At 43.1% G+C, this 128,954-nt stretch overlaps 2 protein-coding genes and 2 long non-coding RNA genes across 6 annotated transcripts; 2 read left to right on the forward strand and 2 right to left on the reverse strand.

The window, feature by feature from the left end:
• Positions 1–5,837: 5,837 nt before the first annotated feature.
• rasl11b (RAS-like, family 11, member B) lies at positions 5,838–8,413 on the forward strand. Its single transcript, XM_061778351.1, has 4 exons — positions 5,838–6,138; positions 6,221–6,277; positions 6,992–7,068; positions 7,614–8,413. Exons 1-4 carry the CDS (start codon positions 6,024–6,026, stop codon positions 8,079–8,081), a joined length of 717 nt encoding a protein of 238 aa, XP_061634335.1. The 5' UTR covers positions 5,838–6,023; the 3' UTR covers positions 8,082–8,413.
• A 1,954-nt stretch (positions 8,414–10,367) lies between these two features.
• scfd2 (sec1 family domain containing 2) lies at positions 10,368–112,506 on the reverse strand. Of its 3 annotated transcripts, none has more exons than XM_061778350.1 (10): positions 112,195–112,506; positions 110,615–111,212; positions 108,371–108,539; positions 97,874–97,961; positions 95,276–95,403; positions 88,858–89,033; positions 24,701–24,846; positions 21,286–21,420; positions 14,023–14,142; positions 10,368–10,599 (listed from the first exon to the last, which is right to left on the reverse strand). In XM_061778350.1, the coding sequence occupies exons 1-10, from the start codon at positions 112,414–112,416 to the stop codon at positions 10,507–10,509; spliced, it is 1,875 nt and encodes a 624-aa protein (XP_061634334.1). In that variant the 5' UTR covers positions 112,417–112,506; the 3' UTR covers positions 10,368–10,506. The 3 variants fall into 3 exon arrangements, with proteins under 3 accessions (XP_061634334.1, XP_061634332.1, XP_061634333.1); XM_061778348.1 differs by lacking the exon at positions 97,874–97,961 and adding an exon at positions 57,058–57,340 and having other exon boundaries at positions 112,195–112,503; XM_061778349.1 differs by lacking the exons at positions 21,286–21,420; positions 97,874–97,961 and adding an exon at positions 57,058–57,340 and having other exon boundaries at positions 112,195–112,504.
• On the reverse strand, positions 57,944–63,060 carry LOC133480409 (uncharacterized). Its single transcript, XR_009789257.1, has 2 exons — positions 59,256–63,060; positions 57,944–59,168 (listed from the first exon to the last, which is right to left on the reverse strand). It is a non-coding gene; the product is annotated as an uncharacterized LOC133480409 (long non-coding RNA).
• Positions 112,507–113,957: 1,451 nt separating the features above from the next.
• Positions 113,958–115,800, forward strand: LOC133480402 (uncharacterized). Its single transcript, XR_009789256.1, has 4 exons — positions 113,958–114,169; positions 114,794–114,840; positions 115,518–115,572; positions 115,690–115,800. It is a non-coding gene; the product is annotated as an uncharacterized LOC133480402 (long non-coding RNA).
• Positions 115,801–128,954: the final 13,154 nt, after the last annotated feature.

Here is a 128,954-nt window from a genome sequence, read left to right on the forward strand (position 1 = left end):
CTTGGAGGACTTTGTTCTTGATTTGGTGGGGCACTAGGTCAATTGCCCCTGATGCAAAATCTGCCACCTATAGCAAAGGTGTGTCTTTTTAAAACAGTTTTCACAAATAGCTAGACACTTGATTTGACCACTCTGTATTAAATATAAAAAATAAAAATGCAAAATTGTCATTGGAAAAAAAAAAAGTTTGTTTTGCCACCACTGTGCCATTTCCTGGATCTGGTGGGGCACATTACTGCTTGCCCCTAACTGAAATTAAATCATTACTCTACGATAAATCTAAAATACCAATTGGAAAGTAAAAGTAGACATGGCGATTCACTGTTTTCACGACTCTGTATTCAATGTAAAATAAAGTAAATACAAATAATAACGTAATAACTGTTTGTTTTGTTTGTTCCCCCCCCCCCCCCCCCCCCCATCATGGTGTAATCTGCTGGAATTGATGGGGTACTACCCCACTTGCCAGTAATGCAAGATCAGCTTCTTGTAGCAAATCCATTTAAAAAGGTTGAAATTTGACTTACCATTTTGTATTCAATATAAAATCAATCCAAAATAGGGTAAAAAGGCCTCTCGACCTTGGACTACAAATCTGTTGCTGTTGGATGGTCCTCCAAGTAATCGTGGGTCATGACATTGTTATTTCCCCCTAAGCTGTGTTAGACACACACACAGCAAAAATGTATTTGAACCCTGAGAACGGAATGTGGAACAATGTTGAAAGCTCACAGTGTCGCTTGTGTCTCGGCTCTCAAACGTTGCAACCACTCCGCTAGGCTAATAGCAGGGAAAACCAACCACATTACTTCAACGGCAGATGTGCTTCCAGTTTGTCTTTCGACAGTTCCAGACAAAACCGAACCGTCTGCGATTCCTGAGAAAACGTCCTCACCTGATCACAGTGATGTACTGCGGTACCTTGTTACGAGTTTCATTGTTTTTCACTTCACTCGAGCGGCGGGCGGCGTATCTGATGCTCGTTTGTACCATACATTTGAAATTTGGCCTGGAGACATAAAGCAAAAAAAAATAAAATTGGCTTCTATTTGAAAAACTCGCACCTTGAGCCAATCGTAGGTGATGATACCACCGTACCTCGATGGCTTCCTGGTAACGTCACATCACGTTGGTGTGGCCGCTTGTTGCTAGGCAGAGTACGTATGGCGCAAACATTTCTGCTCCCGAGCCGTGGGCCACTTGTCCCTTATGCAAAATTGTCATTGGACAAAAAGTAACAGTGTTTTTTTTCCCCCCCCACCACAGTCACAGTGGCGTCTGCTGGATCTGGTGAGCACTGGGCCACTTGCCCACAATGGAATATAGACAGTCAAAAAAGGAGCTCTTTTTTTTCACCACAGTCCCATTTGCTTCGTCTTTTGGGGCACTAGGACACTTACCCCAAATGAAAAGCTGCTATTGGAAAAACAAGTTTTCAAAAGGCGGAAAAATATCACCACAGTTCCATCTACTGGATATGATAGGGCACTGGGCCACTTGCCCCTAATACAAATCTGTTTTTTTTCCCACCACAGTGCTATCTGCTGGTACACTTGGCCACTTGCCCGTAAGGCCATATTTCAATTGGAAAGGCACATTTTTGCACCACATTACCGTCTGCTGGGTATGGTGGGGCACTGGGCCACTTGCCCCTAAGAAAAAAAAAAAACAAAAAAACAATCACGGCAGTGTTGGGGCGCTAGTCCGCTTACCCTTATGCAAAATTGTCGGTATTCATTGAGCTTTTTCTCACTCATAAATTTTACTGCGTGAGAAGAATAAAACAATGTGTCGACAACATGAAACAAGAATAATCTGGCAGTTTCAAGTCGTAAAAACGTTCACGTACACATGTCACATGGCAGAGAAAACACTCTCTGTGTCTTCTGTTATTGCCGCAACACTAAGTGCTTTTAATCAGGCTGTGGTGCCCACAAACACACACACACACACACACACACACACAGGATAATAGTTTGTCCGGGCACGTGCACGACGGGGCCCAATTATCCGCCGCCGTGCCAGAGATCAGCTTGCGGAATGTAAACAGGCGGTGTGACATGAATGGAGATTGAATCTGGATTGAGATATTTTTCAAGTTTCCTCACAACTTTGACTTGCGTTTAAGGCTGGAATTCCTCAGGTGGGAGGAGGGCCTATGTGTGTGTGTGTGTGTGTCAGAGGTGGTAAATGTACTCACACAAAAGACTCCGGTGAAAGTACAAGTACCGATTCAACTCCTGTACTTAAGTAAAAGTCAAAAAAGCACAGACTGTGAAATATAGTTTAGTACAAAAGCGAAACGTCACAGTCTGCTAGCTTAACGCTAACACGCAATTCCAAATGCCTTAGACGGGCTAACGAAACCGGCATCCACGTTGCAGCAGTTCTAACCCTTGAAGCAACACATTCAGACAGTCAACATGGCAATACTCACCAAGCCATATATTGTTTATTCTCTGCAAAACAACAACAACAACTTATATCGTTGCAGCTTCTGGAGTCCCTTAGTTGTGACTGTCTTCTTTTTAGCGACAACGTGTGTCAGAAAGGTTTCAGGACTGGTGTATCTTTGTGGCAGCATATATTCCAAACACAATCGACAAGAATCCGGTCCCGTATGCGCAACCTACTGGTGTGTGTCCATTGTCATTCACACATGAGGACCGACCCCCCTCGTTCCTCCTCCTTCCGCCACTGTTGACATTTAGAGGTATGCAAATGGCGGAACTTGTGCGGCAGCTTTGCATTTCAATACGAACCACAACAAGCGCTCTTTGCCTTTGTGTGCGCTTGCGTGCGCCAACAGGCCAATAGCTTTTCCACGCATCGCTCGTTGCCAATGCTAATCCGGGCCGGCGTGCGCACAAACAAGACGGGCGGCTGGCAATGGTCCACACGGGATGCCAATCATCTCCATGAAAGTCAAATGTCAGCATTGACTTCTTTTAACTGAATTTTTCAATGCAATAGATGTGCGTGAGTCATGCAATTCTTGTATATGGGACGAATGTACCTTACGTAAGTACTCAGGAGGGTGAAGAAACAGGCACGCCGAACGCCTTTTCATCACGGGGGATACTACGTTCCAGACCCAACCGCAATAGGTGAAAAGCTGCGAGATAGACAGACCGACCATCTGAAGAAAGTATATGGAAATAGTTTTTACCCTTCCCACACGCTTTAAACACATTGAAACTCTCTTCAACAATTAGGAAACACTTGTTAAACATAGTAAGAGAAGAAATCCATCATGGTGGCCAAAAACAGAATACAAAGGAAATGGGAAGCTCAATGAAAAAGCACTTGGAATAACTAACAACTCTGTAGCCACTTTTTCAACCTCTGTATAGGAAGGAGTGAGTCATGTAATCTAAGTGACTATATAGACTACCGATGCACTTTATGTAAGTAATATATGCACGACTACCGTATTCCACATTCGATTTGGGAGTTTAATGTTCCCTGACAAATAAAACCAATAAACTACACAATGAGGACGATAAGCATCAATCACGCCCCCTCGGGCTCGTGGGATGTATTCCAGTAGCCCGGGGCGGCGGCACACTGAGGCTGGGATTCCTCGAGAACTTCCTCACGTGTGTCAACAAGGACATCCTTCTGTACCCCCCCCCCCCCCCCCCAAAAAAAAAATAAAATAAAAATAAAAATAAATTAAAAAAAAAAAACCCAAAATAACTCAACCCTTTTTGGGATTTCACCTGCCTGCCTGCCTTCATCCCCTGGGCCGGCACCCCTAATTATCCTCACATTCCATTTGCAATGAATACCCCCAATGATCCTTGACAATTGCCCTCAATCCAGCTAAATAGCCCCCCCCCCCCCACCCCATATCGACCCCCACCTTGCTAACAAGCCTAGTCACATCATTCAGTGTGAGTGACCTTCTAATTCCCTACAGTAGAACCGTTTAGATCCATTCCGGAATGTTCATACGAGTGTCCCCCCTTCCCCCATTTAAATTACATTTCAATGTCTTATACTTCCTCCTAAATACTACCCTTTCTGTGTGTGTGTGTGTGTGTGTGTGGTTTTGAAAGAAAAACTTTGTTGGTTGTTTCATTCTGATTAATATGAGTGTATATTTGTGAATATTACAGCTGTGATCCAGCCATCCACCACGTATGGTGGGGCACTGACCCGCTTGCCTGTAACGCAAAATGGCCACTAAGGAAGTGATCCAAACAAACCTCTGACTGCTAATACATGAGTTGACTCTTACTACATATCAAATATAGAATATGCAAACAAAATTCCATGATTTCCTTGCATTTAATGCAATAGTGAGGGCACATAACACATCCAGTGGGGCACTGACCCACTTGCCCCTAACGGAAAATGAACCACTAAGGTAATGATTCCCCAGCAATGCCCAATACCACTTTAGTTGAATCTAACTGTATCAAATTTAAAATATGTAATTATAATTAGATCATTATTAGTATTGTATTGAATGTAATGGAGAAGGCGTATTGTCAATGCGAGTCTCGTAAAAACATCCGGTGGGGCACTGACCCACTTGCCCCTCACAAAAAATTGCCACTAAAGAAACGGTTTCCCAGTTGAATCTAACTCTGTATTAAATATAAAAATGTATATTAAGAAAATGAGGTTTACAAGATGTTTACACATTCCAATTTGAATCACAGGTCTGTATTAAATATGAAAAAGTATGAAGGAAATTAGAACATAAGATTACCTTTTCTTAATCGTCATAAAGACTGCATAACATCACAATACAAATGCATTTGGAAGACGCTAAGCCAAAATGAGTCAGTGGTGGTTTCACCTTGGGGCGCGGCTCGCTTTCATCGGCGCTCTTATCGGAATGTCATACCAGAGCGTAATCAGCGCCGGGGTGGCACGCCAACATAGCTCGGGGAATGAATGCGTGAAAGACGGACGACGACGACCAAGCGGCAGGAGGCTAAATGCCGGGAGAGCGGGACACAAACGTGCCAAGTCATGCTTACATGTTGCATGCTGTCACTCAAATCAGAAAACTTGGATTTAAAACAGATTGTTCCCGAGAGATTTTAAAAAACTAACAAAACAACAACAACGACAACTCTCTGGTGGATTATGAAGTATGTGTATTTAGTTTTGCAAGAGAAATACAAAGCACAAAATTACCAGTAAAATATTCCAAAACAGCCCTTAAGAGGTTTATTTTTGCATGTTAGTTTTAATATCAATAGTGTTAATAATAATAATAATAATATCAATAAAGGTCCTACTGTATTTGACTTTGATATCATTATTTTATGACGTTATCATAAGGTTACAACTTTGTATCCTGACAAAATACATCTTTGTTAAGACATTTTTTCCCCTCGAAAATACGCTATTCTTTAATTAGCCCAATTGCGGTTTGCCATTCACTCATTTGCATATTGACATTATTTTATCCGCCGAGAATCTCCCCGATTTTTGGATTTTGGGGCTCGAGATACCACAATATGGGGCAAAAGCCCTGGCTAAAAGGACTGTAGTAATTGGTGTCAAAGAAGTACCCGTACACGTACCACTTTATTCCCCAAAAACTTTTGACATATAGTATACACGTTGGTTTTACATTGTTTCAACTTTCATTGGTACGTCATAGGTCCGTGTACGGGAAGAGGTTGTTATTTTGCTGGTGAAAAGCTCAAAAGAAAGCTTGTTTTTGTCAGGGTGACCGAAGCATCAGCTGCCACCTGTCGGGGCAGGAACGGGGGAGGTGCTATCCACGTGGGGGCGGGCCCAGCACCTACACGCAACCTCCGCCGTCAGCCAATCCGAAGGAAGCACCGCCGCCTGCCCTATAAAAGCCGCGGGCGCCGCTTCAAAGCTCAGTCCGCTTGTACATTTGTTGTTGTTCTTGTTGTTGCTTTCCTGTCGCAATTCGCTTACAAAAAGAAGGATTATTTGTCTCCACCGCATGTAGCCGTTTCGCTACGAGTTTTAAAACACTTGGACGGTTAACAGTGAGCGAGGAAGAGAAGACAACAAGAGCGAGCAACATGCGTTTAATCCACAACATGACGACCATCGCGGAGTGCGCGACGCCGGACTACTCGCGACCAAACCGGGCTCTGAAAATAGCCGTGATAGGGGGAGGCGGCGTGGGCAAAACCGGTAAGCGACTCAACTTCACGTCAAACATGACCGCAGTGCTCGTGAGTGGCATTAAAGGGCCGCTTGTGCTGTGTTTTTGCAGCGCTCGTCGTTCGCTTTCTGACGAGGAGATTCATTGGAGACTACGAGAGGAATGCTGGTGAGTTCACGAGCACCAAACTGGAGTCGGACATTTGGACACGACGGAGTATTTCTTTTGGGAAAGAATAGGATTTCTTTATTTTAAAACTATCAAATACTTATAGTTTTTCTACATTTCAATACAAATGATTCCTTAAAATAAAAACTAATTTTAATGATAAATGCATGCATTAAAAATAAAACCAGCATGGTTTTAATGAAATAACACGTATCTGGAAAAATTACATTTAAAAAAAATGTTATAAAAATAAATGCAGTTTAAAAAAAGTATTTTTTGATTTAAAAAAATTAAAATAACACCCCAGACCTTATTTTTAAGTATATTTCAGTGCACAATTTATGACGTAATATAAAACAAAAATCAAATGAGGTTTTTTTTTATTAAAAAGGAATGCATTAAAATAAGCCTTATTTTCATGTACATTCATTTGAAATTATAGATCAAAAATATATATTTTTGTATATTTTAATACAAAAAATTAATGCATGACAATAAATTAAGTACAATCAAACCACTCTTTTTTTAATATGAAAAAATAAATGCATTAAAATAAAATGAAGTATAAAAACACATTAAAAAAAAGTGCTTGTAATATAACACAAAATGCATTTGTAAGGCTGTAAACATCGTAGGAGAGCTCAATGAAAACCCAAATAAACTCACAGTTGAATAAAAGTGTCATTTTCTCTCTCTCTCTCTCTCTGTGTGTAGGCAACCTGTACTCGAGAGAGGTCCAGGTGGACGGCGAGCAAGTCAGCCTCCAGGTTCAGGACACGCCCGGTGTAGAGGTACGAGCTCCGTCCTCATCTTCTCTTTGACTGCTCTGCCAGGGTGCAGAGGAAAGTAGTCAAATTTCAAGATGACCCTAAATTACGCTGTGAACTTGATTTGACCTTCTGATCCAATTCTGTGCCTTTCTCATCCTCTAAAGCTCACGCTCTGGGATGTGTACTGATCAATGTTTGTGTCAAAATTGGAACTAAAACTTGGATTTAGTCCATTTGAAAGATGTCTTTTCTCTCTTCGTTTTTCCACAAAGCTTAAGAATAACAAACAATGGAGTTGGCCCACTCTAGTTCTCAGGGACTCAGTTGGTGTTAGGATCGGTTGATTAGGTCACCTGACATACCCCCCCCCCCCCCAAAAAAACAAAACCAAAAACCAAAACAACAACTTGGATTTAGGGCTATCTAAATATCCAACTATCCATCGATACCAAGTCAAATGACAAAGATGGAGTTGGCCCACTCTCGATCGGCGGTAGGTTCATGAGGGTGTCCTTGGGACCCCAAACGTTTGAGAAGTCAAACTAACCTGGCTTTTGGTTTTCCAGATGAGCGACAACGGCGCAGTCCTCCCCGACCACGTGTCGTGCTCCCTGCAGTGGGCCGACGCCGTGGTGCTGGTGTACTCCGTCACGGATCGCCGCAGCTTCGACCTGGTGTCGCAGTTGCATCAACGCGTGACTCGCTGCGGTAATGGCGGCGGCGGGCCCCCTGTGGTCCTGTTGGCCAACAAGGCGGACCTGCTACACCTGCGCCGCGTGGACCCCCAGCAGGGCCCCCTGCTGGCCACCACGCTGGGCTGCGCCTTCTATGAGGTGTCGGCCAGCGAGGACTACAGCCAGGTGCACGACGCCTTCCACCGGCTGTGCTGTCAGCTGGCCAAGCAGCGGCCCCCGCAGTCGGTGCCGCCCGCGCCCGCCGAGAAGCGGCGGCCCAAGTCGCCCAACATGCAGGACCTGAAGAGGCGCTTCAAGCAGGCGCTCTCCGCCAAGGTCCGGACGGTCACCTCCGTGTGAGGCCTTCCGCGTTGCAATTGGGATTTTTTTTTTTGGGGGGTTTCCGAGAAGCTGCTTCTCAAGTGACGTCCTGAATGAGGAAGCCGGCGGCCATCGTGAGGCGCTCTTCTCGTTTTGCCTGTCGAAAGGCAGCAGGCGTTCCTCCAGACTGCTCCGCCACCACACACACACGCGAGGCGGCGGGGCGGCGGGGCGTAGCATGGCAGCGTTGTTATCACTGATGCACTTTAAACACTGTGGGGCCCAAGGGCCTGTTGTTGTTGGTGGTGGTGGTGGTATTTATTTGTCAACGGTTCACAAGGTTTGTGTTCACAATAAAAGGATGAATCCAATTTTGTCTTTTCTTTCCAATAAAAAAACTGTTTAGAATATTTTGGCGCTGAACACGGGCACCAAAATATTCAGTGTGGTGTAGTAAAACTGCAATTTCCAAATTTGAAAAGCTGAGCGTTCCTTTATTTGTATAACATTTATATAATTATTAAAAATTGTGCATTCAAAATATATATTCTGGAAATATTTTTTGTTTTTATAAACACGAATCAAAATCTATTAAAATGACTTTAAAGATGTCTTCAAAATATAATTTTCATGTATTTATAAATTCTTGTACTGACAATACCAAAACTATATTTTGTCCTCATAAAAACAATGTTCTATAAATTCTATAGTTTATAAAAAAGAGCAATTTGCTGCATTGCTTACCCTTTAATAGAATTTCAAATAACGTTTAGTTTGCTGTGTCGCTCCAGAAGTGCCGGCGTCCTTGGCGTCCTCGTTGCAGAAGAGCGTTAGGAGGCGGCGCGGCGCGGCGCCACATTGGCCCACGATGACGTCTTGACAGACGGCAATTTCACAGCGCTGACCTTGCTTTGTTTTGTGAAAGACTTCTGCGCAGAGAAAGGAGCGCTCTCTCTCTCAAAAGAAGACAAAACAGAAACAAAGTTTTCTCCTGAATGCAGCTGTTATGACAGCTTCAAGTATTTGCTGAAGGACGAGACATATTATTTGACACACCACGAAAAAAAATGATTTGAAAGTTTGGCGTTTTCAAAAAGAAGCTGGAACCCATCCAACTAAATTGTGGCTGTTTTGGTGATTTTCTACATGTTTTAGTATTTTTAAATGTTCCATTTGTATTATAAAAATGGAAATAAAGGTTTACAAATATTTTTAGTGTATTTATTAAAATTGGATGTTTAAACTTTATTAACAATTAACCATCACTTTAGTATATACAGTATATTGTAATCTTGACATTTGTTTTCTGTATCACTTATTAAAAAAAATGAAATTACAATTTTTTTCAACCAGAATTTTTGCTTTTTAACTTACAAATTTTATTATTACAATTATGATAAATTCTGTTCAGTGTTTCCTTTATTATAAAACATAATCATGTCCATTTTTATTGCATATTCTTTTATGTATCCAATTGTTATGAAGAATTTCTACAATACTTTTTATATTTTGAATTGTGTTTTCATTTTAAAGTATTTTTCTTTTTTGTAATGAACAATTATTTGATTTTATTTATTTAAATTTCTATTATTTCTATATTTCATGATGAAAATGAACATTTGAATATTATTGCTGATATAAAAACAAAATGAAAAGATTTCTATGAATAATTCATCTATTGTATTTTTTTGTATGGTCTCCTGAAGTGGCATCTTGGAGATGTTTTATGTAAAAAAATAACAACAACCAAAAGCTGTAATACATTATATGCACGCCAGGCTAGTAGTTGTAGTTGTGGAAGCCCCAACCACGAGAACCCGTTTTTCCCTTGTTATGGGTTCAACGACCCCTTTAGCGACAAGTTTGTTTTTTTTCTTCCGGGGTTGAGGTGTTTCTGACGTGACCGTGACGACTTTTGACGTTTCTCCGCTTTGGTGTGCTAATGCTAATGGCTAATGCCTTCTTTCAAGTCCAGTGATTCGCAACCTTTATTGCGCCGGGGCACATATTTCCCCGTTTGAAAAAGCTCACGGCGCACCGCCATACAAAAATGTCACAAAAAAGTGCATCGACATGTCCATTATGGACTTTTTGCCATCTGAGTGTTTATTTATTCTGTCTGTCACATCGATGGGACAAAGATCCATTATTTGTTGTGGAAAAAAACCAAATGTCGACCCTGAAGTGAAATTTGATAACGACCCACGGCACAGCCGAAGAGCTCTTAATGTGCCATGTACTCACACCTTGGCCTCTAATGAGCTCTCTGAGCTGTCAATGCCACATACAGCGTGCTTGTTTTATTGAAAACCGATGCATCCGATGACATCCCGCAGCTAAAAGAATGCTCGGTGAATGATGTTAATTACATTTGAGTTCATGGACAGTTCAATGTGGAAGGAAGTCTTCTTTTTTCTGTACTTTTCCTTAAGTACACAGTGTGAGGACTCCTTTGGCCGGCACCTCACACGCCGATGTCGGGCGTCAATCTTTGGGCGGCGAAGAGCAGCTCGGGAACGTCGGCGGGCCTCAGCAGCCCGGTGGACAGGACCAGAACCTGCGGCGGAAAACACACCAGCGACACGCTCGGCCGTGAGACGCGATCCAGGTCCCCCGCCCCCGCCCCGCTTGTGCCGGCCACACGGCACAATTCCATTTGCAGCGGCGGAGTGACGATCGCACTGAGAGCCGTTTGCAACATTTCGGCCCTCTTGGAGAAAAGCAAATCAAGGGATTGCTGACAGACCATCAAAACTGAGCAGTCAGGGCTTTGCAAAAAAAAAATATTCATTGTCTATTAGAAAATAGATTTTAAAATAAGTATCCCAATTTGTATTTTGATATATATTCTTAAAATATACTGTATGTATTCAACCTAAAAATAGTTTGATACATTTGAATTCACAATCAAACACCTAACTTCTGGACATTTCAAAAATATGTTGAAAATAAAATTCAAAAAAAAATCAAACATTATGCACGGCCCTAAAAATAAGAAACTATCTCTGCTGCATTTCCCTAAAAAGAGGACCAAGCAGCCAGTGTTTCTTTCCCCTCAAATGAACACAAACTGTCCATGTTTGCACTTTCCTAAATCTTTTCAAAATATGTATGATTATGACCACGCCTTCCTAAAAATATGCATATTAAAAAATACATATCATTCTTACACTGTATGATTAAAAATAAAACTTCTTTTATAGATTTTTAAAAAAAACAAAACAGCCTTTTTTATTGAATTAAAATATGTATGACTATTCTCATTTTGATATTTCATTAAAAAAAATCGATATATTTTGCAAAAATATATGTACAATATTAAAAATAACATTTCAATTAAAAATGCATTTAAGGAAAGCAAGATAATTGTTATTTTTTTTTATCTTGAATAAGGTATTGAAACTTTACACATTCTTACTTTCAGTACTTGATGGGCCAAAAAAAGTAGAACGCCCAGATTTTCTTAAATGCCGCCCGCACAACAAAAGTACAAATTTACCGGTGCTTGGCTTTTTCATATTGACCAGTTCGTTTTTCCTATTTGCGTTGCGGCCGTTCCCGTGGCAACGCTGATGTCATTTGCTTTGAAATGGAGAAATCCAGAGTAGCGTTCTGCTGCTGCGCGGCGCGCTCACGTCCTTTTAAGGACAGGTCGCTTCAATCCGAGTTATCGTTTTCTTTTTTTTAACCCCTACAAAGCAGATGGAAAAAAAAAAAAAAAACCCCCAAAGATTCATGTTTGAAAAAAAAGATGATTTTATGATTGGTTGAATGTTACAAATGTTTTTTAGTGTAGCCTGACCAGGAAGACCTTGGGAATATAGACTACACCCACTAGTACCACAATTCAGCACACTAGTAGAATGACTAGGGCACACTAGAAGGACAATAACGTGCTACTAGTGAGGCTCTGTGCACTAGTTGACTACTAGTACTGCGAGTGAAGCGCTAGATGTTAACAAGTAGAATTTTAGAATGTCACTAGCACACTACGGAAAGCAATTTGAGCATTTATCCGATATCCTTGCCTATGTAGTAGTACGCTACTAATATGACAATTCAACACTAGTGCAGTAATTTGAATAAAATGACTAGAACGAAGGGCTTACGAATATTTTTTTCCCCCACAAGTCCATGACATTTCTGCGCACTCGTAAGACAACCTTGGCATACTAGTAGTACAACTGCATGTTACTAGTGATACTGAATAAAAGCGGTTTGAGGATTTATTTGATATCCATCTTAAGGTTGTACTCGTAGGCAAAAAGAGGGGGGGGAAAAAATAAAGCATGATTAGTAAGACAAGGTCATCGTACTAGTGAGGACAAATAGCATACTAGTACATGGACCTTAAGCTGGATAGGAAAGAAATGGGGAAAAAAAACGGTTTTCCATGTCTACGCGGTGTTGGCGCGACGACCGATAAATCAACTTTTGTGCTTTGACAAAGCTGCTGGAGTAAATACTGCGTGAGGAAAAGTTACATAATGTGTATTCTGTGATCAGAGTCCCGAAAGCTTTCAAAGCTCCGCTCGCTCGCTCGCTCGCTACTGGCCGCCTACGCGCTTGCTTGCCTCACAAGGAGGCCGACGAGGCCGACCTCGACCTCGACCCGGCCCCCGCCCGCATCCGTCTTTGCCGTCATCTGCGGCAGGCTCGCTACTTGGGCTCATTTGCATACCGCTGGCAGACACGGACGGGCGGAGCGGAGAGGAGAGAGATCCATCTGCGTATTGAGGGCAATGCTTTGTGCACGTACTCCCGTTTTCAATCACCAAGCTGCTAGAATGTCGCAACATCGGCGAAAATGACTGAAAATGCCCTCATGTGCACGCCAGGCCGGTATTTGGCGATATCGACACTGCCTGGCCCGTGACGCCGCAGAAAGCAATACTTTGGTCAGTTTGAAGTTAGTAATGTTAAGTCTCCCGGTTTTGGTCGTGATGCGTCGCAGGCTCTGACACGAAACCTTTTCGAGTCCTGTCACAAGCGCTCTTGGCCCCGTTTATCCGTCCATCCATTTTCCGCCCCGGAAATCTATCTTCGGGCGAGAGGCGGGGTACACACCCCCTGAACTGGTCGATAGCCAATCGCACGGCAGTTATGTTGAGTTTTACATCTTGAAACTGTATGATTTAAATTCTTAGTACAATTGCAAAAATTAAGGCACAAATGAATATGAATGCTTCAGTGAATAAATCAATTCCAAAATGATTAAAATATTACCGGAGCACTAAATATTCTAGAACGGCACCACTCCAGCAACTCTTTTAAAAGAAGGCAAACAATGTGAGCCGCACCTCTTCAAGAGAACGCCATCCATGTTGCACAAAGCAAAGACTAACGCTGCTGATGTTACAATTTCCGAAAAAGAAAACTGTCCACGTTGCACTTTCCGAACAAGAAGAACGTCGATTTATGTTGCACTTTCTTAAGAAGACAAACTACTGATATTCCATCCATCCATCCATCCATTTTCTGAGCCGCTTCTCCTCACTAGGGTCGCGGGCGTGCTGGAGCCTATCCCAGCTGTCATTGGGCAGGAGGCGGGGTACACCCTGAACTGGTTGCCAGCCAATCGCAGGGCACATAGGAACAAACAACCATTCGCACTCACAGTCATGCCTACGGGCAATTTAGAGTCTCCAATTCATGCATGTTTTTGGGATGTGGGAGGAAATCGGAGTGCCCGGAGAAAACCCACGCAGGCACGGGGAGAACATGCAAACTCCACACAGGCGGGGACGGGGATTGAACCCCGCACCTCAGAACTGTGAGGCTGACGCTCTAACCAGTCGGCCACCGTGCCGCCTCTGATATTCCAATTTCCGAAAAAAGAAAACTGTCCACGTCGCACTTTCCTCAAAAGAACAAAATCAATCCACGTTGCACATGCAACAAAAGACATACAGTGTGGATGATGCAATTCCCTTCAAATCGAGACCAACTATCTATCTGGCCCCGAATGTGTTCGGCTCACCCGACTTTCCGGTTTCAAGTTGGCCAAGGTCTCCTTGACCAGACGGAGCTCCGAGGGTGTGACTCCGCCCACTAGGAAGAGGAAGACCAGCGGGTTGTCGCCGGGATGCGGGCGGCTCACCTGAGGGTGGGGAGTGTATTAGTACGCCATATTTAACCAATTGCTACACAAAACTTTTCATTTGGGTGAATTTTCTTTTCTTTTCCCACAATTGTTGCGGAACCCGCAACATGTACTCGTCCTGTTTCGACGAGTTTTGCGATGTAGAAAACCAGATATGTCAAAAATGTCGACAGTCACCAGATTTTTGGGTTGTATTTTTACCTTCTTTTGGTGATCATGTACATTTGTTTTTGTCTGCCTTGTCTGTTCTTAAAAAAAAGCTTTTTGTCATTGATTTGCCAGATGTGTGCACTTTTATGCCAGTTCATTTTTGTCAATGCCGCCTAATTTTAAAAAAACAAAAGTTTTTGAAGTAAATTAGTAAAACTAATTTTTTGTCAGCTTCCCCCCCCCCTAATTTTTACCATACTTCTGTCAGTTTTTTGTAATTTTTGGTAAACTTTTTCAATTTGTCAGTTTTGTATTTCTTTTGCCATTTCTTTCAAAATGATGATGATTATTATTATTCATTTATTTTAAAAAAATGTTGTCTTAAGAAAAAAAATGAAATCAGGTTTTTGTCATATTTTTGCGATTTTTTGCCCATTTTTGTCCTTTTGTTTTGCAAACCCCCCCCCCCCCCTCCCCCAAAACAAACAAACAAACAAACAAACAGATTTGCAGCAATTGTTTGTTTGCCTTCTTTTTGGACTCCCACGCCACTTTTGCCCAGTTTGTCTCGTGTGTTTCTTTTTTGAATTTGTATTTTCTGTATTCTTGTCAGCTTTTTGTCTATCCTTCCTTTGTTAGATTTCTGATTTGATTGGATTAGATTTTGTTTAAGATCTAGTTTTTTTGCCCATTGTTTTGGTCATATTACTGTCATTTTTTGGCCATGTTTTTTTTTTGCCAGATTTGTAAACTTTTCTGTTCAAAGTCACCCGAATCTTGACTTAATTAAGAACGCGCCTTAGTTAGGCCGGTGGTGTTACGCCTGCCGCCTCCTGCCCGCATGCTTATGCGACCTGTGGTGCCACACAAGGCTGCAAAAAAAAAAAAAAAAGCTTACCCTTCACACCCTGCTGTCATGACACGTGGACGTCTAAGCAGCTCTCATAACACACACACACACACACACGAGGAATCCACAGAGAATCAACGGCACCGTGTGAAGCGGCAATTGGAGACGAACGGCCGCGTGCGATTGGCCGAGGCGGGCGGCGGAGGCGGCGGTACACGTGAAGCGACAGACGGCGGGGATGAGTCGACATGTGTCGCCAGTGTGTTTTGCTCTCTTGCTTTGCGTGTGTGTCAGCGGGCGCTCGACAACACGCAACAGCCATGTGCGGGCATACGCGTGTGACCATGTGCGCAACCATGGGACCCGCAGGGGGCGGAGCTTAGAGGAGGATGCGAGGTAAGGTGCGATAGGCTTTTCATATTCTTTCATGCCGTACCCTTGATGTTCTCTCTGTAGACAAATGCTCAATCGAATGACAAGACGTATTGTTTTCTAATATATGATATATTCTTTTTTGTTTTAATATATGATTTTGGCAGCACGGCGGGCGACTGGTTAGCACATCGGCCTCACAGTTCTGACGACCCGGGTTCAAATCCGGCCTCACCTGTGTGGAGTTTGCATGTTCTCCCCGCCCCTGCGTGGGTTTTCTCCGGGTACATTCCAAAAACATGCATGGTAGGTTAATTGAAGACTCTAAATGACCCGTAGGTGTTACTTTTTTTGATGTCAGTGTATGTATGTGTATATATATAGACACCGTATTTTCACGACCATGAGGCACACTTAAAAGTCCTACGTTTTCTCCAAAATGGACGGGGGCCCCTTTTAATGCGGCGCTCCTTATTTGTGCACCGAGTTCCAAAATCTATAAATGTTGTTGTGTGATGATCGCGCCGCTTGTCTGACTGGGAGCATTTCCTGCTGACACGGCGCTTATATAGAAAAGCGGACGTGGCTGAGGACAGCATGCGGATTTAAAGGGGGGAGGGTGCGCAGGAAGGAGGACGCTAAAGGCACGCCCCCAGTAGGTATATAGCGCCGGTACGTGCATCGTTTGGCTAAGGACCCCCGAAAATGGCCCCGACGAAGAGACACGCTTATGAAGCACCGTTGAAACCGCGAGCTATCAGTTACGCGGAGGAACATGGGAATGGAGAATTCAAGATCAACGGATCCGCGGTTCGCAAGCGGAGGAAGCAGGAAGACGAGCTTCGCCGAGTCAAGAAGACGAAGCGGAAACAATGCGAGGTGGAAGACCAACTGGAGCAATGGATTCATGAGCAAAGAACAGCCGGAGAGTGAGAACTGAGTGCAATAACTCTGAGCTTGCCATCATTCCGGAAGGCTTGACGAAGGAACTCCCGACGGCTGGACATCGGTGTAAACAGGGCGTTCAAAGTGAAGTTGCGAGCGGCGTGGGAGCCATGGACGACAGGTGGCGAACACAGCTCCACCAAGACTAGGAGGCAGCGCCGGGCGCGTTACGCCACAATTCGTGAACGGATTGTGGCTTCTCGGGGCTAAAGGGTCGGCCTGCGCTGTTGTTCGAGCTTTCGTAAAAGCCGTCATCATTTCTGAGGAGCCGCACGGCAACGAGACCGACTCCGACGAGTGCGAGAGGGAAGAATGGAGAACTTGGCCGGCTGTTCATTTGGGATGCAGAAGATGAGGGCTCGGATGGATTTGTGCATGAGGATTGATCCAAAAAATAAACGCGACTACATTGTTAAATACTTCAATAAAGTACAACCCAACTCAGTTTTGCTCCCGCTGCCTTTTTAAAAACATGCTAGCGTATGTTTGAAGCTAGCCTATGTTTTACCATGCCTGCGCCCAATAATACGCTGCGCCTTATGTATGTGTTCAACACAGAAAGAGACCCCGTAACTGAGACTGCGCCTTTTAATACGGTGCGCCTTACGGTCGTGAAAATACGGTACATATTTTTGAACAGCGTGCGATTGGCCGAGGCGGGCGGTGGCGGCGGTAAACGTGACGCGACAGACGGCGGGGATGAGTTGACGTGTTGCTGGTGTGTTTCGCTCTCTCGCTTTGTGTGTACATGTATATATATATATACACACATACATACATACAGTGGGTACGGAAAGAATTCAGACCCGACTACATTTTTCACTCTTTGTTATATTGCAGCCATTTGCGAAAATCATTGAAGTTCTTTTTTTCCCTTATTAATGTACACACAACACCCCATATTGACAGAAAAAAAACACAATCGTTGAAATGTTTCCATATTTATTAAAAAAGAAAACCTGAACTATCACAGGGCCATAAGTATTCCGAGCCTTTGCTCAGTATTTAGTAGAAGCGGCCTTTTGAGCTCATACAGCCATGAGTCTTGTTGGGAAGGATTTGGATTTGGGGATCCTGTGCCATTCCTCCTCGCAGATCCTCTCCAGTTCTGTCAGGTTGGATGGTGAACGTTGGTGGGCAGCCATTTTCAGGTCTCTCCAGAGACGCTCAAATCTGGCTGGGCCATTCCAAAACAGTCACGGAGTTGTCCTGAAGATACTCCTTCGTTATTTTAGCTGTGCGCTTAGGGTCATTGTCTTTTTTGAAGGTGAACTGTCGGCCCAGTCTGAGGTCCTGAGCACTCTGGAGAAGGTTTTCGTCCAGGGTATCTTTCCTTCGATTGCAGCCGGTCTCCCTGTCCCTGCAGCTGAAAAACACGCCCACAGCCTGATGCCGCCACCGCCGTGCTTCCCTGTTGGGACTGTGTTGGACAGGTGATGAGCAGTGCCTGGTTTTGTCCACACATACTGCTTAGAATTAAGGCCAAAACGTTCTATCTTGGTCTCGTCAGACCATAGAATCTTATTTCTCACCATCTTGGAGTCCTTTAGGTGTTTTTTTTTTTTTTTTTAGCAAACTCCATGCAGGCTTTCATGTGTCTTGCACCGACGAGAGGCTTCCGTCGGGCCACTCTGCCATAAAGCCCCGACTGGGGGAGGGCTGCAGTGATGGTTGACTTTCTAGAACCTTCTCCCATCTCCCGACTGCATCTCTGGAGCTCAGCCACAGTGATCTTTGGGTTCTTCTTTACACCTCTCACCAAGGTTCTTCTCCCCCCGATCGCTCAGTTTGGCCGGACGGCCGACTCGAGGAAGGGTTCCGATCGTCCCAAACGTCTTCCGTTTCAAGATTATGGAGGCCACTGTGCTCTTAGGAACCTTAAGTGCAGCAGAAAGTTTTTTCTAACTCTGTGCCTTGCCACAATTCTGTCCTTTGACCCCGTGATTCTCATTTGCTGTGACATGAGCAAGTGAGCTGTTAGGAGGTCTTCTCTAGACAGGGGTGTGGCTTTCCTCATCAAGTCCAATCAGAATCATCAAACACAGCTGGGCTCCAATGAAAGTGTAGAACCATCTCAAGGATGATCAGAAGAAATGGACCGCACCAGAGTTCAATATATGAGTGTCACAGCAAAGGGTCGGAATACTTATGGCTGTGTGATCTTTCAGTTTTTCTTTTTTAATAAATCTGAAAAAATGACAACAATTCAGTTTTTTTCTGTCAATATGGGGGTGATGTGTGTACATTCATGAGGAAAATAATTTACAGAAATGATTTTAGCAAATGGCTGCAATATAAAAAAAAAAAAAGAGTAAAAAATTGAAGGGGGTCTGAATACTTTCCGTACCCACTGTATATATGTTTTAAATCATATTTTATTGTGTAATATTTTACTTCTATTTTTTTCCAATTATTTGTAGTAGTTTTTATTTTGTGTAACCTATTTATGTATTACGATGATTAGATATCTGTATCATCTCATAATTTTTTCAAAGATCATATTTTGTTCTGTTCTTCCAATATTTTGGTATTTTTCATCGAATATTTTTGTCTTTTGTCTAATATTTTATTTTTGTCTTTTATTTTTGCATGTGTATTTTTGGGTATAACATTCAATTACCCTTTTCTTCAAATATATTTTCAATATATTTTGTATTATTATATTCTATTTATTATATTTTGCATTATCATATAAATGTTAATATTATATTAAAATATTTGTTGTAATCTATAATCCTTTGGCATTTTTATTTTTGTATTTGTACTTAGACTGTTTTATATTGTGTCATATTTTCATACTTTTTGTATGTTGGTATATCGTTAGAATATTTTGTATTTTTGATGTAAGTATATGTTTGTATTATGTTGATTGTATTTTGTGTAATGCTTTTGTATTTTTTCTAATACGTTGGTATTTATTTGTAATAATTTTGATTCGTATTTTTGTCTCATATTTTGTATTCTTATAGTCTATATTTTTGTACTGTCTAATATATGTTTTGAATTTTTCATCAAAAATGTCCGTATTTTCTTTCCACTATATGGGTCTTTTTTTTTTTATATAGTACTTTTTTTGTATGACAAGCTGAAAGTCACAACAAAAGCACCAGATCAGATTTGTGCGCACAATATTTATATCAAGTGGTTAACTTCTTTCTATTTCTGTAGTCCAAAAAGGTTCTACGATGGCAAGAATTATTTCACTTTCCACTGCATACACTGGAAACAAACGAACTGCTTGAAGGTAAAAAGCTCAGCGGCGCGCTTCATGGATGGAAATGTAAAAGACTTTTGTGTTGCGTCAGCGTCCGACGCACAGCGAGCGCATAACGTGCTGACGAGCGCATTCACTTGGCTTAAGAGGACACTTTGAGGAAAGCTCCAGCAGCTCTCCGAGACTGCGCACTTCATATGCAATATACGATGCTATAGCAGATCCAGTTGAACAGAGGGATGAAACAGTTTCGGGGTTACGATAAACCGCGATTACAGTAAGCAGTGAAGTTGAAAACGTTCCTCATCGTTCCTACCGTTTTTCGCGTCTCTGAGCTCACTATAATCGTTAAATGACATTTTTCCCATCGTTTCATCTCTCACTGAGGATGTGGCTAAAAAAGAACTTTAACTGCTGCGTTTGAATGGCCTAAACTGCCCCAAAGTTCACTTTTCTACCTTTAGCCAGTCTGAGCGGGTCCACGTCTCTTATTCATTTGCCTAAAATCAGGCCAGAGTTATGCAAGCGCTCTAATTCGTCCTCCCCAAGGGTAATCATCACTTTAAGCAGGCCCAGATGTGGGCTCAACACACCGCGGACGGGTATTTACTTCCCACCGGGCCGTAGTTACATGCATATTGCACGAAAACATCAGTGGCAAGAAGAAACAATATGAACCCGAGCCACAAGTTGAGGTCTGCGCGTCCCCCACGGAGGAGCTCGACACGCCACGGAAGAAAAGCAGGAATAATCAAGGCGGTGTTCAACGGTGACTCTTACTTAGCGGAACACAATCCCGTCTGGTGTGCGGGCTCGTGTATTTCATCTATTGTACAGCATTAGGACAATTTGAAATGTTTGGTCATGTTCCAAGTATCTTTGGTTGATTTTTGCACCATTCACAGAACTTTGGGGGGGGTGCACTAGAAGTTTCCATTTTTGGGGATTACTTACCAAATACACTTTTTCACCTGAATGAGCACAACATTTGGTGAATTTATTTGGAAGGCAAAGCTGTCAAATGTGATTTTTTTTTGTAGTACAAAGCACTTTCTAAAGGGCATTCACATCACTAAAATCTTCCTGGGTCTTTTCTGGCGTGAGTACTTGCCACTTTTTTTCCGTCTACTCGTGATAGACATGCCTAACAAATGTCATGTTCCTTCGTCAAATTGGCTTTGGGGACTGAATTTTCAGAAAAGTATGGGGGAGCATAACCAAGCTCATTTCTTGGGGTAAATTTCTGGTTGCTATAAACCAAAATGTCAGACTTCCAGTGTCTTTTCAGGAATGGGCTCTTCAGACTTTTTTGTGTGTCTACAGCTGCTATGCCTATCTGCCTATCTGCCTACCGACCTACCAGATATGCCTACCAAATTCATGTAGCGATGTGAAACTGGCTTTAGGGGCAGAATTTTCAATAAAGTCCAGGGTTGCTAACCGAGCTGTTTTTTGGCCGCTTCAAATCCAAATGGCTGACTTCCGGTGTCTTTTCGGGCATAGGGTTCTTGAGACTTTTTTGTCGGCTAACTCAAGAAAGACACATCTACCGAATTTCGTTGCCAAGTGAAATTGACGTTGAGCGCCGCGTCCGTGTATATTGTTTGACCTTCATGAACATGCTGAAGCCTGTCTTCAGGAGATCCGTGAGGCCCCCGGACATGTGCTCGATGTCGACGCATTCGTGCCTGTCGGGGTGGAAGACTTCCTGCAGGATCTGTCGCAGGAAAGGGCGATAGGTAGCCTGCAAAAAGAAATACAAGAAACAAGAAAACACAACGAGAATGGGTGTCGAGGACATGCCGAAGCCATAGGTGGCGCTATTCAGATAGCGACAAGAACAACAGTGGCTTATGGATGAAAAGTGGAATCATATGATCGGGGTGATCGTGAACTGGGGTGGCTCGGTGAGCTAACTCAAATTGGCGTGTAAAAAAAGTTGTAAATTCCTCAAATCTCTTTAAAACGGCAACATGTCGTGAGCTCGTGTGAAACCAAAGAGTCCGCATTAAAGCACTTCGTTAAGTCAAGTTATGGTGACCTAAAACATCACCAACAATTCAGTGTGGAGGCGAATCATTTTTCCCACAATTTTTGATCAAATATCCCAAGGTTCAAGGATCACAGTACATTTTGGGGGGGGGGGGTCCTGTCTCATGCAAATGAGCCACTGCTCACCCCGCCTCCCTCTACTGGAGGGCCAACGCCAAATACGGCTTTTGTCATCATCATGACAAGGTGAACTCCTGCTACTTGTATCCGAGAATGCGAAGGGTAACGCGAGTCCCCATCAGGGCAGTCAAAGCACGGATTGTATTTTCGCTCATGGACGCAGAACTTCATCACCAAGTTGCCCAATTACATGTTACTGTCACATGTTCTCATTTGTAAATATACCCCAAGAATCAACAATGACAGCACTCACACTTTAAGCCTCCAGATCTTTTTTTAAGACACCCCCCCCCCCCCCCCCCCCCCCCTCGCTGCAAGTATGGTTTTCGTTACCATGACAATCGGGGATAGCGTTATGGGGTTTTGACGAAATGAGAGACTACTACTTCAGCCCAGTGTGTGAAGGAAAAAGCAAGTACCCATAAAGACAGTAAAAGCATGGATTGAATTTTCATTCACGGAGGCAGCACTTCCGAACACTTGGTCGTCAAGCCACAGAATTACACTTGTCAATTTGTGTAGCAGATCTGTGCATGTGGTGCAGCTGTGCTTAGCTTTTGGTTTTGACTAGTCCGGCCGGAGGAAATTCACAGTCTTGCTGCCAAGACACGGGCGGAGAAGTTATTGAAATCCGACGTTACAATTCAGAAAAATTCCGAAGGGCTCGCTCACAGACACTTTTTCAAAAATAGGCAGCTCACAAAAGATTGACTTGGTTGGATCATTTCACACTTGAAGGCTCCTTGAAATCACATCCTTGCACTAAAGTTGTCTGCTTCAAATATTTGCATACATTTCCACTGGACGGACTTTCTTGACACAGGATAAAAAAAGGGAAGTCAGCTGATATTCCTCAAAGGGAATTCCGCTCCGGCCCCTGTACCAGGAATGCACCATTTATAGTCTCAAAGCTAACACGGTGACCATTCCGGGCGGCTTTTTTCTCGATAACACCTGACACAGTTTGACGTCCTCGGAGACAGAATCTTTCCCTTAAATTAACGGCATGCCCCAATTAGTCACAGCCAAATAAAAGCTTAGCTTTTCCTACTGGAAGAAAAATGGCAGTAAAGACGCTATTGTTCACACGTGGATGTTACAAAGTTAACTACTAATGCCATGGGAAATCAGCAAGAAAAAAAAAAAATTAGCAGCACCTGACGAGACACATAAACAAGTGTTAGCATAAAGGCTAACTGGACCCTGGATATAGATATACATGGAGTTGGTATAGTTGTCTTGAGCTTAGAAACAGTTAGCTTCTATGAGCATAATGTCTGACTCCAGTTTCAGACACAATTCGCTTCTTTTAGCATAAAGACTCTTTGGAGTTCAAATACAGTTATCGTAAAGATTAGCCAGAACCTTGGCTACAGTTAGCATGCCGAATATATGTAGTGGACATAGTGGTCTTGTGTTCACTTAAAAATTAGCTTGAACGTTTACACAGTTCGCTTCTATTAGCACACAGACTGGCTATAGTTTAGATCCAGTCAGCATAAAGACCTTGGGTAAGAGTTAGCTGTTGTTAGCATACTGGCTATGTGGAGTGGCTATATAGCAGTCTTGAGTGCCTGTACACTTAAAAAAAAAAAAAAAAACTCAAAAACAATTAAAAATCTTTGCTAAAGTGGGGGCACGGATGATGAACCGCAATATAGTAGGGTTCACTGTATTCCAAAAATAAAGTCCTTGCCTCTTAATAAACGCCTCTGCCCATCTGCGGTTCAGTAAATAAAGCCCTTGGCGGTTAAATGAAGGCAATGGATATTTTAGATGAGAACATATGCATACTGCTCATCGTAGTATGCAGTGCGAGCATCCCACTCGCCAATGGTTTCCATGACTAATTGCATCAACTAGCACTTTGCGACTTTGCAAAATGGGTCAACCCGCTCCTGCTAAGTGGGAGGTAAACAAAACAACGGCAACACCACAACATCTGTCCCACTTGAATAACATCCCTAAAAAAAAAAAACAAGCAAAAAAACCCACCCACAACAACAGTAACATGACCGACTCCGACCCGTTTCTGCTAGCAGCATGTGAGCGCACGTCCGTATCGCTTTTCGTCCCAAGCGGGATTTTTCTTGGCGCGCAGAGACGTGGATTGGTGAAATTAATTCGATAAAAACAGCCCATTACATGAATATAACAGGACATGAAACATGTTTGGGAATGGAATGTTCTAGGAGCTAACAGAACATGCTTGACATAGAGACAAGCCACAACTTGGCTACGGTTAGCACCTGTTAGCATAATGACTAACTGGAACCCAAATTTAGCTTCCTTGTATTAACAAAGTTAGCCAGCACTTTGACACATCTTAGATTACCGTAATTATTGACTACAATTTTGATATGCACGGGTACCTTGACTTATGAGTTTAATTTGTTCCGTGAACAAGCTCATAACTCAATTTACTCATATAGCAAATATTTTTCCCCATTAAAATGAATTGAAATGCCATTAATTCGTTCTGATAAAAAAAAAAAAAAAAAACTTTTTTTTTCTTGCATGTTTTTAATGAATAAAAATAGCACAGTAATAGCTCAAAACTAACATTTACGTAAGATGTGACTCAACATTTACCCACATAAACAAGTTTGTGGAGGCTAACGTCGACACAGCAAGACAGCTTTTGTCTGTGAAACATTTACAATTTTCAAGGACTAACCTTTTTTTCTCTCTTATTGTTATATAAAAAAGATGACTAGCTATAGACCAGGAGGCTGTTGAAGTGATGCAAGCATAAAATAGTAGTATTACACATACGTGATTCAAAAGTGCTTTAATACTAGAATGTTCCAGGACTTCCCCTATTTGGAAATTTGCACGAGTTAGTCTGGTACCTGGTGGACGCCGTCGCTGGCCGTGTAGACGCGACGCAGTTGCTTGAGGTGATCTCGGGAGTGGCGCAGGCCGCGGAGGGTCTCGAACATACGCTCCATCGCTGAGTGGACCCGCTCGGTGCTCAAGTCCTCCGCCTGTGGACACCCTGGCAAAACAAAACAAGAAAAAAGACGGATAATCTTGAGAAAAAAGTGTGACTTTGTGAGAAAAAGGCATACCTTTCAGAAAAAAAAAAACGAAATACCAGAAAAAGATGTCGTTTTATACTTGAGAAAAAAAGTAGCTTTTTAATGAAGTTGTATATATTTGAGAAAAGTATAAGAATATGTATATTTTGGAAACTATTTTTCTTGTCATTTGTTCTTTAGAATTTTGAAAACACAGTGTAAATTTTTTTTTTTTAAGTTGTACATTTTCAAGAAATAAAATCATATTTTTTTAAAGAAAATTGTTTTTTGAGAAAAAAATTTTGGTAAAGAAGTTTTTCTGTTGCGAGTAAAAATGTTTATTTTTGAGAACAGAAAGTCAGATGTTTCAAGAACAAAATGTGTTTGTATATTATTGAGAAAAAGTGGTATATTTTTGAGAGAGAGAAAAATGGTAATCTCATGTCTTATATTTTTGAGAAAAGGAGTTCTATATTCTCGAGGTTGTTGAGGTTTTAATCGTTGGCCGCGTGTCCCTGGTCCATAGGCAAAAGTACCGCCTGTGTTGTGTTAACCTTGGCACGCTTCCTTACAAACTGGCACACAAAAAAGCAACTACATGCAAGAAAACATTGAGATTGGCGAAAGGTTACAAAACGCTATGTCCTGAAACTAATGATAGAGTAAAAAGATGGAAGCGAGAGGACAAGAACGCCTTTTCATTCACAAAGCAAAGACACCTCAAGAAGGAATCTGATGTTGTTGGAGAGTGACAGAAAAATATGCTTCGGAATAAATTACCACTTGGATGAAGGCAAGCACTTTTTTGTAACAAGCAATTAAAAAGACGCTCAGCTGTGTTGTAGTTATATACATGACATCGGTAAAACGCCGCACACTGCAACTGTGTCAGCATGTGTTCAGCATGGCTCACAAGCAACACGAATCCCGATGACTGCAACACAACGGCTGCCAGGAGTGCACAAAGCAGCATTGTACACTGCCGGGTACTTCACTACATCCAAGCATGACTCCAGATATATCGATTTGTTTTAGAAGGAAAGTTGCATATTTTCAAAGAAAACAAAATCTTGACATTTCAAAAGGAAAAAGATTTGTAATCTTATGTACAAATTGTGGAATATTTTCAAATAATAAAAGTATTTACGGTTTTCCCGCAGAGGGCCGGTATGATTCTGAAACCATAAAATGCAATCACCTCTCACCTCATATTGTTACATATACAAAATATTGATGAATAACTAGTTTGGAAATGAGAAGACGAGGATACTAGTTTGTTTAGCTATTGTTGATGTTACTGTAAAAGGGGCTTGGTAACCCCGCCCTAAAAACACTTATCTCAATGTTATTATTTATTACATCGGACAATTTTCAATTTTGGTACAGATTTGAGCAAGAATCATGGAACACGCGATTTGGCGTCATAAAATGATACGGCGGGCCGGATTTGGCCCCCGGCCGGGCCTTGAGTTTAACACTTGTGTTAAAGTTGTATATTTTAGAGTAAAAGTTGTGATTTTCTGAGTAAAAAGATACATTTAAAAAAAAAAATAATAATAATAAAATGGCACAATCTTACGAGAACAGTGTCGTGGAATTACAGTTGCTACTAGGGCCAAAGAAAAAGCAATTTCTTTTTTTTTTTTTTTATACCCGTCTTCTGCCGCCATTGCCATCCACCAGTCACATGAAACTTGAAATGAAATTGGAGCTTACATAATGTTAAACACGCCTTCAGACATTTATCTATGCAATATAAACATCAAGTGCGTGTGCTGTATATCCAATAGCGGGAGATAAGATCTCAAACACTCGCATGGACGCCGATACATCACCGACACCCCTGGTGCAAAATCAAGATCGCTTTCATAACTTGACTTCATAAAGTGACCTCCTTCACAAATACTTTGCCTCATTTGATTTGGCCGGCTGCATAGGTCAACGTCGGCGCGGTTCGATAACGCACAGGCTCGCAACTTGGCTTGGTCAGCCTTTCATCCGGCCTGTTTGTTCCTTTGCCTCCCTGCCACGTTGTAGAGGAGATCCAATTGAACGCGGCCAGGGTTTGTTTTGAGTGGCTGCCTGTCTCCAGGAATGTGAAGCGTCTGGCAACCGCCCGCCACCCCCCGTCCGCCCCGCCTTCCCTGACGGCCGCAAGGTAAACTCTAGTCTGGGGACAAAGTGCAGGGCGAGACCACGGCGAGCGTTCATTCGGATGTGGGTCTTATCTTAAAACATTCGCACCAATCCGAGCGTCCTCAAATAGAAGCAGGAGTTGCACCTCCACCCTTTCGGAAGTTGCGTGTGAGCGCTAATGAAAGAAGTAACGTGACAAAAATAATACCTACACCTCACATGTACATGTTCTAGAATGTTGTAGTGCAAACGCAATTTGTATTCCATTACTCAATCGATTGGATTTTTACGGAGCCCCCCTGGTGCCGAGGTATGAGAAAAATAAAATTCGTTGAGAATCCGTTCCCTCAGTTTAGTACTGTGTTTAGGAAACACGCAGGCTAATTGTAGCCAGTCCTGCTAGTACTGCTATATAATGATCAACCCCCTCGAACGACAGCAATATTGCCTTTCAGTTGAAAAAATGGGATGTACGATATATCACGACATGACAATTTAGACACAGAATTCACACGAGTAAGAATATAACATACAAATAGAATTGACGTCACTTGACAGATATACGTAGGTCTACGGAGCCCCAGACATTTGCTAAACTGAGGGAACGGATTATCAATGAATTTTATTTTTCTCACACCTTGGCACCAGGGGGGCTTCCGTAGGATTTTGAGCAGAATCCTAAATTTAAAAAACTAAAATAAAACAGCTGCAGTGCTACCAAATATGAATATTTCCTTGATTGCATAATTAAATATGATGAATGATTTGTTATTATTTAGATTTTTTAGGGTGTGGACTAGAGCAGTTGGGTGCCACATTTCTCTGTGAAAATTAGAAGACATTTTTATTTTCAATTGACAGGGACTTTAATCCGGTGTCCCTCCTGGTGGGTGCTCGTGCACCCGTAGGTTTTTAAATAGCCTTTGTCAGCAGACATGTCTGGCTTTCAAATTGTACCAGCCTCCAGGTTGCAGTTGAAATGAGCGTCAGCATACGTTATGTATCCGGGGGGCTTGCCAGGTACCATCAGTTTGACAGTTTCACAACTAAGCTAATTGAGCGGGCAATAAGACGGAGGAGGCCCGCTGTGTTGCGTGTCTGTACCTTTGAAAACCTGCCAACACATACACGGCGCAGGCGGGCCGCCATGTTGACGATGGCGTCAACTGAGCCTGAGCGAGGGCCCCAGGTGCCGATTTGGGAGCGCCCCAGCTTGCCTGCCGGCCCCAAACACCTGCGAATCAAATCATCTCCACGCCACCCACCGCGTCGGTCCCAAAACGCACGCCTCCTCTGATGTCTCGCACGCAAGCGTTTGCCGACCATCAAGGCCTAAAACACTATCAAAAGCACTGATCTACATTTGCAACCTGAATGTGAAAATTCTTTCCATGAAATTGTATTCATTCATTCCCAACAGTGTATTCTCTTCATTTTGTAGCATTTGTCTTCGCGGCACTGTTTCCAGTGAGTGTATGTGGAGGTTAGATTGATTGATGGATTGATTTGTTTTTTGCCCAAATCGATTTGGGCTCGGGCCATTGTGTTGCCACGTCTATCTAATCTGCCCGGGGCCTTCGGAATCAGTAGTGCTGTCTCATGTATACAGTGGTGCCTTGAGACACAAGTGATGAGTTTTTCGTGATACGGGCTGCCGTTCGGCAAAGCAATTCTTAAAAAAAAAAGAGGCTTCAAGCTATTTGTTGCCACTCCTAGTTAAGATTTCCTGTCAAACTAAATGTAAAACAACGAAATCAACACGTGCATTTAAAACAACCACCGCTTTGCTTTAGAATCGTCTGTTTAGCTTCATGCTAACGCAGCGTACAAAACCACGGGCTGACAAATAGCATCTGTGTTGCAGTGTTCTTCCATTTAAGCAATGGATACTTGAACACAAACAGTGGACCAACACGTGTACTGTAGACAGACAATATAATAACACTCACTGGCAAATATTCTTTATCCTCTGCAAAGAACAACTCACGTTACTGTCACCTATTTTGGAGTTTTGACTGTCTCCATGTACAGTACATCTGGATTATACTGCCCCCAGGTGGCCAAGGTGCCCACACCAGTAGGAGCAGCACAATGTCCATCAAATTGAAGCAAAAAAAAAAAAAAAAAAAAGTGGCAGAAACATTTAATCGTCTACATTCTATTTATATGTCATTACTGGATATTTTTATGAAGTACTATATATGTTTTGTCATGTGAACTGCCCTGCATGATATACATGCCACAGTTGCATGCACACACATTGCGTTTGTGGATACAGGCCGCATCAAACTCATTTGCAGAGTTTGACGGGAAATCGCAAGTGAGCGCACGCTGCTCGATTGCCCCACCCAGAGTCCGCAAAAAACACGTTCGCACGCGACCCTAATATGACTCAGCGCAGGAGCTCTCCATTTGTTTGTGAAATTAAAGGACGTATTCATTGTGTGCAATTGAAATAAGAGATGGTGAGTGGTGAGTCACGGTTCCTCGGGTGAGAGCTGTGCTAGTGCAGAGGAATAGATAACCCCTAGGGCATGAATTATTAGATTTGAAATAAGTAAAAGTGTAAAAAAAAAAAAAAAAAAAAGGAAAATAACATATTGGCCGTTTGGTGTCAGAATAGGGGTTCCAATTTTTTTTTTTTACTATTCTGTTCTGAGTGGACATTTGCATGTGTTTATAGTTGTCATTTCTAGCCGTGTATCCTCAGATGTTATAAAGTCGAATCTGTTCTACCGATGATCCATGGAGCGTGGTGGTGGAAAAAGGAACATTGCGGGGCATTTTTGGGTGAAAAATCGTTAATCGCTTTGGCCATTTTGGAAATGGAAAAAGGGTCCCAGAATGGATTCTCCTCCTTTTTTATTTATTTTTTTAAAACAACATCACTGTTTCCATGTTAAGCTGATGAAAACTGTCATTTTAGATTGTTTACGGGCCAATGGCATTTCTAGTGTGACCGTTTCCATGCAGAACTGATGAAAACTGTGTCGTTTTGGATGTTTGTTTACATTCCAATGGCATTTCTGGTGTCAGAAAATGGGTCACAAAGTCAAAGGTATTGTTTTTTTATTCAATAGTGTGAACAGGTGCATTTTACGTCTTTTTTTTTTTTTTTTTTACAATAGTGTGAAAAGGTGAATTTAACATAATTATGTTTTGTCATTTTGATGGAAGAAAATGGATCCCAAAGTGGATTATTATTTTTTTAACAACAATGTCAGTTTTCACATAAACTAATGACTACTCTGTCATTTTGGCAGTTTGATTATAGGTCAATGGCATTCTACAGTCGGTGTCAGAAGCTGGGTCCCAAAAGTGGATTTTTTTTTAAAATCGACAGACGCATATAACATTTTGCAAAAAAATGCATTGCTTTCACAAAAAGGATCCCAAGTTGAATAATAAAAAAACTGCATCACAGTTTCCATGTACACTGAATAAAAACGCTAATTTCAGCATTTGTTTAGGGCGTCAGAAAATGTGTACCAAAGTAAGTTATTTTGTGTGCGAAAGGGTGTTAGTTACATAAGTTTCTTTTGATTTGAAAACACAAACATTTGGCATCAGAAAATGGGTCCCAAAGTCAACTTTTGTGTTGTTATGTATTTGTCTTAATACAGAACAATGTTAGTTCAAGGTCGTTGGCCGACACACTGCACTTTGAAAGGTCCATTGAGTGAGTAATTACTTACACGAGAAAGAAAAAAACAAAAAATGGGAAGAAGTCATTACGGCCTCAACATTTTTTGGGTTGGCCGTGTGGCCTTGACAATGAAACGGACGGCGCAAGAACAACAGGTCATTTCCTCAACAACCCTCAAAACACAGCAGCAACTCTGTGCTGCTGTGCTTATCAGCGGAATGCACTTCTTAGAAATACGCCTGCCTATTTGGAGGCCTGACCAAAACGTCTATTCTGGGGGAAAGAATGAGGGTCCGTGACTTTGGAAGCAGCGACAGTCGGAAAAGAGACTAAGGCAACTACGAAAAGCCTTCTTATCAACCCTTTGAAAATCTCTTGAAGGTGGAAACGGCAGGTCGGTCGCCGTTGCGCGTTTCCGAGATGTGACCCTCCGCTTCCACACGGCGCTACCATGAGGCTGTGGGTAAGCCAAGTGCTCTTATGTCGCTCTTTATTCCACCTCGGCGGCTTCGGTTGTCAGTCGTGAGCTACTTGGCGGACAAAGCCCGCTGAGCAAGGCAGAACGCTAACATGCTAACACCACGTAAACATATCACGATGTGAGTACGATGAACGTTAAGACTGGCCGAGAAGGATTTTATATGATGTCCTGTCGTCGGGGTACGATTTCTGGTTGCTATGCGAAGATATAGCAAGACTGCAAGCGGAGTATAAAAAGCGCTATGGTAGATTCATAAGGGTTTTTACATCAGGTGTGTTGGATATTCAAAAGGAAAATGTGTCAAATGCTAACATACGCTATAACACCATTGAAAACTTGAGGAGAGAAAGTCCTAAGGCAGATTGGTAAGGATTTTCACATCATGCCTGTTTTTTCATTTCAAATGAAAATGTGTAAAATGCTAACATGCTAACAGTTGACATGCTAACATACGCTATAACACCATTGGAAACTTGAGGAGAGAAAGTCCTAAGGCAGATGGGTGACGATTTTCACATCATGCCTGTTTTTTTGTTTCATTTCAAATGAAAATGAGTAAAATGCTAACATGCTAACAGTTTCCATTTTAAACTCGTTGCTCCGTGGAGCTGGTTACAGCAGGTGTACCGAATAAAGTGTCTTTTAGAACACCGCATGGCATTAATTCAAGGGTGAGCTGAATTCGCCTCGGAATTCAAAAAAGAAAAAAAGAAAAAAACCCATTTTGTCACAGAGTCGCATTTTTCTTTTCATAGAAATGCAACAGCTGAAAAGCGAGACACCACATGACTCGTCTTTCACCTTCACTTTGGCCGACGCGTGTAAGTGTGTGTGTGTGTGTGTGTGTAAGTGTGTATGAACGCCGCATACTTTCATGGTAGATCAGTGAAATCTAGCGCTCTTGACTCCACAGATTGAAGAAACAAATTTGGACTTTGCACGCAACCCAACTTGAGACTCCGGCTTCACATGCGAGGGGGGGGGGGGGGGGGGGGGGGGTATTATGGGATGTAAAACCAAGCCACTTTTAGCACATCAGGCCTGTCTGTGCAGTGTGTCGGACTTCCTGCTCGGGCTTTTGGCAGTTACATAAGCGCGCCCTGGCAGAGGACCGGCTGATGACCGGCATACACTTTCATACACCAACACTAGATTCACCACGGCAAGAAGGAGTGTATAAAAAGTGTCAAACTGTCAAAGTATCAAGAAAAAAACGTGGTTGCTAATATTGCATTTTTTTTTAGATATGTTGTAGATTGTCAGTCATCCAGGTCATGATAATCCACAAAAGTTCGACTGAGGCAACTGGACTCTTCTTGTTTGTTGAGTTTGTCGTTTTTTTTTTGTTTTTTTTTCTTGTTTTCCGATGAATGAAATATGACTTAGGCGACTACGCTATTAGGAGAGGGGAAGTAGACAAAAGTATTGGGACTATTCCACATACAGTATATTCCAAAAGTAAAAGTCAAATGGTCAATCCCAAATTTAAGTACATTTTCCCGAGTATAAAATTGCAAATTTAAATAAAAAAGTTCAATGTATATTTTGAGAAAAAAAACGGTGTTTTTATTTGAGGTAAAAAAGGATATTTAAAAATATACATTTTTAAAAAGGAGAATATTTCTGAGAATAGAATTATTTTTTGAGAAGAAAAAAACAATATTACTACTTACAACAGAATGTGTGACAAAATATGCATCATTTTAGAAAAACTGTATATTTTCAAAGAAAAGGTTGTTTACCCAAAAATATTTTGGGGTTTTTGAGAAAAAGACAGTAAGGAAAAAAGTAATATGATTTTGAGGGAAACAAAATGTGTTTATCTGCGAGAAAATGTAGCCTATTTTAAATAGAAAAACAGTATATTATTTGCGAATGGTATTGTATATTTGAAAGAAAAAAAACAATTCCTTAGTTTACGAAAAATGAAGTTGTATGGTTGAGAAAAATGTACATAACAGTGTGATATCAAGAAACAAAGCTGTACATTATTGAGGAAAAAAGATCGCATATTTTCAAGAACTACCAGTGGCAGCATCACATCCTTTAGATGCCAGCTACTACTACGAGAGCCTACTTTGGCAAATTCTCAAACCCCTCCAGTTCATCCCAAGGGTGTATGACTGGCTTGTTCTTCTCCACCAAACTCCAAAATAGGGGCGGTTAAGATTGTCCGACATCGAATCATTTGATGAATGCATCACTTATTGAACTGAATAAGCAGCGTGTCGCGATACTTGCGTCCATACGGCGTACCCGACCGAGCAACAGTGAAACGGGAGCTAAAGTGGATGAAGAAAAGATTCACGCCCAGTTCGCTAAAAAGCTGCCAAAGTTTAAAAAGCGAGTACATACAGTAGAAGCGCTCCACTGCGCACTGTTAAGCGTTTCCGAGTTGTTTGCTCGCTTTCGGCATCTTTTTGTATTTTTTTTTATGCGTGCTCAGGCTGCGCGAGTTCACGCGTCGGATGGCGAAAGGCGCTTATCGGATTGATGTCGCTCGCACGGCAACACTTGCGGACAGATAACGGCAGCCCCTCCTGTCCTAAATCATCGTGTGCTTACAATTGGGCCGTACTTACGCACACAAAAAAATGGGCATATTTGGAAGGAAAAAAAAACCAAAAAAAAAGTTATGTATTTCTGTGAAAACTAGTTGTACTTTTATTAGAAAAAATATGTACATTAAATATAAGTGAATTTCCCTTGTGCATGAATAAAGTCGCGGCACGGTGGCCGACTGGTTAGAGCGTCAGCCTCACAGTTCTGAGGTGCGGGGTTCAATCCCCGTCCCCGCCTGTGTGGAGTTTGCATGTTCTCCCCGTGCCTGCGTGGGTTTTCTCCGGGCACTCCGGTTTCCTCCCACATCCCAAAAACATGCATTCATTGGAGACTCTAAATTGCCCGTAGGCATGACTGTGAGTGCGAATGGTTGTTTGTTTCGATGTGCCCTGCGATTGGCTGGCAACCAGTTCAGGGTGTACCCCGCCTCCTGCCCGATGACAGCTGGGATAGGCTCCAGCATGCCCGCGACCCGCGTGAGGAGAAGCGGCTCAGAAAATGGATGGATGGATGAATAAAGTCTGTCTGTTTATCTATCGATCGGAGAAAGAAGTTATGTATTTTGGAGAAAAGTGCTACATTTTCAAGAAAAAAATAGTACATTTACAACATACTTTTATACATTTGAGAAAATAAGTTTGGTTTTGGACAAATATGTACTATAATATAAAAATACATTTTCAGGGATTATTGTTATTATTTTTTTGTTTTACAAAAAAGTATATTTTTAAGTAAAGTTGTCCATTTTTTAGTTTTCTTTGAGAGCAGTGATTCTCAGTGTAGTATCATTACCACCAGTGGCACGCCACCTCCCTCTAGTGGTGGTGAAAGAATAACTGTTTACGTACAGATCAGTTGTATTCAACTTTCTAGTACAGTACATGATTTAATCTTCAAGAACTATTTGTTTTAGTTTTATTTCAGTACAATTTTAGTTCAACTTTTATTGTATTCATCATATATTATTTTATATTTTATCAGGAAAAAGTAGCATTTTTTAAAAAATAAGTATAAGTTTTGTTTAGGAAAAAGAAGTATATTTTTTAAGAAAAAAAGTTCCATATTTTTGAAACGTTTTCTTTTAGAAAAAATCTTGTATATTAATGAAAGGTGTATATTTTATCAACATTTATTTTATTTACTTATTTTTTTTTTAAATGCACCTTTTATAGGAAGAAGTAGTATATTTTCAAGAAACAGTTGTATATCTTTCAGAAAAATGTTTTCCTTCAGAGGAAAAAAAAAATCTTGTATAGTTTCAAAACAAAATTTTGTTTTCATTTTGGGCAAAAGTAGTATGTATATATGCTTCGGAAAATGTAGTATATTTTCAACAAAAATGTTGAATATTTAATTCATCTAAAATGTATATTTTTGAGAAACAAGTTTAGGTTGAGATGTTTTTTTGGGGGGGGGGGTTTTGGCCAGACGTTCACACGCTCTTGTAAGCAACGTGGCCTTACGTCACTCATCACGCCACGCCCCTTAAAGCCACGCATCCAACACATTAATCCAGTAAGACTTGCATGTTCACGGTTCGACATTTGCTGATCTTGGAAAAAACTAAACAAAACCGGTGGCATCTTGGTTTTTTTAAGAGGTATGGCGAAGTGAGATGAGGAGTTTCATTTAGTCCTAAGTAGCGCATTGGTGCTATTTTGTGGCATCCATGGGCAATTCCAAACCTTAACAGGGGTGGCGTGAATTATTCACAGATTTTTTTGCTGTTAGCAAATAGCGGGGGTTGAATGTACAAAATGAGAACATTTGCAAGCAGCAGCTGTGGACCACAGCTCACGCCCAGACGCTCACACGCTGACTAACCGGGCAATCTGAGCCCAGCTCCTGATGTCACTCTCTTTAGGCCACGCCCCTTAATAAAACACATCTAACACATGGATGCTATAGTACGTATAGTAATTACACTTTATAAAAGCACTATTTCTTCACATTCTTTGATTAGGTTTTCTTCAATACGACGCCATTTTTCTGTATAAAAACATTCAAAACATTTGTTTTTTGGGGGGCTGGAATAGATGAATACGATTTTAACTCATTTCAATGGGGAAAATTGATTTGATGTAGCAGTAAATTGCGTTAGGAAGTGGTCATCAACGAAAAAGTTTCAAAACGGGGATAAACTGGAGGCGGAGCCCGATCTTCTAGGGTCAACGTGAAACAGGAGCTCTGGAAAAACAGTGGCCTAATCAGAAAGCTGTGAATAGCTTTTCAGGAGCCAAACTTAATCGAGTGATTAATTGACTGCTAAATCAAATCCAAATGTTATATAAGACATTTCTTTAGTCACGGTTAGGAAGGCATTCCACCACTTGAAAGCAAACTTGCAATCGCAGTATTCTTCCTCTGCAGCCATATTGTTCAATATATCGATGTTTTTTTTTTCTCATGAATGACCTTGCTGGCGTTCAGTGGATGTCAATCACCAATTGTTTGTTACACAACCATTGTAAGCGTGTGTGTGTGTGTGTGTGTGCGCGCGCGTGCAAAGGAATGTCATTAGCCTCGCGATGACTGAACACGTGTGTATGTGCCAGGTCACTATTATTATGATTATATGCTGATATACGCTGAAGGCCAATGTTGGAGAGCAGGCCAACAGGTGTGTGTGTGTGTGTGTGTAAATGTGCGCGAACCGATCACAGAACCTTTTCAACACTCCTCAATTCCAAATCATTCCCGTGGCCCGACGTCAGCCGGCCGCAGACATCAGGTCATTCCTCAGCATGGAGGAGGAAACACATTTGCAGTTTTTAATATTTACAATGCTTTTGATAGAGGAATCATGTTTTTTATGCAAACGACTTGTTTTCCCCGAAAAAAGAAAAGAAAATTCTCAAAAAAGCAGCTTTTTTTTTTTTTTTTTTACCAAAACTTTGCAACTTTCCTCACGCAAACTTGTTTACTACATGATAAACATGTTTTCTCTTGAAAATAAGGGACCTTTTAAAAATACAAATACGTGTGACTTTCTTCTCAAAATATGAAACTTCTTGATAACTTAGGACTTTTGTCTTAAAACAAAAAACTTGTTTTTACGAAAATATATTTATTCCTAGAGAATACACATATTTTAAAAATATACTGTTTTTTGATGTAAATACGCAACATTTTCCCAGGATTACATGACTTCAAATATCAACATTGTTTATTCAAAAATATATATATTATTTCTCAAAAATATGCAACTCATACTGAATATGACTTTTTATGATTTTATTTCAGCAAAATGATCAAGAAATGCAACAATAGGAAATTTCTTTCAAAGAAATAGACAACGTTTCTCAAAAACAATGTGTTGCTTTTCAAAAATGTGACCCCCCCCCCCCAAAAAAATGAAACTTTTTTATCTTAATAATATATGACTTTTGTGTAAAAACTGTGCTCTCTAAAATATTTTTCCTCAGTATGTCTCCCTGGAAAAAATACAGTATATGATTTTCCCCTCAAAGATATATACAACTTGTGTTCTCAAAAATAATAAAAAAAAAACATTCTAAAAAAGAAACTTTTTTCTCAAAAATATACAGCTTGTTGTCTTAAATCAAATGTTTTATATTATTATGAATATATAATAAATATAACTTTTTTGAAAATACAACCTTTTTTTTTTTAAATATACCATTTGTTTTTGAAAACATGCTGGTTTTCTTGAAAGTACCAGACTTTTTTTCCTCAAAAATATACAGATTTTATCTCAGAAATCTATCACTTTTTTTTCTCTCTCAAACTGGCACCTTAACGTGCTATGATGGTGACCTGACCCGTGTAAGGAGCAAAAGTAGGACAGTACTGCCCTCTCGAGGGACACTGGAGGTACTACGCTCACCGGTACACCTGTCCGACTCACTTGAAACGAGTAAATGATGGAAAGCGCGCCCTCTGCCGGTCAAACAGAGACCCACTCCCTCAAAGTCAGCAATGTCAAGATACAATCCTATAAATAATAAACAAATAAATAATTACAATAGTGAAATGAAATAAAAACCATGAAGGCAAAGAATCAGTTAGATGTTTTCTTTTTATAGGATTTGATTTCTATTAAAAAAAAAACTTTTTCGATTAAATAGAGTACGTGTGCAGTGTAATAATTATAATTAGCTATAAACAATAACGCAAATTGGGTAAAACAAATTACAATTCAATTCAAATAATATAAAACAGGGTTGGGAAAACAGATTTACAGTATAAAACGGAGAGTTCAGCCATCTTATTTGTAATTCAAATAATAGATTAGAAACAATTCATTCTCATTTTTAAATTGTATTATTTAAAATTTATATTTAACTGTCAAATTATTCAATATAATAAATTCACACATTAAACGTGCATGTAAAATGGTTTATTTTGTAAATGTTTTATACGATCATTTAGAATAAATCAAATAACCACTTACTTAATGAGATATATTAATATGAAGTAAATACACAACGAACAAATACACCACAGAAAACACCGCAGCTAAATTAATGCAATAAATATCAAAGGACTCTTCATGTAAAAATTCTCAGTGGGCCCGAGTAACGAACGGAGCGGGTCTTGTGTATATTTCCCAATACAAGTTGAGATCAAAATATGAAATATTAAAAAAAAACCTTTGTGTCACGAGCAGTAGATCGTGGCAGTGAACTTCACAAGTAGCAGCAGTTTGGCAGAACAAGCCGTAAAAAAAAGAGGCCAAGTGCTTGCTTCAAGTTGGTTATTGCATTTCAAGTTTAAAACTAAATAAACCACATAACCTTTCCTAGCTTAATGCTAACACAAAAAGGGCTTCGATATGGGGGTAGTTGAAAACCTTGAAAAAAAGCCCCAAAACTTAGATTTGAAGCTTTGAACACAGGCAGTACACAGCATATAGGCCAACTCACAGGGCATATGTTCTTTATCCTCTGCGTAAAACAACTCCAATTATTGCATCTGAGTTGTGACGCTTTTTCAAATCCATTCTACGTGTCGTACTGTATGTATTATACTGCCCACTGTTGGTAAAAGTGCGCACACCAGAAGTAGGAGCGCAATGCCCACGGAATGATCACGATGCAAAAACGGTTTCATTCTTAATTCTTAACATTCTATTGACTGTATGTTTTATGAAGTACAATACAGTAGAGTGCCATTATTTTGGAGGGCACGGTGGGCGACCGGTTAGAGCGTCTGCCTCACAGTTCTGTGGACCGGGGTTCAATCCCGCCAGGCCCCGCCTGTGTGGAGTTTGCATGTTCTCCCCGTGCCCGCGTGGCTTTTCTCCGGGCGCTCCGGTTTCCTCCCGCATCCCCAAAAACATGCATGCTAGGTTAAGTGAAGACTCTAAATTGCCCGTAGGTGTGATTGTGAGTGCGAATGGTTGTTTGTTTGTATGTGCCCTGCGATTGGCTGGCCACCAGTTCAGGGTGTACCCCGCCTCCTGCCCGATGGCAGCTGGGATGGGCTCCGGCACCCCCGAGACCCTTGTGAGGAGAAGCGCGGCAGAAAATGGATGGGGCTGGAATGGATAAATGGCATTTCCATTCATTTCAATACGGAAAGATGATTTGAGATACGTGTGTTTTGAGTTACGAGCATGGTCACCAAATGAATGAATCATTTAAGTCAAGGCACCACTTTATTATGTGACAAATGTCAATGGTCAGTGATAAGGCCAAAGAGGGGTACTGTAAACAAGAAAAACGTCCTCCCGCAGGGTCCAAATGTGCAGCTGCACTTTGCATCACTGGCGTGGACGCACGCACGCACACAAAGGACCCAAAAAGTACCTGGGGGGTACTCGGGGCCCTACCCTCCCCGGAGTGCTGCCACACATTGGACTGGAGGAAGGGGGCCATCAATCAAAGAGGCTTCTCTAAAAACCGCCCCTCCGAAAAAAAGCAAAACCCCCTTCCCGACGAGGCATACTGGACTGCGCGGCCAATATGGAGACCAACGGGTCCGTTTCTAGTTCTAAAGTTATCATCAAACTTTGCCTCTTTGCCTACCCTTGCCGTACCCTTCCGCGGCATCGGGAAGAAATGAAAAACAAAAGAGCTCATCTTTAATTGGCTCATCGAAGCGGACGGGATAGGGACCGAGCCTTGCCGCGGATAGCAGACATCTGCAAATAACTGCGTATAGATGCCGCCGCATGGCAGCAAAACACCTATAATGGAGAAGATCATAAACTATCGACGCCATGCTTCTAGAATTTACACAATTAGGAACCCATGTTACATAAACAATTGTATTCAGTAAGTCAATTATTCAACCCAAACAAACCGCCTTCACATAAGGCAAGTCATCAATAGTATTAGCTAGCATGCTAGCCTACATAACACGCTAGCACAAACTGATGTTGACATCAAACATGGCCAAACATATGCACAATAGCACTTTACACACGCGGCATTAAGTCATTCAACTCATCCTTTTTGTTATTTACACACAATAATAAATGTGAGGGAATATAGCCAAATTGTAACGGGAAAGTAGACTGACACAGAGAGGCGCAGAAACATACTCCAATTATTATTATTATTATTATTATTTTTTTTACGTCCATGAGGTGCATGGGGTGCATGGGGGGGGGGCGAAGGTGGGGGGCTTTATTTTGACCTTGCGGGAAGCACACGGGCCTCTGCTCTGCCGTGTTTGTTTTCCAAGTAGAAACATGCGAACATGTGTTTGTTGCTCGTTGGGCTTGAGTTACACACCAGAATGCATTAACACGTGTGCTCGGTGGGGCGCGCTCACACACACACAAACAGGGTACAAATAAGTTGTGTCTTCCAGGGCACAATGACAACTTTATTCCCTTGCTGTGCTGCAAATACGGTGTACGCTAACATATTGGGCGAGGTGAGCACATCTGGTCGCTTTGACAATAGAAAACATGTCTTCTTGTTGTTATGCAAGCCGTAGAATTGGATGCCTACATACCTCGATACATTTAGAACATTTTGAAATTTGAGAGCTTGAAACTTCACTGACGCAGTTCTAGACTTGGCCGCTAGGGCGCAGCGTTTGCCAAGCGGCCGGCCTACAACATATACCACGCCCCCCCCCATCAATTCAGCCACCCGACTCTCCGTCCATTCCAAAAACAGAGCTCTCTCTGCCAGGAGGACTGACGAGCTGTTTTTTCGCGCTCTCCTGAGGGGGATAAGCATCTTGGCTTTTTTTCCCCTTTCGTGGCAGCCCAGATGTGAGGCAGCAAACCTGCTCGAATCCAAAAAGTCACTTTCCCTCCTCTCCAACTATTCTCTCCATTTTTAACACAAGTGTCCAAGTTGTAAAGTGAATATCGTCCTCCGCCCTTCCTCCAAAATGGGCTCCGTCTCCTTTTTTTTTTCCCCTCGGCAGCGTCGCGGGTTCAACCTCTCAAACGCGCTACCCATGCGATGGAGAACAAAAGGCAATAAAGTGAGAAATAATGGCGGAAAAACACACACATGCAGACAAGTCACAGTCCCAATGACCCACTGACAGACACATCATTCAGCCTCCTCCACTTTGTTCTCGGGCTTATTGTTCTGCTCGTAAATTCTCCACGTCTGTGCGTGTGCGTGTGAGTGACATGTTTGTGCACAACATTTGTTAATGCATGTCTGGATTTAGGGAGGGCGTGGTGGCTCGCACGATAAAAATCCATATGACGGAGAAATATTTTGAGAGGAACAAGGCAGAATGTTTTATAGCGCGTCTAGCCCGAATAACCAACACGAGTTGCACCAAAGTGAATTTGGGATTTACGAGGCAAGGCCGAGACTCCGGTAGGTGTGCTGTCTGCGTGGATTAATACTCTTTTTTTTTTTTTCTCCCCCCCACAAAATTGCTGCATTAAAAGCGAGTAAGACTAGGCGTCCGTTCACACTTTGCCTTTTTGTTCACAACACAAGGGAAGGGAAGGGACAATAATCCGGGAGAAGTGAGGAAGAGGGATGGAGTGAATTTCGAAGAAGAAAAAGCACCAGTTTCACCCATTGGCAAGACATTTGCTAGACATGTCTGTCGTGACAGGACACAAAGTGTTCAAAGAAAGTCTCAAGGACCCATGCCTGGAATTGAAAAGGAAGTCGGCCATTTTTCTTTGAATAAGTCAATTCTCAGTGACGCACGAAAAGGTTTTGACGACGTTTTGAGAAAGATTTATGTTCCAAAATGAACAGGCAGTCAGCCAGCCGTGGCCATTTTGGGCCACGGAGCATGTTGTCAGAGTTTAAAGATCATTTCGAGGAGTCACTGCCAAAAAGTTAGCAGCTTTAATTGGTATTTATTGCTAGGAATTGCCCACAAAAGTTGCAGAAGACCTTCATACGTGAAAGCCACAGAGCACGTTTGTGGCGAGACATGAATGAATGTATGTGCTAGACAGTCACCAAACTTTGAAACATACAGTTAGCTCGGACGCTATATGATGAGCTAGTCAACAATTAGGAGACTAAATCAACCAAAGAACATCTGAAACAACAAGTTAGTATTTGAAAAAGTCCTTTCAGGCAAACACACACATACACACGGTCAAGCAAGATGACGCGATAACACGCACGGCAGGCGAGCAGCCTCCGGTAAAGCCCCGCCGCTGCTGCGAGCGGCCATGCTAACGGAGAGCTGGGGGGCGGGGCCTAGCCGCGGGCGCAGCCTACCGACCGGCTCATGCGGGCCCGTTGTTCATTTGCATCCTATGCTTGATTGCAACACCAACCAAACAAACACGGACGTTTTTCTGCGCTGGTTTGCATTGACGGTAAATGGCGTGACACCAGAGCGGTGGCGGGTGGTCACGACTGGCAACACCTTCTCTGCAGATCTATGTTTACAACCTCAATTCTTATATTGACTCTATGAAATTGGATACAGTTTTTCTAGGGCTGTCATTATCAAATATTTTTAGAATCAATCATCCTATCGATATTCCGTCAAGTGTTCGAGTAATCGCCGGCCCCCCGATTATTATTATTATTATTATTATTATTATTATTTTGTTTACTACTAACATGCATTTTCTCATTTATGAGGGCTGGACTTCTATCCTTAAACTGCATATGTCGGTACTGAGTGTCTGGTATAAACTCTGTACAGAATTTGAGACAACAAAATCAGCCTTTGAAACGGTTAGCATTCACAATTATTATGAGCACGCTAGCGATGACCATTTTAGGTAAAAAAAAACAAAAACGCAAACTACCTTCAGCTCACTCATACGGCACATTAGAAGTACATTACACACTTAATAGTGTCTTAAAAATCACTTACAGACGCTCCTCTGTCGTTTTTGGGAACGCTTTTAAACTGGCCCAACAGTGCGTGCGTCTGCAACAAAATGCCCGTGTTGTAAACATGGACAGTGGCCAAATGGTTCCGGGTCACGCAAATATGCTTTTATCAATACTTTTGATTGCCTTCAGGCAGAAATTTTGCATCAAGCAATTTTTGTGGTTGACTTTACGGATTTTTTCCACAGCCCTAATTTATTCCTAACATGTTTTGATTTCATAGTGTTTTTCTTGGCTGTACTAATCCCAGTACAGTGAATGCTGGATTTTTTGTCCAATCAGATTTCAGCCTTTTACGTATCGCTATGTCAATCGAATCTGCCAGAGGCCGACAGAATCAATAGCGCTGGCCTAACATGTGATAGTAATGGAACTGTTTGTTGAACCAATTGGATTTCAAATCCCGCCCTCGATGATGTCAGCATTTTTTGAGGTACCCTTTTTGGTTAGTTTCAGCAAAACTTGTTACGGCCAACTTTGATAAACAAACCGCGCCTGTAGCCATCTGCACACATTAGCGCACTTAATAATCAGCATCTCCGGTAAGTATTTCTGTATTTTATATGACACAATTCAATAGTTGTCAGGCAGCCATTTTGCGTGCCTGACCCATTTCAAGGCTTCCAATGTAAACGTACCCCTCAACCGAATGCATAAGCACTTCTCATTGGAGTCAGCGTGGGGGCTCAAAAAAAGGGGGGGGTGGGTCTCCGAGAACCCCCTGCTCCCTCTCTTGTTTTTCCACAACTTCAAACAAAAAACTCTAAGGTACAACACGCTAATGGCATTAAAGAGATGTCGTATTAAGCGAGTTCGCTGGCGCGTGAATCACGTTTACGAGACTTAAATCGGCAAACGCTAACAATGAAGAGTTGACGGGAGAAGAAACAATGGAGGAGAGTAATGCACGGACAGGAGGAGGGCAGATAGAAGCGAGGGTGGTGCTGCTGATGAAAAGACACGATTAACCTTTTGATCCTCACTCACTTTTGTGCACGTGTGTGTGTGTGTGTGTGTGTGTCAGATGATAAGTGTGCTATGTGCACTGGCGCTCCCACGAGACACACACACACACACACACAGACAGATCATGTAGATGCTGGTCAGATACGTTGTAATGCTGTGTGTGTGTGTGTGTGTGTGTGTTAGGTGGTAGTCGAGTCACACAAAAATAAAATGTGGTGGCAAAAATTGAAATGGTGAACTTTCACGATTGATTTCAAATGCACTCAGTACAATTCAGTTGTAGTTCCCTTTGAACTACTATACTAGTTGAATTTCATCTGTAAGAACTGTTTGTTTTGAAACATTTTGGTACAATTGTGATTAAACCTTGATGTGCAATCACTAAGTAGAGTTTGCATTTTGCTCTAGGTAAGCGCAGTAATAATGTTGGGCATTATGGTACTCGGAAAGCCAAGTATTTTTGGGAGCTAGTACTCTGTGTAGCAACTCTAAGAAGCGGGGACAGGCAACAAATGCTACTTTTCCAGTGTTCAAGGTAGTTTCAATTCATCTTACAAACTCTATCCAATGTGCAATCAGATCCAATGCGAAGGACAATGGATTTTACATTTGAATTTATCATGCATGCGTACATTGTAGGGCCTGGGGACGCAAAATTAAACGCCTGGATAAAACACACTGACTCACACACTGTGTACTGTTCCACTGAGAGAGAGAGAGAGAGAGAGAGAGACTAAGACTAGGATGAATGATGAAGTGCCGCATAAGTCCACGCTTAACAAAGTGCAGGACTGACAACAAAGACAAGTTTTTGCAGCGTGTGATCAGGCCGACTGAAGACACGTTCTTGAGAAGATGGAGCATCTCTTCTTCACACGCACGCACGCACGCACGTAGATGAGCGCGAGAAGAAGAAGTTTCGCCTGCTTGTTTACATCAATATGGATGTCGTGTGGACTGTGGATAAAAACGGTGGCGGCTGGTTGTTTGCAATAAAATGAATAGAAAACGTGTACAAATAAAACCCAGATAAATTGACGTTTTGTTTGTTTTCCTAAAAACGAATACGACAGTGTCGCTTCGTTGTTTTGACTGTTAATATGAAAACGGATACAAATGATGTTCTTTTGACCATTTTGTTTCCATGAAAACAGATACAAACGGCATCATTGACATTTTTATGTTTACATGAAACGGATAGGTTCTTACTCTGACTGTTTCTTTGTATGAAAAGGGATCGAAACCATTGGCGTTGACCGTTTGTTTATATGAAAAGCGATACAAACGGTGTTGTTCTGTTCGCTTCCGTAAAGTTTTTGGACCATTTGTTTGAATGAAAACAGAGAGAAACAGAGTTGTTTAAACTGACAACAGATTCAAACGGTGAATGTTAGTCACTTTCTATTTGAAGATTCTGAGAATGCCAACATAATTGGAGGTTCCATTATATACGACAAGGGACGAGATACGGCGGCGACTAGGAAGCGTCCTATCGCAGGAAGTCCCATCCTCCTAATCGTGACTCTACTTCCTGTTGGGCTCCCAAAGCCTCATCATCTGCAGGCCCAAGAAGCCACGCGGGCAGCCGTCCCACACAAACATGCATTCATGCTGGGCTGGCGGCGCGAGTGAAAGTGGATTACAGGGCGGACCACCGCGAGCAGACGTAGCACTTGGCGTATTATACGCCGACACCGACGTTGGGACTTAAAAAACTAGCTAAAAACTGTCTGTACAAACTATAATTTAATTGTTTTCATCCACTCTCTAATTAAAGAGAGAGAGAGTGTGTGTGTGTGTGTGTGTGTGTGTCACGTTCAGGTCTGAGGGATGATGCCGGGCCAGACAGTGAGCCACAATAACCTCTGATGACGAGATGCTAACGCGTAGCATGACACAAATAACACACACAGCCTGATCATACACACCACTCCCACACACATTCCAACACAAGCTGAATGAGCTAACCAAAATATTACAAATAATAAGATGCAATAGAAGATTCCAGTGAATCTTTGCTATCTTGCGGTCCATCGTTCTCATGTTAGCATTAAGCTAGGAGAGTTTCGTTAGAAAAATATTTTGCCGTTGGAATATACAATATTTCTGGTTTGTTTTCTTATAGACAGACAGTTAGATGGATATTTTATTCATCTACAAGCAGACATCAAATTACTGATCAGATTAAAATATGAAAAACAACAAACGCATCTATACAAGTCTTTGTTAGCCTAATACATGTCAAACAGAGGTCATAATTCCAGTCGAGCTTCCCCTGATATGAAGTCTTAAGTGACTTGACTGAGTCACTTAACTCATTCGCTACCTTGTTTATATCCGGCAATCGGTTTCCAACCCTTCACTGCCACCGACAAATCTATACGTCAAGTAGGTTTTTCAAAGCGGCAGGAGTGGAAACGGGCCTCGACCAGCTTGTCTGTGAAATTCAGGTTTGTAAACCACTTTCACGCCAAAAGGTCCTTGACGTTGGCGGCGTTGCATTGCATTGGATTTGAGATCAGCACTGCTTGCTTGTGAGTTGAAGATGAAGATTAGGGAGTTAAATAAAGATGATTCTGAATCTCAGCTTGTCACATCAATTTACGAAGAAGAGAAACTCCGAGAGGGTGGAACACAATATTCTGTGGGTCTTGAAAGATCAGTCAAAATGCTCGAAAATACTTTTGAAAATGGCAGGCAGTGACCGATTTATAATAAATTGTGAAGAAACGCGATGTAATGGTGGTTCACTGTAATACAAAATGAAAACAAATACAAATAAAATAAATTAAGGGATCAATGCACGCTATATGGCCTTAAGTATTGGGACAGAAAAAGATGTGGGACCTGAGAGAGGTTGCCATCTCCATTATAGTTGGTCCCATAGGCGTTTGGTGTGCTTGTTCTTCCGCACCAAACTCCTCCACGTGACTCACGCATCTGCTCCATTTCTAACGGCTTTAAAGATGCTCGTGTTTCGATTGGGGAGCCTCCAGTTTGTGTTGCGGGTCAAGGCCTTGTCGAGACGGACCCATACGAGGGCCAGGTCTCGCCTTAGGGCAAGGGCCAACAGTTGTGTAAGGTGTGTGTGTGTGTGTGTGTGAGAGACTTCTAATCTGTTTATTTTCTGAGGTGGGGGGGGGGGGGGGGGGGGGCGCCGCGGACAGCCATTATCGTGGCACACGTACACGCACGCGATAACACTAGCGACGACTCTCTTCAACCAAAAAGTTTCCCACGAGGAGAGAAACAGTGCTTCATTCATGCCTTCATCTCGGCACATCAGACACAGAGCGTCCGGTCGGATGTCGGAGAGTCGACCCTCGAAGAACTCAACGGTCGTCATTATCGGGAGTCGAATGTAAGATAAAGGATGAGTAATATGAAAAGGCAGTTTACATTTACATAAAAACGGTGGAGTTTTGACGAATTCTAATATAATTCTATATAAAGAATACGATTGTCAATATAGTTTTAGTATCTATTTTTAAAATGTAAATACAAATTAAAAAAACAGTACATTCTTTTTAGTATTAATTCCATTTTTTGGGCAGGATGTTTTTGTTTTATTTGTTTACATAACATCAAATTAATATTATATGGCAATAACTCTTTGGGTTCATTTAATATATTGGAATGTATTTCTTAAATGAATCAAAGTAAAAATTCGACAAATATTTCTGGATATTTATTTTTAGTGTTTCATTTAATATATTTATAAATGATTGATTATAAAATAAATACACATCAAAATAAAATATATTTTTGGGCATCTATTCTCAGTTGTATTTATGTAATTCATTTATAATGTATGAATTACAAAGAATAAAAATGGATAATGAATCAATTATGAAATATATAAAAACTCTAACTTAAGTATTTTTGGTATTGGTTTTGCTTCATTCATTTTATTTAGAATTTATTAAATGTGAAAAATAAAAAGTATCTTAGGGCATTTTAGTTTCATTTATTTAATGAATTGATGGTTTAGCAATACAAAAGGAATACATCAAAGAAATATATTTTGGGGAATGAATTTTCCATGCTTCAATTGATTTAAAATGTATTTCTAATCTGTTAATTGGAAACAATCCAAACATAGAATTTAATAATGAGAAAATCAACCCTAACCATTCTTATGCTGTTGAAGGGTTGCGGGACGCTGGAGCCTATCCTTGATTATCAAAATCAAGGAATTGATTTTTTCCATTGTTTAGTGTATACATTCATAAATATTTCATTCGAATTTCAAATCAAATATTATAAATAGATATGTTTTTTATTATTTTTGTTTTATTAACTTGATTTTTTCATCATATATTGTCAAGTAATAAGTATTATTATAAGTATTAGTATTATGATTTATATTGTATCATTTTCAAAACTTGACTTAATGTATTAGAAGTCAATGTTCCAAAAATAAATTCAAATAAAAATACTAAGAATATTTTGGGGCATTTACTTATATTTTGTATTATTTAAAATATTTATAATTGATTAGTTAAGATAACAAAATAAAACTATGTAGTGACATTCCTTTGTATGGTTTCATTTATTCATAATGTTTGCGATAATATCGGGTTATAATATCTTTCTACGTCGACACCATTACAATAAAAATGCAGCTTTGTTGGCATCGGCGCTAACAAAATTCAACCCTAGAAACACGTGTTGTCATGTCAACCCCATAATAAGTAGCGCACACGATAAACATACATATGAAATACACACAGAGTGTGTCCTCCCTCCCCGCTGCATGTAAACCAAGCCATGGACACAAACCACCGAGAGAACAATCGAGTAAGTACAAACATTTGGCTCTGTAGCCCAAGATAGGGGGACGGGGGACGGGGGTGGGCTGGGGTGTGGTGTGGCGGTTGGGGTTCGTTGGGTTTTTGGGACTCTTCATCCCTTACTATCTGCTTTTATCTTTTGGCTGGACCTGCATCCCCGTAACGGGGACACTTTGATAAGACCGAATATTGCCTTTGGGCTGATTTACGAAGTACAAAACCGAAAAGGGGCAAAAAGGGGGGTTTGTTGTATTTGTTAGCTGATAGATGAGGGCGTGCAGGAGAAACGAGGAGGAGGGGGAGGGGGAGGGGGGCCAAAGGGGTGGCGTCCCCGCTGGCTCGGGCCTTGATTAACACCAGGCCTCCTGACAGGAAATGACCGAGCGCCAGGAGAGCTTCCATCTGGTGCAGTGGAGAACCGAGACGAGAACAAGACCTCTGCGTGAAAATGAAACTTCTGCGGCTGTTTGAGGGCACCGAGACAACGTGCAAATCCAGTTGTTCGAAAACTTTATACTTTTCGATTCCTATTGTCACTACAGTGACCGTCATTTCTTAGTACATTTTTATAGTACATGTCAAGTCGCGCGCCTTCGGTGTAGTACCATGTTGGGCCACAACATGCCGGGCAGCACTGAGCACGACTGGAAGAGACGCGGCAAAATCCTGGAAAAACTAACCCGAAGCAATCTTCCGAAATAGTTATTGCAAGAGACGTGAAGGTGATGGCGAGCGGTTGCATGTCTGTGCCCTGCAATGGGCTGGCAACATACAGGGCAGGCGAGCCCCAAGTCAGATGGGGCAGGCGTCAGGATGAGTGGGATAGAAGATACGATTCTTACAAAAAAACACATTTGGGTTTGGGTTTTGGAAAATTTGTATTTATTTCATTTATTGATCGGAAGAAATCTAAACAACACTTGAAATAAGCATTGTTGGGATTATTTTGATTGTATTCTTTTATTTCTTTACAATGAATCAATCACAAAAAAATTTCAATCAGTATTTTACGGCATTTATCATGATAAATGTTATATATATATATATATATATGTGTTGTAGTTTTGATGTTTTACTTATGTGATTTATTTATTAGCTGTGTATCTACAGTATGAGTAATGTATACATAATATATATTGTTATATGATTGTTTCATTTATTATTATTAAAATTTATTATGATTATCTTATTTTCTTATGATATTTTTTAGCATTTATTTCACTTTTTAAAAATTTAGGAATTATACAGAATAAAAGTTTTTTTAAAGAGTATTCAATTGTTTTATTTAGTTATGATGTGGTTATTATTAAAAAAAAAAGAATGTTTTCAGCATTTATTTTGTTATTGTTTTATTTAATCTATTTATAATGAATATATCACCCATCCATTTTCCGATCCGATCGCGGGTATCATTATTCTATTCATAATTCATAGAAAAATACCTATTTTTGAAAATCATTTGTCATTGTTTTATTTACTTAATGAAATTATAATTGATGAATCATTAAAATAAATAATTGAAAAAAAAAAAGATTAATATATTGCATATATGCATTCAAGTTTAATGTTTTATTTATTAATAATCTATCAATTATTACAATAAACAGGGAATAAAACAAATGAATTCGTATTTTGGGGTATTGTTTTAGGGTTTTATTTATTCATGCCTGTGCGTGTGTGGTAACGTATTTGCGGGTGTACGTGCGCGCGCGGGCTGCCGCCCGCCGTCCATTTCCATCGACACGTCCCCGCAGAGAGACGAGCCGTTTTATGACGAGCGTCGTAAATGAGACGCAGAGGTGTTCTAAAGCAAACAGAGGCGTCGACCGCACACGAGGATCCCCAAAGCGACGACGACGACGACGCGCCACTGCTGACAGACGAGGTTTTCTGGAACATCGTCGTGTTGTATTTCTTTCCCCCAAAAATGTGTAAAGGAGATATATTAAGCAATTTTTGTCCACAATTCAAAACAGTTCCAAGGTGTCTTAATGACATGCCTATGACTAGATTTCATCAAAATAAGGATACAAAATGACAGCGCGACTTTTATTATTAACTGAAACGACCGTGTCGTCTCAGGCTTTGACTTGAGAGCAAAAAATTGAGATACGACTGCCGTATGGTGACCATGAGCTCCACTCAACTCCATAATAAGCGGCAACACGGCAAATAGTGCACAAGGCTTCAAAAAAGAGGCTTTGAGCTATTTGATGCCATCCCGAGTTGTACATGTGTACCTAAAACAAGCACATCACTTTGGAACGCCTGCTAGCTTAATGCTAACACCCAATGCAATGAATGGCATTGATGTGGCTACGTTACCACCCTTTGAGCAACTGGTACTTGAACACAAACATATAAAACTTAATATATATTATATATATTCCACAAGATGGCAGCAAAGGACTACTTTATCTAATTGAAGCTCCTCACCTCACCTCAAACTGTTTCCTTGGCGCCAGGCTGATATTGCTTTGGCCTAAGCACAAAAACAGTGAATAGATTTGAATTTTCACGGAACACCGGAGGATAGAGAAAACATTTGCAGGAGTTCACGACATTCTGTAAAAAAACAAACAAACCAAAAAACACACAGCGATTTAACGGTACTCTTATCAAAACACCTGGGAACTGCTATAAATTGTGAAAAGAATGAGATCAAATGACTCCTTAAAAACATTGCCTGTACAGTTAATGACGGCTTTAGGATGGCCACACTTTCTTTCTTTTCCTATGGGAAAGCGCACACGAAAGAAGGCAACCACAGTGACCGCGGTAGAGCCACGACCACCAAGCTCACCACTCGGGGTCGTCGGGGGTGTCTCTGTCCACAGCTCGCTGTGTGGTCACAGTCTGAGGAGCTAGACGAGTGTGTGATGGACCTCCCTTTTTAATTACAGCCTGTGCTCCGTGTCACCGGCTTATCTGATCAAGTCAACTAGCGGGAACAAGGCTAGCGGCTGCTTTGCCAATGTCTCTATGTGTTTATACGGTGTGTGTGTGTGTGTGTGAGAGAGAGGAAGTGAAATAACGGCCGCCAATTAAAAATAATTGGGACTAATTTCATAAACAGGGTACATATATTTAATCAGGCGCGATCCTCGGACCGACTGCTGCTCAACTTCCTCCAGCGACAAGCCCCTGGACACTTTCGGGGCGAAGAAGAGAACGCTCCATGCTGGTGGAGGAGGAGGAATAAAAGAGTGCAAGCGGACCTGGAAAAGGAAATGAAGGAGAAGAAGAAAAATAAAGAGGAGATGGAAAAAAAAAAAAAAAAAAGTTTGAGACGTAAGCAAAATAAAACCGATTTCAATGTGACTCCTTTCATGTCGCCCGGTAGGCCCGTGCCAACGCAAACAGTGGCTTTGGGGGAGGTCCGGGATCTTGCTGAGACAACCCCCCTCGCCTTTACCACCCCGTCCGACCCCCCACAGTCTTCCTTACAACACACACAAGACAGGATGAAAAACAAACCCAGTGTTGAATCAGCGATAACTTTGCATCGCTTTCTTGCGTGTATCAGTTTATTTTCATGTTTTGTAGTGACGGTCCCCTTGCATCAGGGCCAAGTGGGGCAGTGAGTTTACCTAAGTGGTACGTAACCAATTTCTATGCAAATTTGGAGAGGGCTAGCACGCGGCCAAAGGAAGAAGCGGTCTCATTTTGGTGCGGATCGAACAATTTCCGGCGTTACAGTCTGCTTGCATCGGGGCCAAGTGGGGCAGTGAGTTTACCTAAGTGGTACGTAACCAATTTCTATACAAATTTGGAGAGGGCTAGCACGCGGCCAAAGGAAGAAGCGGTCTTATTTTGGTGCGGATCGAACAATTTCCGGCGTTACAGTCTGCTTGCATTGGGGCCAGGTGGGGCAGTGGCCCGCCAGATGGGTCTGTGGTGAAATGTGTGGGATTTAGCGTTTTTTCAAAGGTGCGCTGCTGCTACCAAGAGGACTGGTATGCCCATATACAAGATGCCAAGGACTGTCTGAAGCCTAATTTGGGGCCAATCTATTTACTTAATAATATCTTCACTTTTTGTTGTTCCATTCCACTTCCATCGGGGCCAAGTGGGGCAGTGACCCAACATAAGCGCTACGTAACCACTTTTTATGAAACTTTGCAGAGAGCTGGCGCATCAAGAAAGAAACTGCTCAATTTTGGTCCAGGAACTTACACTGCGCTTGCATTAGGGCCAAGCGGGGCAGTGACCCACCAGATGAATCTGTGGTGACATAAACTTGTTGGGTGTAGCATTTAGTATATTATTCATGCACATGATAGTGTTGATATACTGTATATCGCAATTATTATTATTTTACTTTCATCTGCCAAGCAGGAACGAGCAAAGTTGCAGTCTGCTTGCATTGAGGCAAAGAGGGGCAATGACCCACCAGATCCAACAGACGGAGCAGTGGTGAAATAGGTCTAACCTTGTGCCAATCTACAAGCCCAATTCCAATGAAGTTGGGACGTTGTGTTAAACATAAATAAAAACAGAATACAATGACCATGTTAAACCTATAATTAATTGAATGCACTACAAAGAAACGATATTTAATGTTCAATGCTGAAAGGTACATACAGGTTTTGGAGAAACATATGCTGCCATCCAAGCAACGTCTTTTTCACGGACGCCCCTGCTTATTTCAGCAAGACAATGCCAAACCACATTCTGCACGTGTTACAACGGCGTGGCTTCGTAGTAAAAGAGTGCGGGTACTAGACTGGCCTGCCTGCAGTCCAGACCTGTCTCCCATTGAAAATGCGTGGCGCATTATGAAGCGTCAAATACGACAACGGAGACCCCGGACTGTTGAACGGCTGAAGCTGTACATCGAGCAAGAAAGGGAAAGAATTCCACCTCCAAAGCTTCAACAATGAGTGTCCTCAGTTCCCAAACGTTTCTTGAATGCTGTTCAAAGGAAAGGTGATGTAACAAACGCAGTGGCAAACATGAGCCCGTCCGTCCCAGCTTGTTTGGAACGTGTTGCAGCCATCAAATTCCAAGTTCATGATTATTTGCTCAAAACAATCAAGTTGATCTTGTCTTTGTAGTGTATTCACTTAAATATAGGTTGAACATGATTTGCAAATCATTGTATTGTGTTTTGATTTATGTTGAACACAAGGTCCCAACTTCATTGGAATTCGGGGTTGTACTAACTATTATTTCTACCATTCCCATGTCGAGAGTGGGCATTATTTCCCATTCCCAGCAGTCAGGCTTCATCCCACTGAGCCCATGTCCCGGGGTGAGGAATTAGGAAGGTTTTGCTTGGCACGGTCGAGAAGAGAGAAGGGAATATCCAAACGGAGGATGTTTGAGGGCGCACCAAAGACAACAGAAACGCCACCGCGGCTGACAGGAAACACATCCGCGGGGCTCTGCGACATCAGCATGGAGACCGCAACGGCGGCATTTGCGAGCAGTGTGGCAACAGCCAATCGGGCTCCAGAGATACAGTAGGCCTACGGGAAACTGTTTGAGCATTTATTCGCTCTCTAAGGATCCATGCTTGAAACTGAAAATTGGGGCGCTCAGTCATTTTGGTTTGAAATGGACATTTTGGACAAATTCCAGGGCTTGTACTGTAACTGTGATGAACTTCTACAAGGTCATTCTCCCAAATAAGCAGCTATACTCGACAGATGGCTGACGCTAAATTACAAAGACTTTGAGTTGATTTTTTTTTTTTTTTGTTACCTAGTGTGGTGAAAAAGTGTATATATGTATTTTGGGGGTCCCTTACATGATCTCCCCAATAAATCACTTAGTGGCATCCCCTGGAAAGTTAGAAATGTATCACCGATTGGCACAAAATTGGGTGGACGTGTCTATCATACCACCACGCACGAAAACGTCTCAAGGACCCTTGCCCCAAATTGAAGAGGAAGTCCACCATTTGGGGCGAGTTCTATGGCGCGTACTCTGACGAACTCCAACTGTTGCTCTCATGATGACCAGGTTACATTCAATGTCTGGTTCTCATTTTGGGGCCTTAATTGGGGGAGCCTGGAGCGGGGGGACGGGGTGGGGGGGCAATGTCACGATCAATGTTTTCTCCAAGAGCGTAGCGGGACGGCCGCCCGCCCGCCTCATGTTACTTCATAAAAACTCACTTGGCGCGTACACGTGGTTCAAAAAGGGAGGTCCGCGTATACGCTGACAAGAAGCACAGCTGGCACAGCACGACGGGGTCACTTGCAATGAAGTGTTTACAACGGCGGTTTCGACGCGAGGCCCCTCCCCTCACCGAGAACAGGAAGTCGGGACAACTCGTACGAGGAGGAAAAACAAAGAAAGAGAGAGAAGTGAACGATACGCCTTTATTAGAACTTTACACTCCTATATGTGCAATATGAGAAGTGTGTTATTTGAGGGTGTAAAAGTAGCTGTAATTATGAGGCAGGGGTGTGTGTGTGTGTGTGTGTGTGCAAACTCAAGGTTCAAGACGCTATGATTGCAGTGTGGCTGTCGACACTCCATCCATCTATGCGGTCGACCTTCACACGCTCCGCCGCATACCAGAAATACGCATAAATACGCATACTTTGGCAAGTTGACCGTACAGGTACATACCGTGCGGCAACATGATTGCGGCAACTGAGGGCTTGTCGTTGCTAAGCTAAAGGGTATTATGGCGTGTACGCGCATCTTGGCATGGTTTGTGGCCATGGTGTTAAAAAAGAAGAAAAGGGTGTGAAGGCCTAATGCACTCCAGACACTCCCAGCCTGTAAAAAGGCGCCATTTCTTTCCTTTATATACCTTTTGGGAAACTATTCGCTCGATTAAATTGAGAATTCTTCAAATGAATACTGAAATGAAAAAATGTTCATATGTTAAAGTCATTTGTATTAAGTTCACTATTCGAATAAATATTCAAACTATCAATACAACCAAATTACATTTTAATTAAGGTCATATTTATACTCCATTATAATACTTTGAAAATGAAAAAAATATTGTGTCATATAATACAGAACGTAACTTATGAGCACTTATAGGAACACTTGCATTTTTGAAAATATTTTTAGAATAATTTTACATAAATCTAACTTTCATTATTATAACTACATTATACAATTAAAATCAAATGAACAATACATAATTACAACTTGATGAATGGATGGTTGGATGGATACAGCGTTCTAATAGGAATCAAATACTGAATTACATTTGGATTATAGATTATTTTTACTATTAAATATGGTAATACTTTTGAAATGAAATGACAAAATAATTGGATTTCATCTTAATCAGTCAGTTTTAAATATTTGTTTTCATTGTAATGAATAAACAAATAACTACAAACCTTCTGATGTATTTTTTATTAACGTTAAAATAAAAATCAAATGAACAAGAAATCTAATTTTAAATAATTTAGGATTGATACTTTTTTATTGAAAAACATTCTCATTAGTATAAAATCAAATGTATTTTAATTCCATACTTTTATCATCAAATATAAAATGCATTTGAAATGAAACAAACATCCATACCAAAATAAATGTTTTAAATGTCATTTTTTCAGTACTTGAAATAAAAACATGAATCATGAATTACACATATTTGAATTTGTGCAGGCGGCACGGTGGACGACTGGTTAGAGCGTCAGCCTCACAGTTCTGAGGACCCGGGTTCAATCCCCGGCCCCGCCTGTGTGGAGTTTGCATGTTCTCCCCGTGCCTGCGTGGGTTTTCTCCGGGCACTCCGGTTTCCTCCCACATCCCAAAAACATGCATGAATTGGAGACTCTAAATTGCCAGTAGGCATGACTGTGAGTGCGAATGGTTGTTTGTTCCTATGTGCCCTGCGATTGGCTGGCAACCAGTTCAGGGTGTACCCCGCCTCCTGCCCGATGACAGCTGGGATAGGCTCCAGCACGCCCGCGACCCTAGTGAGGAGAAGCGGCTCAGAAAATGGATGGATGGATGGATGAATTTGTGCACTGTTTCAGATAAATGTTTATTTTCGTAATAATAAATCAATTCAAACTTGAATTCATGTAAAGCGAGTAATATATTGTAATGAAAACCTCAAGAGGGTCGCGGGCGCGCCGCAGCCTATGCCAGCTATCTCCGGGCGTTAAAATATCACATCGTATTATTACAATTCATATTCAAATCTTTTTGACACATTTTTTTGCTTCATAGGACAGTTACTCGCTTAACCTAAAAGCTACCTCAACAAAACATTGGGCGATGTTGTTCAAATACTTCAACAGTATACTTGTGACTCTTAGTTGTGGATGAACGTCTTCACCCATTAAAGTGAATGCAGATTCATGTCCGTAACCCGTACTTGGTAAATGTGGTCAAATGAGCAGGAAGTGTCTCACCTGTGAGCTTTTGCATCAAGGGGCTGAGCGTCGTCTCTCCGGCGATGGCCGACGCGAGCGCTCCGATCAGCTCCCGCTCCAGCCGCTCCGGCGGCCGGACGTCCTCCCGCGTCGCCGGCCGGGCCTCGTCGGCCAGCGAGTACAAGTAGACGAGCAGCAGGATCAGCTCGTCGGGCCCGCACTCGTCCCCCGCGAAGCCGGCGTCGCCGTCGTGGCCTCCGCGGGGCTTCGTCAAGGGCAGCAGCTGACTCAGCACCGCGTGGAAGTCGGAGTCTCCGAGAGCCTGACGCCAGCGCACGCGTACACGTTAATGTTGCGATGACCATATCCAAATCACTCAGTCGAGCGCAGAGCGCCACCGAGGCCGATAAAAGTTGGCGAATTACTGTATCGTCTTGATATTGTGACATTTTACAACCTAAAGTTAGGGATTCGCTAATGTGAGTGGCTCGGGTCAAAATATCAGACATAAATCCAACGAGAGATTCTATGAAAAATAAAAAATCTATACAAATTCAGCAATGAGCGCCATATTTGAGGTAAAAATAGAAATAAATAAAATATATAATAATCAATAAATATACCCATTAAACCATAAAGATTGGGGAAATAATAAAATCCAAATAGGTGAGAAAAAAAACAGTATCGGATGAAAAATGGACAAAAACAATTGGAAAAATATTGGTAGCGATGCAATTATTGGAAAATGATACAAAGTTTGAGACAAAACTACAATAATATTACATTTAAAAATATAGAAAATATTGAACGACAAATAGAAACAAATATTGGATGAAAGTAGAAAAATATGAACAAAAATATTCGGGTGAAAATAGAAAATTATTGGACACAAAAATGAGAATAAAACACAAAACAGGCAAAAATACTATGATGCTGGAGGAAAAATATGCACTGCTACACACATTAGAAAAGAAGAAAAAAATATTAGGAAGAAAAATATTCCATTAAAAATTGTTAGACATACTTTAAATATTGGATGATAGACACAAATAATTAAATAAAAACAACGATAAATAGACCAAAATACAATATCAGATGAAAAATAGAGAAATATTAAACAAAAATATGGCATCTTAGTCATATATTTGATTAGATTTACCATAAAGCATTTCATCCTAATTCTGAGCAGTACGGTACTTTACGCGTACACTTGATGTTCTTACAAAGCAGGTTTTCTTTTTACAAGAATAAGAGAGTAGCAATGTAACTTTCTTTTGAGGAGGGAGGCTTCACAAAATGTAAACAATAGCCTTTCACCATAAAGGCCACACTACTCTTAAATTTAGGCTAAACAATGCGCATTCAGTGCAAAATACGGCGTGTCAAGCCACTGAGGTGACTCATCATTCATTGTCGTCGTGTTGGCTTTGTAGGGCCACTGAACAAACGCCACCCAGCCAGTGCCAACATTTCAGGCCAGCGATCGGATTTTCGGGAGGCGAGAACTTGAATGTGTCCGAAACGCGTGCGGCCGGAGCCGGAGTCCGGTGTGCCGTAGTGCAGATCACCAGACTGTTTCGAAAAGGCTGAGCGCTCGCACGACAAGGATGAGCTCATAGGAATGGGAAGACAAAAAGGGTGTGGCTTGAAGCCGTCCGATCAACACTGCCAACGTGAAACTCAAACAGACAAGAAGCAAAGCAAAAAGCAAAAACCAAAAAAAAGCTGATATTGACCATCCAAAAAATACATAGTAATGTTACAAATCCAAAGTAACGTTTTGTCACTTGTGTATGTGTGTCATGTTTTAATGCTTTGCTACGCTGGCGTCGCTATTGGCCAACTTTTTGGATTCAAAGGACGAGGTGGCTAGCTCGCTTGTCTATTGTGATTAAAAAGGTGGAGCGTTATGTTGAAATGTTTCACATTACAAAAGTTGGGAAGTCTCAGCCGCAGTCGGTATGGACCATCTTTTTGTAAGCGAAAGACTCGCTAGCTTGTTTTTCAATCGTGATCAAATGGTAAAGTGTTTCATGTGTGTTATCTCTTAAAGGACGTTAGTGGTGGATTCGGAGCCGGCGTCGGGAATGAGATGAGCCGAAGAGGAAAGACTCAGCGATGGAGGGAGGCCAAACCCTGACTGCCTGACCCTGGTGAAGAGAAGTCACATGACTGCCAGTTGAGCAAGCCAACTCATCGTTTCCAAGGTAAGCGCTCCGCATTGCAACATGCCTCACCTCTCCAAGATGGACGCCGACGATGGGGGAATTTCCAGTGAGTCAGACAACGGGGGTGGGGGCAGTACTATGAAATGCTACATTGGTTCAAAACATTATTCGGACCTTTTTTTTTTTTTCCCCCCCCCAAGGCCCTGAAGTAGAATTGCACGAAAGCGTCATAGCCCGCACCTGTCACGTGAGACTTCGGCAAATCTCGAGAGACTTAGGCAAACGCACGGCAATCTTCCGTTTGCACAGTCGTCCCCGCAACATTAAAGTCACTTTCTTAAACGACAGTTAAGAATGCAACTTCAAACACGGCCTGTTCAGTTCATCAAGATTTTCCAATGGCGACAGTGGAGTGACAAAGAGCAGGAAGAGAAGCTGTACGTGGAACCTTCCAGCGTCATTCATCAGCCAACACTCCAAAGTGTTACTTCCTGAATACTCCAAATATTTCATGTGCGCTCCACATTTGACATATCGCCCCGTTCCAGTTCATAAGGACGCAACGTGTGCTCCTCGACACAAAGCTGTACAAAGGTTACGGCGTATTCTTGTTCTTGCTAGCATGCGCGCACTGACATACCGAAGCCTGTCATCACTTTGAAACAGCCATTTATTGTCATCCATCCGTGCTCGATAGCGCTCGCCCTCATTAGCGCGGCAAGTAAGCTGGAGCCGATCCCGGCTGACTTTGGGGCGAGAGAAAGGCCGTACGCCCTCCTGGGCTGGTCGCCGGCCAATCGTCGGGGCACATGTGGACACGCGGACGTTCACGTGCACATTCATAACTTACACTTTTCATTTAATATCATCCAGTAATGGATCCAGTAATAAGACGGAAATGGTCAAATCGAAAATAAATCGACTTTTTTTTGTCAAATACTGCAACTATAATGTGCAATGAAAATACGTTGATAGAATGCAATAATAACAATTATGAAAACAAAAATGTCATGACAAATCTGTGACAAAATGAACAGCGTAATAATGTGAGCTATTTAGATACAATTTGAAAATGTAAAAACATTGTGGAAATAATTGGCAGAATGAATTGTGATATTATACACATTAAACGTAAAATATTGGATGAAAAGAATAATACTTCATGGGGACGACAACAAAGAACATGTGCAGATTCTCAGCCGTCCCGGTCACGGCATCAGCAAAGGTTCAATCGAGGCAACTGGACTCTTCCTCTTTGTTCAATTTGTTGTTGCTTTTCTTCTTGTTTTCCCAAAAACAAACCCTATTGACAGTATTAGAATAAACTCTGCATCACTCTGGAATTGGAGCACACAGAAGGTCCGTCTTGATATAAAACATGGAGGACCACATCTCTCTCAATTTGTCGCTTCGGTCTGATCAACGCACAGCCTCATTCCGCCGTCTGTTACGTGGCCTCTGTTTTCGAGCACGGGCCGTCACTGGCTCTCTTCGGCGGCTCTATAAAAGCTGCTGTCAGCGCGGCCTGGCGTGATGGCGCCGCGGCAGGAAATTGGAGGCCTCGGGTAGAGAGAAGCCAGCTCGAAAAGCAGAGAAGCAAAAATCAACACGCACTTCGAGACGTTGAAGGCGTGCTGCCGGGCAGTGGCGCTAACCGTGATACTTCGGATAGCGCGAGTCAGGCTTTCGGACAATGTTTGCTTTTTACACCGGGGCCGGTTCGCCGGTTTTGCGGATGATATACCAGGAAGGCCAAAGTATTAGGACGTGTGGCCACAACAGGAAGTTACAATGGAACAGAAAAGGGCCCATGGCGAACGCTCCGAATGATCACGTATTGTACCTGTATTCATTTCTAAAAGGATGTGTTTGGTTTGAATTCTATAAAAGTGGGTTTGCCACTTAATGAGTCTTCGACCGATTGTTTTGAATAGCTTTTTACTTATTTAGTGTAATGCCCTCGCATGCGGTGAAGGACAGCGACAGTCGCTGACTGATGCAGTCGTTTCTTGAATGCGGCTCGCAACAAGACACACTCACAGGTCCCGCCTCTTAAATGAAGACACGCAGACAGTACAATATTAAATATACATTCTGTGCTTGCAGTTTGTTTGTTTTGGTGTTCAAATACAATTGCACTCTGTAAAAAGTGTGCTTTAAGAAGTCTCAATGTGTTTTAAGTATGCGCGGGGTAAACATTTTAAAACCATTGTTTTTGTTTTAAATGGGTCTCTGTATATTGCAGATTAGGCCTGGGCCGATAAACGGGTTACTCATCTAAACTCGAACAGTCTTCACCTAGCATACGTTAACGAAAGCCTTCGTGATATCCTCATATCAACTCGTTTCCAAAAACCAAAAACCGCCGACGACGTAGCGTATTTGAATTGCAGTTGATACGGAGCTATTGCCTCATTCCTGTAATAACAGGCATTATGTACTATTATAAATTCAACCACTACTGCTGCTATGCTGTAATGGGACCATTACACGTAATTATAGAAAAACAACAAACAATGCTCAAACTGGAACTCGAAGTGACTCAAACACAGCCGTTACTTTAAAATAACATTGGATGCCAATTGTGAATGTCCAAACTTTTGGGTTTCAGATAGCTTGTCAGAGATTTTATCGAGCTGCCTCATTGGCTCCTTGCGCCAATCATAATCGCCCGTCCGCATGGGGTTTTTGTTTTAAACGTGCGCGCGGCTGATGGACCGACCACCGTTTGGCCGTTCTTAACCATCAAGGCTCAGCGTGGCCCAATCAGAGCAGGGCAAAGAAACAAGAAACAAGAAACAAGAAACAAGAAACCCTCCCCCCAGACAGGAAACCAGCTCCAGCTGCAACCCCTGGAGGAAGGTAAGCGTTTCACATGCGGCGCTAACTACAAGCAGGCCTCGCATGCCGCCATCACAATGAACCATTTTTTTCTGCCGGCAGGCGGGGGGGGCGGGGGCATTTTCGAGAAGGTGGCTCGGTTGGTTCGGCTTGTCCGTCAACGCCAAAATGCTAAATTGCATTCTTTGACAAGCGTTCTGCGAAGCACTTTATCGCAGATATGTAATCATATCCGCCTATCTGGAAGCCATACACGAGACCTCGAGAGACAGGCCGTAAATCTCCACGTCGGACTCAATCGTGAACAGCGGGGCTGCCGTTTTGCTCGACAAAACAAACGTGTCCTCACCCTGACACGTGACATGAGAGTCACGCTCTGCACTTAAGTAGAAGTGACAGAAAAAGACTCCGGTTCAAGAAAAAGTACTGATTCCACTCCGAAATGTACTTCAAGCAAAAAAGTTAAATTGAAGTCATTTAATGAGGTGGCATACTGAACTTCCAGTGACCAGTATGAGTGTGACAACCCCAATTCAATGCACCTGAAACACACACGGTGTCACATGACACCGGGCAGCTATAATGGCTAATTGGGCCCAATTTCGAGTGTTTCGCTAAGGGGTCTATTTACTTTTTCTTGCCTTTCATTTCGACATTCAAAGCTGTATGTTGAAGTGACACTAAATTGACACTGTTGTACAAGTGTCATTTTTACATGTCGCATGAAAGGATATGAGAATATATATATATATATATATATATACACATAAATGAGCGTGTAGTCGCTTTTAGGAGATAATGCAAACAATACCCGCACAACAGGGGAAAAAAAAAAAAAACTTATTCTGCACACGGAATCATTTTTCTCTTATTAACTGACAAAGTGCTCTTACTAAGAAGAAAGAAAAACACTTTCACTCAACTTGAATGCTCGCAAAACATATTCCCGTACCTTTCCAAATGTTGTGAACTGCCTAACAAAAAAAAAAACAAATAAAAAAAACAAAACAAAAAAGCTAAATTTGCTAATGATAAAAAAAAAAAAAAAAAAACTTACTTTTTTATTTTATTTTAGATGAGACTGAATTTCTGAATGGTTTGGAGGTTGGCGCAAGACAGTTCGCCATGAATAATTTTTGTAGCCGATATCGTGGAACGATTCGCTTGGACGGACGCTTCCCCATGGATGGGGAATATCTTGCTTCTCTGAATCTGCTGCATTGTTGGCCTTAATGCTTCCACCCCCCTCCCCCGCCCCCAACTTTGAAACCCTCAAGATCTGAAATCAATCAATAAAGATCTCACCGGCGGTTGAATTTTCGTTTCTCTATTTACTGTAGATCTTTCCCCCGTGATGTCATCATTTGGAGAGAGCGGAAAAAGTAACAAGCGTGATTCGACAAAGTAAGGAGCAGAAAGTACAGATATTTGTTTTCCAATTTAGAGAGTAAAAGTCAAAAGTCCAGGAAAAAAAAAAAAAAAAAAGCTCAAGTGAAGTACAGATGCTTGAAAAATCTACTTCAGTATAATTGCTGCCTGCCCAACACTGGTCATCATCATCATCATCAGCAGCAGCAGCAACATCATGATCATCGCGCTCGTTACCTGCCGCATTGACATTGATGAATTCGACAATATGGAGCTGCCGTTCCATAAAAAGACGATTTTCTTCCCAAAGTGGAGCGCGAACGGAAACCTAGCGTTTACTTTACGGCTATGAAAATCCAGTGATGGACAACATCCCCGTGCAGGCCACGGCGGAAATGTGTGATTTTAAACAGAAAGACTGCAAGTTAGAAATGTGTGCAGGATTCCAAATATCAACAGTGGAAGACCAAAGATTAAACACATGCTAACACGTGAGTGTCAGCACCAATGTTTTCGACATTCGCCCGTGAGAACTGTTCCATTGCAGCTCACATGGTGAAACAAAGAAACAAATAAAGGAGCAAAGACTTAGAAGAGACAAATTAGGCATTTTCCAACATCGTAATACAGTTCAACATGATTGTTTCTTCAGTTATTTGTTCATTTCGTTTGGACACCGTTTTCCTGATAATAATCAAAAGGACTGGGAATGCAATTAAGTCTAAGCAAGTCCAACAGGAACTAAACTATTATGAAATCAGCTGTATTTTGTCATGTTCATTGGATTCTTGAAATAATATGACTACCGTGGTTCCAGGCTTAAAGTGAACAAGAAATCGAAGAAACAAGAGGGGTGGAAACATTTGTTGCCATGACTGTATGGCTGTGATATGCTTTCGTCAAAACACCCCGAGAACGAAAGCGCACTTTTAACCTCTTTCGTTACCGTTCCCATGACAACCAGGGTGGAAATTAGGGTCGCACGAGGTGAGAGGCTCAAAGGCAAAAAAGCGAGCCCCCAGCCCCATCAAGACAATAAAAGCAGGGCTTTTACTTTCACTTCATCACCACGCTAATTACGCTTGTCAATGAATGTAGCGCAGTGATTCTCAAAATGTGGTAGCACGTGGGCTCCCGCTAGTGGGACACAACAGAATCACTGATTTAAATGTTCAAACTGCGTGAAATTCTTATTCTTTTTTTTAATCCAGCTCCGAACAGTTCAGTTGTATTTCACTTTTAAAGACAATACTTCTGGTTTGCCTTTTGAGATCTAGTCAAGTACAAGTTTTATTTCACTTTTGTGCACAACGCATTTTAATTGAATCATTTTTTTAATTTTTTTTTAAATGATTTTCCTATATTTAAGTGGCCTGTTAATTTTCAAACTGCATAACGTTACTGTCTTACAAAAACATCCAATTTACATTTGAAGGTATTTTTTATGTTTGTATTCAATATTTCAGTGTTGATCACGATGGTGGTATTTGGAGAGCTAAGTATTTTTGTAGGTGGTGGCCACTTCAGAAGCTAATGCTAATGTGTGCTATCACAGACGGAGGGAAAAGGGTTTCCATCCTGATTCACATTATAAAAAAAAAAAACCTGTGAAATTGTGAAACGCACATAAAACTAAGGTGACCTCTTGCTACGGCTCTGTCTGTGTGTAAAGTCCGACATAAATCTCCTTTAATGGAGGCCTGACCCGCCACACAGAGTGGGAGCTCACTCAGCGCTGTTTTGTTTCTGATCGCAGCATGCTAACATGTTAACAAATGAAAAAGGAGCACACCGCACATGACCGGAGATACACTGGAACGTTCTCACCCTGCACTTTCCTCACTTCTGTGTACGATAGTTACTGTATAATTTAGAAGCTACTCACAGACACAAACAGCGGTCACTGTGGCGGGAACATCTGCTTGGCACACGACCCCCCCCCATATATTACGTAGCAACATGGATGCACACAACGCGAGCTGGGTTTACATGGAGCCTTGTAGTCCGACGAGAATTGGTTTAGAAGACCAAACCCAATGAAAATGCTCCATATAAAGCTGAATTGTAATAAGCAAGCTGACTCCGAATGGAATATTCCTTTTGCCAAACCGATCAGAAGTAAGTTTTCCTCACGTAAACAGCGAATCGTCATGACGTCTGGCTGCGCATGCTCTGTCTTGACGGAAATGCGCGGTGGCGTCGTCGTTTACGCACTTGAAAACATGGCGGCGGCGGCTTCAAAACTGAGCTGGTCGGTGATGGAGAGGTTTCACCTACTTGTGACTTGTTTTGAATCAAACTAAAAGTGTAAAAACAATCGCGAATACCGCACTAAATAGACGACTGACCTCCATCTTGATAAAACACGTGACGTTTACACCAATCTGCGCATGTCACGTCTTAATGCGGCTATTTTCGATTCAATGTAGTGGCCCGTGTAAACGCCAGATCGGAATAGATCACCTCGCATGTAAACCGGAGATCTTCGGTCGGAATGATGTGAACCCGCCTATTGCGGAGCGGCTACAGTTTACTGGAACGCCGTTTCCACATATTGTAATATTTAAAACACGCAGTAAGACTCCACACTTGAAACCGTCTGAGAGACTGTTTCCGTGCTGCTGTTTTAGTTAGCGACAGAGTTTGAAAAAAAAAAAATAGTTCACAGGTGAATAGCCCCCACAAACACCGATGATGGTTCCTTAATAGTGTGCTGTCAGTGGTCCACCGAGTGCGTGAAAAATACCTGAAGTCGCCCATTTAAGCAAAGCCCCTAATAGCGGTCCATCAAAGTTCACCCAAAATGGCCGACTTCCTGTTTAATTTCAGACACGGGTCCCTGAGACTTTGTCATATGTTCCGTTATGATAAACATGACCACCTCATTTCCTGTCAATCGGGGTAACTGGTGCAAAGGGGCTGAGGTTGATGTATTTTCACCAGAATACATACACTTGCAAAAATGTAGTTTTGAGGCATGTTAGGCAACCCCGAAAAAGGACATATCATTTGTCGGGAAAATCATCATAAACACAGAAAGTCTTCGCAACGGAAGGGTGCTAAAAAGTGACCTATGTTGGTACCCTTCGCAACTTTTGACAATGGAAACCCCTCATGGGAAAACACATGGTCACCGACCGCAGCTCTTTTGCTCCGAAGAAAGACAGCGTACTTAGATTGCGGTACTTAATGAGCCTATAGATTTGCCGCGTAGGGCTGCGACGCATTACGGCGGCCCTCCCCTCCCCTTCCCCCTTCCCACGCACGCACGCACACTGCGAGAATCTGTACGGCTCATCAGTAAACAAGCAGCCAGGACAGATACGTGCCATCCTCTAATTGACTCACGAGGCTCCTCCAACATCCTGACTCGCTCGGTAAACACACGCTTGATTACAATAAACACCCCCAAAAGACACCATGCAACACTGTAAACTTCATTTTATCCTCATTTTTGAACATTTCCTTAAGCATCAGATGAGGTCGAAACAATACGCGGGATTTACAGTATATTTGCACATCCATGTGACCAATTTCAATGCCTTCATAGGATTATGATACTTTGTTGTTCCTATTTCTGGGCTTGGCAAATGTTTTTGCACAAGGGTCACATTTGATTTGTAAAAGGGTCAGATGAGGTCAAAATCAATCAATAAAAAGCGTGTATGGAAACAAAAATGAACGTACAAATATATCGAATTGTTTGTTTTATAACAAAATAATCTTTAACTCTCATTTTTGTTCATGATCGAGAATTCAAAGAATAATAATTCATTAAGCAATGATGTAATAAAATGAATACAAAATATAGTGTTGACATGTATACCTAATTGTTTATGAAACGAATATTTTTCATTTCATAATTTACAATACATCACTTAAGAATGACTTTGTGAACGCTCACTGCATTGAGTTTGGAGTATCGCTGTATGCTCTGTACGTGTTGCTCCTCCGTTTGTGTTAAAAGAGCAGTTGTTTGAAAGTGAATAATGACTGTAGGAGCTATACTAGCCCATCTATGGCGTTTGGAATGAAATCAGCGGACTATCGTTACGTAAAATGCGATGATTTGGTTGAAAATATTGGTGTTTAAATATGCAATGTTTGCCTTTTGCTTTACGTGCGAGTTTTACGGTAAACCTTCAACTCGAAGTGACAAACAAACAGCTGGAAGCAAGCCCACTTTGCCTCTTATCTGGAGAACTGCGAGTACGAGAGAATCTTCTTTTCGTGTCCTCAAACGAATTATTTCTTGACAGCGAGAGAGTAAGAGCAGGCGCTAAAGAGTACTTTATAATATTTTGCTTATTCAATGACGGACACACCTCCAAGGTGGTGTCATTCGACGGTATTTTGGCAATACAGCGGGTGTTTTCCAGTGGTTTTCTTTGTGCTGTTTGGACAGACCCCAATGTATTTTGATGAACTGCGCATCAGACCTCTATGCATATTTGGAGGAGGTCTGACTCTGATCTGAAGATATCCGATCCCATGCGTTTATTCCCACCCGTATTTCCGCATATATCCCAAATGTGCCACTTGAGAGCCGAACAATTGGAAGTATATCCCTTCAACCGTGCAACGTAAATCCAGTCTATGAATTCTTTTCATGTGCATGCTTAATTAACAATTGTGTATTTTGAGAGATTAAATGAGTCTGTTTCTGACTCGCATATGGAAAGCAGAAGGAGAAGGGCGGGGTAACTAAAAGTAGGCTGAAAGGGGGGGGGGGAATAACGAGAAGGCGATTCCGAGTGATTTTATTCTCCCGAACATGACACCTGTGTGTGCAAGAGGAGTTTTGATTAGATTTTTTTTTTTAAGACAACCCATTCAAACATTAGGGGGCAGTGTTGCACCACGTCAAAGCCCACCAGAGTCCACAGAGCTTTGTAGTAGTTTCCAACGGCTCTGGGAGCGTTTCAGCCCATTAGCTGCACCTTAGGTGCGTCCCGGCTGTGTCGTTAGGCATTCCGCAGCGCTGAGATCAGCCGGCGTTTGGAACCGGGCGCTCGTCGCCATCTACGATCGTTTAATTGCAACAAAATGGAGGTAACGTGCACATCTGGTGGAAATCAACAGCGGTGTGAAAGCCTCAGCGAGGACCGGTGGTTGGAGGTAACCTAGTAGAAACACTTTGTTACCATTGACCAAGTTATCAAAACAGGTCGAGGTAGGTAGATAATTGACAGTAAAAATTCCTTCATTTTCATTTTTACTTTTGAATTTTAGAGTCTGTACTTTTTTTTTTTACTTTTATTAACGTGAAGGAGTTGAATCAGTAAGGCCCCCCCCCCCCCCCCCCCCCCCCCACGATGTGCTTGGAACCCGATCGGACCGCATGAACGGCCCCAAAAAATGACAACTGGTAAGTCACACCTGCACGTTGAAAAAAAAAAAAAAAAAAATCAAATTGGATACTTTATATACTGTAAAACACTACTTTTGTATGAATAACCCTCTCTACCCTCTTCAACGTAGTTCCTTGGCAACATGATGCCACAAGATGGCGGCAAAGCACTACTTTTGCGGAAATGAAGCTTTTCAACTCTCTTCAACCTAGTTCCTTGCCACCAAAGCACTACTTCCGTCTAAATGAAGCTCCTCAACTCTCTTCAACATAGTCTTTTGGCACCAAGATGCCAGATGATGGCGGCAAATCACTCATTTTGTCTCAATGAAGTTCTGACTCACGTCAACATTGTTCCTTGGTGCCGAGATGCCAACAGACGGTTCCCAAGTAATACTTTGATTGTTTTGTCTTTTCGTTTTCTAAACAAGTATCTGTATTTGTACTGAACTACAAAGTGTGAGTGTATTTGCCACCTCTGGCGAGGACGCAGTGTGTTGACGACGTTCCCGTACGACTTCTTCTGTGTGTACGTATCAATTGTCCCGACCTCTGTCACCGGCACAGACTAATGTGTCGGCTACACACAGCTGAGTTTCCCCCAAACATTTAGCAAACTTAATGCGCAAACGCATTTAAGGAAAAAAAAACAAAAACAAATCTGGCTGGAGTGCACACCTGGGGGGGAAATACATTTTGCGAACAGCGCCAAAAACCACAGGAATGTTCAAAAACGAAAGAAAATGAGGACAGAAAGGGGGAAAGTCATCAAGTTGGGAATGATGGGAGGAAGAATGAAGATGGTATCGCTGCTGATGTGTGTGTGTGTGTGTGTGTCCTGTGACTCAATTACGATCAATTAAGATGATTTACTGTCTGAGACTGAGCTAACAAGCCGGGCATCCGTGTCAACACTGAACGGACGATATGATCCCGAAACAAATGATTAAGTCGTACAGTTAAGTGTTATCCGGCATTCAAAACAGCTTCAATCTTTTCTTTAAAGGAGAGCGCAACATCAATAGCGTGTCTTCGATTTAGGAAAGTGTTTGTCTTCTAAGGAGAGTGTTTCATAGTTTCAATAGTTTATTATTGTCATTATTTTTCAGGAAAGTGCAACAATGGTTGCTTGAGGCGGGCTCGAGCCGCTTTTGGTACTTTTAGACAAGACAGACAAGATTCCCTCGACCGCGCCGCCGAGGAAGCGCAAAAAAACGGCTACGGTAACATTCGGACGCCACATTTCAAATCGATCTGACAGTCGGTATCTAGGTCAAATGTAGCGCCACCATCTGACCGTGTGCGGGCCTGTTATTCATTCCCCGGGTTCCTGTCCCGAGCTCGGTTTCCAGCTTCGCGGCGGAAGACAAACAATGACAATAAGCCAGGAAAAACACAATGGGACTCTGCAGCCGCGGGGCCCGACCGGCACACATGTGCACACAATTAAATGAAGGCGTTAATGAGTACGGGTAGGCAGAATAAACACTCGACAACTTATTTTCCCATCCTGGGTCCACACGCAAGATAGCAAAGGGTAGGAAATCATGCAAATTTGAAAAAGTGAAATGACAATTTGTTTCCCACAATTATTTGCCAGGGGACAGGTTTGACCTTTTTTTCCGAGCACATTTTCACACATGAATTCCCACCGTATGATGAAGTGTATCGTGTCAACACGGCGGACTCTCCCTCGGCTCTTACAGGACTTCATATCGTCGACGTGGTGGCATTCCGTGCACACACAGCGGGCTTCTGTCACACTCACACGCCCACCAAAACATTTGGTCCAACGCGCGCGCACGCACGCGCACGCACACAAAGATAGATGTGTTGCGCTTGTGTTTACTCGAGTGTCACGGGCCGAGTGGACACGACACGCAATGAAAGAGCGCACACACCCGCCGTAATCCTTCTGCAGCCCGCGTGTCTGCACTTGTGCACTGCATGGATTATTAAAATGTTGAATTATCAAGGCCGTTAAGATAAGTCCTAGATTTTTTCACCAGGCTATTTTTAACAGTAGCTCTGCTGACGAATAGCATCTATGTGGCAGCGTTAGAACATTTTAAGCAATGGCTACTGAAATGCAAATGGTGGGGCAACACGTATACAGACAACAGAGGCATATCTTCCTTCTCCTCTGCAAAAAACGAAGAATATGACTTCCGCTTAGCTGTGAAACTATTCTTTGTTGGTGCCTGTGTGTATTATACTGCCCCCAGTGGCCATGTCACACAAACCAGAAGAATCAACAATGAATGTTTGATTTGTTATATCTATATAACTATGGTATTGTGTACGTCTTTATAACGTACACAATTATAGAGTGCTATCTTATTAAGTAACACATTAACATGGTCTGAGGGGGAGACTGGAACAGATGAATTTCAACAGGGAAAGGATTTGCGATCGTGGTCAACCCATTAAGCCCCGCCTTACGCCGACACTATTAAAGCCTTTTCACGCTGCACTTGATTTTCTTGGTGTTCCCCACGAGGCAGCGCGCAAGGACGACGGTGCCACGGCGCAAGCTTGGCCATACTTGCGTAGAAGCCAACCAGGATGTCTTAGGGAGGCTTTTCCCACTGGTTGGTCTATCGCTCTTTGCGCTCTGAAATCACTTCAACTGGATGATGCGCATTGTGACATTAACATTTTTAAACGCCCACCTCGCTGAGCCGCGGTCTTCCAGACCTCCCGCTCACCCAGCAGATATACAAGGAATGGCAATCAAATCTAAATTTAAAAAAAGGAATGATCTACAGATGAATCAATTATTCAAATAATTGTCAGCTGCAGCCCTTGTTGAAAGCATGTAAGAAGGAGTTTGTTTTGAAATTCTCCATCTTGATCACATATTTGGACCTATTACAGGTGACTGGAACATTGAAATTGGGTTTAACTTGTAAACCTATTAGAGATGGCTGGAGACAAGCCGGGTGCCAATTGCATGGATGATTTTCCAATATGTGTGAAAAGAAAACACGCTCCTGTCATGTCGATGAAGGCTCAACACACGCACACGCAACGAACTCGAACAATACAAACAACATCAAGCCGGGCTTGGGCTGCACAAACATTCCCAGAGTCGTAAGCCGGGCAGCTCAGCTAAACACACGATAGCGGGAGGGAACGACCGGGCCGACCTAATGCCCCGAATCCCCCCCGACGCGACGACGGCCGGGCCGACCTAATGCCCCGAATCCACCTCGACGCATCCATCCTTCTGGTTGCGATTGTCCGACTTTTCCCCAGATGAATCGTCTACGCTCTTTCCTGTCTCTCGAACACAATGTCAGAGAAGTGAAGACAAATGCAAATATGGAAATCAGCACATGCAGTCCGGTACCCATCTCAAATCACAGCAAACAATTCAAGACATTCAGAATATGCGAGTAACTCAGACCAAACAGGACGATTCCTCGATAGCTCAAAGGAACGCGTCATATCGACCTATTGTCCGTATCTACGACGCATGCGCTTGAGCAGCTTACTTTCGGTTTTCCGGTTTCTCTGCATTCTGGTTTTGACCCGGTCTTTTACGTCGTGTAAAAAGAAATACTCAAGTACAATCTCCTGAAAAATCTCCTTACGTCCAGTGAGGAAGTACAAATACTTAGTTACTTCCCACCTTTAATGGCGAGGCCTCCTTTATCCTTTTGGCACAGTTTGATAGCCTTAGCCTTATTTCCTTCAATCAATAGAGGGAAGCATAAAACATTTGGGATCCAGCTGTGTGCATCCACTTTGTTCCAAACCAAAAGGTAGACTGAAGGAGGTTTACGGGAACAGGTCTGTGGATTCACTTCCTATTTTGCCATGACTGGCATTTTCCTGACGAAATCGAAATCTCTTGGACACACCGTATAATGCCAAACAACGACAAAGTCGCGTAAGGCGAGCGGCGCCGATGCCTCGTTGGTCTGATCGGGGCAGCCAAGATGGATTGCGACATCAAATTCTGGGCAGGCAAAGCTCATTCCTCTCGTCTTCAGACTTTGGAATCCCTGGAGTCTAATGGATCACCTTCACTTCCGAGGACCACAGATTATACCAAGCTAACACGCGGCCAGCATTCTAAAATATAGCTTGACTCACACTGACTTCTATGAGGATTATAAGCAGGACAATAGTGGTCCAAATAAATCAGGCACATCACACCGAGGGGCGAGTGGGTTGTTTGTGCACTTCCAAATTTGCCACATGACTATTTTCTCAGAAAAGGGATCCGTTGCGAGCATTTGAATAGCAGTGAATTGTTGTTTGTCGCTATTTAGAGAGGAGATTATTATCATCATCAGTCGGATGAAGATTGGTGACAGTTACGTTCCGGGGCTGCTGTGCTTCATCCGGCGCAGTTGCAGGGCAAAAATGAAATCGAGGAATTTTGGAGCTAAACGTGCTGCCCGGTTTCAGAAAACTCTCAGCCTCAGCTCATGCGTCCTCCACATTGTAAAGAAAAGAAAAGATAACAAATGGCTACACCGAAGAGCCCTGATTGAAAAATGCAGTCTGGAGAAGATCCACTCCAAACCTAAGACAGCTGCAGCGTATTCCAAAAAAAAAAAAAAAAAAAAAGAAAGAAAGAGAATGACAACGTAGTGTAGTGTAACGCTCTGGGGCTGCTTTTTCCATCCTGCACAGGCTGTCTTGAATATGTGCAGGGTACAATGAAATCTCAAGACTACTCGGGTATTATGGCGCAAAATGCGCTGCTGCAGTGTCAAAACAGGATTAAGTCACTTGGGTTCTGGTTCTGGAGCTGCTTTGCTCCGTACGGCAAAGATGGTCTTGAACCAATGAAAAGACGATTGAGGCATTCTGGAGCAAAATGCGCTTTGGTCTCAGCCTCAGCTCATTGGTCCTCCAACAGGACAAAGACCCAAACACATACAGAAGCGAAAAACAGAAGAAAAAAAAGCGGACTCTTCTGAAGAGCCCCTTCAAAAGTAATGCGTAGCCATTCCCAATGTGAAGCCTTTGCGGGGGGGGGGTTCATGTCCCAGGTGGCTGCTGTCATGCAACAAGTCAGCATCACTGACACTCCCCGACCTGTGTTCTAAATGAAGGCCGTCAGGCTGCCGTAGAGGCAACAGCGCCGTCCGACTCCCCCGAGACGTGACGGATGACGTCTCGCGCCAAAGCCTCGGAACCTTCTCTCGATGCGTCTCTTCCGTCACGTCCTGTCCTTCCTGAGCAGATGGTAAACGCATCGCTAATGCCTAGTCTGTCTGTCTGTTTGCCTAACACCTGACGCAGCGCAGACCCCCGGCCTCGCGGACAGGGGTGGAAGGAGGCCCCTCTTCAAACAACACCATCGGCCAGCTGAGGAACGACATTGTCACCGTGTGCTTGAAAAGCGCCAAAGTGCAGCACTTAGCGTACGAATGGCACTTGTTAGAAGAAGTCGTTTTCACACTACCACTGTTTAAACATTCTATTAAGCTGTCCTGGCAGGTACAGTAGTCGCTTTAACTTGGGAATGCCCTGCCCAAATTGACCAGGTTTTCTACAAGCTTACAAGCTTGGTCGATTTCCAGACAGAAAATCAAAGAGATTGGTCGAGCTTCAGATAGACTACCGCTCGATTGAGTATAGGCAAAAATACACACAGGAGCTGCTGTGGGCCACCACTCACATTCACATACTCACACTGAACTTCAACCAACCGACCTGACTTCAGCTCCTGATGTCATTTCCGCCACGCCCCTTAAAGGCACACGTTTGATTGACTGTTTTTATAACATACGGTGCTATTTTTCTTTCTAAAAATTTCGGGAATTGAACAAATTCTCATTCATTTAAATTCGTTATGAGCTTGCTCACGGAACGGATTCAACTCCAAAATCAAGGTAGCGTGATTTTAAGGTTCAAATTTCTGAATTGAAAGGATTTGAAATACATGAAATGACGCATCAGTGACTAAATATCCTTGATTGGCTGTTTGGAAAAGTAACAAGCAATTTGAAATATTGATTAAAAACATCTATTCTCGTAGTTTTTTGTTTTCTAATCATATGTGTAGCAAATAGTAGAAAGAGTGAATCAACAGCACCTCTGCTCACAATTCATCAATCATTACTAAATAAACCGTATCAAATGGACAGACTTTTTGCCACTCGGTTAATCAACGAATTGATGATTATTACGAGGAGGCAGCACGGTGAAATAGCGAAGAACAGCGAGGCTCTGACGAGGTCTGCATCTCAGACCGAGTTGGGATAATTGAAGACTTATTTGCCCGCACGGTGTCGGTGAATGATTGTCTCCATGTGCACTGCGATTGGCCAGCAAGCAAATCTCGCTGAGGGTTTTCTTTTGGGTCCCAGACGAAGCTTTTAATGCTTAGCGTATGTTTTTGCGCTCGGTTCCCTTTGTGCTTCTTGGGATCCGAGAAGTATCAAGCGAACCTTATATACCCACAGTGTGTGCAGATGCAGTCACCGAAGGGCACTACCTGGGACTTCAGGTCAGGTCTGGAGTATCAAGCGAGGAATTTTCTAGATGTTTGCTCTCTGAATCAGTAATCCGCGTCATCGTTATGAGTCTAAGAGCTAATGACTTTCCATCTTCAAAGGGATTTTGGGGGTGGGTGAGCGAGCCACTCCTCTTCCCTTTCAGCCTGAACCGTTAGGGTGCCTGCGAGTCTAAAAAGATGCCCCCGAGCTCTCTGCCAAGGTCTGGAAGTGGTTGAATGTCTCTCGTATTTCGAGTTATTACTACGGTTCAGAAAAGTTGACTTAAGTCATTGTGATGCTTGAGATGACAACTGATCATAGGAAGTTCTTGTGGCTTGACCCGTTTTATGGAAAATGTACTTTTTAATGGTCGTCTACAAATACAGAATCTCCGAACTGTGTACCGGACATGCTAACCACCAGTTCAAAGTTTTTACTCACAAAAACCCTGTGGTCATGCAAACCGGGAGCCCAAATAACATTATTTTACGCATTTGTATTGACTAGAAATGGGGGACTTTTGTAAAGGGAGCCTGAGAGCAATTTCGCTGATGTGAAAGTGCAGGCATCAAGCAACTATTCCTAAGTGAATCTGCTAGCGAGGCCTAGCCATAGTTCCCAGAAAGGCTGCATTCGCTTAGCCCAATTACGACAAATGGAGACCAAATGCGCTCACGTCCGTAGATGAGAACGTATTTGAACGAGTAACCCGTCCGCGGGATCGCTTCCGCGATGAACACGTGTACGCCGAGCTCTGATTGGCCCGCTGATCAATTTCCACGGTTGGACCCGAAACGCTAAGCCGATCCGGCTCGCTGCACTACTTTTTCAATCCAACTCCTGTCTTTCTATTTCTAGTATTCATGTCGGGGACCTCTGCTGTCCCGCTTCTTCTCGTTGTTTGCTCGTGTGGCTCCGTGCATTCGTGGACATTTAAGAATAGGGAATGAAAGTAACCCAAAACGAGCCCAGACACTGAACGGCTAATAATGAGCAGGAGGAGCGATGATATGCTCCCAAATTTTCTCCATTTTCTCCATTGTTGTTTCTTCAAAAACAAGTTACTCCCCCTCGCTTTCATGATTTAACAGTCCTAGAGCAACACAGACTTTATTTACATGCCGTCTATTGTGTGTTTAACACAAACAGTAAAGCATGTGATTTTCTGTTGTTTGTTCAGTTTGGGTGGCCACAGGAGTTCATAGAAACTTTTAATCGGAGAGAGAAAATGAATGACTTTAAGAGCACAACAAATACGCGGACTCCTCGTCCTCTCGTAAACATAGCATGAAGACCATTTACAAGCGCCTGCCAGTATACACATGCAATATATTGTGGAATCTAGCATTCTGTAGTAGGAACGAACTGCCGTCAAATACTACGCTAGAACAACGAAGGACATCCATCCATTCATTTTTTATAGCGCTTATCCTCATGTCTTCATCAGGATGCTCCGCAGGTTCTAAATCGGGTTGGTGTCAGGGTATGATGGTGGCCACGTTGAGCTTTTCTGTCTTTATATAACAGTAATGGTAGGCAGTCAATTGCAGAAAGTGACCAAAAAAAAAAAAACTGCCCCAAAAGTCCTCAGTTCATCAAGCAACTAAATGATTACGTAACCTTGTGTATTTGAAAAATATATATTTGAATGGTCATTTGTCCATTTGGCAATATGAGCTGCTTTGAGTTTACACATTCAATCAATATTGTTCACAACTGACGAAAGGTTCCACAATTTTCAGTTCTACACCGTCCAATTTTTCTTCCCTTCTGATCACATTCAGCAAAGGCCCGACTACTAAAAACGATTATCCTGAATGATTTTCGCGTGGTGTGGCGTGTGTTCAGGGTGATGTTTTCCCTCTGTGCCGCTTCTCACAGGTCAGTCTTGGTATCACAGCAGAGATCTGGTTCGGGAGAATTGTCAATGGAGAAATCGTTACCCACGTGGAGTACACCACACGCACCACACCCACTTGCCGTTTTGTCCATGTCATTTGTGAGCAGGTTAAGATGCAACTAAAGAAAAAGTGTAACACACCAGCATAATCAAGGCACTACGGACTTTTCCAAAGCAGCACTTTCCCGAAATGCTGGTCAATTTCCACATTGTCGGAAGACAGACACAATCAAACCCTCCACCTGATCACACGATCAGCCTCTCCTACTGTTGAGCTACGAGCTTACTAGTAGACCAGCGCCCCCAGGGAACTGTGGGTAATTAATGACAGAGCAAGGATAACCAGCGTCTGTGTCCCATTGACCCAGATTGACCCTCCTTGGTTTGTTGCCATGGCGATGAGTTATTCTTCTCTCTGGGTGACTGGTCGAATCCCTGGGGCAACAAGGTGGGCACGAGGGGGGTGGGGGGACAGGGGGCTTCAGATGGGTACAATTACACGCTTAGAAAAGAGGAGTCCTTGTGTCACCTTTGCGTCACGACCTGAGGGGATTAAAGCCCCTCCCCCACACAAACCCCTTATTGCCCCTTTTATCTCGACCGATGCTCACCCAAGGCTACAGGGGGCACTGTCACACTACTGAACCTACTGTATAGAGAAGCGCTCATCACTTGGCCGAGCACCAACTGACGTGCAGCCGTCACTCCCTGGGGGCTAATGGTGGTCCGCAAGAGCGGTGTTTTGTTCCTGTTGACATCCATCTCAAACAACTTCAGCCCTGTTCACATCAAATAGTTTTTGAAAATCATTACCGCTAAATACAAATACCCTAAACAACTTCAAAGTGACGCTAAAGGATGTAGTACGGATGCTAAGCCTGTAGATCATATGTGGCGCTGTAACACTACCACGAAGAAATGCACAGAGTTCCCAAATTCTAATAGTGTATATTAGGTAAGGGACAAGAAGTGTAACTGCCTTTCTCGCTAGCAACACTTTGACTCCGCAAACAAAAACAGTGCAGCTCAGTCTGCGGCTAGTGGACGTCACAGTTAGCCAAACATCTTTCTCATGTTTGATGGAACACTTAGGCCTACTATGTTAGTGTATTTTAATGTTGGTCATTTCGCTGGTACAAGAGTTATTTTGTGAGGCGGAGCTTGATGTAAAAAGTTTGAGAAGATTATTTTGTCATCTTTAATCCAGTATATTGCAGAATTTAGTGCTACCAGTACACACAAAAGAAAAGCACTCTTACGTGTGACGTCAAGCCAATCGAAATGATAAATCGTGGCTCAAGCTCGGGATGTACCCACAGAAGACCAACCAAAATCAGTAATAAGGAACGTGTCGGATAATTTGGTTGATTTTCAAACGGGTACTTTTGTAACAAAGTACGTCTGTTTTAGCAGGAAAACCAAAAAGAAACATTTTGTGCTTTTCCGCGTCTCGTAAAATGAGAAAGATTTTTTTTTCAAGGAGAGGTGGCCGACGAGTGTTTTAAGGAAATGAAAACGTTCAAGAGCAATCAAATAAATGCAAATAGTTCACAGAATAATTGTTTGTTTGAGCCAGCGAGGGACGCGACTCATCACGCTGCCTCAATTTGAGCCACCAAAAACCCTGAATTATGTCAGGCGAATTTCTTCTGGGAGAGTGGAGAGAGGCTGGACTGTGACGTCATCAAATATTTTGTCCCCCCCCCCGACCGCTCTGGACCTAAAATGCGCCTGTATTTTTATCTAATCTAACAAAAAGAGACAGTCATTGGTGTTGGAATGCCGCCGTCTCCATTTCAGATGGGACACAAAGACACATGTCCGACGGTCGGCTGACCTTTGCCGGCCCGCGCTCAGCAGGTAGTGACAAATGAGCTGATAGATAATCTGTCCTGAGGTGGAGCTTTTCGGCGGAGGGAGTGGGGGACAGAGGTCTTGTTTGTGACAACAGGAAGTTGAGCCCCCAGTTAGCAGAGTAAGCACGTTACAAAGGATGAGCGCATGTATGTGCGCACGCGAAGCTGAGCAGGGGTATCATGGTTCCAAATATTTTTATGGGGATACGAGAGGAAAGTAGACAGAGATGCCTTTACTTAGGAGTTTCTGTAAAAACTGGTAGTTGCGAGCTGTCGCTTGGTTGATTGTTTTTGTATCCTTTGCGTTGTCAGACTGAATTTGAGCTACAAGCAACCTAAGGATAAACCTCTACTCTACTCAAGGGGCGGAAAGAAATGGAGCCATTCAATCATTTAGCACCATTAGCTCCCCATATTGCTAGCCGCTTAAGAATCTTTCAAGACCCATTGAATAGCGTCCTGTGACACTCTAAGCACAGAAGAAAGAGGAGATTTTCTTCTTTCACCAGAAACAAAATAAAGTGACTTTTTTCCCCAATCAGCAGGAGAACATGAGCTGGTTTCACCAAATACACCAGTTTCTGACCAAAAAGCGGAGAATCTGAATCTGATTCTATTTGTGAGAAGAAACGTCGAGCAGAGCTCAAATTCGTTTGCTTTTCTCAAACCTCACACTAGAAAACAACCAAAACAATACTCAGGAAGGACTTTGATGGCAAAATAAACATGAGCAACGGTGACTTACTACATGGTTCGTGTTGAAAGTCAGTGGCTGGGTTTTGTTTGTAAAAAGGTGTTCGTCATTCACTCTAAAGGCTTCTTATTTATGATCGACAACACACAAATACCACAGTATGTACACTTACACTTTTCTCATAGCGGTTTGTTTCTACATTTCAATTCATTTCGATGGGGGAAAACGAGTATAAATTCAATGACCAGATTGGTCAAGTGAGGTGCAGTGTCTGACTGGTCAGTTCTGTTCAGGACACCGAGTCATCGTAGGGGGTTTCTCGCAACCGAGCCCCTTCTACGGACTCGTTTGTTAGTCTTAAACGGTGAATGCGCGGCACTGTGGCATTTTTCGTTTCGTTTTTTTCCCTCCCAGAAGTCTGCGGGCGCCTTCTCGGAGTCGGCTCAAATGGAGCCTGACGCCACCGGGCCGAGTGAACAAACCACACTGACCCGATTCACCGAGTACGGAGAGCTCGGCGAGACCCTCTCCCATGAGCTTCCGAGACCACCTCATACAAATAGCGCTCAGTGTGGCTTTGGAAATAACGCCACGCCGTTGAAATGTGACGTGTACTGTATTACGTGTGCTTTTGCTTTATGGTGCCGACTATTGCTGCTGCTTTTATTGTCGGTCTGCATGGTATGATATTTCCAGTGTTTAGTATCGACAATTTGTGCCACTTTTGATCACATTCTGCATATGCATAGTGTAGTTTTAGTTCAGCCTTACACGATATTGAGATTATTTATTGACACGGATCATTTGTTTGGAGACATAATGCTGCCGACTGTTCTTGCTGCTTCTTTCTCATATCTGCGTGTCGTATGCATAGTATAGTACAGGTGATGTTTATTTCTCACATGCTTATACATGATACATGTATATTGTAAATTGTTTGTGACTCCTTTTGTTGCTTTTGCTCACATCTGCAGAGTCGAGTGTTTCCAGTTATATTTTCTTCTTAATTGAAATGTAGGCTGTTTATTGATTCATACTGTCAATAGTTTGTTTGCGACATAGCGTGCTGCTCACTACGCTTGCTGCTCTTGTTCACATCTGCATGCGTCGTAGGCATCGTGTAGTATAGTACTGCAGGTATCTATTTCATGAATAAACTGCTTCTAGGCAGCCTATTTAACGTACACTTCCATAAATACAGTATCCATCCATCTTATCCGAGGTCGGGTCCCGGGGGCAGTAGCTTTAGCAGGGATGCCCTGACTTCCCTCTCCCCAGCCACTTCATCCAGCCCTTCCGGGGGGATCCCGAGGCGTTCGCAGGCCCCCCCGAGAGACACGGTCTCTCCGGCGTGTCCCGGGTCGTCCCCGGGGTCTCCTCCCGGCGGGACGTGCCCGGGACACCTCACCGGAGAGGCGTCCGGGAGGCATCCGAATCAGATGCCCCGACCACCTCATCTGGCTCCTCTCGATGCGGAGGAGCAGCGGCTCTACTCTGAGCTCCTCCCGGATCGCCGAGCTTCCCACCCTACCTCTAAGGGAGAGCCCGGACACCCTGTGGAGGAAACTCATTTGGGCCCACAGCTCGTGACCGTAGGTGAGGATAGGAACGTAGATCGACCGGTAAATCCTTCTTTACCGCAACGGACCGATACAAGGTCCGCATCACTGCAGGCGCCGCACCGATCCGCCTGTCAATCTCTCGTTCCGTTCTTCCCTCACTCGTGAACAAGACCCCGAGATACTTGAACTCCTCCACCCTTTTCCGACTGAGGACCACGGTCTCAGATTTGGAGGTGCTGATTCCGCTTGGCCAGCCGGTACCCGTCGGCTGCCTCAGGAGTCCCACAGGCCAAAAAGAACCGATAGGACTCCTTCAGCTTGACGGCATCCCTCACCGTCGGTGTCCACTAACAGGTTCGGGGATCGCCGCCACGACAGGAACCGACCGCCTTACGGCCACAGCACCGGTCGGCGTGGAACATGGTCCGCTCTGACTCGATGTCCCTCGCCTCCCCCGGAACGTGAGCAAAGTTCTGTCAGAGGTGGGAGTTGAAACTCCTTCTGACAGGGGATTCTGCCAGACGTTCCCAGCAGACCCTCGCAATACGTTCGGTTGGGCCTGCCAGGTCGGACCGGCATCTTCCCCCGCCATCGGCGCCAACTCGGTGGACAGCCGGGTGTCCGAGACACGCGGCACTGCAGGCACCATAAAATAGAATGCCAATTTCCAACTTAATACAAAACAATGCAGAGATGTTTTGCTTCAGGGTGTGGTGGCATCCAATTGAACTTCTGTTGCCTTTCGCAAAGCTCAAACTCAATTCAACAACTATTAAAACCAAAGCATTTCCCACACGGTTTCAATTCAGTGAGGCGGGACATGGGCGAGATTAAGCGGAAGGATTAAAATGCAAGCGCATGCAAATGACAGTCGAGCTGCGAAGCGGTTTAATGGGAAGTGTGAGTTGATTGATTCTCGTGTTCATTGATTTTACCGGGGGACACGAAAAGACAACAAGTGCGAACCACTGCCAGCGGAATGGCGAGGCGATTAGGGATAAGTAATACAGAGAGCGCAGCGAGCGAGGTAATGATAACAGGAAGTGAGATGAGTTTGTGTTGCCCCCAGGCCCGCCACTCCATCACCTCTGTTAAAAAGGCTCCCCCTATATAAACAGGCCTCTCTCTGCCTATTAAACAGATAGTACATTAGGCCTGAGCTGCGCTGAACAATGTAAACACAGCCGTCTCAAGGTACCGGGGATGTGAGGGGCGTGGGAGTAGGTATTCCGCCGGTCTTCCTGGGGAGTGAACTGCATCAGATGTGATCATCTCTGGCCAAAACACAGGAAGGAAGACAAATAAGTGGCTTTCTTGATAAACTTCTTTCCCCCTTTCAGTATAAGGGAGGGTTGCTTCAAACACAGATGGTTGGATGTGCAACACTTGGTCCAATGCGGTGTAAATTGAAATGGGACACATCACCAAGAACTGAATTGGGTTAGGGTTGAGTCTCTGAAATTCAACAACCAAATACATCTTCTGTCGAAGGCCTATTTCTGAGAATGGGTTTGTGAGCGAGCGGTGTTGGCTGCATGTGCCACACGCACAGATCCGCACTCCAACGGGCAAGGGCAATTTGGCGGCTTGGTGATGAAGTGCTGCCTCCATGAGTGAAAATCCAATTGATGTGTTTTTTCGTATTTATTTTCTGCCATCGGAACATCAGTGAAAATGTATTTGTTGATTAATTGGTCATTAATAATCCCCTTAAATAATGTAAACTGCGTGTCCTTTCTCCCCCCCCCCCCCCCCCCCTGAATTGGCACGTGTACAAAGAAGTAGAGCGGTGCCTTGAGATCTGGGTTTTTCGAGATACGAGCTGTCGTTCACCTGATTTTTAATTTTCTTTGCAAGCAAAAATTCAAGATACGAGTGCTGTGAACTTACTTCACAATAAGCAGCAGTTTGGCAGATAGTAAACCAAAAAACTGGCTTCAAGCTGCTTGTTGCCACTCCCGGTTGAACTTCATGTCAGACTATAAACAGCAAAGACAATGACTTTGCCTTGAAGTCCACTAGCCTAATGCTAACACATAATGGACAACGCTAGAGCTGGTTAGCATCAGTACTCGCCTCGAAAGCAACGGACATTTGAACACGAACAGAGGAGCAACACATGTAGATAGACTATATAATAATGCTCACGGCCACATATTATTACGGCAGCTTACTGCAAATGTTGTGTCTGCATGACTGTATTATACTGCCCCACGGTGGTCACCAGAAGTAGCTTGAGCCTATCCAAGTTGACTGGAAGAGAGACACCACAGCCCCCTGTAATAAATCCTTCGGAACGCATTTTCAGAGGCAAAGTTGGACGAGACCGCAAAGTCATTGACACGGGTTTAACCTTTAGGCTCCTTGAAGCAGGAGATTGTTGCTCGGGGGCTACAAGGGGATGAAAACAAGAGGTACCAAACGTGGAAGGACGGGGGAGACGGTCACTTGTGAGGTTGTTAAACAGTGGGGCGGCTGGAGGAGGTCAACGTCGGACAACTCGTTGGACGGCCCTGCAGTCATTTTCACTCCTTTCTGACAACAATGCAACTTCCGAGTTGGGACGCTACCGAGACGGAGAAGTCCAGGGAACGTCTGGGCTCCGGGGACAGACTCCGAACCCTGGGGGGAAAATCACTATTACAGACTTTAACCCCTCCCCCTCCTGCGTGACTTGTCTTGTGGCATTCCGCTCAGATAAGATGAAAGTTCACTTTGGAACAATATCAACATTTTCCTGTGTCACCCGTCGGAATTATGCGATCCAGATGCTTCATATGTGAGCGGACGCAAAGCATTCCGGACGACAGGCACGACCTCGTAAATCTTGAAATAACAGGCCTGTGACACGGGCTTTATTGTCAGTCGGGATGGCTGCTGGCCGTATACAGCGAGACTTTTACAGGTCAACGTACGCCCAGGAGAGAGGGGGCAAAGGATAAAGGTGATGGGTCTGGCAATTCCGCGGCAGCATCCCAAATACCCGGCAAAAATCTTGCTCATGTGTTTCTTTTAACAACAAAAAAAGCACTCTGTAATCACGTACCTTATAAAAACATACAGTAATCACACAATGAAGTCAAATTGAACGTCAAATGTTCAAATATGAGCGAGAATTGGAAGCTATGAGACTCCAAAATGTTTCCAAGGACACCGTCCTGCATATTACGGTCAAAACATTCAAGGGTTTTGTAATTATGGAGAAAGCATTTCCAGACTGCTGTTTGTGATGTTGATTATCTGCGATGCAATTCGTCACACAGATGACTCCTTCTGGACACTAATGACCTCCGCGGAGGTCACGGAGGCGCGCAAATACGAGTAATCGATGACTTCGACAGGGCACGAGTAACAGTTTGAGTTGATTTTGGATTCCAGGAGTTTTCCCTTCAAATAGACATGTTGGATGGGAATCTAGGTTGAGACTAGACTGGGCATTTATGGGAGGTTTCTGGTAAATATTCCAAATTGGAAACTTTCCCTTGGGAATTCTGTGAATTTATGGGAATGTATGAGAATTGAATTGCAACTTAATGGAAAGCTATCACATTCGAGGAGCAATACCGTATAAACATTTTGTTGTCAAAAGCAGACATCCATGGCAAACATATAGCTCTTCTTGCCCACATGGGAATACCTTAAAGTCTCCATTCAAATTTGGGCTTGCCAACAAAATAAACAAATAACTAATTAAATCGTCCACGCGTCGGCTTGCAACTGGAAAAACTCGGAAGTTGAGGCACTCTTAAGACAAGGGATCACTGTCCTCGAATCACGTCTGGTTGTTTTAGTCAGGATTAAAACACGTATTTCCCCAAGTACAGTATATTGTAGTTCCTTTTTAAGAAGCAACCTTTAGTACTGGGTTCATTCCCGTGTAAAGTTTCTAAATTTGAAACTATACTGCACATAGATGGCTGGTTTTCACCACTTTGTGATATCGCCCTGGCATGCGTGTTGGACACAAAGAGGACACTTTGCAAAAATTCTAAAAAGTCGTTTTCACGTGAACACGCCCGAAGATAAGAAGAAGGCTGCAGTCACAGGGGCTGTTTTTTTTCAATTTTGCCGTGCATATACACAACATTTCATGTCAAACACGAGACAGGCCGATAAGAGCCAGGCGGGCAGTTAGTGCGACCCCGAGGGAGACCAGGCGACACGGGGGCCTGTGCACTCTTTGCATCTGCGCTGCACAGTGACCACTAATAACTCTTGAGCTTGAATGTTTGCAGAGGCGTGCTCCCCCTGCTAATCCCCTGTGGCAAAAGTACTCACATTTTGTACTTCAAATCTCTGGAAAGCAAAAAAAGAAATCTCCTCTAAATTGGACAAATCACAGAGAAGAGTGTTGTTACCAAGCCTGCCAAATCGGAATGAATGCGCTGACACCACGGCCCACTCAATTATTGCAGATACTTCTGTTAAAAAAGACGTGCTGATTCAACTCCTTTACTTAAATAATAAAGATAAAAACGGACAAATTGGAAAATGTCACGAAGTAACGTCCAAATTAGTTTTACTCGTCAGCTGTATACAATACCCATTTGGATAACTTGACACAGCGAATAAAATTGGGGGGGGAAAAAAAGTACAGAAAACTTTTCCTCTTTCATCGACTTGCGTGGTTCTTGTACAGAGAAAACAATCCATCAATCACGGGACACAACTTTGCAGCAGGCTAAATGATCAGCATTGACAATTGCTTTGTGTCTTTTGTTTTAATGTGTAAATATTGAACCGTGTCTGTCAAATCAAAATGTGAGCTGTGAGCGCGTGGGAGCGGTGGGGGTTATACAAAAGTTCAAGTATCCACCCCGACCTTTGGTTGTGCCCAATGTTTGAACTTGTGGAGTGACCAATAAACACGTTCATACTAAACACCGACGCCTCGTTACATAAACTGGCAATAGGTCCTGCATAATAAATATATCAACCTCACCTCTCAACTATGTGTCTTTTTTATATTTTCTTTCGTGTCACCATCAAGTTGAAAAAAGTAATGAGGCTATTTTGACAAATATTGTGAAATACAGATATGAATTTTCAAATGTAGGGAGCAAAAGTAAAAAGGTCAATCGAAAAAGAAATACCCAAGTCAACTATAGACACCTGAAAAATCGACTTAAGTACGCACCGCTGACACACACACACACACACACAAATATGATGTAGCGTCAACATGTCTTGCCAGTCTGCGCTCCGTGGGTGGCTTGTTGCGGTAGCGCGTGTTTAGCTCGGTGAGCTCCGGGAGCACGGAACGTCGATGGGAAGCTCGGTATCGCGTGCCCTGCTGTGTGCTGGGAATTGCAGAAAGAGCGCGTCTGTTGAGTTTCAACCCTAATGGCCGTGCCACCCGTGTCAGGCGTCCACCCGCCCTCCTCAATCCCAGCCTTTCAGACCGTGCCCTCATCTCATGGCAGTCCACCAGAGGAGGCTGGAGGTGCGAGGCGGCCCGCTCGAAGAGCTGTGGCCATCGCCCGGGAGGCCATCAAATCACATTGACGGCATTTACATCTTCGTTCCAGCAGCACGCTGGAACCATTGCTTATGAGCTCACAACAGCACGAACCACCATGTTGCCTATGACTTCAAATCAGTCTCATTTTGGTGTCGAAATATCCAATTCCTAATTCTCTTTTGTTTTGACAGTAAACTTCGACCGACACATAAACAGCCTGAGGCAAGCATGCTGTGCCTCTTATTCGTAGTCTTCTTTTCCTCAAAGTGATGTTATCTGACAGTCTCCCCTTTCTTAATCGTGAGAGAGCGGTAACGGTAACGGCCGCTAAGGAATATTTAAAAAGTGTACGTTTGAATGTCTGTAAAGTATGTGGGAGGGTTTCTTTTTTGTATGGTCTCCCGATCATATCGTGAGTAGATCTGGAACTTATGATTTGCACTTGGGAAAGAAATCCAAAGTAGTGACTGCTTCGTGTTCTGCCACATATCGGAGCCTATTTGCAAGGAGAAGAGGGTGTGAACTCGAAGCTGCGAGGTCCGCAGCTGGGGTGGGCCTGAAGGAACTCCCATTGTCCAGAAAGCGACAGTCGCTCCCACAGCGAGCCGAGTGGCAAACGCACACCAACGGCCGGCCGGGCCCGACTAAAAGGAATTTTGTTGTGCAATGAATCTCCTCAAAACCACTGCGCATACACAACTCATTACCCCCAATAGCGCAATAAAAGGGAGGCCAACATCTACTTCTCGCATCGGGAGATTGGATTTGCAAAGCACGGCCGACGGCTCAAATGTTCTAACGTGGCAGTTAGGCCGAGAAAGTTGAAACTCAGCTAGTGCAGGCAGCCGGCCGGCCATGGGAGAGAGGATCAAAGCGGAGCCACGGAGTTAACGGACGCTGGAACTTTAAGCCCTGGAGTCTTCCTTCTCCTTCTAATAAAACAGCCACGGCCTCTTGCTGAGCGACGGGAGGTTTTTACCAGCATGTCTTCAAATTTCCACTTTTGGCAGCGGCCCGCTTTATTGTTCCGTGATTGACTTCGATGAAGTGGGCTAAATGCTCCGTAGCCCTGCTTTAGTTTGAGAAGAACAAGACGAAACGAAGGAGAAAAGCTTTTAGGACGAGTTCAAGTCACAACTGGCACGTGTACCCCCTTCCACTCGAAACATCATGGGACATTTTTCCCCGGCAGCAGCAGCAGTATTTACTGGATGTGAATGTTTTCCTTCCAAAACGACTTTGTTGACCAGGAGAGGAATCTGCATTTGTTTCTCCCACTCCCTCCGTCAACACGTTAGCCACCCGCGAACAAAACCGCAGACACCCACTTACCCGCCTGCTCCGAGGCACATTCAATATTTACTTAAGGAAAAGGTGTGAATAGCTAATTGCAAAAGTTCATTGCAATTTGCCGCCGGTTGTTGGTTTGATTTGCTCACAGCGGCATCTTTAATGTTATATATACACTGTGGGGGTTTTTGACAAAAATATGCCACTCAAGCACACAAAATTACAATTTTCTGCTTTTGCTTTGGGTTTCGTAACACTAATAAGGCACATTCAATAGGATTCTTTTTTTTACCCAACAATTTGAAAGAGTTTAATGTCTTTCATTAAAAAAGGATCGAGATTTACAGCACAGTCGATGACATTAAATGGTTTGAAAATAAAATCTTCAATTCTCTGTATGTGTCGCTGCTGTGTGTGTGTGTTAAAGTAGGAGGTTTTTGAAGGTTTACAATTACAGTAACATATATGCTAATTCCGGTTAGCCTGTCTATGGCGTTTTGTATTTTATCTTAGAATAAAGCTAGTTAGACGAAATAATACGGTTTGGGTGAACATTTTGGTGTTTAAATATACTATGTTTAATTCTCCTATGTCATCGGCTCAGTTTGTATGTATTGCTTCTCTGTGTCTGCTAAAGTAGCGGTTGTTTGAAGAGTTACAATTAAATTAACGTAACATCTATGCTAATGTCAGTCTTTGCCATTTCGGATTTTTTTGTTTGCAGACTTTCAACAAAGTGTATGTTAACGAATTTAAGTGTGTTTAAAATGTGTGGGAGGAGTAAAACTAGCAACAACAAAACATATCTTATGGCCACTAGGATGTGAATTTGCACCTATCGCAGGTGGTTCTGCAATAAACAGAGGTCGACTGTGAGCACTGACTGACCTGCAGCAGCAGCCTCTCGAAGGCCAGGCAGGCGTCCCAGCGGGGTAACAGGGGGTGTCGGAGGGTCTGCGCCGTGGCCAGGCCCAGCTGGAGTACCCCGCAGTGACTCTCCAGCGCCCCCGCCTCGCCTCGGAACGGCCGCGCGTAGGAGCGCAGCTGCTCCGGGGTCACGCGGCCTTGAGAGGGCGAGGGAGAAGACGGCGTTATCGCCGCAACATATACATAATCCGCAACTTTGTGGCTTGAAAATAAACACAGAGGCAAAAGTATGGAGAGGACACACAAATCGGGTAATGTATCCTGATGGGAACGGCGGCGTGTGGTGACAGTGCAAACACGACGCACAAGTGAGTCCGCACAATGCCAAGGTGCACTAATAAGAGTGTGACTAATACGTATGAAGCTGAGCTGCTTTTGGATTATTTACAGAGAGTCCCGTGAAGACACGCAGGGACACGGGAAAGCGAGACGAGGGGATGGACGGCGAGGCCTGGCGGTACGAGGACGGGGGCACGAAGTAACCCCCCCCCCCGTAACGACCACATCTTCATGTTGATGCTCTGAACCAGCACCAGATGTGGGAGTATTTCCTGTTGGACTCGGGCGGCCAGTGTTTTCTTTAACGGGGCCAAACGCATGCAGCGCCAGAAGAACACATGGAGAAGAACCTTCTAGAAAGCTGAATATATGCAGGGAGACATAGCTCTTCAGCCACCGTTAGGGTTGGTCTCTTTGACCATATGCAGATATCGCCCACATATTCACTGTTCAATCGTCGCAAATTCACCTTTTTGCGACGGCACCAAAGCTCTGACTTCAAAAGAAAGTACAGTAACAGTTTGGCTCTAAGAAGGTATATCATACATGAAAAAAAAGCCTCTCTAACGATAATTAGCCATTAGAATAATTAGCAGCAATTCAGTTCGCCGTTTGTAAAATTCCAAAGAGGAAACAGCATTTTCAAAAATGTCAAGCACCTGTGGGAACCCGGAATACATGACATTTTTGATTACGCGGGCCAGAGAGAATACTTCCATTTCCTGGACCTAAATGGGAGCATAATTACAAAACTAAATCATTTTAAGGCAAACTGACAGAAAAACACACTTTCCACTGAAACAATCTGTGTGCTTTGAGGCCAAATACGGGCGTCTACAAAAGGTAAGGTCACGTTTTGTGCTGAAATTAAAGCATTTTCACATAATAAGCTTCAGTGCGAGAGCCTGAAAAGCTCTATTGTGAATATATCCCACCGTTTAAAAAAAAAAAAAAAAAAAAAACCTCCTTGGCAGCGTACACCTTTCTGCTTCACCGGCCTGCCTTGATGTGCCAACCATAATTCAAGCACAGAAATGCATCCAGTGCCAGGGCCAAGCAAAACTCCAGCGGCTAATGGACGACTAAAACGCTGCGCTGTGTGTCGAATGGAATCAACCTTTAATGGCGAGGCCCCCGCCGACGTGTGCAAAACTTGCCGTTATCAAAGAGCTCGCACTGAACCGTCGCTCTTATCTATGCTAACGAACGTTCCGGGCAAATCATTTCGGGCCGACTTTCAAAGAAAGTATCGAGGTTTTAGAAAAAACAGAACCGGGGAAAGATCGAACTTGCCGTCTCAATTAGCTACACTAGCTAATAAGGAACATAGCACACTAGAATCTTGTACTTCAGATAAATGAATGTAAAAAAATTGGCGCGTCATGATTAATGAATAATTGTGGCTCCTTCTTGTATGTGTGACTTGGCCACTTGGTGGCAGTATAATACAGTCATGCAGACACCAAGGAAGAAGAGTTTCACAACTACTAAAACTGACTTACTACCGGCAGTACCTAACATTAGTCATTTTTCATAGAGAATAAAGAATAGGACAGTGTTGTTATATTTTATGTCTACATGACTTGCTGCACCATTTCTGTTCAAATATCCGTCGCTTAAAGGATTATAACACCGCCACCTAAATGTTATTCGTTAGCCTGTCTATGGCGAGTAACATTATGTGTTTGCATTAAGGTAGCAAAATGTGATTGTTTTAAATACACAATGTGTCATTCTTTTTGTTTGATGTTTAGTTTGACAGTAAACTCCAAGTGGGAGTGGCAGTGAACAGCTCGAATCCTCTTTTTGGAAGAGTTCTTCACCATCTGCCAAACTACTGCTTGTTGTGAAGTGAGTCGAGTTCACTGCCACCAGAAGTGCGCTCGAATCTCAAATATTTGCTCCGAAGTCAAAGCAAAAGAAAAACACGACGGACAACGGCTCGTATTTCGAAATACTCGTAAGTCGGGTCACTCGTATCTCAAGACACCACTGTACATAACGCTTCATACTTTTTTTTCATAACATTTTTGGTTTGTACATTAATGTGTGAAAAGGGTTTAGCACAAGGTTTTATTTGTAAGTAGGGATAGGCACCACAATTCACGAATCGCGTCAACAAGTAATTCTAAAACAAAAACATGAAAATGAGAATGTAAAGAAATACAAATGTGATGTTTTATAAAGTCAAATTACTGTATGTACTGTAGTATCTGCGTGTTGATTGTGTTCCTTTAAGGGACGAGGCCGAGTGAGTGACTGCAGGAGTTGGGAGTCGGGTTGGCCGTGAGCATCTGGGCGTGAGTTGTGGCCTACGGCAGCTCCCCGTGAGTGTTCTCATTCTCTATCGTCTGTTTGACTGTTTGTCCCGTTCAATAAACGGCTGAAAGCGCATAGAGCGCTGTGGTACACCTTGCCCACGTGCAAGAGCGTTACAGTACAGCATAACGGTAGCTTCAATGTTGGCACGTAACACCGAGCAAAGAAAATGACCGAGCGACGGCTCATAACATAAAACAAATCAGTAGGTCAATGAATCGGTGTATTGGGCTATAAATAAGTGGATGTGCAGCCTCCGATCAAAGTCTTGAGGGATGCAAAAAAGGGCAGAAGTACAAGCGAGGATTTAGTCCAGCTACTTGAAGACGACTGTAGGTGAGCAAGGGGCGAGTTCGGGGCTAAGCGATGTCGGCTGTTTGCGTGCGGGGGGGGGGATTGCGGCCTACCCGAGTGGCCGGACAGCCTCGTAAGTAACTCTCTCTGGGGGACATCGGGAACAAATGAGGAAAGAGCGGAGAATTCGAAATGTTCTGCGCGCATGCCTGTCGAGGCCCCTTTCAAAGCTGTAATATGCGTGATTGGAGATCAAAAGAGGGCCGCGTGGATACAGTTCTTCAGAGTTCTGTGTTTTGGCTTTTGTTTGGGATTAAGAAATGACTTTTCATCATTAGAGTCATTTTGCAAATGAGCAACAGCACCACCCTCAATTCAAGAGAGAGAGAGAATTGTAAAGTACGCGCAAGCTCGCAAAGAGAGCATGAACTGGATCACACATCAATTACAGTTGTTAAGCAGAAATGTGCACGTCGCACTTTACGAAAAAGAAGAAAAACGATTGATGTTGCATTTTACTTTCGACAATACAAAAATATTTATGCTGCACATTCCTAAAAAGAAGACCAAATACTGATGTTGCACTTCCGTAAAAAGACGGTATTGATGTTGCATCTTCAAAGGAAATGATTAAGATTGATTTATTTACATATGCACATATTTTGGGTTTACTTTCCATCTGTTTATTTCAGATTTGTATTTTATTTTAAATGTCATTACATCTGTTTACACAAAAGAACAAGGCATTTTTATGTGTTGCATTTTGTTCTCTTACTTCTTACCCTGACCTTATTGTTACTAATGTACTGAACTGTGATTTTTGGCGTACCGTTACACCCCTAATAATTCCAAAAGATAATACAAGCGCAAACAGATACGGACGTATGGATAAATGACGATATAGCTGTTCCAGAAAAGTTCCCAAAAGCAATAGACACAACTCCATCCACACACAAATGCGCGCACACGTTCAACACAGCGGGGGAATTTCATCATCCGATTGTGCAGTGAGAAAGCTGACAGGTCAAGCGGAGGCTCTGAGAAAGGGATTATTTCCCCGTTCTCTCGGCGGATGATCTTATCCTGTCGAAACGACAACGAGCCGAGTTGGGCTGCAGTGGATGTGAGAATGTTGGCGTACTGTGTAGTGACTTGGATTGATGGAGGTTTGTTTTTTTGGGGGGGATAACTGTATAGCTCTATGACTGATGATGCTACAAAACATCTAAGAGGACTTAGTATTCCGACCCTTTGCTGTGACACTCGTATATTGAACTCGGGTGCGGTCCATTTCTTCTGATTATCCTTGAGATGGTCCTACACCTTCATTGGAGTCCAGCTGTGTTTGATGATACTGATTGGACTTGATGAGGAAAGCCACACCCCTGTCTAGAGAAGACCTCCTAACAGCTCACTTGCTCATGTCAGAGCAAATGAGAATCATGAGGTCAAAGGAACTGCCTGAAGAGCTCAGAGACAGAACTGTGGCAAGGCACAGATCTGGCCAAGGATACAAAAAAAAAAATGTCTGCTGCACTTAAGGTTCCTAAGAGCACAGTGGCCTCCATAATCCTGACATGGAAGACGTTTGGGACGACCGGAACCCTTCCTAAAGCTGGCCACCCGGATAAAAGAGTAAATTAAGTTACAAGTTTCGATGCGGAATGAATGATACATAAGTCGAGGCACCACTGTAGTTCGACGTAATAAAGAATGCTTCTTCATTGACGCGGACATTCACGCACATTAAGTGCGGCAAAACTGGACCGGTTAATCTTGTATTATTATTCTGCTCCTCGCCCGAAAGGAGATTTGTGTCAGATGTAAATCGACTTTTAAACGGCCAGTTTCACCCTGAGGTTAGCGTCTGTTGGCATCTTACACCGGCGGCCTGCCACCTCATTGATCGGTGTTAAATGTTCGGATCGACCACAAATTGCGCCGTTAAGCACAAACGTGTGAAAGAAAAACCACCGTGTGTGTACAAAAAAAGCTCGGCAGTGTGTGTGTGTGTGCGTGTCCCCTCCAAACAAATCACACAACCTGCTTGTTACCCGACACTTTTTTTTACTTCACACATTACAGGAGCTGAGGGACCAAAGAGCGCCCTGCCCATTTTTGTGCCAGATGCTAAATTCACGCTAAGTCTGAATTTGTGTGCTGTGTGATCATCAGTCATGCAATGTGAGTCAGAAGGTTGCATAAAGGTGAACATGCACGGTGGGACTCATAGACCTGTGTGTGTGTGTGTGTGTGTGTGTGTGAGTTGACTTTCTTTTTGCATGCCAACACAGATTTTCATCCCTCGCCTCGGCCTCCTTTGCTTCATTAACAAAGAAAAAATGTTTGCAAACGTACATGCATGCATGCGTGCGTGCGTGTCTGTGTGTGTTTGCGCGCGCGCGCGTGCGTGCGTGTCACCGTTCCAACATGTGGTTCACATTTTCTCCGCAGCCACATGTGCAAACACAGAGTCCCAGCAAGGAATTCGACTTTGACTCAGTAGGTGGCGCTACACAGTTGTCATAGGGTGCGACGACCCTTCTCGTGGAGTCAATTAGAATTTTGTACCTGACGAATTCGAACCGGGCAGCACGGCGGTCCGAGTGGTTAGCACGCCTGCCTCACAGTCAAGAGGTTCTAAGTTCAAATCTCGTTTTAGCCACGTAATTTGGCTTCTTCCCACATTTTAAAAATATGCATGTTAGGTTTAGGAAAGACTGTAAATTGTCTAAAGGTGTGAATGTGAGTGTGAATTCCTCAGTGTACCCAGATTCTCTTTCCAAAGTCAGTTTAGGTTGATTTTCAGGTTTTGTTTCTAAATACAGTCAATATGTTTGAGACTGAGAACAATTTAGTACTGAACTGTTGAGATACAGCGGAACTCGTTTTCACCATCTCAGTTGTACAGATTTGTTTTGGGACGGGATGAAAATGGTACACACTTGGGCTTCTGGGAACAGTCGACACTCCACCACTATATTAGGCGCAATTGCTACTTCCTTATTGATAAGAATTGAGCTCCTTTCTACCGCTATAGCATCCAGTCGGCCATCAAGCTATGCCTACACCCTGACAAAAAAATGCATCTTCCCTCAAACGTTACGTGTTATTTAGGATTGAGCGCCTCTGCCGTGTTCCCCCACAGCTCCGACGCTGCACACCAGCCCGTCAGCAGCTAGTTAGTAGCCACCCGCTGTCCGGCGCAACAGCATTGGGGCCCGACCAACTCGCCACGGCTGCGCCCCGCGTGGGCCCTCAAAACAGAGGGGATATTAAAGGGGATAGCTAGCTCGCGAGCTAGCAAGCTAACGAGGCAGCAAGCTCGCCAGTACGGCGTCAGCTCGTGGGCCTCATTTGGTTTCGTGGCGCGTGTGCGTCCGCATCACAGCGACACCCCGATCAGAATAACTCCAGATTAGCAGCTACATTAATGAGGACAAGCGAGCCCTATAGAAAATGGATAGATTGATGGACAAAATCGTACCCATGCTCATCTTGATGGGCAGCTTCTCCTTGCTGGCCGCTTCCACAAGCTGCCGTCGGACCTCCATCACGCCTTCCTTGTGCTTGCCGGTGAGCATGGCCTCCCACAGGGAACGCGCTACAGGCGAGCTGGCAGCAAACAAAACAGAAAAGAAGCATACTAAGCATTGGATGTCTGTTATTTGGGGTGTTCCAGAAGGCTTGGTTCTTTGCCCCATTTTATTCTCCATCTATTTTTCAGGTGTCCAAACTATGGCCCTGGGGCTATTTGCGGCAGACCGTCCATATGCTAAAAAGAAAATGTGTCCCACTCTATTGAGAGAGAGAAGAAAAAAAAAAAAAAGATGGGGGTGCCACCCTACAATCTGACAAAAAAATCCTAACCTACTGAATTTTCCTGTCACTTTAAACAGACTGCTGTGATGTAGCAGTTTTTCCAAAAACGTTTAATATACTGAACTGTGTAATTGCTAGATGGACTGGTTTTAGTGTGTTTAATAAATGAAAATGGAAGAATGTTAAAGTCGCCCTTGTATCCGTAGATATTTCGGTATATGACCCTTGGAGAAAAAAGTTTGGACAACCATGATACCATTTGTACACGTTTTGACCAATTGTGATGTCCATACATACTTTTTCTATCGCGCTTGTCCTCATTGCCCTGGACTGGTCGCCAGCCAATTGCAGCGCACAAAATCATTTGTACTCATGTTTACACCTATGGACAATCTAGAGCACAGGTGTCAAACTCAAGGGCCGGGGGCCAGATCCGGCCCGCCACATCATTTTATGTGGCCCGCGAAAGCAAATCACGTGTGTCAACTTCCATGATTCTTGCTAAAATCTGTTCCAAATGTTTGTATAATATTCATATGTAATAAATAGTAATTAACTATTGTAAGCATGCTTTGCCTCCAAACCCCTTTTACAGTTACTTGAACAATAGTTGAACAAACCATTATCCTTGACTTCTGATTTCAAAACTAGTTATCCATCAATTTGTTGTCTATGTGTAATAATAGGATGAGGCGATTAAACATTGATATGGTTTTACAATCATAATGGCCCTCTGAGGAAAACCGTATCTACAATGTGGCCCGTGACAAAAATGAGTTTGATCTCGAGTCGTCAATGAAGCTAACCTATAGGCGCTTTCACACTGAATTCCCAGTCAAATGGCGAATCAGAGGGGCGCAAATGCAGAGTGCAAAGGCAAATGCAAATGCAAACGCTTTCACGTATTGCACAGATGTGTCGTTTAACGCAGACCCTGCATGGGCAAAATGGATGAGACTGAATTTGTCATTCTGATAGTCGGAGAGCATCGACTCTCCTGTGGGACCACGCACAGGAAAAAGACAGAATTAACACTGACTCAACATTTGGAATGTTCTCTCCATCTGTGTTCATACTGTTGTTGCTGCGGAGAGCAAAGCTCCTCTTGATTGCATCTCTCCCTGGTCTCCTTATCTCCTCGCTTACGGAACACTCTGATCCGCCTCGCTAATGGGACCTTAGCGCAGGGCATATGTGTATGACACGATCAACATCTGGCACAATGAACATCTGGGAATGTTACCTAGGACTGGGCGATTAATCGAAATTTAAGCGTGGTTTCGATTTTGGATTCTAAAAATGTTAAGAAAAAAATCCAAGAACGAACCAAAGTAAAAATGATGAAATGTGCAGCAGCGTGGGTTGTATATACAAGGTCCTGCATTGTAAACGCACCCTGAATGCAGCCTGTGTTGCTGGTGGCAAGCATGTGACGCGATCTTCTGCCTTCCCTGAGCGTGCTTTAAGCTGTTTATTGATGCCCCAGTTGGAGTTTATTGCAAAACTAAACGCACAACAATAAGAATTACACAGATTTCATATTTAAATACAAGACACATCGTTTTAGAAATAGCCAGTTCATGCTATCAGTCAATGGAAAACCCTATTGACGGGCTAGCGAACATTAGCATTAGACCATGGCAGGGATTTTCCTTCAAATAACAAAGATTTACACACAAAGGCCGTAGTGACACATACAGACAGACCATGTAACAATACTCACGGGCATATATTGCTCCTAATCTATGAAAAAAACGAGTTTCATTAAGTTTTCTTCTTCTACTCTCTATGCAGCTTCATGCATTCATCCCACCACACTGCCCCCAAGAGGCCAAGGCGCGTACAGAAGGAACAGCAGATACAGTCAAGACAAATGTTCCCTCTATTTTTAGTTAGCTTTTTTATTTGTATTTTTTAAATATTGTTTGTATGCATTGCTGCTCCATGTGTGTTAAACTAGCATTCATTTGGAGTTTTGTAATTACCGTAACATTTATGCTAATTCCCATTGGCCTGTCTATGGCTTTTTGAAATGATATGCTTGCATAAAGCTAATGGACTTGCGCTCGAAATTATATAGTTTGGTTGAAAATGTTTGTGTTGAATTTTATGCAATGTTATATTCTCTTGATTTATGTGCCGTGAACTGCAACTGGGAGTGATAGTTGAAGCTCGTATGCGTTACCTCTTATTTGGAGAACTGTGCAAGCGAGAGCGTGAGAACAGGCGTTAGTGTTTCCAAATTTGGTCTGTCAGATTTTACCTTTTGCGGGTGGGTCTGAAACGTATCCCCCCCGGTTTGTTCACTGCCCATGTGGTCTTCATAGGCGAAACGCAAGTCCAAAACACACCTGGCAAATCAAAATGAATCTGAAAGGACTCCAAAGAAATCTCATTCAATTGCATTCAAGCATCAATGACATATTTATTGCATTTCTCCTCTTTGATTCCCTCCATTACTGACAGTTTGTTGTTGAGGGAATAAACAAAGACAATTCCCATCTTTTACGCAATATTCCGAGACGGCGGCGAGTGGCGAAAGAAGCGAGCGAAGGTAGATGGAGGGTGGGGGCGCTTGTTGACAAATGCGCTGCCTTTTTTTTTTTTTTTTTTTCTTCGTCATCGTCGTCTTTGTGTTTTCTAACTGCTGCCATGTGTTTAATATCAGATATAATCTGTTCCAGACCTCGGGGCTGGATGAGGAGGAGAGTGGGGGTACCGCATTGGGCTGGCCGCCATCTTTACAGAGGAGTAAAAAAAAAAAAAAATTTTTTTAATGAAAAAAAAAAAAAAAAAAAAAAAAAAAAGAAATGAATAAATAAAAAAAACACCAAACACGACCCAGGCTGTGTAGTCATTGCGAAAAAAGTACACGAATATAAATCAGCTATTTCCCAACAATGTGCATGTTTGTCTAAGTTGTGGGGAATTCCAGACGTTGGTCCATACCGATGACACGATTTCTTTTCTGGAGAACATTTCTTTTCTTTTTTTTTTTTTTTTGAGGGGGCAAATCATGAAGTAACATCCCGCGTGCTTGACGTGTTTGAAATGCTACGCCTTGACTCGACCGCATCCAGGGACGCGTACGTGTGCATCTTCTTCTCTGGCGTGTTTGCAAAACATCTGAGTGTGTGTGTGTGTGTGTGTTCCCAAAGGACCAAAGAAGTGAGTGAAATATGGTTCTCATTTGGCTCTGTGCCCACACACACACATAAACACACACACATCACCCCTTGACGCCTTCCCTGCTGGCCCATTTGGTCAGACAGGGGGCGGGGTTTCGGGTCGAGGTTCATTCTGTTCCTGAACTAGGTGAGCAACTTGGGAACACTGGGGGGGGGGGGGGGGGGGGGGGTGACAATACTGCCTTAAACCGCCTTAAGGGGGCACTCTTGCATTCCTACTCACTTTTTCAGAGATGAGATTGTGTGTGTGAGAGCGTGCGCATGTGAGAGAGCACTATAAAGGTAGCTGAACATCACAGTGTAAAGCAGGCGGCGGAATGAGCAGGCATATTTAAGTGATGAAATAACAGATGACTGTCTGCATGCATTAATGAGTGCGGGGGGGGGGGGGGGTTTCGTTCCTGGAAGTGGAATGAGAAGGCAAAGAAGAATGTTTCTGTTTCCTGTGTGTGTGTGCGTGTATATATTGTATATGTGCAACATTTTTTTTTTTTTTTTAGTACAGTTGAACCTCTAAAAATGTTCGGCCTCCGATTTGGGAACAAGTTTACAAAAACTGCCTCTGTGAAAAACACAAACATACGTAAGTGATGACATATGGCCGTAATACTGGAAGAAGTGGCGCAACAATGCCACCCAAAAAAAAAAAAAAAAAAAAAAAACGAAGACAAAGGTATGTGGAGCGTTAGGGTGCACTCGCACAAAGCAATTCGTACCGAATTCAAGCAAAGTGGACACTTCCAGCTCATATGCAGCATTGTTTGAGTGGTCCTTAGTGTTAGTGGGTTTGGGTTAGAAGTAGGATTAGGCTTGGGTTTAGGGTGAGGCTCCATGCCGTGATCAAGCACAGTTGACACCTAAAATCCGGATGGTTTGACTAGTACTTAGGCTTATGGGTATGGGTAAGGTGTTGGGGTTAGGGTTCGGGATAGCTTCAGGGGTTTGGGTTAAGGTTAGGGGCAAGCTCCATGTTGAGCTCAAACTTTGTATTGTTTGACTCGTACTTGGGGTTAGGGTAAGGATTATGGGTTAGATAGAGTGCGCGGTTAGGTGTAGGGGGAGGCTCCGTGAGGTTCTCAAGGAGTTGAGTTGTTTGAGTTAGGGTTGGGCTCCTTGCTGTTATTAAGCACAGTTGACACCTAAAGTCTGCATCATTTGACTAGTAGTTCTGATTATGGTTTAGCATGATGGTGAGGCTGCGTCCCCCGCTCAATCACAATTGACCAAAAGTCCGTATAGATTGACTAATACTTAGATTAGGACACACCTGTTGGTCAAATGTTCCAGAAGGGTTTTTCCTGACGGCAAAAGCGGTCGATTTCTTTTGTCTCTTATCGAGAGACAACACACACCCGGTGAGAATGTCCGTTGCTCGAGCGCAGTACGGGACAACAGAACCACCTCGAGGGTGCTCTAAAATCCAAGTTTGATCCTGGCTAGAGACAGTTGTACTTTTATGGACATTCGCTTGAATGCCGACGACTGTACGACAGGAGAGGCTTTCGGACTGTCTTCATTTATGTATGACGCACTCTTGTACTTGCATGCAAAGTTCATGTCATGATTCATGAGTGAGTCACACCGCATAAATACCATCCCAAAACCCTCGGCGGCATGAGATTCAAATTTCTTGTAGGGGTCCATTAGTTTTTACTTTCCCGCTCACCTCTAACTCAATAAATGTTTTCTGTTTGGCTGAGCTTTCTGCCGCAGCTGTAACACACAATTAAGTTTCCGGCGTTTTCTTTGTAACAGGCAACAGAACACAACAAAAAAACAAGGTCCAATAAAAACCATAGGGGGAACCGCAACTGGAGTGAGAACATGTGTTTGTGGGAGTCCTGTCCAAAAACAACACAGCTTTGACGTCGCCTTTCATTTCAGACAGTTGTTGACCTGTCTGTTGTTGACAGCTGGGAAAGTTCAGAGCACGGCGCTTAAATCCTTCACTTTTCAGGGCGCTTTGGAGCGTGTCAGCACCTACGTACGTCGCACCTCCCGAATCCTGACCCGAGTGCATGTGAATCAATGCAAATTCAATACAACCGACTGTGCAGCAAATGTTCCGGATGAAGTTTGTGCAACAGAAGTGTCACGAGAGGGAGACGAGAGGCAGAACCCCGGCCTTGAGTGTCTGTGTGTCCTGGCGAGAGCGACAGAAAAATGACCGAGCGGATTTATGGAGGGGGGGAGGGGGCTGGAGCAGGAAGTGAAGAGGAGGAGGAGGGGGGAGACACGACTACAAATAAAACAAACGCAATGAACGGGCCCTCGTTCCACCTTTTTCACGGCGAGTCCTCGAAAGGATCATCAAACCAAACACTGATGCCAAGCTTTTCCCACAATGGTGCTTTTCCAGGACCCTTTTCCGCGACCCTTGTGAGGATGAGCGGCAGGGAATATAAACGAATGAATGAATGAATGAATGAAGGAATGTCCACCCAAGTTCATTTCAATCGGTGAAATTGCTGTCAGTGGCTTATTTTTTTCCAAATGCTCGAAATGATCACCAAACTTTGACGGCAAAATTCGCCCAAATTAGGTGTAGGAAAACAATCTTGACAATTTAGCGTCGCCCATCTTGCGAGGATACCTGCTTCCTATTGGCCCTCATTTAGGCAAACTTTCTAGTGGCAGTTTGCCAAAGTATGAGCCTTGGAACTCGCCCGAGATGGCTGCTTCAAACTAAAACGTCTGACTTCCTGTTCAATTTCGAGTACGTATGTCTGCATCCTGTTATGATAGAAATGTCCGTTGAACTTCATGTCGATCGGTGAAACTGGTGCAGGGGTCTAACTTCCTTTGGCGTGAGTCATCACGAACCTTGAAAAATAGACCTCTTCCCAAGGATACGTGAGCCAGAGATGGCAAGTTGGCAACCATGTCTTTTGATCAGGCAGTATCGTCACCACCAGCAATTCTCCTTGTTGTTTGGTGAGTCTGCAGGCGTCGCAGTTTTTTTTAGGTCCACAAGACGAGGCGCTATCTGCCGGTCGTTTGAAACTTGCCAGACTTCTCGATGTTGTTGGAACAATAGAGTCTTTGCACGCAGCGGCAAAAGTTGTAGTAGCAGTAGTACTGCATAAGCGCACGCAAAAGTTTAGGAAAAAGGCGATTCATTTTAAAGTTGCGAGCCTAAACAGGGACACCTACTACAAAAGCACGTGAACAGTCTGAGATTCATTCTAGTGCAGAGTCATACCGCATGTGTTACACAAGTCCCCTGGATTGCGTAGAAAAGTAGCACAGACCGTCGTACACAGCGAACCCCGCTGGAGACGCAATACGTGAAAATCCGCAACACAGAAAGCCCATATAAAAACGTTTTTTAAATCGTTTTACCCTTCCCACATGGTTTAAAAATGTACCACCTTAATAAAAAACTACATTTTTGAAAGTATTCTTTAACACCCGTCTTGCTCACATCGCTCTCCAAACAAGAGGCAGGGCGCTAGCTTCAACTTCATTGGACACTCCAACTTGAAGTTTACCGTAAAACTAACAACAAAGGGGAATTAAACATTGTCTATATTCAAACACCAAAATGGTCAATCAAACCCAATAATTTCATCTAACGGAGGTCCGCTAGCTTAATGCTAACATAACAGGCAAAACACCATAGACGAGCTCACGAGAAATAGCATAGATGTGACGGTCATTGTCAAACTTCAAGCAACTTTCCGGCTTTGACGCGCATGGAGCAGCAACACGTACGAACAGAGCAGCTTTTCTGTCTACTCTGCGGGAACAACTACGACTCCTTTATGGACCTTCTCTGGCTTTTCTTCTTGCTTCTTAATTACCTTGCATCTCTGTCAGTCGACCTCAACTGCTGTCTGGCACATTGCGATACAAAGTGGTACTATACCGAAGGCATGAGAAACTCAATTCCACCAGTAAAACCCCGTAAAAAAAATACAAATACAAATAAAACAAAGGGGCGACCGACGGGCCGCGATACAGCCATCCGTCCGTCCGTCCATCCATTCTCAGCACCGCTTATCCTCACGAGGGTCACGGGTGTGCTGGAGCCTACCCCAGCTGATTGTAGCGATCCATTGTAAATGCAAATAAATGCTACGATCAATGTCAATACAAATACTAAATGAAGAGAAGAACGCTTCATTGTAAGTACTACGGAGGAAGTTAGACGAGGGCTTTTAGCATTTCAAATGAAAGGCGCGAAACAGCGTGGGCTCTTGGAAAGAGCTGGGCATAAGGATCGGAAGTGTTATCTGGGCGGATGTTTGAGCATCGTGTTTCTGAATAAATGGGCAGCGTCCTTTGGTGGAAACGCAATAAAAGAGCATCAAACGGACACAAAAAATAAAAGGCTCGATTATCTCGTGCTCGGCAGAAACAAGCTGTTCAGGTGAGAGTCGGCCACTGGCTTCACACGTGGCGAACATCCTCAGCACGTGAGGAGACCAACATCAGGACGGCGAAGACGTCCATCTTGTCTGTAGTTTAGATCAGTCTTATCTGCAAGTGAAGCCGTCGCTGTTGATTCAATCCCTGTTATAAAATCTTAAAAGCTAAAAAAGAAAAAAAACAAACTGGCATGGGTTCTCTGTTGATACGATAAAGGGAGGATTTTATAATTAAACTGCACTATTTCTGTTTTCATACTTCAATCACATAAGGGAAGCTAAAAATAATAAAGCGATTCTGTCAAAGGGACGGCAAATCACAGCTTGAAAATGACGCGGTGGGATGGGACATGACAACCTTCAGTCGACTGTCGTGTTTCACAAACTTCATTCAGCCAATTCACACAGTATTTTACATCGGAAGAATCGCGCAGCACACCACCAAACCAAAACATCACAAAATGTATAAAGAGTGGTGGCGCCTGGAGATACGAGTGAGTTTTCGAGTTACGATCCGTCGCTTGGTTGTTTTCTTGCCTTGAAACAATGGAGCACCGAAGGGACTGCGATCCCCTCGCGTGTGGGCAAGGCGGGTTACAGTCGCCTATGCACTCTCAGCTGTTGGAACAACCAGTCAAACAAACCTGCTGTAGACCACAACTCGAACCCAGACGCTCACACGCAGACCGAGTTCCTGATGTGACTCGCGAGGCTACGCCCCTTAAAGACACGCACGCATCCAACACACGGATTTGGACTTAGACTGGCTATACTTTCTTAAAAAGAAGACAACTTTTGACATTGCAGTTTCCGAAAAGGAAGACAAACTATTGATATTACACTTATTTACATTCTCTTTTATTACATTTTGATACATTTTCCTTTGATAAAAACCACACCAAAACAATTTGGTGTTTTTTAGCGGGCTGGAAAAGATAAATGGTATTTCAATACATTTCAGATGTTTTGAGAAATGAGTAAATCGCTGACATGATCTCATTATCCGATCGGTTTCCCATTTTGTTGGGTTCTGTGTAATAGGCAAGTGCCAATAAATAGCAGATTTTCTATTGTTGCTCTAATGTGTCTTCTTTTGTTTTTTTTTTTGTGAGAGACTTCAACTTTGGATTGCGTAGCATAGAATGACTGTGGCCCGTTTCCTTCACCTCTGTGAGTTTGTCTGTCATTAGCACGTCTACCTCTTCTTTACATGCCGCCAGTACTGCATTTCTTGTTTTTTTTTTCTCACCCAAGCTCGCGCACCCCAGCGTGGGACAGAAAGAGGTATTTTTCACCCGGTGCAATATGCCAGGCACATTTGAGGGAGATGGCAGCCTCACCGCGTGTAGGGTGCGGTCGGATACGCGGAACCAGATCTCCACCTCGGCCACCCATGCGCTCACACACACACACACACACATACGCACACACGCACGCACACACTCCCCCAACGGGATCAAGGTCCGAGGAGGAGCCAGGATTTGGGAAACTCTGTGCCCTCTTCAAATGGGATTCAAACGCACCACACAGGGCGAGGAAAGGATTTTCGGAGCCAAGCACAGCACAGACATGGCGGCAAAGGTAGCCGACCACAAACCTTCACTTCACATTGCACACGTTTATTAAACTCTGCACTCTGGGTTTATTCAACAGCTCAGGAAATGTGAGAGAAGGTGCGCAGAGACTCGGCGGCGGGAGTACGAGAACCGCAAAGTTAAAGGCGGGGTTGGCAGGCTCCTAACTATCCCCCGGCAGGTTACAGACAAAAACAATATGACAGTAATTGCAAAGTAAGTGTGGAGTATGCCCACCACCCGGCGAGTATTTGGGGACGGAGGCCACGCTAATCTACGCAAAATAACCTGGAATCACCCGAAGGAAATATCATGCTACGCTAACCTAACATTGAAAGCTTTGAGGTGCTTTGCGCAATAGCAACAACATAAAACCCTCCATCAAAACACAGCGTGGTTTAAAAATAACCGGACAGATCATACCGTAGGTGTGTCAACATCCAGTGGGAGGAAACGCTTCATGGAGACCACGACTGGCTTTAATAATGCGCGGCAGTCCATACGTTTTTGTTCTTACTTTTGCAGAGTGTAGACTTAAGGCCGAGCAGCAGTGCCAGAGAGTTGTTGATTTCTTACACCTAGCAAAGCCACGAATGCAGACAAAATATTGCACAATACTGAACGGTTTCATTTTCGACTTTTTTAGGAAAGTCCAATATTAATAGGAAAGTTTAACATCAATACTATGTCCTTTTTTGAGGAAAGAGCAAAATGTCTTCATGTAACATGCATAGTTGACCTTCTCTTGAGGGAAGTGCAACATCAATTTTGTCTTCATTTTCAGAAAGTGCAACATCCATTGTTTGTCTTCCAGTTGGGAAAGGGCAAGATCAGTAGTTTGTCATCTTTTCAGGGAAGTGCAACATCAAATATTTCTCTTCCTTTTTGGAACGTGCTACATCTACAGCGTGCCTTCTTTTAAGTAGAGTGCAACAACAAGAATTTGTTTTTTTAATCTTAGGAAAGAAAGTACAACATCAAAAGGTGACATTCTGTTCAGCAAAGTGCAACAGCTATAGTTAGTTTTCTTTTTCGTTTTGGGATTGTAAAATCAGTCATTTGTCTTCTGTTTGGGAAGAGTTTGTCGTCTCTTTTGGACCGTGCAACATCAATTGTCTTTTTGAATAAAAGTGCAATGTCAATTTAGGTTGTTTTCTTTTTAGGAAAGTCCTACATTAGTAGTTTGTCTTCATTTTAGGAAAGTGCAAAATCCATAATTTGACTTATTTTTCAAGTGCCACATCAATTGTTCGTCGGGGGTGGGGGGGGGGGGGGGGGGGGGGGGGTTGTGTGGAGTGAAAAGTGCAGCATCGATGTCAACTTTTTATAAAATTGCAATTGTCCTCTTTAGGAAAGGAGTTTGCCTTCTTTTTCAGAAAGTTCATAAATACTTAATCGTCTTCTTTAAAGAAAAGTGCTACATCAATTGTTTGTCTTCATTCTAGTAAAGTGTAACACGAATAGTCTGTCTCCTTTTAAGAAAAGTTCAAAAATCAATGGTTTGCTTTCCTTTTTCGAAAGTGCAACATCAAAGTTTGAAACATCAACAAATTATCGTGTTTTTTTTTTTTTTGGGGGGGGGGGGGGGCAACCTCAAGATATTTGTTTCTCGGTTAAAAGAATTCATTTGTTTCATGTCAACGTGAATGTCGGAGTAAACACAAGCTGCCTCCTTTTAAAGGATTCGCACGAGAACATCAAAGAGCATTGTCTCGGACGCGGCGCCCGATCAAATCGGGAAATGTGCGTCTTGTTGCCGTGTTTTCTCTCTCGAACATCTGCGACGAGGCTCGACCGGGACATCTGTTCTGCAAAACGCGAGGCCATAACATTCCCGCTGATCGCTCATTATGGCTGCACACTCCAAATCATCTTCATTTTAGCAGATTTGAAGCGGCTCCATCATGGCTACGTCCGCGACGATTTACTTGGCTTTGAACTGTAAGGAGGTTTTGACAACATAAATACACACACCGTACTCGCATGTAACACAAATTTTGCCCAAACCGTACCGTCTCACACAACTCAAAAATGTATCTTATTTAACGTTTTAACCAATGACATTTCAGTATTTTCACAACAAATACACCCTTTTTGTTAAGGTGCAATAAATGTATGGATCACAATACAAATGGTTCTATTGCTCATCAAATTTTTCATGCTCAATATTTGAACAACACAATCGATACTAGTTTACAGATTCCATACAGATCATTAAGAATTGTCTTTTGTATCACTTGTGTCTTTAATTGCTCCGCTCCTAAAAACCATCGAATGACGAGTCAGAATCGAATTGTTTTTCAAAATCACTCGATGTTTTGCGGTGTTTCTTTTTCCTCCAACCACAATTGTTTGCTTCGTTCATGTCAAATTTCCTCTCAGCTTCTCTGTTGCTTTCTACCTCAACCACTGCAATCACCTTTCTTTTGAACGTTACTGAAAAACTCTTTTTTTTTTTTTTTTTTTTTTCCCCTGCATTTTCGATGTTGCTTTACCAGTACATTTGATAGATAGATTATTATTATTAATTTACAGAATAACAAAATAGAATAGAATGGACTAGAATACACTTGAATGTCAGCTTCGTTTCAGTGAAATGTTCTATTTGATATACACTTACTATACAAAAGGACAAAAGAACTGGATCTCAGGCAAAACTATTGCACTAAAACCTTTAGAAGTGATTTTTTTCAACTGTTTATTTTTGTCTTTTATTTAATTACATTTTTGAACCCCTAAAACTCCAAAACGATGGCAGGTGGCAAAATATAGAGCTGACATATGCGGCACATGAACTTCGTGTGTTTGTGTACGTGTCGCCATGCATTCCCGCGTTCTCTTCCAGGGACTAATAAAGTCCTAAAAGCCACAAGACGTCCTCTCGGTCTCAGTCTCCCTGCGACCACATGAATGGGGTGCGGCGGGAATGGAACAAATGATGTGTGCCTGATCCCGGCCATGTGCAACACGTGTTGGCCGCGCTGGCACCTCGCTTGTGGCGCTCATGGGCCAGGCAGGCCGACTTGTTAGCTTTATGGGCTCTCAAGTGGAAAGAAAATCCTCACAAATGACTTCATTTGGGCATGTTGGGTCAGTCGAGTGCAACTGCCATTAGATTAGTAATGATTAGTATTGTCAATAACCAATTCTGGTTACGTTCCAATTTTTCTGTTGTATACAGTGAAGCCCCGTTCATTGGAGGGGATATGTGCCAGACCCACCCGCGATAAGTGGAAATCTGTGATATAGCGAAATCACGTAACAATATTTTTTTAATAGTTTTACCCCTCCCACGTGCTTTAAATACTTGGGAGTGATAAACAAATAGCCTGAAGCAAGCACGCTTTACCTCTTATTTGCAAAAAGTGTGAGCAAGAGAGTGAGAATTGGCACAAAGGAAAACTTGAAAAACTGTGTTTTCGTAAGTTTAAATGTGTCATATTGGAGGAGTAAAACTATGAAAAACTAAATTTAAATGGCCATTATCTATTAGCACTATTTGCCCTTGTGTGGCAGTAGCACAAAAAAGCTTCAGAAAAGGGGATTAAAAAAAAAAAAAAAAAAAAAAAAGAACATAGTTGGTGGTCTGTTGGGGGCCAAAGCAAAAAAAAAAAAATGAAACACTCACCGTGTTTGTGCCAGGCAGCCCGGTGCCACGCAGCTTTCTGAACCAGGACTGATCAGCACGCTGGTCAGTTCTCGCATGTCGACCTGCACATCCGTCACGTGACCAGGCAGAGGTTTCAGCACTGTCAAAATCTTCTCCGCCAGGCTGTCGCCATGGTGACCGACTGCACCTGATTTGTTTTTGTTTTTTACAATTTATGGGGGGAAAAAAACATTGTTAGAGCATCTGCCTAAGAACTAGTTACATACAAGCCCAATTTAATGAAGTTGGAACGTTGTGTTAAACATAAATAAAAACAAAATACAAATGATTTGCAAATCATGTTCAACCTATATTTCATTGAATACACTACAAAGACAGGATATTTAATGTTCAAACAGGTAAACGTTATTGTTTTGAGCAAATAATCATGAACTTGGAATTTGATGGCTGCAACACGTTTCAAAAAAGCTGGGACAGGCTCATGTTTGCCACTGTGTTTGTTACATCACCTTTTCTTTGAACAACATTCAATAAACGTTTGGGAACTGAGGACACCAATTGTTGAAGCTTTGCAGGTGGAATTCTTTCCCTTTCTTGCTTGATGTACAGCTACAGCTGTTCAACAGTCCGGGGTCTCCGTTGTCATATTTTACGTTTCATAATGCGCCACACATTTTCAATGGGAGACAGGTGTGGACTGCAGACAGGCCAGTCTAGTACCCGCACTCTTTTACTACAAAGCCACGCTGTTGTAACACGTGCAGAATGTGGTTTGGCATTGTCTTGCTCAAATAAGCAGGGGCCTCCGTGAAAAAGACGTTGCTTGGATGGCAGCATATGTTTCTCCAAAACCTGTATGTACCTTTCAGCATGAATGGTGCCTTCACAGATGTGTAAGTTACCCATGCCATTGGCACTAACACAGCCCCATACCATCACAGATGCTGGCTTTTGAACTTTCCGTCCCGATGGTTCTTTTCCTCTTTGGCCCGGAGGACGCGACGTCCACAATTTCCAAAAACAATTTGAAATGTGGACTCGTCGGATCACAGAACCCTTTTCCACTTTGCATCAGTCCATCTTAGATGAGCTCGGGCCCAGAGAAGCCGGCGGCGTTTCTGGGTGTTGTTGATAAATGGCTTTTGCTTTGCATAGTAAAGTTTCAAGTCACACTTACGGATTTAGCGCCGAACTGTATTTACTGACATTGGTTTTCTGAAGTGTTCCTGAGCCCACGCGGTGATATCCTTTACACATTGATGTCAGTTTTTGATGCAGTGCCGCCTGAGGGATCGAAGGTCACGGGCATTCAATGTTGGTTTTCGGCCTCGCCGCTTACATGCAGTGATTTCTCCACATTCGCTGAACCTTTTGATCAGATTATAGACCGTAGCTGATGAAATCCCTCAATTCCTTGCAATTGTACGTTGAGGAACATTGTCCTTAAACTGTTGGACTATTTTCTCACGCACTTGTTCACAAAGAGGTGAACCTCGCCCCATCATTGCTTGTGAATGACTGCGCAATTCCGGGAAGCTCCTTTTAGACCCAATCACGGCACCCGCCTGTTCCCAATTCGCCTGTTCACCCGTGGGATGTTGCAAACAGGTGTTTGATGAGCATTCCTCCACTTTTTTGCCACCTGTCTCAGCTTTCCAGGAACGTGTTGCAGCCATCAAATTCCAAGTTAATGATTATTTGCTAAAAACAAAAAAGTTATCAGTTTGAACATGAAATATCTTGTCTTTGTAGTGTATTCAGTTACATATAGGTCGAACATGCTTTGCAAATCATTGCATTCTGTTTTTATTTATGTTTAACACAACCTCTCAACTTTATTGGAATTGGGGTTGTAATTTATGTATTATAGAAATCACAAAAAAAAAAAACTCAGGAAAACACAGCCCACTAGAACATCTGAAATTTCTAAGGGTTATTAATCAGAGGTGTGTGCTGACTCCCATTTAAGGTAAGTTTGAATGTAACTGAACACAAATTCTGAACACAGTCACATCCCAGTTGTAAGAAGGTGTGAGCACTTGTGCAACCACATTATCTCAGTTGTTTATTTTTACTTTGCCATCTTGAAAATATTTTTGTCAGTTGATTTTTCCACGTTATAGGTCACAATAGTGGAAAAGGTTTTGAAATTACTCCTCTTGGTCTGATTTATTCATATCACACAAACTTGGCATTTAATCAGGGTGTGTAGACTTTTTCTATCTACTACACGTGACCTGGAAAAAGCTGTAAAATACGTACCTGTAAGGTCCATGGTGCGGTCCACAAAGATGATGGAGGCCTTATTGGGGGCCGTTTTCCTTCGGGTCTTGGCCTGGGGGTGACCGGCCAGTTCCCCTGCAATGAGGCGACTCATGGGGCCCACGGCGAAGCTCTCCTCCCTGGTGCCGGTGGCCTCAAACAGGGCATTCAATGCTCCCGCCAGCGCCTTAATCTGCAGCTGAAGCTCGGAGGGGAGTGCGTGCACGTCCACGTCCAGAAGGCTGGCGAAGCGCTTCTTATCTGGCCGCGTGGCATTGAGGGCGCGCAAATCGGGCGGCAGCAGCGGGAAGAGGCGGGCAAAGGCGGGCGCCAGGAGCAGTTGCTGGGACACGAGGGCGAAAGACAGCGGCACGTGCAGGACCTCGGCCGTGTAGTTCATGTCGCCCATCCACTCGCACAGCTTGTCCTCCAGCTGCTCGAAGACGGGCGCGGCGCCGTCCGCTTCCGCCGCCACGTTGTTGGCGAGCAGGTGCAGCGAGTGGGACACGGCCGTGACCACCACGCAGTACTGCAAGTGGCTGAGCGAGATGATGTCCTTTAGGGTGTCCACGGTGCGTCCCTTCAACAAGGTGCTCACCTGGGGGTGGAAAAACATTAAGAAGTAAGCTTCCAGAAATGTTCATGGGTCAGTTTGACCCGCCCTATGTTTGTTTAATCATTAGGGATGTTTGATACCACTTTTTTCAAAACAATACAGGTACTCACTTTTGAGTACTGATCCTGATCACCGATAACACTAGTACTTTTGTTACATAAAATTTTATTGAAAACAATGACTGATAATTGTGAACAAACACCTCTTTCTTTCGTTCACTTTCTAATTGTTCATAATTACCTTCATCTTGATGAAGGCCCAAGTTTCAGCTAAAGAAAAACAGCCCCAAAACGTGTCAAGGTGGAGGGAATTACGAACAGTTCCAAATACCAGTGAGTTATCTTGGTCTCACAAAAACCTGGCATTTTAACGGGGTTGTGCAGACCCTTTTTTTTTTATATCTACTGGTATTTTCAGGGCTGCTTTTTGCTAGGCAGAGTTCATGGGGTAATAAAAAAATAATAATAATAAAATAAATTAATTTTAATTTTTTTGGGGATTCGTTTCACAAGTGTGCAAACCTCTTGCAGTGTCTCTGAATAAAGCAAAACCAAATAAAGCTCAGATGTAGGCTTTTGCTTTGTTTTGCTTTCTGGTTGAAGGTTTTATCCCAACACTGGCTGGTATTTGGAACTGTTCCTAATTCCCTCCATCTTGACTAAGGCCCCACAGTTCAATCTGAAAATCTCCAACACAACAGGTAGTTTCAGTCCCCCTGAAACTGGACACTGAAGTTGGACACTTTCCATGGGAAATAATGACAACAAATGTGAATTTACTGGACATTTCGCGTCGTTTATACAAACAGATATTCATTTCTTCTCGTCTTAGGCTGCCTTTTTTTTAGGCTAACTTGCAGTCGTGCTCATTTCCACTTTACTCATGACAATTCCTGAACATATGCCACACAATTCCGATGGTACGTTTTCCAGGACAACTGTTTGTTATTGTTATCATCGCTCACCACAAACACCGCTTTGGGCTCGTCCTCGCTACACGACTCGAAGCTGGAGAACCGCTTCACGTTTCGGGCTCCGGCTTCGAACAACGCGGCGGCTCCCCCGGCGCTCCAGTGGAGGACTTCCGCGCAGGGGTCGTCCATGAAGACCACCGCCCGGTTCACCTTGGACAGAACCCGGTCCCACATTTGCACCGGGAAGTCCCACACCGCCTCCGGTGTAAGCATTTCGACCACACAAGACAGTCGGCGGCCAAACGAGTGACAGCGTAGCCCGGAAGACAACAAACACGTTGATGACGTGTCAGTGACGCGTCGCGTGTATTAAACGTCACACCAGCGCTGCAGTGTTGTCATGGCGAAGGAGCATTACGCAACAGCATGAGAGCAAGATAGATAGATAGATAGATGGATGGATGGATGGACGGACGGACGGACGGACGGACGGACGGACGGACAGACAGACAGACAGACAGAGAGAGAGAAAGAGAGAGAGTAGAAGCTGCAATAATGTTATGTGCCCAGGCTACATTTAAACATATAATATATACTGATGATGATCATACGCTATAAATACACTAAAGAGTCCTGTATATAATTTTAATTGATGTGGTTTTAAATTATATATTTTCCTCCAGGTATAGACTGTGTTTTATGTATTTACTCGATAAACACCATCCATCCATCCATTTTCTGAGCCGCTTCTCCTCACGCGGGTCGCGGGCGTGCCGGAGCCTATCCCAGCTGTCCTCAGAACTGTGAGGTTGACGCTCTAACCAGTCGACCACCGTGCCGCCTCGATAAACACCGTTATTGTTATATATTAATTTTAAGTACATATATAGTCAGTAGTAGTAGTAGTAGAGGTAGTCGTATATATATATATTTTTTATACATTTACTTTTATATACTGTGTTTAAGCCTATGCATAAAGTATTTAAATAATTTGCGCCTCATGTAGCTAAAAAGGAAGCCAAACTATAATTCAGTGCAGTTGCACACCACTGCAAACAGCAATAAGAAACATATTGTTAAATGAAAACCTCGGACAGTCTCAATCAATATAAGCTGTGCAAGTGTACCTCATTTTCTGCCCACTGTATGTTCTTCAGTATGTGATATAGGCGGTAATTCAAATGAACACGCCATCCTTCTGCTGACGTTCAATTTCATAACATAAGTGGACGTCGGTCAGGTGTATTTCATTTTTAAAGCTCGTTGTAGTTGCCATATATATATATATATGTGAGTGAGTGCAACCCCGCTGAAATGCATCAAATGCTGAAAACAAATTACGTGTGGAACAATGCGAGCTAATTCAAGTCCCGTTAAATCCTCTACAGCGGGCCCCATTCCATTAACACTTCAAATCCACTTCCAGCTGGATTTGAGTGCCATTGAGCCGTGGTGCGTTCAGGATATATCACACCGTAGGAGAGAAGAAAAGCGCCTTGACATAAGTTGCACCTTTAATTCATGGCTGACATGTAAATGTTCGTCTTTTCCCTGTGTATGCAATGGTGCCTTGACTAATGAGTTCAATTTGTTTTGTGACCACACTTGTAACGCAAAACACTCATATCGAATTGAAATGCCATTAATCCATTTAAGCCCCACAAGACCAACAAAGATGTTTGCAATGCACCGTTTGTGTTGACATATATCTGCTGCCGAAAGGGTTAAAACTACCGCAAAATCGATGCTGGGTTTCTGTAGCCCGTCTATCGGCGTTTCGCATCGTGTGTTAGCGTCAAGCTAGCGGACTTTCGTAAAGTAAAGTTACGTGCGTTGGTTCAATACACAACATGTCATTTTCTTTGTTGAACCTTTCGTTTTACAGTCAACCTCAACTGGGAGCAGCTTGAAGAAAGCGTTCTGCAAGAATTGTTCACGCGCAACTCAAGACAAAAAAAACAATAAAATGGCTGAGTGATGGCTCGCATCTTGACAAATCTGGAAGTCGGGCCACTCGTCAGTGGAGGTACCGCTGTATTTATTTGTATTCCCTACGCTTGACTAACTAATCATGACAGAAAGGGGTTTGTGTCGCTTCTGTGTGCGTGTGTGTGAACATGCTTGGCGGGGGTGTAAATGTGATGACTATAAAGAGCTTGTTTGGCGAAGACGAGCCAAGATGACCCAGTTAAGGAGTTTTAATGCGTTAATGGAGCCGCGGGGGTTGTCATGGGGACGTAAGGGAGCGAGATCAGGATGTGGCCTCTTTTCTATCTGTTAAAAAAACAACAACGTTATATAAATGCGCGTCTGACATCACACCCGGACGTCATTTAAGGCGGACGCCATCAATTCTAACTCTGGTTCAGATTTGGGAAAGCATTTTTCCAGAGTTAAATTGTTGTCATTGCGAAACGCAAATGTGCTGCTATTTTTTTTGTCATATTTGAACAGTTATTAAGCCATTGTTGATAGTCAAACAAAAATAAAACAGTCTTCACATTGACAATGAATGATAGAGGCGTATTGGGAATAATGTGATTTGTGATTATTTTGTAATATGTGTAAAAAGTGTAAAGTGTAAAATTAACTACTGTTAATAGAAAAATGCAAGCTATAAATAAGATAGACATTTGTTTTATGTCCCCAGGCTACATTTGAATACGAGTATGTGATGACTGTTGGACACTACATTAGGTACAGCCATATTATCATTTGAGCTCCAATACTGTGCTTTATTGTTGTTGATATTATTGTAATTATTTTGGTTCTATATTTATTAATTTTTATTTTAAATCAGATATTTTGCTCAATGCAATTATTTTATGAATCTTATTGAATCCAAATGTTTATATACATTATAATATTTACTGATTTATTTACAATGCATTTTATTTTAAATACATATATCTAATTGTACCAGTAGTTATTTCATTACATTTTAAAAAAAAAAAGACAAAAAAAGACTGGCATCCAATATAACCATTTTATTTATTATTTATCATTTTTAGCGGTACCATGCATGGAGCCACTACAGCCTAGCTACACTAACGGATAAGAAACTCCATGGATTGGTGATGAAGTTAGTTAACACCTATAGCTGGCAACACTAAAAGACAAGTATGTTATGTTGTCTTTTTGTTATGATCAAAAAAATTAGGGTTTGATTCTCTCTTAATAGTATAGTTTGATGATGTATCCTGTATGATATTGTCTTGTAGATGTATTTGACTGCTTTTTGATATCATGGCCAGGGGACTACAGATGAAAACTAGCCTTCTGGCTAATTCGGGCTTTTTTAACCATGTGTACTTCATGTGTTTTATGAAATTGCATTGTCCCCTTTCAAAAATAAACTGAAACTGAAACTGAAGTGCTGGCTCCACGAGAGAAGAAACCATCCTGGACAGGTCGCCAGCCAATCACAGCGTACGTATAGATGAACAATTCTGCTATAGATATAACATTACTTTACTTAAAAACTGTGTAAGGCACCAGTGAATTCAGTAAACAACGGAGATGTTCTTTATTTGTGGTGTTCCACAGGGCTTGTTTCTTTTCCCCATGCTATTCTCAATCTACATGCAACTACTTGGCCAAGTTGTTCCCAATTATGATAGATGTCCAGCCATCCATTTTCTATACTGCCTTCCCTCGTTAGCGTAGCAGGTGAACTGGGGCCCATCGTGCACATAGACAAGCACTTATACTCACATTCACACCTATGGACAATTTAGAGTCTTCAACAAACTTAACATGCATGTTTTTGGAATGTGAAAGGAAGCTGGAGTACCCGGACAAAACCCACGCAAGCACGGAGAGAACATGCAAACGTCACGTGGGAAGGCCAGAGCCGAGATTCGAAACCCGAACTTCAGACTGTGAGGCAGATGTGCTAACCAATAATCCACGGTGCCGCCTACTAAGAGCTCATTTAACCATTTTCAGAAATCGACAAGATATCAAAAGATTTACTTGGGTTTATGATTTCACAAATGATCCAAAAACCCAACTATTTGTTTACGAGATATTAAAAACTCAAATTTCCATAATATATCCTCTTTAAATTGTGGGGGGGGGCCACACAACTGATAACTAAGTGTGTTGCGTTTCTTTCGGTCTTCATGATGAAATGTTGAAATGTTGTTTGCTGAGTGAACACGGAGCAGCCGACAATCACGTTAAATAGCCTCGAAGTGGATGTGCAGCGGCCAATTCCATTTGTAATAATGCACAAATGGCTAACGTTTGATTCTTTTGTACCACAGCCTCGTGATTTAGCAACACCTCTCACAGCCTGAGAGACGGAATGAATGGGATTTTCCTCTTATGATGCTTTAGGGCGGCTTCAGGGCCTCCTATATTTAGCTATAATGAAATAATAGCGCTAGTTCGAGTACAGTGAACCCTCACGATTTGCGGGGGGGGGTTAGGGACCAAGCCCCCGCAGAATCATTTGCAAATAGCAGACCCCCCCCCAAAGAATCCCAAAAGTAATTATAATTGCCTATATTGATGGTTGAAACACGACATACACACCAAACTGTGGTCTCCAAAACACTTTAATTTAATTTCAAACTCTTCCTAAAACATTACCCTTCAAAATAATTCGCTTATGGAGTATTTGAATCAGAAAGAGAGATTGTTTGTATTGTACACATACTGTATATTCATTCCTAAAATGCAGCATTTTCTTGGATAAAATCCTACTAAGTACATTTCCCCGTTGTGCCACTTACTTTTTCTTTCCAATAAAGCAGACTGAGTCAAAGGTTCTGCTGTAAACGGCCCCGTGTGTTTTATTAATGCCCACGTTGCAACACAATCACTTCACACACACACACACACACACACACAGGGCTTCCTTTGAAGGCACAAATAGTCCCTCACATCTGGATACCATCCCTTCTCTATTCTTTTTTCTTTCCACAAAGACCCCTGCTTAGCATGAGAGAGGGGCTCGCAGCAGTTTATCGGCCACACGAGGAGCACTGAACGGTTTGAAACCAGAGAAAGAATAATAACGGTTCAACGCTGAACATGGGGGGAGAAAGCAGGGGTTCTCAAAATTGGGGTCTGGGAACCGTAGTTTGGGAGTACACAAAGTAATCTGCATGAGATGATGATGTTGTATCGTATCAAAACATTTCATGAAAAACAATTGCACACCTACACTACTCATAATCATTAGCGTAACAGCACACAATCATTGTCGAAATAGTTTTTGAACATTTTTGGAAGACAAAAACAGACAATTTTTCTAATATTTTTTTGTTATTTTCCAGCGGACTTCATTTCGATTAAATGGTTTGGTGGAACATGTTGGTGTTGAAATATTTGTTTAGTTCAGTTTTGTGTCAGTTTTACAGCAAAACTTCAAAGGACCTGAAGCCTGTGGGTTACACGCGCACACTCACGCCGCGGTGAGTGTGAGTAATGGTTTCCTACCTGTGGTGCTTTTGCAGTGAATGTTTGACGAGGGGCACAAAGTTGCACGCTTGGCAGCGTGTGAGAGCGCTAACCGCTCAGGGCTAATTGCCGCCCGAATGTGCTTGCGTGGCTTCTCGGCCCTCTCGTACTAATGCTTCACATAGCACACTTGGAGATGGAGATGATAGATTCCACGCGGGTGTGAGGTGAACGCGACCGCTGCCAACACAACGGGAACACGTGCACCTTGTTTGACTTTCAAGATAGCTTGTATCCATTCAACTATGTCGTGGATCAGACTAACTCATGTAGGCATTCAATTTATTATGGGCTGAGAACAATGGCTGGTATGAATCTTTTCCAGATGAGGCGGATCCAGGACGAAATCTTATGATGCCCTGGTGCCAAATCCCTTGTGAATGTAGGGATGTTTCCCAAGTGGATCCACGGTCTAATCCTATGCGGAACAGGAGCCAAATCCCTTCTGGACTTGTGGCCGTCTCCCATGAGGTCTTGGGGCTACATCCCTTCTGGACCAGTGATTGTATTCCATATGGAACTAGGGGCGTATCCCATGAGGTCCTGGGGCTGTATCCATTGTAGAGACATAGCTGACTCCCCACAGGACCTGAGGCCAAATTGTATGTGAACACCAAGGCCAGAGACCATAAGGTCCTGGTTTGAAATCTCTTGTGGATCTAGAGAAGATTTCCATATGGATTTGTGACCAAATGCCTGAGAGGCTGGCATGAGGCCTTCGGACCCAATTCCTTATGGAGCTCGGGAAGATTCCCATCTGGACCTGGGCACTATCGCTTGTGAACCCCTGGCTGAATCCGATATAGAGCTGCCGCCAAATCCCTTGCAAACCTGGAGATGATTCCCATTTGGACACAGGGCCTAATCCCTTCTGAGCTAGGGTTCATATCCCTTGTGGAACCAGGGACATATTGCATAAAGTTCTAGGTCCAAGTCTCTTGGGGACCTGGAGAAGATTCCCATGTGGATCCATGGTTGAATCTCAAATCTCACGTAGCCCTGGGTTGCCATTTGGACCCAAGGGTCCCATAAATCCCATAAAGAACACATGCTTCTAGAGCCAAAGTCAATTCAAGTCAAGTCAACTTTATTTATAAAGTGCCAAGTCACAACAGTAGCTATCTCAAGGCACTTCACACATTCAGCAACTCAAGAACCACACTCCTCAGACGTTAAAGAAAAACGACTGAACCCCACCTGAGCAAACACTTGGCAGAAGAAAAAAAAAACTCCCTCTAAGGAAGAAACGTCAAACAGCATCCAGGCCCTGTGGGGTAAATCGGTCTTGGCTGGTTGGGTTTAGATGGAGAGACAGAGTGTAGCGTCAGATTCAACAAGATAGTGTGGTTGAGCAGTCGGTGGAGGGACAAGAGAACAATGGGCACAACAACAGTAATAGTCCCACGATGACAGCACCAATGACGTTAATGGTCCGCTCCCTTCACCGCCATTTCCAGCTTCGCCAGCGCTGATAACAAGCAGATGAATGTGAAGGTGCAACAGCACTGCCTTCAAAGCAGGGAGCACGATCACAAGGGAGCAAGAGAAAGACAAAGTGAAGTAGGTTTGTAAAGGGCCTATCTCATTGGCCAGGAGACTAGTTTGCGAGCTGATGGCGACGACTGATCAGCCACGGCGGTCACTGCCAGTGAGCTAGGCCTTTTACATATGTACATGGATGGTGACAAGAACAATAGCTGTATCCACTGTAAACTGATTGAGGAGTATCCGTAACATTTGCACAACCAACATTGTCCCAGATGATCGCACTACTCGTCACTTGAAAGCGCATCCACTCCTTGAAGTCTCGGCGCCCCTCGCACAATGCTATTGCGATATTAGTCATTCCAACTGCTCTAAGTGCTAGAGGACTCTGCATCTTTTTGCACAATTGTTTTTTGTTTTTTGTCAATGCCTTTCTCTGTTGTCGTACGTGAGCGGCTCCAACTACCGGAGACGAATTCCTTGTGTGTTTCGGACATACTTGGCAAATAAAGATGATTCTGATTCTGAGAAATAGTCGTGGTCATTTTATACATCATAAGCTTCCCATCTGGTACATCTGGGGTACTCTCCCTTGTGGACGTACTGAAGTATTTGTTATTTGCCACCAGTGGAACTGGGGATCCCTTTATTATTGTGACCCAGAAACTGAAGGGCTTCTTGCATACTTTCAAATCCAATGTGGTCACAGGGCTTGGAGGAGACTGCAATTGGCTGCACAAGCTCAGCCTTGTATGACGCATGTACACCAAACTCACAAACAAAAAACATCTGACAAAAAGCAAATGTGCCTCTTTTATTTTGCTCCTGGCTGGGTCCCTGTGGCGGGCCTGTTCAGCACATTTCTCCCGGTGAAAACGACACCGTCAGCGCTTTTTGTCTGTGTGTGTGTGTGTGTTGCAGGGGGCTATTTTTATCACCAAAAAAATCGAAAAAAAAAAAAAAAAAAACAACCCAGGAGGCAGGCTGTATACCTTCAAGAAAAATGGAGCGTTATGGATAAAAGTGATGCAAAGGCTCTTTAAAAAGGGCCTTCTGCGGGATGTTTGGCAGTTGAAGTGCTTTTAGCGGACTCTTGGCACGCCTTCACCTGCTGGCAACATGGCAACTGACAGAGGGTGAAGGAGGCTCGGAGGGGATAAAAATAGGGCTTCTATTTCGGGATCTTTTGAAGATAAAGATGTGATCTTCCTGTGAAGACTTCCTGGATCGTCTGTGGATTCACTCCAGTGAGCTTCAGTGCACCTGGTTTCAGGAAGACATACAACCCCCTCTTAATGCACACCATCCTCCACGGGATCGTTTATTATGACACTGCAGCTTGTGCAAGCCCCAATTGCAAATCAGTCATTTTTGCAGCTGCGCGCACGCATGACGTGACCCCCGAGATGTTCCTCATCTCCAAAATTGAACCCCGTCGTCCCCAAGGGTCTCCGAGGACAACCATCGAGCCGCACGTGAAGAGAGGCATCAATACACCTTTTGGGTCCGTTTGAGTGCGTTTACCTTCCAAAAAAGAAAAGAGTGGAGAAATTGTACAGAGCAAATGCAAACACAAAGAGTGCAGTACGCATGCCCAAGGTCTTCGGACTGACGCGCGGCGCCTGCTGCACAGTTAACGCTAAAAGCATGTGATGACAAACAGACAATCGTTTCCCCATTCCACTTCTGACACCGTTTGGCAGAAAACTCAAAAGATACCAACTCACATCCCACTTCAGACACATGAGGTTGCGGATTTCTAATGATACACACCAACCACTCCACTTCTGAAACCATCGCATCCCACTTCTGACGGTTTGTACAGAAATCAAAGGTTCCGCACTATCCATTCTCCCTCCAACACTGTTTCGTCCCACTTCTAACACATTTTGTTACAGCAGTCTAAGGATGCAGACTAACTACCACTCCACTTCTGACACTGTTGCATCCCACTTCTGACCCAGTTTATACTGAACTCTAAGGAGACAGACGAACCACGCCATTTTTACACAATTGCATCCCACTTCTAACACCGTTTTTTACAGAATTAAATGGATCCAAAGTAACGTTCTGCTTCCGACGCTATACACTAGTACACTACACCACTTCTGACACAATTTGTTACGGAACTCAAAGGCTAGAAAGTAACCATCCCACTTTTGACAATTTTGTACCAAACTCTCAGAATGTGCACTAAGCATCCTACTTCTGACACAGTTTGTACAGAATTCAAAGCATACTAACACCCTACGTCTGTCACCGTTTTGATACACTTTGTACAGAATTAAAAGGATACAAACTAGCATCCTACTTCTGCCACTGTTTTATTCCCCCTTCTGACGCTGTGATCCGAACGCTACGGCTTGAAACTAACCATCCCACTTCTGACACAGTTTGAACTGAACTCTAAGGATGTGGACTAAACATCCTACTTCTGACACTGTTACATCCCTCTTCTGAAACAGTGTTAATGAACTCTCAGGATACAGATGAACGATCCTACTTCTGATACATTACATCCCACTTCTGTCACAGTTTGTACCGAACTCTTTCGATGTGGACTAAACATCCCACTTATTTTGTACGTTTGTACAGAATTAAAAGGATACAATCGAACCATCCCACTTCTGACTCCAGCCCCACCGTACTTCTGATCTCATTTCACCTCAAGATCACAAACACAATTGGGTTCTCCACTCCACTTCTGCCATCGTCGCCTTCACACTCATTGCACACTCATTTGTCAACAAACTCGGAAGACACCTTTTAACCCTCCCACTTCTGACAACGGCACCCACTAACCATCCCGATATTGATACTTCACATCCCCCTTCTGCCGCCACTCCCGTCAACCACTAACCAACTAAGCACCCCGCTTCTTCACCAGTGTGGTGAACTAACGAGCCACATGCTGCTTCACCACCGCCCAAGCTCACGTATCTATTTCCTCCGACGATACGCTCAATATCTCCCTTTTGCATGAGGATTATATTCTGCCGGCATCATAAGCGGTTTGAACCTCCGCCGAGACTTAAACGTGTGTGTGTGCGTGTGTGTGTGTGAGCGCACGCACACGCACGTCCACACACAGCGGGTGACATTAGGACGTAGCGAAGAACAATCTATAAATATCGCCTGTGTGTCTTTGTCACGCACACTGGTCGCCCACTTCCCCTCAGCGTCGCGGCGCATTAGCCGAGCGCTTTAAGAAGCGGGCTCGGGGCCGACGAACAAGCACAGAGTTCCAAATACTGACACGATTTTCGTTTTTTCTCTCAAAAGGATGTCAACTAATCCTTCCATTCGGATAGCTGGTCACAAGAGGCAATAGAGAATGATCCCACTTCTGACACAATTTTGTCACAGAACTCAAAGGATGCTCACAAGCGCTTCCGCTTCCGACGCCGTTCCCGTCCCACTTCTGACAATGTTTTGTCGCTCAACTCTACTGGTACCAAATAGAGTCTCTTTTCTAATGACATGTTTCATACAAATCTAAGGATACTAATTCATCATCCCACTTCTGACAGCTTGTTCTTGAAGGATGCCAACTAACCCTCCCACTTCTGACATAATCCTATTCTACTCCTAATGCGGTTTGTCACAGAACTCTGAAGATGCCAACCGACAATCCCACTTCTGACACCATTTGTGGGAAAACTCTTATGAATACTACCTGATCACCCCACTTCTGACACCATTACCATCTCTCTTTACACATACAGTCTGCATAGTTTGTCACAGAATTCCAAGGATATTAACTTGCCGTCCCACTTCTGACAATGTTTTTCACAGAATTCTTAAGGGTACAACCTAACCATCCCCCTTTTCCAAACACCTCTGACGACAACCAGCCGACTTCTGATATCTGTCCCCTTTCTGACACCATTTACCACATAACTCTACTAACCATCCCACTTCTGACACAACTTGGCTGACACTTTAGAAAAGTACCTCAAATATACCTTTTGAGTAGTTTACTACTTTGGACGTCTAAACATTTGTGTAGATTGGAGAATTCTTGTTTTGTAGCCTAAATCTGAACACATAGAACGACAGAAAATCGAGGAGAAATTGGATATGTGGAAAGTGGAGAATGCGCTTGTGAGGGGATTGACCTCGACGTGTGCTGGGAAACATGTGATTAGAGTAGAGTAGTAGACTGTGAAGTCTCTGTGTACGTGACGAGCCACGCATCCGTCGTCCTCACGTCCAGCCTGAGAGTCCGTTTGACTCGGAGCCAGACAAAAAAGCTTTGAGGGCCGTCGTCGTGCTCTCTGATTCATCTGTTTCGATGTTGGCTCGCTCCTTCTTTCGTCAGGCATTTCCTCAAATGAAAGATATATTGCGAAAGCTACCGCTAACGGGTAGAAGGGGGGAAAAAAACAACGACGTGGAAACAGCGTCGAAAGTCATAAAAGTGCTTGCAAGTCAAACTGGGCTTCCAATGAAAACTCAGCATAAAAATATGATTGATATTTTAAGGTTGATGCTGAAATTGCAATTTTTCAACCGGTCCTGACAAAACTCATACTTCCAATTACATTGTCATGGCCTCCTCGGCTGCGTTCACGTCTCGGCCGGATTGCTGAAATACTTTGGAGTCAGTCAAATGTCTCCAGTTGGTTTAAAATGCTGTTGTTTGCCTCTTAACTGGAACACGTAAGAGGGAGCACAAATCTCCCCTGTTACTGGAGGCACCGAAGTTTAAACGGAACCTTAGAGGAGACAGACAAGCACCCTCGCTATTCATTTAGACAAAAACGATTCCTTGACTTGTTTTAGCGTTTTTTAAAAATGTTTTCATTATTGTTTCGAAATTGGCGGCACGGTTGGGAACTGGTTAGAGCGTCTGCCTCACAGTTCTGAGGACCGGGGTTCAATCCCCGGCCCCGCCTGTGTGGAGATTGCATGTTCTCCCCGTGCCTGCGTGGCTTTTCTCCGGGCACTCCGCTTTCCTCCCACATCCCAAAAACATGCATGGTAGGTTAATTGACAACTCTAAATTGGCCGTAGGTGCGAATGGTTTTTTGTTTGTATGTGCCCTGCGATTGGCCGGCAAACGGTTCAGGGTGTACCCCGGCTCCGGCACGCCCGCGACCCGCGTGAGGAGAAGCGCGACAGAACATGGATGGATGGATGGATCTAAATGATGTTATGCTCAATTGCCATATGTCCGGTTTGTATTTATGTACAGCACTTGTTTCATGTGAGGTTGTGCTCTTTAAATAAAATTGCGTTGACAAACACTAAAGGAAGCACCGACCTACATTTACAAGCGATATTTTTACATTTGTTCCATTAAAATTGTATTCATTTCTTACCAACAGTGGTTTATATTCTTCATTTTGTAGCATTTCTCATGGCTGCCCTGCTTCCAGTACATTTTTGTTTTTGTCCAATCAAAATTCAGCCTCTATGTGTTGCCGTGTCAACCTAATCTGCCCAAGGCCAAGAGTCATTTGTGCTGTCTGATCTGACTGAATCTATATTAGCAACGCGACTGTTACTTTTACCAATCAGATTTCAGATTTGTCCTCACAGGGCCCTTGATGATGTCAGCAATTTCTGTTGGGATTTTAATGGTGTCAGAATTAGGACAATAACAGTGTCAGAAGCGGGATGGTTTGTTGTTCCCCTTACATTTCTGTATGGGCGCAAGAAGAGAAGACAGGCTATTTAAAAACAAAATGCATATTTGATCTAGTTTGACGTGAAAACCATATTTTGGGCTTTGTGTCGTATGATATAATAGAAAGTTATTGTGAGAAGTATGCATTTTGCAAGTCGGTTCTTTCCTGCCTGCACGTCTTCGGTCAGCCTCAAACGGGAGCAGCTTTGTAAATTTAAGAGCAGAAATACCAACTTGTGATGCCAGCACCATTTTTACTACACTCCCGCTCGCATTGTTCTCTTTGGGTCTTACAAATCTTGTGTACACGTGTGCATGTGTGTGCGTGTGTGTGCGTGTGAACAAGGGCTGACTGCCAACGCGAATGGATCGAATGAGCCCAGAATAGAGTGCCTAAATGGACCCACACCAAAGAAATGATCGGTTTCGTGATCAGAGGACCGCAGCTGCTCGGCAGACCGTGTTAAACGTCACGAGACGTCTTGGCAGGAGATTTCAAATCGAGCATTTTTTGATGAGACTTTCTTATGGAGAAGTCGAGATTTAAGACGTTCAAGAGTTCTTCGAGAGTTCTTCATTGTTAAACGGTCTAAACCGTTGATGTTTAATCCATCTAAACCATTCGAAAGTCGAATAAAGTTGAATTTGGAGAGTCAAATCTTTAGCAAATAAACAAATTGCACAACCATTCATTTTTATTTTCAGTATTGATCTTGTAGTCTTGATAAAATCTAATGTACAAAACACTTAAGTCACACATATCCCCTAAGGTTGAACAATTTGACAAAAACATTTGTCAAAAGACGCACAGAAGTGGGGTGGTCAGTAGAGTTCTGTCATCAATGGTGTCAGACGTTGGATGGTGTCAGTGATAGGATGATTCACTCATTAGTTCTGTGATAAATGGTGTCTGAAGCAAGGTGGCCAGTAGAGTTTTGTGATCATTGGTGTCAGAAGTGGGACAGCAAGGAGAGTTTAGTGATACATTTTGTCAGAAGTGGGACAGCTCGTAGAGATTGCTGACAAATTGTTTCACAAGTGGCACGGTTAGTGTAGCTCTGTAATAAATGGTGTCAGAAGTAGGATGGTTATTGGTGTCCTGTGAAGTGGGATAGATTCAGTGGTGAACAGCGCGGTTAGGCAAGTTTAGTCATAAATCTTTTCAGAAAAGGGATGCTTAGTAGATTATGTGATTCATGTTGACAGAAGTTGGATGATTGAAAGTGTTTTGCAATAAAAGTGGAACGTAAGTAGGATTAAAACAAATTCAACTATCAGCAAGGATGTATAAAATATGACATTTTGGACTTTTGCAACACTGCGGACAAACAAACCCAAATCCAGCACACGCAGCTTGACGAGAAAGGACTTTGGGGTGGTCCACACGTAAACAAGACACAAGTTCAACTCGTCTTGTTTCTGTTTCGTGTCCGCGGTCCGGCTTTGCCCGATATGCTGCAACGCTACAAATGTCCAAATAAGGCGGGCGGGACACGGTTTACGCCTCCGCTTTGCTGTTTATCAGTCGCGGCATCCGTCCCGTCCTCCCTCGTTGCCGTGTCACCAACCGTCTGCGAACTCCCACCTTCAGCTTTTGGTTTACACGCGGCCGGGGTCAGCAAGCGGACCGAGCCCAAGGCGGGGGTAAAAATTCAAAACGTTGGCTTTCGTTGCTCCCGGATTGCTTGTTTCCCTGATTGTCTTGCGCTCATGTGTTTCGGTTTGCATCGGCCAAGGCCTCGCATCCGACACGGGCCTTCTCTTCTCACGTCTTTTATGAATCATTTCCTTTTTACCTTCTGCCGACACACACGTGTGCAACATCTCTGCTCCCCCACACCCCGCTGCTGCTTCTGCTCAACTTCTCCCACCGGGATATTAGGAACAGCAGGTTCTTCTGGCGCGGGCGCCCTCCATATGTATGTAGTGTTTGACAGGGGGAGCGCCTGCTTGTTAACCTCCAGAGACAACCGGGTAGGATGAGAAGCTCCGAAAACCAGGGGTGAAGGGGAAAAAAAAGCATCCTTTACCTGGAAAATGTCCACAGTTCAGGTCTCCAGCTGGTGATAAATGGTGTCAGAAGTGGGATAGGTTTGTCTAATTCTGTGACAAATGGCGTCAAAACTGGGACGGTTCGAGGGTTCGGTAACAAATGGTGTCAGAAGTGGGACGGGCCAGTAGAACTCTGTGACAAATGGTGTCAGAAGTGGGATGGCTCTGGAGTTTTAGGAAAAAAATGGTGTCAAAACTGGGATGGTTCGAGGGTTCTGTAACAAATCGTACAATTCAGTGACAAATGGTGTCAGAAGTGGGATGGTTCTAGAGTTGTATAGCAAATGGTGTCAGAAGTGGGATATGCAAGTAGAATTCTGTGACAAATGGTGTCACAAGTGGGATGGTTTGTGAGGTCTGTAAAATGGTGTCAGAAGGGGATGTAACAAATGATGTCAGAAGCGGGATGTTCGTAGAGTTCCCTGGCAAACGGTGTCAGAAGTGGGATGTGAGTAGGGTTCTGCGACTAATAGTTTCAAAAGTGGGATGTTTATTTGAGGCTTGAATGGTGAATGAATGAATGGTGTCAGAAGTGGGACGGGCCAGTAGAACTCTGTGACAAATGGTGTCAGAAGTGGGATAGGTTTGTCTAATTCTGTGACAAATGGTGTCAAAACTGGGATGGTTCGAGGGTTCTGTAACAAATCGTACAATTCAGTGACAAATGGTGTCAGAAGTGGGATGGTTTGTGAGGTCTGTAAAATGGTGTCAGAAGGGGATGTAACAAATGATGTCAGAAGCGGGATGTTCGCAAGAGTTCCCTGGCAAACGGTGTCAGAGGTGGGATGTGAGTAGGGTTCTGCGACTAATAGTTTCAAAGTGGGATGTTTATTTGAGGCTTGAATGGTGAAGTCAGAAGTGGAATTATGGGACATGTGGTGTCAGAAGTGTGAAGTTCGTGGAGTTGTATGACGAAAGGTTTTAAAGTGGGACGTAATTAGACGTTTGAAATGGATGGTGTCAGAAGTGGGATCGTTAGTACAGGTCTTTAATGAATGTTTGTGGGACTGTTATTGGAGTTCTGTAACAAATGGCATCAGAAGTGGGATGCTTATTAGCCTTCTATGATAAATGGTGTCATACTGTACGTGGAGTAGGTTCGTAGACTTCTGTTGACAAAAGTGTCAGAAGTGGGAAGTAGAATTCTGTTCATTAATCATAGCACTCTTCTGACCTATTTCACTTCTGACTCTACTAGCATATCCCACTTCTGACACTGCATTTCGTGCAACGATGACGAGTGAGCCAAACACGGCGCAGTCAGACCATGTAGCAATGATTCTGCATATGGTAGCTTGTAGTTTTTGTGAACAAGCCCCACTTCAGCACTTGGACCCGCGCGTGAAAGTGCTGCCTTGTTCTCTGTGCGGTCAGCTGTGTTTTCGCAGGTGTTCCCCGCTTCCTAAGTGGCGACAGGCGCTCATTTCGGCACCGAAGCCAACCCGCTTCGGACCGTCTGCGTGGCGGTATCGCAGGAGTTTTTTGGTCGAGTGGTAATGCTGATTTGCGCCCGGAAGGTCAAAGGGAGGCCGCAAAAGCCGAGTTGGGTCTTATCTCTGGTGGAAGAGATGGAATAAAAACCCAGTTTAAATCCTTTTCTCCAGCTTTGCAAAGATGAGGCATTAAGTTTCACTGCTGTCATATGGGAAACATACATCACGCGCGTGTATGGGATTTGTCAGTATAGGGCAGAGGGCATTCAGATAAGCCGTTTCCTCAATGCGCATTCTTGGCGGCGCATTGATCCCATTGCAACACCAGAGTCCAAGAGGAAGACGCATTTTGCAGTTGGAGTAGAAAATCCTATCGGTACTGTATTGGTAATACCAGGACTGTTCCAAATAAACGTGCTTGCCATGACAAACCCAAAATTCATGAGGTGGTATACTTCTTCTGGAAGAAGTTGGATGCTTTGCTGTCCAAAATATAATTGATAGAACATAAGATACAATATATACAAATTCAGCTTGGTCATTTTATATCTTACGTTCTATAAAAATACATTTGTAATTTTGTGGACCCTGGAAAAGTTATGCAAAAAACGTGATGTACTACTACTACTACTGCTTTTACTACTGCGACCACTACTGTATTAGTGTGTGAACCTGTATTAGTGTAATATAATAATAATAATAATAATAGCAATAATAATAATATTTTTTATACAAAGAAA

Source organism: Phyllopteryx taeniolatus, chromosome 7 (assembly GCF_024500385.1).
Source record: "Phyllopteryx taeniolatus isolate TA_2022b chromosome 7, UOR_Ptae_1.2, whole genome shotgun sequence".
NCBI lineage: Eukaryota > Metazoa > Chordata > Actinopteri > Syngnathiformes > Syngnathidae > Phyllopteryx > Phyllopteryx taeniolatus.

Coding starts and splice junctions, on each gene's coding strand:
- rasl11b (XM_061778351.1), top strand. CDS start 6,024: ATGCGTTTAATCCACAACATGACGACCATCGCGGAGTGCGCGACGCCG. Junction 6,139..6,220: donor AGGCGGCGTGGGCAAAACCG/GTAAGCGACTCA, acceptor GTGTTTTTGCAG/CGCTCGTCGTTCGCTTTCTG. Junction 7,069..7,613: donor AGGACACGCCCGGTGTAGAG/GTACGAGCTCCG, acceptor TTGGTTTTCCAG/ATGAGCGACAACGGCGCAGT.
- scfd2 (XM_061778348.1), bottom strand. CDS start 112,416: ATGCTTACACCGGAGGCGGTGTGGGACTTCCCGGTGCAAATGTGGGAC. Junction 111,213..112,194: donor AGCCCAAAGCGGTGTTTGTG/GTGAGCGATGAT, acceptor TTCCACCCCCAG/GTGAGCACCTTGTTGAAGGG. Junction 89,034..95,275: donor GCCCATCAAGATGAGCATGG/GTACGATTTTGT, acceptor CGCCCTCTCAAG/GCCGCGTGACCCCGGAGCAG.